Below are 125,477 nucleotides of genomic sequence, written 5' to 3'. Positions count from 1 at the left end.
ACCTTTCACACCCGATGATTTGGTTCAGAGCTGAAAAGTCTGAAGGTCCAGACCAAACAAGGAAGTCTCTGTTCAGTGTTTTATCATAATGATGCACTGTCTGCAGTATCTTAAAATGTCAAGTGCTTTTTGTCACTGCTTGATTCTACTTGCAGAATCGTTGCATCAATAAAACAAACAAACACGTCTGGCAGCCGCTGCTTGGTGTTTTACTTCCTGTGCCACCTGCTTGAATGTAGCAAGAAATCTGCTCGATGTTCAACAAGATAAAACAGAAGGAGGATGTTGTTCTTCCAGCTTGAATGAAGCATTCAGATTTTTTCACAATGGCAGACGGAGCAAGAGAGATGCCAATACAATAATAGTGTTTATCTCCTGAACTGAAGCCAAAGAGAATCATTTATTAGAACAGAATCTATGAGAAAATGAAGCTGCTTTCAGCCATGCACTGAAATGGAGGGGCTGTTTGTGAGCACGCCAATGTCCGAGTCAGTTGCTTGGAACTTTTCCTGCGAGCCCCCTAGTAAAATTCCCAGTGAACGAGTAGATGTGTTGATGAAGCTTCTAACATGCGAGGGACGCAACACTGGAAGAAAACAAATATCTCAGGATGAAACAGAGAAGCCATACACGGAAAAGACGCTGATAAAGATGTCAAATTGGAAAAACAAGAAGGGTCCACATGTGCTGTAAAAAAACAACAACATGTGACCTGGACAACCTCCTGCTGAGTTTTTTATATGTGAAAGGTAAACTCCAGAAAATGTGCGTGCCCAGTTTTTTAGGAAATTTCATGTCATTTCTGAGAACAGCTTAATGGCTTAGGTTTAGATGCTTTTAAATAAATATAATATACAATGCATATATTATAAATAATACTTCAAGGAACGTATATGAAAAGTAGTGTCATCCTCCAAGCAATGCAAAACTCGTTCTTGAAAGGGGTCAAAGTTCACAGCTTGAGAAGAAAATAACAAACCTAAAATTAGTATGAAACAGTCAGCGGCGCAGCTGACAGAACGGCTTCTTAAAATAGCTGAATACAGAACTTTGAAACTGAGAGCTGCTTATTTCTTCATCACTGCCGAGACAAAGTGTCAGGTAAGTATGTGAAACAGGATGAGCAGATAATCCTCTGCAGAAAAAGAGTCTGTATTCTTAAAATACCACACAATCTTAAACTTGTGGCTTTTATGGTTGGAAACCGAACTTGGAAACAGACCTCTGGCTTTTGGGCAAAAATCCCAGGTCTTAGTAGCATCTGTCTACGTTCTGCTTTTCCATGTGGGTTCTGGTGAGTGTTTCTCCATGTATGTTGCAGGGCATGGCCTCCCATTACCTCCCATCACTGCCACATTCTTGATGCACCTAAGAGGCATCTGCTGATAAACTATCCGTCCGCTACAGTGTAAACATCCTGTTCCTTCCCTCCCAGCTTTGCCAGGTCAACGTGGTAACGCTATGGCTGAACTTATAAATCAGTTATGTTTAATGCAGTAAGTTTGTTTGCCTCATTATAATCCTCATGCACTTTAGTCCTCCTGCCTGTGGCTGTCTCCTGCATGTCCAGCCTCTGTTTTCCTGTCTGTTTACCCAAATCCAATTAAAAACCTGTAAATCAATATGACATCTGGATACAAATCTTTGCATTTAAAGTCTTCACAACTAACAGCAAAGCAGTGAACAATTCATGCACAAAACCATAGTACTATGATGGGTATCTTCCTTCTCTCATTACAGTAAAAGGAGGTTTTGAGGCGTCGTCATGCTTGACAGCAGTCATTTCACATTTAGCTACAGAGCAGTGACCTTGAACCAAGGTGGAGCTGTGTATTCTGAGCTGTGGACAGTTTGTCTCTCCAATTTCTCTGCAATTCCTGCAGTCCATCACTGTCATAAGCTCATTATTGATCAGACTGATGCGTCTCATGTTCACAGTTACTTGTCTCCTGCCGTTTCCTCATCACTCTTATATGAGCTTTGCACGGTTACATGTGTGACATCAGATCTGTAAAGTAGAACAGGTCATTTAGTCATGAAGGGTAGAAGTAACGAGTTAGATTTACTCAAAACATCAATACATTTTGAATTCTTTTTAAATCAGTGATTACTAAAATGTTTTACATCTCCACATTTAAAGTCAATACGGCTACAGTGTAAAAAAAATGTGTTCTGGTGTCCATAGACTATGGATCAATGGGAGGAAGTGAGACATCTTCATATCGGCAATGATTTCAACTGACTCACTTCGATACATCTAGGTAATCAGGTAATTTCACTCGTAAAAGTACTTTTACATAAACATATATTTTTTAGTAGTCTTTCCAGCCCTGTTTAAGTGGAGCCACACTTTCCCAGTCGAGAGGACATAAGTAGTTAGAATGATATATGAAGACCTGAATGAGCTGACCAGGTACAGGCCCTTTCTTTAAATCTGTACCCCTCCACTCAAGAATATGTGGACCTGTCAGTGACTGAACGTTTAATATTCGAAGTGAAAGTTGATGCAGTAATGTTACCCATCAACCCCCTCAATAGAATGGATATACAATGAGCTTGTCCAACAAAACCTTCCCAACACAGCCTGAAGCTCTTCACTGTACAAACTGAAGCCAGAGAAGCGAGCGTGTGAACAAAATGCCCCGTACGACCGTCTCAAGTCATCCTGCAAATGTATGAGGACTTCTGTGTTGCATGAAGGGAACATTCATCTCATTTAAATAAGTCAACAACTCCGCCGTATTTAGATTTCGGGCTCAGTGCACACAGTGGGTGACTCCGCAGGACGCGCCCCCAGGCATGTTGGTTTTCCGCTGATTGACTCAGCGGGCTCTCGTTATCACGGGGAGAATGAGCTGTAAATGTTCTCAGTCTTTCTCCTGTTTATTCTCAGGTTACGTTGTGGTTGGGGAATGTCACTGCAATACAAGTTTGGCTTTTTCTCTTAAACCGAGAGAAGAAGTTACCGTATTGTTTTTAGTACGACATTCTTTATTTAGTTTTCCCACAAGAATGATCCTAAAACCTCATTGTTGGTACAGTGAGACGAAAAAACTTGTGAGCTCTTCAAAGCTGCGGCTCTATAGTATACACTTCCCTCTCCATTCCTTTATATACATGACACCTCACAGGATGTAGGAGTACACAGTGGCTTTATTGTGTTTGTCCTCGGGCTGCGATCTTAAAGGATGATACCATAACTCTCGATGATGTCAGAAGCAGTGAAGGAGCTGAATAGGTTTGAAGCTAAATGGTTTCACGCATCAAAGAGCTCGGAGAAATGTTTTCTCATCTTGGTTCAAACAGGAATCGATAGAAAAAGCCCTCCTCTCAGCTCCAGAGTGGAGCGAAGATGGTATTTCAAGAATACAGCGTCGTCCTCTGCTGAGGATTAACTGCTCATCCAGTTTAACATATTTACGTGACACCAGGTGATGAAGAAATAAGCAGTTCTCAGTTTCAAAATCAGAAGGTAATCAGCTGTTGAATTGACATATTGAACAAAGGCTAAAGATGTAATTTGTTCACTTAATACATTAAGTGGTACAAATTGTATGACTGTAATACTTGAGGCGATAAGAAGCAGGTTTATTTAGCATGGTGCCATGCTGGAAACTGCTATGAAACAGTGAGCGGCCCTGAAATGACACGAAAAAACACACTGATGGACTGAAGAGTAAAACAAATTCTTGTACAATGAGGAGACAGCGCCTTGCAGGGGTCAGAAGTCCGAGCGATATACCTCTCAGACGGAGACCGGTTTCAGTATTACTCATATAAGACCCAATAGAGAACTGCTAAACCCTGGAAAGAGTCTTTAGTCACCTCTGACATTTCCCTTTATGGAAACCTGAAATGACCACAGCAACGAAACACCATGTCTGAGGCCTCTTCTTTCAGGAATGTGCTGAGTGTATCTTTACAGCAAGTGTGTGGTATTTTTAGAGTATATGACAGTTACAGGGGCAAACAGATCAGCAGAGACACATCAACCTAATACTCCATCTGAGTAACAACCTGGCAAAGACTGACGGGAAGGACCAGGACGTTTACACTGCAGCAGGAGGGTAGTTAGCTTAGCAGATGCGTCTCAGGTGCATCAGTGGCAAGTAAACAGATGGCATGCCCTGCAACCATAGACTGTCTATAAAGAGCCTGCAACACACACAAATCTAATCGAACTATGAATGAACAGCCCCTTGTGCAGCAGCGGTGGTGCAGCAGCAAGGTTCTATGGACTAAAGCCCAATTCATGCTTCTGCGTCGAAGCTAAGCTGTAGGTACGCCGGGGGCGAGCATTCATAGTTGTCAGTTGTCAACTAGTTGTCAGTCCTCAATTGCCGTGGCTAAATTACTGCAGGTCACTTTTACAGTTTCAGAAAAAAAGCTGCAAACAGCATCACTACAGACCAAGCAAACAGCCCATTCCAAACAGGCAGGTTTAAAACAGGCACTGCAGCAGTTTAGTAAATTAAAATCACTCATGCTCGATGCTATTTTACTTGTACATAGTGCATTAAGGGTATGGTAAGGTATATGTAAACAGTGCATTAAATATCTCCTTCTCTGATGTCATAATTCTACACTGTGATGATGTATTGCCCAGATCTATGTTCTGATCTTTTCATTTCAGATCATTTTGAAGCTGCGTTTCTTTTCACAGACTCTCTAAGAAACGTATGTGCTCTGAAGTTCATAGAGTTCAGATTCACGTCATCCTTAAAGAGCTGTGAGAAGGTGCTAACATGTATTTTCAAAGGATTTATTCTTTGCCAAAAAGGGAAAAAAATACTAAATCTACACCACTTGCACAACACTAATTAACGTGCCACACAGCCAAAGCTGGCTTCTTGAATGACAATGTTTTCCTCATTTGCTTCAGAGGCTCTTATCAAAAGTGATCGACCTGGAGAGATCAAAGTGCAGCGTCGTGGTTTCCCCTCTGGCACTTTCAGACTGGGAAAACGAGCTTTTAAAGGACTTGTGACAAGCACATTGCCTTTGAAGCAGATTAGTATTGTTGCCGTCTCAAGTTGCACAATGATGTTCGCGGCATACTAGCCCGAGAACTCAGCGGTTGAAACTATCTGCCTGAGTGAGTGTGACCCACGCAAAAAATTTCCCAGTTGTGAAATATTTGTTCTCACCATTTCAAAGCAGCCCCTTGAGCCCTATAGTGGTGCACTGTGATCATAATGAACAGGACAGTGAGGCCCCAAAAAAAGCTGCTGCCGATAAAACTTATTAAGCGTCTTCTTCACGTCCCAGAGGAAAGATGGATTGCACTGAGAGCCTTTTAATACAAATATATTATCTCCCAAAAGTGATATGAAACCTCACTGAAAACTGCGGCTCTAACACTTTATCAGTAGAAATGTGATCAGAGGAAATCCAAGCCTGCAGCACATTTTTATTCTGCAGCTTCACTTCACTGCTCAGTAAGTGGCTCAGTGTGTGTTTTAGTCTTGATAGAAGAAAATAAATGTAAACCTGTCTTTCACGTGGAATATTTTCATCACAATATTACTGTTCACTGGATTAAAACAAAGGAAGTAGTGAAAGATGGTTCATCCTTCACTGCAAGACTTCTAATGATCGGACACTACGTTCTCTCTTTCTGCAGCTAATCAAAAAACACTCAACCAGAGAGTGAACAAGATTTATGACTTAAAAAAAAACAAGATTCTCAAAATCTTAATCATATCACACTTTCTTCTTCTGCAGAGTTTTAGCCTGGTTGTATCAATGCATTGCAGATGTTCAAGTTTAAGGTCTTTAAAGAAATAGAAGGATAAACACTTATTCCCTTTGATACAGAGAATTAGATTTTGAATATGAATATTGATGCTGCGCAAATCTCTGTCTCAGCATAAATACTGTAAACCGGGAGAAACTGCTAGCCTATCTGCTAGCCTATCTGCTAGCCTACCAGCACCTATACAACTCACTATTAACACACTATATTATGTCTAATCTAAAAAAAGAGCCAAAGTGTATTAAAGATTTTTTTGATATGTTTTTGTTTTAAACCAGATTATTTCTTGGAGTAGGGCCATGCCATTAACCACATAACACAATATTTTTGCAACAATTTTTACAGTATTTTTACTATATTTTGCAAAGTCAAGAAAGTACTTTCCATCTCAACATGTTGGGAATCGCATATTGACGGGTGACCATATTTTGCATTGCAGAGACAAGTTGTAAATATTCACCTTTAAGATATGAAAATAATACAATAATATAAAAAAACAATTATATTCAGGGAGGTTTAAAGTCACATTGCAATTTATTCGGTTTCCACCTGCCCAGTAACTTAAATTCTCAGTGTAATTGATTAAAAACTCTCAAATAGAAAATGTTTAAGAGCTGCTACCACGCCAGTGACTCTAAGCCGTTATACAAATGTGATCTCAATAGAGTTGAAATTGATGAATAAACACTTGCTACATTTCTCGCCTCCTTTTAAAAGTTGTGTGTGAAGTAGGGTCTAGAATTAACAAGGACAGGTTGAATTACAGCTTGAGTTTGGGGGCAATTCAATAGGAAGCAAATCAATCTGAGGATTAATTGTTGCACCACATCCTGAGCAGCAGACACTCGATAAAGCCAGAGGGACACTGCTGTAATGGAAGTGAAATACAGACAGCACACAGCTACAGCAGCAGCTTAACCCTTCACAGCTCCTGCAACATGTTTCATATTTGAATATATATATTTATATATGTGCATTGCATTTGTTGTATGACCATGAGCTGAACAAATGACAGTGATTATCTTCAAATAGTAGACTAATCTGTCCTTCAGGGTTGTCCCTTCTGGCTATATGCCTGTCAGGTCATGGTCGGGGTGGACGGAACACATCTAGCTGTTTTGTGTCATCACTGACAAACTTGTAGCTGCCAAGAAAAGAAAAGCAGATGCTGAATGTTGTGCTTTCTAATAGATATTGACAAATGATAAAGACAACCCAGTGTGCCACATTCTGACAGAGACAATGTTATGTAGATACGTTTGTTTGGTGAAACTTCATTGAGAAGAAGGATGTGTGGGACCCTGTAGCCGCTGTAGAGTTGCTACGACCAGACAATTATTTCTAAATCTGTGATGAAACAACAGACATAATAAATACTACAAAACTAGCCAGTTCTGTGTGTGGGATTACTGCCTACTTTTATTTGAGCGAGGAATTACTGTTGCAAGCTGTATTACGCACTTACAAATGACTATTTGTTTGAGCAAGTTGTCTTGGCTAATACCAGATGTGAGTAGGATCATCATCATCATCATCATCATCATCATCTGACATCAGACACCGTGGTTCAAGCAACCGCATTAGAGATGCAATAGTGACATGAAGTAATAGATACTAGCACCTTTAACATTTAGTCCTTTACATCAATAAGAAAGACACTAATGAAAACAATAAGCATTGGTTAAGATCATCAACATTAAACAAATGAAAATAAATATAATGTATTGTATGGGTAAGTTTAATAATATAGTATGGCCAACAAACAAAGTTATAACTACTTAAATGGACCTTGATAGGAAAAAGGTCCCCCACCCCTGAGCTAAACAAATTACGAAGCTGTTTTGTTACTTTAATAAAAATCAAATAGTGATGTTCCCCTTGATATATTTTACTGAATGACATAATCAGACCCACATCTGTTGTTGCACATATTACATTCTCTCTCCATATAAGGTTGACTTCTTGTCAGAAGATAAGTGTCCACATATGCTCATAAACATCTGGCAGATTTTTTGCCTTAGCGGAAATTGATTCCTCCTGGACATTATTCATCCAAAGAGATGCTGCTCCGATCCGCAGCAGGTAGACACTGTCATTTGTCCAGTGTCTCTGCAAGCGCTCTCATGCTTTGACTTATCGCATCTGGATTGGCTGGAGAGAAGATAGGCTCTTAAACAAATGGCCGCTGTCAGGCAGGAGGAGGCAGCCTTTAATGAGCCTGTCTCCACGATTTGGCACGGCCCGTGTCAAAGCGATTGTAAGAAAAACATCAGCTCCCAAACCTGTTCTGCATCTGTCAAAGCTTTAGTGCAATAAATGAAATATTGTCTCATTACTTTTGCACTGAATGTGTTAATGCTTTTATCCCTAAAGAAAAGCTGCAGGTAGAAGTGGGTCGCTCGCAGAGCAGCCTCCCTGGTGATAGAAGGGTTTGGGTAAAATGTTCAGAGGCAATTCAGCAGAGCAGGTGCTGGTTGAACCAGTTGATCAGCACTTTCTGATCATACCAGCTGTCTGACTACACATACAGAATGTTCTCTGAGTTGTCACGTCGGAACAGGTTCAACTTTGTGTGAACTGACTGCTGATGAATAAATTAAGAACTGAGTTCATGTCAGTAACACAGCTCAGAGCTAATTCATTGCTAATCATTTCAAGAACACATGGTCAGGTAAAATATTGAAAGAGTTAGCATCTGCAGCTAGAGGAAAATAAAAGTTTCAAACCTTGTAAAAAGAAAAAAAATACTTTACTTAAAGCACATTATAAGCAAAGTCCCACACAAAATATGTAAAAAGTTTCAGAGCTTGTGTTTAAAAGATTAACATGATGAGGATACACGTAGCACGTAGCCTCATGATCATATTTAGCCACAGCAGTTTTTCCTCTGTGTGCTTTTTTATGATCTTTTCATCTTCACTGTTTGTTGGTTTGTGATTTAGTTAATTTGTTTTTACTCAATAATCTGAACTGATTTCCATTAGACTTGGTGTGATGGGGCAGGGGCATGGGAAGGACCCTAAAATGTTGGTGCGGCCGTGGATTACGGGGCCAGTCCAATATAAAAAAACAAAAAACTTTCTTGAACTATGTTTTATAACAAACACATAATTTAGGTTATTAGAACACTTCCCCTTTTCTAACATTCCTACAATAAAAACTAGCTCGTCATGTGTAGGACTGTTTGGTCTCGATTAGAAGCACGCGCTCTACGTGTCATTCTAGTTAAATGTAGTGAACAGTATATAGTGTATAGTATCCTGACCAGTCAATGGTCAGCTACTGAACAAAACATTCGAAGATCTATGACTTCCCCCATTACACTGACTTACAGAGACTTCTAAAATCTATTTCTCTTCGTGCTTTAACCTCGTACAATGAGAGTGTGGGAGGATCCATTTATTGTCCTCCAATAACAAAGGATCTTCGGCACTGCTAAGTAATACAGTCATCTTATCTCGAAGCCTCCCAGATTAAGATAAATGGGTCAATTTAAAAAGTAATTAGCTAACCTAACGCCAAAGCATGTTTTGGGAATATCTGCCCTTTATCACCATGTGTGAAAAACACCTGCGGTAGGTTCTTCTCTTCTTTGTTCTCCAGATAGGGAGAACTCAAATGTTTGATTTGGGATACAGCTTCCTCTATGTTCCTGACAATACTAAAATACCCTGAACATGACATGACAATGAGGGTGGTTGCAAAAGCTAAAGGATCTTCTGCCGTAAGAATCTCAATTACATTATCACACAAAGGTTAGAGAAATAATTACCAACACTAAGTCAGTGAATCAGAGAAAAGCCTTTGTGGAGGTTTTGTGGTTTTAAATGGACAGAATATGTTCAGCCGAGAGTGTATTGTCTCTTTGAAGACTGAGGACTGATTCATTGCAAAGGAGCATCAAAGCAGACATCCTCTCAGGGATAAATACCCACATCTAATCTTTTTTTCCTGAGAGATAAGGACCCAATCTGGTGCCGCTGCCTGGCGTTTCAGACGCGGTGATGTTTTCCACATCAGAATAGACTTTGAATATTTCCAGTGGTTATCCAGACCAGAGGCTCACTCGCTCTCTTTCTCGCTGTCTACTTTTAATCATGCAATAGGCAGGTTAATTGATATTCAAGCCATGGTGGACACAGTTCAGACTGAGAATCAGCTTTATTCACACCACATTCACTTCATGTACAAGCAGCCTGTCTCAATACCACTGGTGCTACGATACATGTCGAAGTAGAATGGAGCTGAACAAGACAGGGCATCCTGTACAAAATGGAAAAGTGGGTTATATTTACTGGGCTTTAGTACAAATAAGACTCTACAGGTAAAATAGAGACTATATGCCTGTATTTATAGGAACAGAAATGTTAGAAGAAAATAATAATGTTAAAAGACAAGTGCAAAACCAAATTTAGTTTTTCCTTCTCACAAGTATTTTCTGTAGCCAAAGGATAATATAGCTTACTTTTCTGTGGTATAAAGCTCCATTGCAAAACATATTTTAGCCAATGTTTAAATAGGTGTCATTTCTCCTTCATTACAATGAATAAATGCTTTGTATTTTATCAGGACCATGCTGTATAAATGGCCCTGCTATTGTAAATAACATGCAAGAGCACCAAATCTGTAGCAGGAAATATTTCCCATCAAAGGCTCTATTTACCCGTGTTTGAGTAAAGCTATATAAACTAGATTTCCCAGCTGTTTTAGGAAAAGATTTTGTCTTTTTAAACAACCGAAGATGGACGACATGACAGCTCCCCAGAGGTGAAGCCAACGCGTCTTCATAATACATTTCGGCAGAGACTTTGGTTTTAATAAGTTTTTTCATGCTATAAAAACAAGGTGACACATCATGATTGACAGCTTAGATACAGAGGCTCCACACAACAATCACTACGACACAGACTCTGGCTCCAAATTACGTCTCTGGCACAAGATGGCAGCTTTCGTATGGGGATATTTTGGCTTCATTTCTGGCTAATGGGAGGAAGTGGAGACTCGTCGTCCATCTTTATATACATTGTATGCTTGTGACTAGCTTTTAAGTATTCACATTTTGGGTGGGAACCAATTGGCTTTGGGGGAAGCAGGTCAGATGGTTTTGAGGGAATCTAACATATTTTTGGTTGCATTGACATGAGATGTTGGAAACCAACATGCCAACGTTTACCATGTTCCCCATATGAGTTTAAACTATTAGCAGGCTCTCATTTACAACCAAGGCTGATTGGAAAGTAATTTATTATTTCAGAGTTTTTTGGTATACAGACATTGAATACAGACAGTGACATTTTATTTTAACCTGATGCTATGGTAAGAATATTATGGTTTATCCTGTAGGGAACATGAATATGTGTATCAGGCAATCAATCCAATATTTGTTAACATATAGTATATAGTTACAGTATATGTATATATTTTAGAAAATAGGACTCAATGGTGAATATCCTTTGTTCATGTGTGTGTGCATCTGGTAGCTTTGGAGCTAAATAGTATAAACACAGTATTTGTATACATGTAGAGATGTAGTGGGTGTTGAAGACTTCACAGAGTTCTGTTCAGTACCCTCAGAAACATGACAGTGACAAAACCCGCAGGATTAATTTCTCCTCACGACAAAGCTTTGTTATTTAAGGAAATGCCTTTGTACAATAACTCAGGGAATTCAGCTTTTGTTCTGCACCATGTCACAACAAACACTTTGTCAAGCTGTCTCATCAACCCCCGAACTGACTCAAGGGCATAATGACTATGAATGAATAAGTTAACTCCATTAAAAAGCACTTTGTAACGGCTTTAAACATCATGTTCTCAGGCAAAACAAATGTTCATTCTGCTGTTTTGCTTCATGGTGTACAACACACAGCAGAATAACATGATACCAACTGATATTCTGTCTTTCTTACGCAGTCCGACGACGTCAGCTCTGTCCAGATTTGTATTTTGCACGTTGTCGTGACTCAGGTCTGCATAAAAAGGTGGAAAGCAATTTCCAGACATCAGTCAGCGTGGTAATGTGTTCCGCTGCTGTATGGAAATAAGGCAGTTTTGTTTCACGCCATTAAACTCCCCCAGTGGGTCGAAGTGTGTTAAAGAGTCATTTACATTTAAAAAAGCCTTATAAGGAGTAAAGCGAGAATTGTCCGTCAGGAGGAGTGTCAGCAGAATAACAAATCTTCTGTTTCATTAAGGGTTCCTGGGAAAAGTCACAAGCCGAGAGGAAGGCTCTGAAAATGTAAGCTACGTACAGTATAACTCATAAGTTATATTTTTCTTTTATCCATTATCGTAACTGGTTTTTGGGGTTTAGTCCAGGCAATCTTTTTTTCCCATGGTATAATAAGTGCAATTTAAATTTTTTGTTATTTTTTCTCTCTATATGAGAGGAAAACTAATGCTCTTTCTCTGCAAGTCTGGGTTTTGTGAATCTGAACACAACACAAAAAAGTTACCGAGAAGAAAGCAATTACCTGAGCAATTTTGTACAACTGATCACAACTGCCCGTGTCAGAAGCCACGGAACAATTGTGACCCTATCTGCTATTATTCCTAATTGCCGGCAATGATGGAGATGACGAGACGGTTTTAAATTATAGTTAATTTGAGATAAGTGCAGGTAATATTTTGAATGAGCAGATATATTATTACGCCCCACACAAACGACTTACAGTACATGCATACTAGCTGTTGGAAGTGATATTATGAGTCACTTGTGAGAACAATTCAGGAGACTCTCCCTCACATGGTTGAAACACACTTTAAAGAATCTCTCTCCGTCCTCCAGCGCGACTCATTCATTATATAATGTCTCTGTGATTCGTCTGTCATTGGAAAGGCTCCAACAATCACCAGTAAACACTTTGGATCGCTTAATCTATTTCTGTCACCGATGTTAGCAGCTTGTCCTCCCACTTTTCCCTGCCTGCCTGTCACAGCGCAAAATAAAACTGCAGCGCTGTAGGGTGGATTAAAAATTATTTAACAAAAGCATACGCCCCGCCGGCAGATGAAAGCTGGAGCCTGTCCGTCCTCTTCCTCTGCTTCAAAGTGGCAGGGAAACAAGTCATTTTCTGTCATTTTGTATTGCACTGGGTCTCCTATGTGCTTCAAATTTCAAACAGCAGCAGCCAGATATATATTCAGACATACATCCGATTGTTTTTCTCCCTGTGAGTGGCTGCATCTCTCTGCCTGCTGGAGCGGAGCGGCACATAATAGTTGGGCCCTGTGATTCCTGACTGCTGAACAGGGCTCTTAAAAGTCAAGCGCGGTTTGGAGGGCACTTCAGATAGATTAAAAGAGCTGCGGTGTTGTTTGTGCCTCCGCAGAAAATCACGCTGATGAAAAACACGGCTGATTTGTTGAAGCTAATCTACATCCACACCCACCGAGGGATCATTTCGTCGCACATCGCATTGGATCCATTTGATGCTTCTCTGGGTGTAATGGGAGAGAAAGGTCTTCTAGGGCAGATGCAACATGCTGCTCATCTACACATCATCACGCTGTTCATGTTTCCCGAGAAACGATAACTGAGGCTATTTTCAAATTTTCATTATCCCCAATGACAATTATTTTCAGTTCACTTCAGTTTTGTTGGTAGCAAATGGAATCATGCAGTCTACCATCCTGTGGTCACTGACTCGCCTTTTTATAGAGCTTTCAACTGTTTTATAGATCTTTGTATGGTAGTCATTATATTTGTAATGCTTTTACTGCATCCTCACTCAGCTCAGCACCATGTCCAACACGTTTCACATCACTCGGAAAAGAACATTTTATTTCCTCTGCCGAAGACGACGTTTCTCCTCTGTCTGTTTTTTCGTTTGTTTGTTGATTTATTTGTCAGAAGATTACGCAAAAATCTACACAACTGGTTTCCAACAAACCTGGTGGAGGCGTCTGGATCAGGGCTGGATCTGGGAATTTTTCTTCACTTCTTTGACATTAAGAGATAAAAATGTTTTCACAACATTTTGCTTGATTTCTCAGAGAATAATTTATGGATCTTGATGAAAAAAACATGTTGAGTGGACTGATATCAATGAGTGTGTGCAATTTGGTGCAGATCCAAATATGAATTTAAATGTGGTTTCATAAGGGGTAATCAGCACATTCAGGTTTACTGCAGGATTTACAGTGAGATTCTCCACCCAGTCTATAAACGTGATTCAATCTATTATTGCCCTGTAAAGAGTAAAATCAACTTGTTCCACCTGCCGTCAGCTGCAGCTCGACTTCCTGTCAGGACTCAGACTCACGTCCTAGCATACGAAACACAGACTGAATTACACGTCATGTGATTATCTACCTTAGACTGCTAGCTTCAGCTTCAGCCGCAGTTTCACATTGTCCTTATCATCAAATTGTCAGAAGTGATGACTGCTGATGCAGATGTTAACTCTTTAAACCGTAATAATTTCATAACTGAAATCAAAATGTGAAGCTCCAGTCGGTTCAGAGGAAGAGGCGGAACGTGATTACCATGATCATCGGGCGTTTCTCTTCAAGGCGCTGCTCCGTGCTATTAATTAGGTCACAGCTGAACTGACAAGCTCCACTGCAACCGAGTTAGTTTATATTCTCACCGCAATAATATGAGGGCTGATGAGTGACGCTTCAGTCTTTGTGTATAATCCTCTGCTCTGCGACTCGGCTTCCGTTTGAATGTGAGCGTAATGAATTCAAATCCCATCTCCTTGTTTGTTTATTTCCACAATTCACTTATTGATGCTCAGCCAGTCCTCGCCACAACTGTCTGCAACCAGGTCTCCATAGGCAGCCACTGGTTGCCGTGGAGATGGCCAGAGATTCGTCAATGCCGCTGCAGGTGGGAGCAGCATGAGTGTGGGTTCGTCTCAACATGTGACAGGTGAAATTTATTGTTATTTTAACACAATAACACGCTCGAAACAACGTGAGTCAAACTCGTTCCTTTTGAACATTTTCAATATCACCTTTCTTTGTCACTGCTGTGACACAGAACGCACGATTTCCAGCAGGACAAACAGGTTGTGGATGTGTGGTAATATGCACCCAGAGCCCATGAAGTATTCATGTAGCCCGTTTCCCTCTGTCAAATGTCTCACCAGAGACACAGTATCAGCCTCATTGCCTTCTCTGGCCATCAATAGAGTGAAATTAATACCACTTTAAGTATCTTCGGGGCAATCTTTCTTTTTCAGAGCCAATGAGATTACATGTATCTCTATTGACTTGGTGTTGCACAGTATGTAAGCGATCTATTTTAATAGGATTAAGGCACGCTGTATGAGCACCATGACTCTTAATGTGTGAGTAACAGTGTGTCCGCCGAGTGTCTTCGGCTCACACGCTCGTGATGCCCACAACGCGATTACCAGAGTTTGAAAAGTGCACAGCAGCACTGCCAGACAGCAATCAAATCATACACCGCTAATTAACTTTCAAGACTATGCAGAGTCATTTCATTACAAATGCTGTTTCCTTTCATCATATCTCTCCGGCCGTGTCTCAGCAATCAGTCTCTGCAAGATTGAAAACTAAATCGAGTTTGTGTGTAATGGACCTCAGCCGTCGGCGGATGCAAATTTCCCACAAAAAAAAACAACCTGCACGAGGCTGTGCAGCAGCACTGACACTAATGTCTTAGGGTGTGTGTGTTTGGTTTCAACCTGTGACATATTCTTTAGGGCAAATAAACCTTCAAAAATGCATTCAGAAATGTATCAGGTCACTATTGATGGTATTCATTTCAGTATCTCAGACTCACATCTGCATTGAGCAAACCCACACCTCAAGATTTATGTTCATGAACGCCAACATTCAGTGTGAATGGGAAGGTTTGGTGTTTGGGTGAGTACATGGACGTGTAGTAAGGTCAGATTTTTACTCTTTAAAAAACGTGGACGTGACATTTACCTTTTCATTTACAATAACCATGATCTACTCTTAACCATGACACGTGTAAGAATGGCTATAATAAACATTTGCCTCATGCCAACATAATGGCTTCAAATCGTTTTATTGATAAACCAACAACGACAACAACACAAGCTGTGAGCACAATATTGACATTTCATCACCTTTTAAGTTGATAAAATTGCTTATTTACACATCCACACAGGTAGGAACATTCACATTTACTTGACGTTCACCGGATAAATGCAAGTAAATGTGAATGCTATATCCACTCTCCTTTTAGCTCTGTGTTGCTCTCCACCAGCTCATGAGAGGAATATCGGTGCAAACACCAAACAATGAGCTGGGAGACAATAGAGCCGTGTGGAGCAGAGGGTGGTTCACTAGGATCCACTTTCAGCCACTTTCACCACTTTGACACACAATTGGTTATATGTCATATATAAATCAAAGCTACTTTACTGTGCTAATGAGTGAATATTGTCAAAAGCTAGAATCTTAAAAACATTGTCATTGGACATAAAAAAAAATGTAGGTGAACACATATGCAAAATCAGTCAGGTTCTGATGTTCTTGTCTAACAATGGGGTTAATAGTAATCTCATGCTTTCATTCAATTGTTAAGTGTAAATTAACAGCAATTTTCACATCTTATACTGTGAATTGACAGAGCCCTGTGATCGTCTCCAGTAAAAGCTGTTTTTTCGTGTCCTGTCGGAGCTGCAGGTCTGTGTGACTGAGCGTCCTGACCGCCGGTCAAGTAGCTCTGTGTGATGACTTAATTAAGGTCACCGGCTGGGAGCACAGTTTGCCCATCCTCTGCCTCATTAACATATCTCTTTGTTCAATATGTTGATTTGGAGCGAAGGTTTACAGTTAATCAGCCTCGCACGTTACACCTCCGAGTCGAGTATCGAGAAAAAGGCTCTCGTGAGATTTGATTTAACTGAATCTGTTTGTGTTTCGATGCCAAACATGTTCCCAACGTGACTCGTTTCCCCCAAAACACCATCAATAACATTTTAGCCAGACACTCCCAAACACCTCGTGCTCTCCATCACTGTGCCGAGCTCATTTACACAGCACTGAGAGAAAGGTGATAGCTGACAGTGTGAAGTAATCGGCTCTATTGATCATGCTGTCAGAGAGTGACTTCAGCAACTGCAAAAGCAAACACGGCGAACGTTAACCCTTCGCTGGGAGGGACAAAGAGAACCGAGGATGAGAGCGGAACATGAAAGGGTGGAACATTTTGAACGTATTTAACTGTTTGCTTTCATATAGCATCGCACCCCCTTCTCTCCTGTGAACCCGGGCTGGTCCTGCAGCGTGCTTTTACCTGTAAGAGGAGAGGAGTGTGCTGCGGGGATCATTTGCTGACACTGGCGTCTACGGTTTTGGAGATCAGAGGGTGAATCCCAGGGGGGTGTTGATGCAGACTTGCGCTTTGGTTTTGAGGATCTGTATTACGTTGCTCGCTCAAGCCGCCACCCCCTTCCTTTCCATCAAGTTCAGGGAAACAGAGCCCGTTGTTACCCACAAGCCCATGTGTCATTGAATATTTATCATGTATCTGATTTGAGCGGCAGAGATTCCTGAGATGAGGCAGCCTCCCATCCCCCCCGAGGCCTGAAACTCAACACCCTGTAATAGAAGCCCTAAAATGTGGCTGTCATTTTCTGCCCTTGGGACATGGTTAATTAATTACACGTTGGCCTCTACACTTTAACTACGCGAGCAAGCCTTGTGTTATTCCACGAGTTTATCCTGACTCTGCACTGGCACTCGGCTGCGATATAGTACTGTACGTATTCATCTGAGAGAATGTGAAATGCAGCCTGAATCCGGAGCAGCCGGAACATTTCCACTGACAAGCACAGTAGCTGTCTCTGCAGCATTATTAATGTAAATAAACCAGTCAAACGGAGGAGAATTCACAGTGCAAACACTGGGATTTGGAGTGAAGTGAGTCTTGTGATTGTGGCAAGTCAATAACAGCAGATTGCACTAATCAACTGCAGTTTCCTCATTTAATGCAATCCTAATCTTATAGAACAGATGAGACAGCAACTCATGTAATGTATTTTGTCCTTAATTAGGCTTTAAAATTCAGGATAAAACAACAAAACAAACGTGGGTAAATCAGATCTGGCATAAGAGAACAGAGGTGGCTACAGCCAAGCTAGCAGTCAGAGGATAACCAGAGTGATTACCACTCATCCTGAGGGGCTTGTAAATGTCGACACAAATTTCATTACAACCTACGCAGTAATTGGGATGTTTGGAAATTCAACGTTAAACTAAAATTATCAACACTGCAGCGTCTCGAGAGCTGGGAGAGCATCAAGTTCATTAGGAGACTAGATCTGGGAACCATGATGCCTGTGGATTATTTCACTGGGTCAGTGAAGCCTTTGACCTGCTGATGAAACAAAGTCAGCCTGATCCATCCTCTGGAAACCATGAACGTCTCAGTTATTCTACTGGGTAATTGAAGCCTTTGCTAATGACACAGATGAAAAGTCAGAGGATGAAGAAAGTCAGTAGGACCCATCCTCTGGAAACCATGAACGTCTGTACAATTGTTCCAGACTTTAGTTGGTTAAAGAATTTTTTTTCAAATGTCTAAGACAAAAAGAAAACCAATCTACTCTTTTCGGTGTAGACGACTATTTACTGTGTGTGTGTGTGTGTGTGTGTGTGTGTGTGTGTGTGTGTGTGTGTGTGTGTGTGTGTGTGTGTGTGTGTGTGTGTGTGTGTGTGTGTGTGTGTGTGTGTGCAGCACCCTATGTGTTTGATGTACATCCCTCGTCGCTCTTTGCGTTTCAGTTTGAGCCACTCGGGTGTGGAGCGGATCGATTTTTCCCAACAGGAACATTAGTGATTCTTGAGCCAAGGGTATTAAACTCAAATCATTGTGTTCTATTGTTTGGCATGTCCTATTGATTATCTCCTGGGTTTCACTGCAGCGAGTGAAATATTGTAGCCTCAACGGTCGTGCACACAAAGAACTGGATCCATTTGAAAAGAAATAACTTTGAAAAGTGATACAAAATATCTGTTTATGTTTAATCCGTTACTTTGTGCTGTGCTGGTGAATAGACAGCGCATGAAAGTGGCAGAACATGAATCAGAGTATAGTACAAGGTTTACAGGTGACTGGCGATGCAGTGCTCCCATGTGTTGCTGTCCCCGGTGACACAAACTGACTGTAGCATCACTGCAACACGCTAGACGATGACAGCACAGAAGAAAAAAATAGTTCAACTATTGATCCTTATGGCTCAAATCCCTCATTATTTTTATAGTACCTGTTAGAGGGGGAGTCCCAGAGGACGCGGCGGCGGTCTTCACAGTAGACTGGCTTTACATCCTCGAAAACGCGCCGTGCATGATAATGATGATGAAACCCTGTTCGGCTAAAATCAATATTCTGATCCATGAGTCACTTTTGCTGCTGTTCCCTCTCTCTTGAAATAGACACAGCAGGTACGGAGAGAAAATGTCCTTTTCCGAGGTCCAATCAGTTTCACTGAGAACAAAGGTTTTTCCAAATGTCGTGCTATTGCATCATGTCAGAGAATGTGATGAACCTGACCTTTCTCATGAATGCAGATCTGAAGACAAAACACGAGAGCTGGAACTCTATCGATTTTGGGGTCCTTGGAGATTTTGGAGAGGTATTAGGAAGTGAAAAAGTGGAGGAAAAAAAGTAAAAAAACGTCATTATACTTGTATATTGGCCTATATATACACAAACGTATCAAAAATGTTATTTAGCAATGATTCCTAGGATGTGGTTATCAAACCCTTATATAAAAAATATATAGTTGAGGCTCGATATTTTACAGTTTAATATAAATTTTCCATTAAATAAAAGGAAAACACAAGTACAACCAAATAGGTCGAACTTGAATTTCGAAAATAATCATATTTTTACTGAAAATATAAACATGAATGTGCATATTCTTCTGCAAAGTCTTCATATCGGTGCATATCTGCAACACAAACGATGATATGTCTTTGAAAGGCTCATATCTGTCAATTTTAATAAACGATATTGGTTGGATCGTATAACTCTCACCTCCCATTTAAAAATATGAAAGGCGACAGTAGGGCTGGGCAATAAAACAATATCAATAATTATTGCAATATAGTTTAGATGAATAGCAATATAACAAAGGTTCAACATATATATCAATATAATGGTTATGGATTGTGTAAGCAAAGTGAGGATACTGGGACAAGTATTGTGATAATTAATAGTTAATAATCAGTATAGGCTTATATGAAAATTTTTATCTTGATATCATTTTGGGCCATATGATGCAGTTGCCTCCCAGTCGTCAGGTTGTATTGAGCCATCTAATTGTGCAGCTTTCATTGCTGAAGACAGCAGTTTCGCTCATTGTTGCTACAGTTGATTGTCTTTAATTAATTGTAAACGTGAACCTCTCAATTCTCTGTGACTCCTCTGGGAGGGACTGATAAACACAAAAGCTCCGTCCCCATTGTATCGCAAAGAAAAGGGAAAAAAATCAATCAATTCACACAAAAGTTAGAACTAAAAAACATCACATACAACGTGCAGGAGGCGGCACGGTGGCTTTTTTTCTTCGCTGTATTCATCTGACGGGCTTTTCACCATCAACGTGACATTTACTGTTACGGGTCCATTAATTATGTCACTCAGAATTATATCATTGTTTGCGTGACTGATGAATTTAGAGTCAAAACAAAGAATTAATTTATTATCCCGGGTGCATACGTTACAGCACAAACAACATGTATATTTGACAGTGTGCGCTGGGTTCTCTCCGGGAGATCTGTGCCAGGGGAATGCGGCGTGAAAAATATGGTTATTTGCCCTCAATTCAACTGCATCGCTAAGCCTTGTTGTGTTTATGCCTGTTGAATTCTGCATTGAAGTCTAAAAACCTGCCATTATCCTCCGTGCCCCGGCTGGGTTATTCATCTGGGTCTCCTGTCGTGTCTCCTAAATAAGAAGCCTGCAGCGCCTCGCCACCCTCCCACTCTTCAAGCACCGCAGGGTCTCTCACAAAGCTAATGGTCACACCGGGGCCCGTAAGCCTTCTCCAAAGCCCATCCTTTGTACACGATCTGCTGCAGTCTTAACCCTGCTGCCTTGCACCTTACTACAAATGTCAGGGAATATTGATTTGGCTCACAGTGACAAAGTCTTCACTGAGATGGCTGCCTTTGTACTGCTGCAATAAAGAAAAGGACCTGACCTTCATCTGCGCTGTGGCCAGACACCATCAATATTTCATCTCGGAGTGAAAACTTCCTGTTGAATTTCGGTTTCAGGGGGACGATTTCTAGAAGTATATATATCCACTGCCAGCTGAAACGCCCCGGTGATACAGTAATTACAAACACACCGCCAGGTTGTGAGCAATAATAAACGCTAAAACCTTCTGATGAGCACGCCGTGCCTTTTAGAAACGAGCTTCTGAAGCAGCACAAACACTGTATGAGCCTTTTAGCTTCTTAGAATGACCGATAGAAACAGCAAGGGAAGCGGAAGACAGCTGCTCCGTTTTCTGACTGATGCCAACTTCAAAAGGAGAAAGAGAGGAACGCCACAGACAAGCAAAGCAGGAGGAGCGACGAAAACAACAAGACAACAAGTGGCATTTTAAGAAACACACGCAGTTCAAGCTCTCTTTGGCGCCAAACTGCTGGATGTAAATTAGCGAGTTCAGAAATGGCGACCTTTGTTTTGAATGACACACTAGAATATGAAGATGGACGACTGCTCCCCAAAAGTGAAGCCAAAATGGGTTGATTGCCTCCTGGTGGCTGCTTGCAGTATAAGTCATAAACCCAGCCACCTCCTTGTTAGTGGATGAGACAGAGACTAAATGTAAAAGTACAAATACACATTAATTCATTTTTTTGCCTCCACTAAGGAGTTGGGGATGGTTTCTTTTGAAGCAAGATTTCCACAAAACTTCTTGGAAAGCTGCAGTTAGGGTCAGGGATAAACCCATTACAGTTTGGTGGAGAATCCGGATCAGTGGGCAGATCAAGAAATTGTTTTATCACTGTTTTTTACATTATGCGAAAAGGATTTTTTTCTTTTTGTTTACACTTTCACTGATTTACAGGAAGGGATTCATGGCTTTTAATGTAAAAAATCTGGTATGTTTATGGGACCGATTTCTGTCTGTGTGTTCAATTTGGTGCAGCTTAATTGAATTTAAGGTCACTATTTGGCCTTGGCGGTGGTCTGCGCTGCCAAATGCCATTCTACTTAGTTATTTGATGATAGAGAAATGGAATAAAACATCATGATTGACAGCTGAGTCTGACGTTTGGACAAGCAAATGCATCAACAGGATCTCGGTGCAGCGGCTACATCCTCAAATCGCTACTCGTCAGAGTCTGGCTCAAAATGATGTAATTGTTGCAAGAAGGCAGCTTTCGTGTGCAGCATATTTTGGCTTCATTTCTGGATAGCGGGAGGAAGTGGAGACGCGTCGTCCATCTTTAAATTCAGTCTAAAGTTTGAACACCTTAACGAGCTTGGTGTCACGGAGACAAAAATTGAATGTGATGTCCGATAAACCGTCCCATTATTTGTCCGACCGACACAACGGAATGAGTCTTATCAGAAATGTAATGACAAATGACGAATTGTTGCACGGACTCATTGTGGCGTGACGCCCGGTTTTCTTCTGTCTTGCTTGGCTGATATCTAATTGTTTCTGCAGAAAAACTCATTAGGAGTCAGTTGAATGGAAACTCTCGCAGGAGAATCGCTGCAGTCATCTGATAACCCCCGCGTTCCCCTTTCAGAGGAGTTTATTTGAAATCCTCTTACAAAGACAACAAGAACAAAAAGCCTCTGATTTCCCTGAGGTGTAATGATATTAGTATAACTGATTATATTGTAAGTCCCACACAAAATACACTTTCTGCTTTATGGCAGTGTTGTGTGTTTTGTGACATTCAGGTGACTTTCCTCAACACACTGAGAAATCTAAAGGGCAAGAGATGACTGATACGTTTTACTTCAGATAAATCACGCAGGTATTTAATTAACTGTAAACAGTGTCAGATAGTTCAGTAGATTTTTGACTCTGATGTCTTTGTAAGTGTCTGATGAATGTGAAGCTGCATCTTGATGCCTCATCAGGTTTTTCCTGTTGTCATCAGTCTGAGTTCAGAGGCAGTTTGCCCTCTGCCTGTACTTGTGCTTCTCCTGGTCCCCCTCCTCTCGCCCTGCTCGCTCATGGGAGCACTTCTCTGTAACACTAGATGCATCCACTGCATCTTCATCCCTCATTATTTTACCCCTCAAAGACCTTTTTGCTGGGAAACAAGAGCTGCTGCAATCTGAAGGAAATGTTTAACTCTTTGTTGTGTCACCCTGTGAGTTGTGGTGTCCGACTATGGGAAGACGCGCTTTGATGAACTCAGCTGACAGAAACTTTTGAAATAGGGCAAATGTTTACTTAATTTAAAATGTTGTATATCAAAGGGGTAATTTTCCTTTATGTGAACATTTAATTTATGATTAGTCGAGCTACAATATAGCTGTTTTCAAACAGGAATTCCAGAGTTTGCCTTTCACATATGAAGAAAGCAGCAGGAGATCATTTTCAGATGCATTTACAAAAATGAAAATATCCAGAGTATTCAAGCGAGGGGTGACACTCGAGTAAAGCAGGAGGCAGGACATGACGTATGAGGTCCGCTGTGAAAATCACACTTTGACACCAGCATCAGCCCTTATCACCTAAAGCTCTCAAATCAGGTCCTATTTCCAAGTTGACATCTTTGATTGGCACCTTCTTCATGTATGGCTCCACTTTATCATCCTGAGATACTTGTAATCTTTCAGTTTCGCATCCATCGCATGTTAGAAACTTCATCAACTCGCCCACTCGCTCGCTGGGAATTTCCTGGACGTTTTACCAGGGGGAAAAGTTCCAGAAAACATCTGAGGGAACTGGCACGGACATTTGTGTTCTCACATACAGCCCCTCCAGAAAATTACAGGGAAATGTCCAAACTTCAGTACGTGACTGAAAAGAGCTTGTGTGACCACAGTAAACTCTTAAAAGCTTAAAAGAAATCGATAGCAGACGCAGTAGAATTTGCTTTTCTTACATCTGCTGAGATAAATCTGTCTTATTGCTCTGCTAACAGCCCAAACTCAATAGCCCTGCTGATGGTTTCTCCTCTGACTTTACAGCCTGATTTGTTCCTCTATTCAAAGACTCGGCCTGCCTGTCCCCAGAGGCTTCCAACCCTGCTATATAATGATTGATTGCCATTTCTATTTCATTCAGGAGTCAGGTTGAAGAACAGGTAAATGAATTGTGGGTGGGTGCCTCTATTCTTTGCGAGGGGTGTATTAAAATGATCGTTTGACTGACATTTAATACCCTGATATTATTTTAACTGACAGACCAGAATTATCGGGGTGTCACTCCCCGGCAGCTCGGCTCAGTTTGATTCTGCCGAATATGACAACTAAACACGCTTGATAAACAAGAAAATAGAAATTGATGGCTACATTCTTGCAAGATAAATATTACCGTGGCATCTTTTTTCAGTGTTTTTATATTTCAGTTATGTATTTGTATTTGTCTCTTCAGTGTCACAGAAGGAAAATATCCTCTGACAACCTGTAAAAAAAAAGCCTGAGAGTTGTTTTGCATATTATATAAGAATATCCGATGATTTACCACTGTAGGCAGTTCATTTCAGGTTATTCCAGGTGGAATGCTAAAGAAATCCATCAAACGATTATGATGTGAGGTAAAATCAATGAAGTGTTAAAATAAATGACGTTGTTAAGCCGAAGGTGCATTAAATAAATGTTGTGAAGTGTGATGTTGAAATTTGTTCTAATCTAATCTGACAAGGTGCCTCTGCGGTTGCTCTAAACTTTTAATTGCACTTGAGGAAAAAAATATAAGACCTATTTTTATCTACAAACCATGACATCAGTCATGAAGGTTCTTTGTGGAATTTAAGACAAGATGAAGTGCTGGAACATGCCGGTGAAACTGATTATCAGCGAACAGAAAAATGTAAACGTAATAAACTTCAGTGTAAAAAATCGGCTGTTTGGTTTCACTCCTGTGTGCGGTTGAAAATGTGGGAGGAAGTTAGTGAGGAAATAAAGACTGCGGCCATTATTACTTGGCAAAGTTCTCCTTGGTAATCAGTCTGTTGTTGGAGCTGCGCTGGTGGGAGGTGGGTAATGGAGTTGGCCATCTCTCACTGATACTGACTGTGAAGCCTGACACACATATTGATGGGATACTGCTGCACAGTTACCTCACTCTAGCTCTAAGGATCATTATAGTGTTTGAAACCCTTTTTAGCACATTTTTACAATTCCCAGTATATTCTATATGTTAAGATTAGCTTTAGTTGTTTAGCTTGTTATCTTTAGTAGCTGCATTTCTGATTTTCTTGCAGTAATTCTTCCTCCTAATATATAGTGTTGGTTGTGCTAATAGTGTACAAATTATTACAATGTGTACCGATACAAATGCAAGGGTACAAAATGTTCAGTTAGGGAATAAGGAGGAAACATTCCCGAAACTTATGAATGATTTGTACTGTAGGTATGGCTGTTAAGGTATGATAAACACTAACAGGCTCATATTAACCAACCACAATAGCCCGTCAAGCTAAAGTAATGCTGTACTGTTACAGTAAAGTTGAAGCTGTCAAAGATAAATCTGCAGATGTTTTTGTGACTAACACAGTTACACTTCTGAGTCCCGAGTGCATTTGTTCCTATGATGAAAACCTTTAATGTTTGAGAGCTCTGTTCAACCCTGGCTTTTATGTGGTAGCAGCATGGGAATTGCACAGGTTATGACTCATAATATAGATTTTGTTGGACCAATAAAACATGATTAAATCACTAAACCATATATGTAACTGCTTTGTTCATGTAATGTATTACCATCAACTCCTGTTTTATAACGGACTGCAAATTATGTCTTGTGTTGGGCAGTTTATTCTGCAACATATACTCCGACTCTCTGTTCTCTGAAAGGTCAGTGCTGTCAGGACGCTTTGCAGTCGGTTAACGTCACAGATTCACTCTGCACACAAGAACTAATTCCCCTGTGCCCAAATCCACTGTATTTCATTACAATTTAGTAGTTTTAATCTGAAATATCACCATGTGGTTGTGACCACGTCCTGAGGAGACAATACTGAGGTAGCAGGAAAAAACAATCAATATTCAGTAGAGCGCATACTTCCACCAGGGCCCAACAGTCCCTGTTAAAGTCAATCAAATTACACACACTCATAGACATGAGCTCCCTAAATATCCCAGATTTTAGAATTAAGGACCATGAATTATGGGGAAATTGATGTATATTCCTGGATCTGCCCCTCTGTCCGAATCCCTGACAAAATGTAATGGCTTCTTTCTTGGCCCATGTCTCTACTTCCACCAAGTTATGTGGAAATCCATTCAGCAGTTTTTGTGTAATCCTACTGACAAACAAACAGACAGGGCAGGGGCAAAAACAGAACCTCCTTTACAACTTTTCCTGATCTTGATGTGGATCATCAAAAAGCATCATCAAAAATCCCAGAGTAAATGCCCTCACATTACACATTAACACTGATAGCTTGATGTCAGGGGAAGGAAGATGTGGCTCAAGACGTTTTAAGCTGTAGCTTCAGGAAACAGGTGGTTCTCGCTCTGTTTGTTACCCAATGGGAACATGTTGGTCGTCTGCCCCGGACTGATCTAAAGTTTGGAGCGCTGTGGTTGGTTGGCTTCTGGGCTTAGTTCCGCCAGGCGCAGTGTCAGCATAGCAGAGTGCCATAATTACATTTGGCTTCCATTCCCACAACAGGATTAGATGATTCGTGGCCAAGAGGCCTTTATAATTGCCCCTGATTACAAGTTGCCAGTTCAGAGTAGAGAAAGGTCAGCTGGTCTGCCGTTCAGACACCCTTCTGGCCCGTAAGCCCTCAACACCCCATGTCTGTGTCGCCCCCTCTCCCCCGCTCCTCACCTCAGAGCACGCACAGGGATCTGGATTATTACCGGTGTCTCTTATTATCTGTATCTTCATTATTACTTCTTTTCCCTTTCGCTGGTCAGTGGATAGACAACAGCAAACAAAGAAATGCTGCAGTTCGTGTTGAAGCGCTGCCTCCGTGTATGTGGTCCGTGTTTCTCTTTTCACAGAGTAAAGCTGAGGGTCGCTCATTATCTTTGGCTGGAAATACGTGACCTTGTTTGGAACCGCAAGAAAATAGAGGTGGCAGCCGTGCATTGTCTGAAAGCAATTGCTCCTTTCCTCTTTCTCGCTCTCGCCTCTTGTTAAGCTTCGTAAGGGCTTAAAAAAATATTCCCTCAAGCCGGCTCAGTGTTTTTTCCCCTAAGAGAGGGATTCCTCACATTTTTTAATTCCAGCTTTTGTCTGCCTCTGAAAAGGAGCCGCTTGTACAGAAATAATTGGCTGTATTATGTGTAGTGATATAGGCATCTCCCCTCTGAGGTGAAAATCCTCCTATTCAACTTACTCGCTGAAAGTCCAACACATCTTTAGACTTGAGCTTGTCAGCACAGATGGTTTTACTCCCCAGAGGGTAAATCCAGTAAAAATACGACGAAAACTGAGAGAATTTATATTCATTGGCTTTGCTTGAGATATTTAGAATATGCAGTGTCTGGATCTGTGTTGACATGCAGCGAGTTTACTAAACTTGAAATATAAACATTTCCTGTCTATCTTTCTGTCAGTCTGTTTTATATTAGCTTGATACGTCTTGTTTATTCACACTCATTAAAAACCTGAACTGTGGCAGAGGATTTCACTCTCAACTCATCTGATGAATCTCAAACCAGGGGCTCTGCTAGACGTGGATGAGCTTAAAAAATACAAATTGTGAGTTGAAGAAAAATAAATACACACATTTGATTATACAATGGTGTGATGCTCTTTAGTACAGTGTAAATTCTCTGTGATGTTACCCCGACTCTCTCTCTATCTTAACACATCACTAGACAGGGAAGCCTCCAATAGTATTCCTGAACCTGTTATTAAATACAAGCTTTAAGTACAATTTCTGTATAATGTTATTATTATTATTATTATTATTATTATTATTATTATTATTATTATTATTATTATTATTATTATTATTAGCTTTCTGTAATTTTTATAAACTAAACAATTACCAATTAATCAAGAAAATAATCTGCCGGTTTAATTTATAATGAAAATGCTGACTGCACAGGGACACACCTCTGTTTTCAATTGCAACATCCTTTTTTTGCATCACAGCTAATTAGTAAAGTTTCCTCTCTTCTCTCAGGGTTGATTTAATATCTGTACTCTCATAACAAATTCTCTTAAGTCATCTTTAATGTTAGTTTCCTTTTTTGAAACCAATGTCGGCTGCCTCGCCTCTGGATGAGAAACTCCAAATAAGGGGAGGGGCTTATAAAAGATTTATGTGAGAAATGCCACTTTAAAAAAATTGTCAGTGAAGAGATTCCAACGTGTGTGTTATCGTTCATTGTTCGGGGCGGCGAGTCCACGTCTTGAGGTCCTCGACCCTTCAGACGATGTGAATGACCCAGTGTGACTGTTTGTTCTCCAATTTGTTCTGCAGTTTCTTTGTATCCTGAAAGGTGCCTTTGGCGTGAAGCAGCTCTGCCTCTGAACGGCTCAACTGGGTGAGAAATGAAGATTTATCTGCACATCTGTGAGGCGGCCCCGGCTCCTCAATCACACAGTCCATCTTGACCTCTAAGTATAAGCGGTGGAGGGCAGGCTACTCCAACACAAGGAAAAATTACATAGCACAATCAACTTGATAAATCCATTAGCTATCAACGGGGCTTCTGCAGGTTTCAACAAGTTAAACCTAAGACTTTATAAGACCACAATGAATGAAATTTAAAACCTATGTCAAGTATGGCAGATGTGAAGAAATGTAAGTCCCAGATTTACTTACACTTTAATAGAGCTCAGCACTGGAGTAAAATCTGTTTCATTTTCTGGATAGAGATTTTGATTATCAGCCATAGAATTGTAACCATCTAAGGTAGATGTATCACAAGCTGTGATATTTTGAAACCATGTTAAATGCTCATGCAGAAGCCACAAGTCCATATGATATCAACTGCGTTTTCAGAAAAACTACAAAAAAATTACTCGCGATGTCAAGAAGAAGAACTACATTAGCCACATTCCTCATGAATAATAGTGACATCTCTGATTGGAGGAGCTCGCTGTTACCATGGAAATGTGAACCACAACTGCAAATATAATGCCGGCTACTATCAGATGCGTTACATTACGTTTACCACAGAGAAACCATGATTTTTTAACTGGTCAGTCTAGTTCCAGGCTTAAAACTCTTTTTATAAGGAAGTGAACAGTCACTGTGACGCTCTAATGAAGATAAAGTGAAGTTGCCTAGTAGAGAATAACCCTCAAATGCTACATTATCTTGCAAACTACAGGCAGAGACAGCAGGAATCCATAGTCCTTCCCACAGCCAAGGCGAGTGCACTGAGATAAATTCTGACCCTGTGTCTAACGATGCAGTTATCAGTTCCATGTTGGTCTTGTTTGTGGTTTGTATCTATTGCTTCTATTTTCATACACACTTGCACTATAAAAATAGTAACTGAACTTTTTCTTTCCTTATTTGGACTATTTTTATTTATTCAGGCTCGAACTCTACTCTATCACCCAAAACTGCCGCTCCACCTTCATTTCCTGCCAGGCCCCAGTGCCGGCTCTCTCTCATCTGACCTCTCACACAGTGAACCCCATGAATGGACAATAGTGCCCTTCAGTGGGGCCCCACGACCATAGTGAAGCCTGCAGCTGGAGCACAAAGCAAGGCTGGCCTGGCCCGAGGGCACGCAAACAGCTGAGAAAGATCACTGAACTGCCAAGGGGATTTTTGGAAACCGTTCGGGGGAATCACAGATGTGGGGGATGAAAAGTGGCCTCGACACCACGCGAGAGGATCAAGCGTCGGAGCAGAATATTAGATGACGAGGAGAAGCAGCCTTTAACAGGTGCTCAGGGGCTGGATGGTGGATGCCGAGCCGGACTGCATGAGGATGAACCCCTGGAAAGCCCCGGGCTGTTTTTCATTAAACAAAGGAAGCAGGGGATTAGGATGGTTCCTATAAAAAATCCACTGGATTTCTTTCGTGGATGTCAGAAATAATAACATGTATTCTGTTTTTGGATGAAGGAATGAAAGGCTAATTCTGTTTTTGCCAGTCACATGATAAAACAAAGAGATTGGAAGTAAAGAACATGTTCTATGTACTTAAATTGAGGATTTAGATTTAATGCTGTATTATTTCAATAGTCGCAGTTTCTGCTGCTAGGACAGAAGCGCAACCCTGGAGTTTTCAAACTAATGCGGACAAGGACTGTTTCCAACAGTACTCCTGAGTAGTGGACACCAGGTGTAAATGTAGAAACAGTGATGGAATTTACACTAAAATGTATTAGTGTGGATCTTGGCTGAATGACTCACTGAGTTACTATGTTTACATGGACACCAATATTCAGAGTATTGACCTAATTCTGTATTATTTCATTATGATGTTTACATGAGTTGCTAATAGACAAATCCATTCATATTCTTGTTTACATGTGACATGTGATAATGACTCCTTTTAACAATATGTCCAACATGACACGTGTCGTTTGTCGATGTTGCAAAATGCTGTGAAAATTCCAAAAGGACGTTATATTGGGACTATAGGTGGGAATGCTCCATGTCTTCATTTTATTATTGCTTACTAATTTTTATCAGAAGAGGCTGTTTAAATGGCAGCATCTTGTTCAGACTAGTGTCTTTATCAGGTTAATTATTGGTGTCCATGTGAACGTGTCTATTGCTTGCAACGTAAGCAATCAACCTTCAACTAAAGAAAAGACACACAGACAAAAACACAGAAATTTGCCTTGTGAAATAATCAGAACACTGCAACTAGAACCTAATTGAGAGAAACATCACTGAACAATGAGCCATTGTGAATTTTTTTGATCCATTAATTTTGATTATCAGGCTAAAGTAAGTATTTTAGTTGGTTTGACCAAATGTTCTGCTCTGCGTGGCTCCCACAGAGCTGATGGTGGATTTGCTGGTGTTATGGAGCTCACTGATGGAGTATTGACCTTTGCATTGCCTGTGTAATGAACGATCAATGTCTCTAAGCGTGTAACGTGTTGTTGTTGCAGCACGTCCGACGTCTTTCTATCGAAACTTTGGCACCTAAAGTGGTGATTAGCAGCTGGTTGCGGTGCCTTGTTGTTTGCCTCGGGGGGGTTCTAATTAGATAACAAAATCAATTATGACGACAACACACCAAACACGTCTTATCTCGACTTTACCAGAGAGATATTTGTTAGTTTGTGCCACGGGGCAAGTGCAGGCAAAAAATATATATGCTAATGAGGAGCGAGAGAAAAAAAAAAAGGAGCCAGTGTGCGAGTAAATCCATCAGTGAAGACTTTAAACATGATTCAAATTCTGCCATCATCATCATCATTATCATCATCATCATCATCATCATCATCACAGGGCTTCCTTCTCCTCCAGGCCTGTACTGATATGCTGTCCAAGAAGCCATTTACTCCAGCCAGCCCGGCTGCACGCTGAAGTCGGCCAAATACTTTGCCGGCGCCCCGACTCTGCCTCTCCAAATGAGTTTTCATTAGCATAATGGTGTGTGCTGCTGCTTGGTGATTTCTTTTAATCAACCCCAGAGTCACTTGTAATTAGTTACGGACGACTAATGGATTCTGATGGACACTCTTGGCATCTTCTGACTTCTCGTCGGCTGATTTTGAACTAGAACGAGTATCGGTGGCAGCTGCGACTGGCAAATGTATTCATACAATGGGATTGTAGCCGCGTTAAAATGGGCTGATATAGATTTGAAAACAGCTGTCTGCTCGTGAATTTAGCAGATTCTCACACTCGCTCCTGCCTCTGCCATTGTCACTCAGCACCGCTTGTCTTCAGCACATTTTTAGCTCAACCTAATCTTCCCCCGCAGGACAAAAAAAAACACATGTCCTCTGAGCTGATTGGAGGAAATTGACATTCCCTCAAGCAGTTTCCATCTTTGACCGTGTCTCGCAGCTTTGTTTCTCCACAGGACATGTGGTGATTGGAGTTCTGAAAGGTAATAGGAAGAATAATATCCAGTCGTGCAGTTAAAATTCATAGGACTAAAAAAAGGAATCAACTGCAGAATACATTACGCAGCATCGCCTGCTCCAAGGACAGGAAAGGTCAGACGGCTCGTCTGGCGCACTGTGGAGCAGCAGTCAATGGGACGGGGGGGACCACATCGCACAAGAAAAAAATTGGGGATTAATGCTGCAGAATGGAAAACTCCAAATCCATCTGTGGTGGCTTCACTGTCCACATAGTGTATACACATATATCTGTCCCCTGACAGCCTGTGTGGGCTTTTATATCTGTGGCACAAGCAGCAGCCACTGACCCATTACTCTTTTCAAAATCACCAGCCATTCAACGCCCCGGTGCTCCTCTGCACTCGGCTGCTCTGACCTTTGATAGAGTCTTAGAGAACATATACCCGGCAGACACAGAGCTTGTCTCCGACATAATCTGAGACTGATGCCGTCCGTGCGGGGCTGAGAGGAGTTCAATGCAGACATGTTCCAGGATATGTTACGGCAAGATTGCAAATTACCGAAGTTGTTTAATCACGGATTGATAAGAACAATAGTTTCCCAGGAGACCAGACTACCGAGCATTTGGTTCCCAGACATGCAACGTCACTCTTTGTCATTCTGTTTGCTTATGGCCCTACAGTCTTCTTAAATATACACACATCAATCACACCTACACACACAGAAACACACACACACACACACCCATAAAGCGCCCGAACTTGAGCGAAAAAGTCAAAAACCTTTCAAGTTCACCCTTTTTTAATTCTTTTATAATTTTTGCACTCTGCCGCCCTCCAACCCTCAGCTCTACATGTACACTCCCTTTTCCTCCCCAGCCTTCCGTGTTTCAAAGTTATGGCAAAGCGAGATTAAGTTCACGCTGAAACCCCACCCAGCCCGCCTCTCCCTCCTTTCCAGGGACTCAGTATTTCAACACAGGCCGGGAGGCTGGGTGTATGTGTGTGTGTGTGAGTGAGAGCCACACCCCGCAGCTGTGCACCTGGAACTGCTCCCATTCCAGCATGGCAGTGAACCCACACACCTGTTCACACCTGAGGCCTCTGCCTCTGGTCCGCCACCTCCTCACCCGCCTTTGTTTCATCCATCAGCTCGTGAAGCCGAGCTGAGCGACGGGGGCCACACAAAAAAAAAAACACACAGGAAAGGGAAAAGGTGTCAGGGCTATCATCAGAAGGATGTCAGGTATGTAGTGTCAGTAGGAGCTGAGCCCAACATCATATGTGGCTGTCAGTGCCTGGTTTGATTAGATATTTGTGCTATTTTTCCATACATCTCTGTGTAATCTCACCCAGCCAGTTCAGCCAACACCTGACACAGCCGGTCGGCAGGAGGGACTCCAGTTGAGTGGTTGACTCGCTCTCCTGCTTGGAGAGGAGTTCAGGACAGAAAACGCCGTATCATTACTGTCAATACGTTTCACGCGGAGAGCAGCAGGTGTTGTGTGACATTGTGCAGCTGTATGTTCTTTATCACACGACTGATCTGAATTTATGTGCTGTTGGTTATTTTATTGAGGGCGGTAAAGATATGAGAGCAGGTTCTCTGAGGAGGAAGAGCTGGAGCCGAAGCCCTGGGTTCTGTGTCGAGTGAGAAAGCTTAAGTTCATTTTTTATTGAATTGTGCCAACTTTCACTGTGGCCACTGGAATAATGTCTCTCTTTCCAATCCCATGTTTTTACTGGCTCCTAATGACACTAAACAATAATTATTAGAAATGTAATAATATTTTAGTGTATATTTGAGCCTACCAACCGGGATTGGACAAAATCTCAATTGTCTTTGACGCCAAGATATTGCCAACACCAAAAATACATGAATTTTTACATAAGCCCTTTAAAAACGAAAGTTTAGTTTCGTCTCAATTTGGGGGAAATATTGTACAGTCAACTTTCATCAACATATCGGTAATAATCTCCAAGTTCGAAACAAACTTACAACATAAACCCGACTTATCAGCTTCATCAAGACTGCGTAAGAGAGGTTTGATTAACTTTGATTGACAGCAGCATCTCCCTGCCAACTTAAACAAATAATATAACTGTCATCAGTCATTGATTTACACTTTTACATTGTTTATGTTAGGTTGCGGAAAACTACCTGGCATCACCGGGGAATTTTCCAACGCAGCCCCACCCTCCTCCAACTAGAGAGAAATAGACGTGCCTCATGATAAACAAGTCAGTGTGTTAATGTGCATCATTGTCTCAGCCTCAGATACAATGTGAGGTCAATGTGCAAAATTGAGGACCTACTTGAAGACTGTGGTATTTTCACTCTGACGTTTGTTCTGTCCCAGGGTCTGTGCTTTCTGCCAACACAATATTTTAATAAGGCCGAAATCCCCAAAAAAGCTCTCTCTGTTTTCTGTTGTCAGACAGCAGCTTGGGAGTGGGTTTGATTTTGGCCAAAATAAGATGCACACTTGTAGAAACACTCTATATATCTTTGCTCATTCATTTCATATGCACACGTGTACACACTCGTATGCACTCAAAGAACCTGAGAATGTCTACTTGAATTGAATTCTTATTTTCTATCATGCAATAAATCTTTAAATAGACTGCTACATGTTTTTTTAATCAATAGATATCTTGATGTGATGGATTCAAGACAATGTTGAAAGAAAATTTTTTAAAAATTCTGCAGCTAGTGTGAACCAACTATCTCTGTGCATTCATTCTGTTGAACTGAAGTGACTCAGCTCAATAGCTTCCCACAAACAGGTGACATCAGAGCTCACATGAGAGCAGGAGACACTTCACCTGTTTGTGTGTCTGTGTTGCTCAAGCAGCTTCTCACAGGTTTCTCAGGATAAAACAATGGCTGAAACGAATCAGTAGAACACACTGTGCTTAATTCACTTTACAAATAACAAACAGCACAAAGCCTCTTTCCTGATGATGTGACCACTCGATACAAATCTGGGAGGTCTCAGTTGCTGAGGATCCTTCCCTCTCCCTCGTGCCTGCTGACAGATATGGAGTCGGACCATCTGTTGTATTCTCCCGCTGATGATTTACCTCAACAAACTGGATTCAACAGGGGAATGGTCTGCATCTGTAAGGGGATGACCACCAGCATGCACAAACACCACAGAGAAAACAGAGGACAGGCGCAGAACACAACTGTGGACACTCCCGATGGTTTCAACCTGTAATGTTCAACATTTCTTTCCATAAAATCTGCCTCATCATGGTGAAATATGACATGGTTTGCCTGAATTTGGATTTTCTATATTTCTTTGAACACTTTCTCAAAGACTCATGCATCTCATGGTTGAAAGTCTTCATTAGTGTGGTTTTACATTTGATCTAAGTTGCTGATGGTGGAAGAATAAATATCACTTTGCTCCATTTTCTAGTTCTGGTTTTTGGCTTTGAACTAAAATGACCGACACGGATGAATTAAGAGTTTCCTAAAGATAGCAGTTTTCTCTCACTTTGCTTTATACAGAATGAGTCCACTATCCCTTATTGATGCAAAACACAAGAAGTAATAAATCCCTGCTTTATAAAATGTGCTCATAATGTACTGTACAAGAAATGCAGCTAGATTACATGCATTGTTTTATAGTTGTACAAAGAGATGAAATTGTGCACAGATCTGATATCATGTAAAAAATATAAACAATTATCAAATAGTATTGTTTAATCTCAACAATACAGTAACTAAACTATAATGGCACTCAGTAGAGCTTATACCTCTGCTAGGGACAAACAGTCCAGCAATAAATACAATCAAGCTCTTGTACACACTTCGGTATCAGTTCCCTAAATATGTCAGATTTTTTTTCATCAAGATCCATAATTCATCACCTGGAAAATTTATGAAAATGTGAAAAAAAAATCTATTTCATAATCTTGATTAGCCCCTATGTCCAGATCAGTGCTACATTTTAATGGGTTCTTTCTTGGCCCACGTCCCTTCCTTCCACCAAGTTCCTTAGAAATCTATTCAGTAGTTTTGGCGTAAATGCTGGCAAACATACGATCAAACAAATGTAGGAGAGAGTGGAGAAACCACCCCCTTCTTGGTGGAGATTATGAGGATATAAACCAATGGTTTATATTTTGTGTTTATTTTAGGAAACATTTTTACATAATTGATGGGATAATAGCAGCACATAATCATTTCTGTTTTGTGGATAATTAGTTCACACATTATTCTGGACCTGTAATCTAAAGTGTCTCTAGTTAAATTCTATTAATGCTCCTAAGAAGCATTGACATGATTTAACATCAACTTTGTTTGTTGCTCATCGTGTGAAAAGAAAAGAAAAGCTCTTTAAATAACTAAATGAATCCAAGAGCTGAAGGCACAAGGCCAATATCTGATTTTATTGTTTATTCTTTCATTTTTTTAAGATCAACATATTGGTTCGATCATCATCTGGATCTAAATTTATTAGAGAACAAAGCAGCGAGCCTGAGAAAACAATGGGGCCAATAGCACAGGAATGTCCCAACAATGAGCGCCGTTGTCAGTTTGAGCGTCAGCCGTGCGTCTCAGCTGGGAACGGATGCATCGCTCCAGTTTGGCACGAATCCCACCGAGGTACCTCCCCAGAGGAGGCCGCTGAGAAGAATAAACTTGATTCCCCCTCTTTTTTTCTTTATTTGTATCTGACCAGTGCTCTGTATTAGCCAAGGCCGTCACTGGTGAGAGCCCAATTAGAGGTCTGAGACCACCCGGAGGGCTGGTTTTCTGCCGTGTTTTGGGAAGCCAGTTGCCAAGCACTGCCATGTGCACTGAAATAATTAGCAATGCTCTGGCACGTCACTCGGGCACCCGAAATACTTTAATTCTCTATGGTTGTCGCTGAATTGACGAGTTGGTCGTCACAATTAACAGAGGCTTTTCTGTGTGCATAAACATCCAGAGTGATATCGAGCTCTGTTTTACTGTTTATGTTGCTGCCACATGAAATCTTAACTTTTCCAGGTTTAATTGGCAGAACCATTCAATTTATTCATCTTTTTCATTTTTATTAGACCTTTTAAAAAGCTGCCTTGGAAGGACTTGATGTTTAATACCTTCTTTTGTTTGAACTGGGAACAGAAACCGCACTAGATGCGATTACAGCTTGAAATGTTGCCGTGCTATGTGGAAATAAATGTTAAATCAATATCAAATCAATACCAGGTTCTACTCTACTGTAATCATTGTCAAACCTGCTGGTAACTGAAAAGTTACAGAGACGTTTTTCAGAATGTATTTTCATTCATTTGGCACAAACACCAGGACCAAATCTAACTCAGATGGTATAATAAATAACTCAAGCACATACTAAAATAAAGTCATAATAACAGCAATGGAAAGAACCAAAAATAAAAGGCCATTGACTGAAGTGAAGGATTGTTACGTCAGCGATGAGCAGAAGACAGCTGGAGAGTTCAAAACAGTCTCAAAACACTTGTGGTCTCCAGCAACAAGTGCTCATCGTGCAAGACCACCCACATACTCAACTCTGACAAAATCACAAAGTTTTTATTGCTCCAAACTAAAAATACTGAAAACTTCCACCTGTGCAGCTTCAGCTGCTACAAGTTACTGTGCATGAAGCTTTGCAACACACTTTTAACATTTTACCCTTTCAGACCAAAGCTGAGTTGCTTATTGATCTGAAGATTTTGTCTCTTGAGGACAGTTTTTATGGGGCCCAGGCAAAGAAAAACTAAAGGTCTGCGATTGTTTAACTGGAGCAGAAAAATAGCATTTATAGCAATGGTGAAGGAAGTATTCAAACATTTTACTCAAGTAAGAGCAAAAGCAACACATTAACCTTTCTACTTGAGTAAAAGTAAGAAAGTACTAGCTTTAACATATACTCAAAGTATTGAAAGTAAAAGTACTTGCAGATTGTAGCCTTTTCCCTAATGCAACATTTTACTACATCATTAGCTGTGTCTACTTTATATTCTATTTATTATACCAGAATAGTTTAATCATATTAATAAAGAAATGCTGCAAATAATGCTGTTGAAAACCCATTGCATTGTCATATTAACTAATGGCTGAGTCTCGGCGATGGCCTCTTCTGAATCCATTTTAGGTGCAACTCAGTGAATTATAGTGAAGTAGAAAGTATAAATATTTTCTGATATATGTAAAGTGAAAAGTACCCAAACTATAAATCAGCTTAAGTAAAGTAAAGACACATGAAAAATGTACTCAAGTCCAATAACTAGGTAAATTTACTTTGTTACATGTCCACCACTGCAAAAAGTACAAGATGTTAACGGAACCAGTGACAATCGTTCCATTATTAAACACAGAATCTGAATGAATCAATATGTGCAGAAGACAGTGTATTTTTGTTATGAACTATTGTTACGTCAGCAACATTTCCCAGCAGCTGCCGAGGGGAATTTCAAACTGAGCATTGGAGCACTCATTCTCAAAGGCTTCTTCTTGATCTATTGTCGCACCATTTGTTGAAGGAGACTCACATCAATTCGATCAATGTGCATAAGGGTCTCCCAAACGAATTCATGTAAAATAATTATTCATTAATTAAATTAAGTTATTAGACGTGTGGTACCGTTGCAGTGAAAATTGTCTTACTCACTCATTGCCCATTTGTTGGATTAATCAGCTCAGAGTCCCAGAAAGATTCAACAGCCACAACCTGAAACATGCAGAGGACATGATGTATTTTGAGAGATTGTGATAAACCAACAACAGTAAAGTAATTATATACCAAATACTCCACCCAATCACCACAGGAATCATGAACTTTCTGACACTCAACTGGAGGAAGATTAATTCCACTTTGGGCTAAAAACCAAAGTCTTTGGTCATTGCTCATAGTTTTGTTACCTCAGCCAAGGACGTTCTGTTTTCATTGTAGTTCGCCTTTTAGCAAAATGCAAAAACTACTGAACTGATTTTATGAAACTTGGTAGGATGAGGAATGTGCCAAGAAGAACTCATTCGATTCTGGCGTGGATCTGGACAAAGGGGTGGATCCAGGAACATGTTTCACTTTCTTTAACATTGCGAGGCAATTTTTGACTTTTTCTTTAATTTCTCAGATAATAATTGATGGATCATGAGAGGAATTAAATACAGGCATATTTAAGAGACTGATATTTATAAGTGATCAGAAAGATCATAAAAAATGCAGTTTCTTGGCAGTTTCTTATTACCTCTGCCAAGGAGGCTATGTTTTCATCTGGCATCTAGCAGAATTAATTGTGCTTTCTTCAGGGGACTGTTGGGCCTTGGCGGAGGTATGCGCTCTATTGGATGTCTTCCTAATTGACTCATGCAACCGGGAAAAAAATTCATGCAGATAGTCACGCATGATGTTGGTGATGAAGACAGTGGTGTTATTATGAAGATCCTGATGATGATGATCTGTATTTGAAATCAAATTTGCTCAGTCTATGCATTAACTGTACAGAGAAACATTGCTTGAAATGTCTGTATTGATTTAACCTCTCTGTCATATTGATTAAAATATAATGATATGCAAATGAATGTAGAATTACCTCGTAGAAATGCATGTAAGTGTGTATTAATAGCATTTCTCACATTGACACTGCGGAGGTCCTCTAAGTGCAAATGTACCATATGGCCCCAGCAAGAAAACCACACGGTCTGAGGGGAGGGGGGTGGAAGAGAGGCCCTGACCTTTGGCTGTCTACAAAGCATTCCCCAGACTGTGGACCCATTGAACTGAGCATCTTCAGAGGCTTTATATAAAGAGCATCTCTAATGTGACCGCCACACACAACTCACCGCAAATACTAATATCACCCAGGAAACCAATTCTCTGTGCAACTGCCAATGAGATGTCATTACTCTCCAGCGAGGCTGCAGGATGAGTCTGCTGCATTCACAGCCATGTTGTTTAGGTGCTTTGTTCATATGTAAAACATGTACTCTGTGTTTTCTCTCTTTGTGTCACACACAAACACACACACACACACACACATACATACGTACGTACACACGCAAATCCCAAATGTCATGTGTCCATCAGTGCAGTTTGTAAATCCAGTCGGTATTCTTGGCTCCGCTCCGCTGGGGCTGAGTCTCACATCTCTCAGTTCAACATCTGTTTAACAGTCCCGTCAGCTGGAACAGTGTATAATCTCTCATTCTTCCAAATGTGGCACGAGTTGTGCATAACGCTGGCTTCAAGTCAGCGAATATAAGAAAATAAATGCAGATCCAAGCAGGTCTGTGGGGATACAGATTAACTGCGACTGGTTCTTAGTTATGCATTTCTATCTGGATTTCACAATATCAGCGCGCCTCCAGTCGTCCAAAATATAGTGACGTTCATATTGAATTTATTGGCTGAGAGGTAATTTTTAAGGTTGGACCGTATTTTGTTTTTTTTAAAGCCACAGAGCTGCCAGTTACTTTAGATGTTGTGGAAATGGCTGTTGGAATCGCTCAACACATCTAAAAACTCTTATCTGCTCATTGTGTTTGCTCAGCCTGTATACTCCATCTGACTTCATGGATTTAGTTGGTGTTTCCATGATGCTTATCAGGTGTGACAGCTCTTTGTCGTGATGATCTTCATGCTTCATAATGTCCTCAATATAATCTACCGCAGGCCCCCCCAAAAAACAGATGAAAGGGAAATATCTGCAAAAAATAAGTGGGAACGCAGAATATGTCATCCCTGCCTCTTGTGCAGGGCTTGATTAGGATCTAGCAACAGCGTGTTTCTGCATTTTCAGCCGGGACTTATGTTGTTATTCCTTCGCTCCACTGGAAAGCCAGAGGAGGGTTCGGTGTAAACACCTACCGGGGGCTTTCACTCCTCTCTCTATGCAGGTGAGAGGCAGCTCCAGCTCCACAATGCACCTCCGAGGCAAGAGAGCCCCCTACGCCTCCCTGCACAGCAGCTATCTTTTCACCGGGTTCGGGGGTCACTATTTTCCCACCAGGGGAACTCGTCCCTCAGTTCATATGCGATGGATGCATTATGGCCTCTGAATGAGCATCGTTGATTTCAATGTGCATTCCACTGGGTTTCTGTTCTTACAGCGGACCAGTGAATAAGAAATCAGCATCTCTATAAAATGCTCTTTTTGGCACTCACTCAACCACCACCCCCTCCCATCTATCCCCCGCCTCACCCCGACTTCCCCTCCTCCCACTGCCATTCTGTGAAGTTAGGGAATCCATAGGAGGTTTGTTTGAGATGCAGGCACAAGTGTGAGAACACTGGGCTTGGGAAAAAAATCCTTTCCCTTGGCCTGAATAGGAGCATTTCAAAAACCGGACGTTTTTTTTTTTTTTCAGGAACTCCTTCAGCAACAGGCCTCGGCCTCTGTCAGCTGAACAAAACCCTGCTGCCACTCAGGGAGGGAAAAAAAGCTTCATTACTGGCTAATTTGACTGAGAGTCATTGTGATAAAAGATTTGCCTCATTTTAAGTCTTTCCTCCCTCTGTTGTTTCTGCTCAGTCATATCAGGATGATAATTGTAGCGGCCATATCTCGCACTGATATGTTAGAGGACTGACAAACGTTTGAGGGCCACAGAACAGGATGCTTTATCCCATCCGGGGCTCTGCTTAGCTACTGGTGCTGAGAAGTGAAAAGAAAAGTCAGTCACACAGTGATGCCCAGCCGCTTTATTCAACTCTGCTCCCATTTACACTTTCCACAAAGCATCAAAGTCGCTGCCTGTCAGAGTCCAATCACAGAAAAAGTCACACAGAGAAGAAATAAATGCTTCTAAACTCAACATAAAATTGGTTTTCATAGGAACCAGCCTCTGTGTCGTGGGCATAAATGATGCATAACATGTGAGGGGTATTGAGTCAATTTGTTATTTTAATTTAAAGACTTAATCATTTATGGGATCTTTTTTGGTCCAGAACACTTTCTGCCATGTAAAAAAATCGACTGATTGCTGGAACTCAGGCTGGCTTTGAATACAAACTTTGTCTTGGCTGTTGCCAGATTCTTTGGCTTTTGTTCAATTTTTCCTCTGCACCCAATTGTCCAGACTTCTAATGGCACCATTCAGCCTTATTCAGTGATTGTAAGGGGGCTTTCCGTAAGCCTGTTGCATAAACACCCACAGACTTTACATATGTGTTGCAGCTAGTTCTGTTCACCGCAAGAAAGTAATTCTCCTTCATTTAAAAACATATTTTGAGAATTTAACTTCATAATCCTTTATTTTGCTGCTTGCCCAGATTTCTTTTTAAGTTGCTTTCAGACATGCACTGAAGTCCAGACATTTTCCAGAAATCTTCCAGAGGGGCTGTATGTGAGAACATAAATGTCCAAGTCAGATTCCCTGTATATTTTACAAGTGAGCCCCTGTGTGAGAACACAGCAGGAAAATGTCTGGGAAATTTACAGTGAGCGAGTGGGTGTGTTCATGATGCTTCTAACATGTGACAGACGTGAAACTGAAAGATAATAAATATCTCAAGATGAAAAAGAGATACATGGAGAAGATGCCAAATAATTTTTTACCTTAGAAAGACTTGAAGATTTGAGAGCTTTTGGTAATACCATTTATTTTATAGATTATTCAGATAAATGTTATATTTTATAGATTATAAAAATCTGAGGTGACATATATCTTCACATTTGAGAAAATAATTGATCATTAATTTATCAAAATAGCTGCTGGTTAATTTTCTTGTTGATTGACTAATTACTTAATGGACTAATAATTAAAGTTGTACGGTTACATATGACAAAGAATAGCGTTAAACTTGCACATTTGAGAGGCTAGAATCAGTGAATGTTTAGCTTTTCAGCTCAATAAATGGTTCAAACAATTGATGTACTATCAAAATAGTTGCTCATTCCTTTTCACTGATGCCGTTGTTTCAGCTCTAAACTCACCAAGTACATGTTATCTTCACAACTTGGTTCATTTCAGTGCACTGCTGTTTACTGGGTGATCTGTAAGAGTCGTTAACTGGAGCACCATCCAGTTCATCTAAACACCAAATATTTGGTTTTCTCCACACTTCACATTCTCGCTGTAGTGTGTGTGGCTAAATAACACCAAGCTGTTGGAATAAAGAGCTTTTTGGGAGGTCTATCCCTTTAATTAACAGTGAGGGTGAGGCTGACAGCTGTGGTGGCAATGGGCGAGCCAATCACAGGTGCTGCGTGGGGCACGGGGAGGAATGTGAGGGAGTGTTTGACAGAAGAGGCCATGTGCAGAAATAAGATGACAGGTGGTTGGACTGATCCAACGCCAGACTGCCAAAATGGGTTTAGCCTCAGGGAGTGTTGGAGAAACATGACAGTGTTAATGAAAATGGCAGCGTTTAAATGTGTCGCCCCCCCCCCCCAACAGCCGATCCCAAGGTTAGGAAAATGGGATTAAATGAACTGAAATAGAAATCAATGAAAGGAAGGTATTTCTCCAGTTGACCTGTGGTCTCATTTTTAACTTGAGTTTTTCTTAACACACTTTTCAGTCAAGTCAGAATGGTTCCTGCACCAGTGCTCACATTTTCTACAAAAACCTGATTCTCCATGGGCCCCTCGTAGCTTCCAGGAAGTAAGAGCAGACAGCCAAAGGTGCATCAATACAAGACTGACACATGCGAGCACAGAAACACAATAAGAATCTTTGTAAAGGCCTCAGGTGTCTGCAAGCGTAGAACCATTGTCTTGAATGGAACTCTTTCACACATTCAAAGAAGCATCCACCTACAAAAACAAAATCCAAACAATGCTCCCTGGCCCTCAGGTATTTAAATCATTTTGTCCGTAAAACTCTGTGAAAAATACTGCATTAAAAGTAAGTCTTTCATTCGAAACAGAAGAATTTACAGAAAAAACACAAATTGAGAAATTAACTAATTGAGTACTGCTTAAAAAAAGTACTGGCGACATCGTGATATGTTGTTCTGTTTTATTAGATTGTTAATATTGATGCTTCAATGTGTAAGCAGAATGTTTACTATCATAGTTGGTTTTAACTACTTAATATACAATTACTTGATATACAGTTGATATTCCCTGTGATTTTCAACCTGGGGTCTGACTGGATGCAGCATAGTCACAAGATAAATCTGAAACGTCCTGACATGGTTCAAGACTGAAAACTATTTTTGTGAAGTAATGCAAAGCTTTGAACTAAAACACAGTTTTATTGAAATAATTTGTTGAAAGAGTGACTAGTCACTGCTTTTTGTAGAAACACTGTGAGCTTGTGGTTTCATCTTTTATTATTTTACGTATTTTGTGTAAAATCTTAACTACAGCTGGCCGGTACTGTTTTTTAGACATGAACTCCAGGAAATGTACGGACCCAATTTTTCGGACATTTGCCTTTCATATAATTGTCCGGATCAGGCGCGTTTATAATGTATTGTATATGTGGAAAGCAGCAGATGGTGGGAGAAGAAACTATTAACCCAGCCATAATGTTTATTTTTGCGTTCACAACAATATCACAAGCTTTCGATGTATCCGCAAAATCAACAAAAGAGATGATATTTGTATTTTTCCAGTTTTCCAGTTTTGTGTTAGAAATATCATCAACATGCTCACTCACTCGAGAGTTTCTAGAAAATGTCTGGACTTTGGTGCATATCTAAAAGCAGCTTGATAGATGTAGTGAAGTAAGAACTACAGTGTAACAATTCTCTATAAGAAATATAGTTAAGCAGCTGTAGCACATGGAAATAAATGAACAAGAAACCCCAAAACTGTATTGTATCTGATGACTTTCCACCTCCACCCTCACATATCCCTGTTGTCCGTGTCTCTGAATTAATGGAATTTCTGTCACCTTTCAGTCACTATTTAATGCATGAATGAAAAACATTTTTCTTTTTTTCTGTTGTCTTCTCCAAACTCGTGTCAGTGCTGATGTCAACGGTCATATTAAGTCACCAGACATCTATGAGACACTAAGAAACATTCCCTGTGGAACAAATGTGTCCTGTGGGCATGCCTTTATGTGTACGTATGGATGTGCTCTCCTCCCTGCCCGTGCAATTCCTCCATATCACTGCAGATGTTCTCAGTGTCAGCTAAGTTTCCACAGTGTTGCTGCTGTGCGAGGAGCCGTGCGTGCCGGGGCCTGTTCCTTGAGCCTGCAATTCTGACACACACAAAGGTGCTGCTCATCCAGGCTTTGTGTCGAGGATTAACGGAGCAGATAGGCTCCGCAGCCACAGAGAGACACATTCAAAATTGCTGCTTCCGTTCTCTCACATACCCTCACATTTGACAAAACGTCTGGTAAATTCCTGGGAGGATGACGCAGGATTGTCCCACGTGGAGCAGTGAAAGTATCGGAAGGGAAAGACGATGATGTCAGGGAGACTAAAGAGTGAAATCTAGCAACAGTGCGGTAGTTGTAATTAGCAAGTCAACATGAGGGCAAACGGTTCGTGTTATATGCAAATAGTAGACTGTTTGAAAATAATTTAAGGGTTTTATCCCTGAGCTCACAGCGCAGCACAAAGGGTGTCCAGTGGTTTCTAACTGGTTCTGCACCAAAGAACAGCATGAGCCATCAGGTCCAATCAGCGGTGCACACTTGTGCAACAACCTAAAGGTTCAGAGTGTCTGACTGAGAGCAGCAGGAGGTGACTGATGGTTGAAGTAGTCAGGAATATTCAGCAGAAATGAGTTACACTGTTCAACTAAACCCTCTTTGTCCGGGATCCAATCCTCCCTTTGAACCATCTGATATTTGAATCTCTCTTTGCTTTCTCTGAGCTTGTACTTGTTTGCTAAATAAACGGTTTGCAATTGTTCTCACAGTTTTTATGAAACATGCATTATTCTCCGTTTGATCGTATATCAATCTCTGATGTGTGTTCGCAAGAGAAGCTTGACAAAAAAGGACTTTCAAAGAAGAGCCACACCATGGCACCAGTGATTAAGCAAGATTAAAGACCGATGTTGTCACTACATGCACGGCTGTCAGTGTAATGGATGATATTTAATGTCTTCCCCAAATAAACCTTTCTCTCCACAGATTGGCTTTGCTTTCTGTTGCGTTGATAAAAGCAACAATCCAGCTGCATGGATGTCAGCAGCTGTAGATTGCTGGGAGGCCCGTCTGTGCTCATCTATGGAAGTTCCAGCTCCCTTTTCATACGTCCTCCATGCTTTCTGTATCTGTCTAAGTCTTCCCTGTCTGGTTTTTATTTAAACCGTTTGCCGGTGTGGTTCCAAATGGATGGCTTAGAAGATTTATTTTTTCTACCCTGCCATTGTGCAAAAACCATATTGGCTGACAGTTGCCTCTGTGAGACCAGGGCTTCAGCTCTTTGTCAGACTGCTGCACTGTGACAGAAGAGTTCGCAGGTGCAAAATGAAGGAAAGAAATTTAAAATGAATCAGACAAATATTGTTGGGAAAAGATATGTGTCTGACTGAACATACAAAAGAAAGAAAGCAGCAGGACCCAAAACCCTGAGACGCTCGTGATGTTTTAAAATAATACAAATGAGCCCAGTGGGTGTTTTATTCGATGTGTGTGGGTCATAGGCGAAGATTTAAAGAATGCATTAGGGTATTTTGCTGAACAGGTTCTCTTTGCTTTGGAAAATTCAATATTGTCAATCAATACTGTTAAAATGCATCAGACGACAAGCAGGGGCAGATTCTCCAGGTTTTGCACAGGTGAGTTCTTGGCTTAGGGATCCACCAGAAATTGAGTTTCTTATCTAAAATGGCAGTGATTTCAGATTTCCTCTCCCTGAGCTGCACCGACTGACTGAGAGTTCACGCTTCAATTCCAGTTACCTACAAATATGGTCGTGCCAGTTTGGCAGAAACACACCGAGTACACGGTTCTCAAAATCTAAAAAATAGGTCAAATCAAAGGAACCCCTCAATCTATCTTTGCATTTTGGGTCATGGTGTTTATTTTTGACACATCCACTTTCTTTGTACTCAGCACTCGGTTTTATTCTCTCGTGTCGGGTGTGGTAGTGTTTTCCAAAAGGGGTAAAGATGGGTCTCAGGCGAGAGACGCTGAGCATTGGACTGCTGATACCCTGGAATTTGCTGCAAAGATACAGCTGGGATCACAAGCGCAGATCACCTTACTGTGAAAAAAGAGACTGATAGCAGCTGGAAAGCAAGTGAACATGTGTCAGCCATCTGGAAAAGTCGGCTAAAACACTATGCATCCTCTGTGCTGAGACAAAGGAGTCATTTTACTTTATGAAAATACTTGTTCCCCCTTCTTTTCCACCGCAGATGCAGCAGAAAACTGTAGTTCCTTTTAGTCAGTTATAAAAAAAACTGTAATCATTGCAACAAATTTGGGCAGAAGTTATTCCTGCAGTCTTCCTCAAATCTCCCATCAAGGCTCCATGTATTGGCTCTTGTGGCTCCAACTTGTCTACACACTCTTCTACACTTTTGATTAGTCCAAACTTTCTCCAAGTGAGCTGCACCTGCTGCTGTCGAAAGCCGTTAGCTAAAAGCAGAATTTGGCAGCTTCATAAGAACTTTATAAGAACAGCTAGGCCGGTTGCTCAGCTCTGAGCAAAACCATGAAAGACAAATCTTCATGGCCAGAGGAGAAAATTTGGGTTGAATACAGATTTCAAGCTTGGATTGAAACAGCCTAGCTCGTAGCCGTACACACAATAATGGGTGGTGTCATGAAGTGCATTTGCATTCACCCATTGTTTGCAGTCTGTGCATTTTTTTAAAAGCTGTGAAGTGAAAAAAATCTGAATATTTTTTTTAATAAGGTGCAAAAAGCATTTATGGTTTGCTTAGATGGAAAAGATGCAGGTGTAAACAAACTGCAAAATAACATTGTGTGTGCCAAAAATGCTCATATGTGTTTGTCCAAACATAGACTGTATTTAAAGAGATGGATGACAGCAGCTAACAGTCCCCAGTGGGGGAAGGCTTTTCAGGGCTTTAGCCGCTTACGTTTAGTCTTTGAATTTGCCTCGAGCAGGTAAGCTTGGTAAAATTTGTTTTAGGTAACATCTGGGTAGTTTTAGTTTTCTGGTAAGGCTGACCTTTTCTAACTGTTGGTCACTTGGCATCAGTTTCAGTATATTACGCGGCTATTGGGTTAGCCTTGCCTAGTGCCTAGCACCTGGCTAAATGACTTTGTAGTGGGTCCGACTATAGCTTAGTTTGAGCAGTGTCGTTAGTGAACCCAATTTGCCATTGCTGAACATTATGACATCTCTGTCTTCTCTTCCCTGGTTAAGAAAGAGCTGAAAGCCGTATTTTTGACTGTCTGGTCAAGGAAGGAGTTGTCAGCCGCTTGTGTCTGAGTGGAGATGTGTCATCCATCTTTATATCGAGTACAGTTTATGGTCCAAGCCATAGTGTGTTAATCCCAGACCTCAGACAGGGTGTGTGGACTGTTGATGTTTCTGTTAGTCAGGAGACAATTGACGTGAAGGTGCTGCACTGGAGTTGATGAGTCGCTGCCTGTTTGTAAGAAGTCACGCACCATTGGGTTTATCGAATGCTGCGACATTGTGCATCAGTTCACACTCTTTTGAGGCCAAATTGTGGAACTCATAAAAGTTAATCAGAGCCGTAATCACTTGCATCGCCACCTAAAAGCTACAAGGAACACACTACCAGATTTTCTACCTCGTATTTTATCTTGCAGAGGTTTGATTGCAGTTCCTTGTGTTGCACAGTGACAACACAATGCTCCACAAAATAAACCCAAGAGCCAGAACCACTTTAGCTGTGCCATCTTGTGTTTGTAGCCTGGGGCCTCTTCGACGTGAACCCCAGTTAAGCCAACGCAGTAGTCTCATTAAAACGAATGAGGAAGACGTTTTTTTTAACTGCAGAGTGAAAAGCGCCCTGAGGCTGTGGAAACCAGTTATACTTGGACTGACTGGCCCTTCGGCTCATCCAGGTGTGCTTTGATATTCAAAGGATGGCAGTGAATTTTCCTCCTTCGCAGCATTGTGGCATAATCTGTCTCTAGATAAGAGCCTTTAGGTCTCCTCATCTCTCTGCTGGTATCGATCAGCGATTGCAAATTGGAAACCATGTCGTCTCCCCTGCCCGGCCTTGGTACTGACGAGTGCACAGAAAACAACTTGCTTGAATACATGCTAATGTAATTTTAGAACGAAAACAATCTCCATCCACACGAGTGTTTTAACTCCATATGTGAGAATTCCCATCCATACTCACACACCTGAAAACACATATTCACGTACACTGGTGGAGACACGTCGCCCATCTTTATATGGCCAGGAACCAATCACTGAGCGTATGCGGGTGACTGTGACATCAATTACAATTGTCTCCATTGTTGCCCACCCATACTACAATGCAGCCCTGGAGTTTTCAAAGGCAAACGGGGACAGTAGCATTTCAAAAGTTCTTGGTTTTATGTGCTCGAAAACTCCATAGTAGTCTGAAGATCAGGCGTAGACGCAGCAACAGTGATGCGTTTCAAAACTAAAACATAGTAATGTGGATGTGGCCTGAATGTGCACCTCAGAAGTACAAGCAGCTTCTTTTGAGACTCTCTCCGGCTCCTTGCACCCTCAGTAAAGTGGAAGTGGCAGCTTCAGGTCTTGTCAGGTTACTGGACATAATAGCCCTGTGCTAAATGGGCTGCAGTGCTGCTTACCATCAACTAACAAGCGGCAGCAGACAGCCTTGAGCTCTCCCACTGGCAAAGGCTTTAGGGGATATTACATTTTTTCTTGATTGTGCAGGACTTTGAAATCTGTGTACTTGATATTTAAAAAAGATCTATTCAACCAGTAATGTATTAATGTATTTTCCTGCTTGATAAAAAGTCTGTTTAATGTGCTTGTGCTGCTTTATTTCTTTAATCTAACGATGCACGCTCTGTGATATCAGATTTTCCTGTCATTGATATTCTCTGTTGCTGTGCCTGTACATGCCTTTTTGGACTCTTTTTCTACCCCAGAGCTAATTTGGCAACTCAATGTGTCACTGGTTGCACAGGTCAAGCATAGTGCATGCTGTTCAATAGCAGAACAGGATATTAGTATCTATACTGGTGTTGGTGTTGCAGTATATGTCACCATTGTGAGCAGTTGAATTAAGCGGATATTAAGTGCTCTTTTGTTGAGATACACCTACTTCTTTTTACTTTCTTTCTGAGCCAAAGGTGGAGATGATTTACGTGCCTTGACAGTTACAGTAAGTGTATGTCAGGACATGTGATAGCGCTTCATAAAAGGAAACCCATTCTCCCTAATATGCCATTTGTCATATCTTTGAATTCATGCTTCTTCCTCAGTTTGCTTTGATTGGCACAAATGAGGGGAAATGTAGACAATACATGGGCAAGTAGAGGCACAGACCATGAACCAGAGTTTTCCTTCATTACAACATGAAAGACTTTACCATTCACTTTCCCTCTTTCCCCCACAAAACACAAGCTAAAGGCCATTCGACAAGAAGAGGTTGAAAATCATTTGCCTATACAAGTTGAGTTGTATCGCATAATGGCGACACCTTGACTGAATTTAGCAGTCACAAATGTAAATCTTGACACGCACTCTTGACACACGACAAAGGAAGTCAAAGACAGAAGGTTTATTTTCAAATTAAAACTTCACAGTGGTACATTATTACAATGAGGTTAAATATGTGGTGACTCCTACTCTCACTTTAATTAAAGTGAGAGGACCGGCCTGCGTGTTGAGACACAGGAGATAAAGTCAACGTGGCCTGGAGGCAAATATGACTCACTGATGTTATTCTGGCTCTGGCATTGGGATTTTTTTTTTTCCTGACTGGGGGTGGGCTCGAGTCTCCTCCTGTTTCACGACTTTTCACGAGCGCCATGCTGTGTGAGGTGTTTGCCACAAAGAGCCTGTCAGTAAAACATCAACAGCCTCCGTCATCGTTCCACTGTTCAGCAAACACCTGACCAAACACCAAAGACCGACTCCTCCGTCATGGCTGTGAGGGGGGGCGGGGGCCAGCATGTGTGGCGCCCCCCACCCCCACTCAACTTTACTTGTAATTAACCTCATTGCATATTAAGCACAATCCTCGAGCTACGACATCTACATTACAAATCAAACATTTAGAGCTTGTTCAGCACCAATGTTTTCTCCTCTTTTCCTTTTTAGGGTCTGATCCAATTAACCTGCTTCTGTTGCAACAGCCGAGACGGAGAAATTACAGTATCATTTTACGTATTAACGATCAATACCGGCATCATTTAGCCTGTGGGGGGAAATGTCCGTCTCAGAGGGTTGGGGATATCTGCAAGTCTTTTTCCTGTAATTAGACATCCGTGGGCTCCTCAATTAATCTGAACCCAAAGCGCTGACATTTCCACAGCTCATTAACGAACCAATTTACAAAGATGGAGCGGAGTACACGGCTGTGCAAGGCATATGAACATGGATGACACTCAGCGCTGTGGCCCTGCTGTCTTCAGTAACAATACAAGAAACATTTCCAAATATTTGGAAGCATCTTATGGGAAACGGCTCCTTCTCTGGCCTGACAAAGAGATAGCATACATCTTAATGAGTCTCAGAGTAATGAGCTCTTTCAGCAACCACTAAATTCCACTCTTCAACAGTTTTAAAGAGACCATAAATATTTCAGCAGGGAAATGATCCCTTTTTCTAGGCCCTGGAATTGCAAATCCGTTCTCCTCCGCTGGGTGAGGATGAAATTATGCTCTTGGATGGACTGTCCTAAAATTTTATCCAGCAACTAATTAATGGTAATGGTTTATAACCTAGATTTGACTGCCAGCTCACACTGCAAATAGAATCTATCTTCACTGCACAGATATTGGAAGACTTGTTTGAAAGAATGAAAATGAAGAAAAGGAATTTGTGTATGAAAACGTTAAATGGGGCGAGTGGTGGAATTTGAAGGAACAGCTAGCTTGGCTGAGGAACTTCAAATGTAACATGTGTGGTCGAAGAGAAAGAGCTACAAGCAACTGGGGCTAAAGGTGACCAGTGAAAAACTTGTGAGCCAATATTCCCATTTGAAGAGCTAGTGGTAACGCTCCTGATTAGAGACCAATTGTTGGGTTTTAGCCTTAAATGTGAGTTTACTCATGTCCTCCTGCGAACCAAGGAGAAAAGGGTTGTCCATATTCAACTTTTGTGATTTCCTATTTATATGGGGTTAAAAAGCATCTTAACATCTTACAACCATATTTATTTTTAATTCTACTGCATGTCCACTGTAGTGGACCGCAGGACCATTTTAGTGTAAAAAGACTGCGGAGATAAAAAAAATGACCAGATTATGGATTGATATTAAACCAACAATACATTTAACTCAACACAATTATTTATCACTCTTTTTTTCACTATAGAATAGTAATAGGTAGAATGGTAGAATATTTTCTGGATATATATATGTAATTATGTCCATTCCATTAAATGGGTCTCCTTGAGTCCTTTGATAGGATTTATTCTAAAACTGACAAGTGGACTTAAAGTATAAAAGTTACATTAATTTTCATTATGTTAAGGTTGTCAGGTTATCTTAACATTAAGGAAGTCCAGGTAGTATAGGTGTGAATCTATTATAACCAAAAAAGTTGTAAATAAAAAGGCAATAACAGAAGTTACTAGAATGGCACTCAGTAGGGCATATAGCTCCACCCTTGGCGGAGGTAATAAAGCTGAAAATATTTGCTTGTTGGAGGCCACAGCCAAAACCGCATGCATCAGATTCCCTGTGCAGCTTGAGGATAAATTACTTATTCCTGTTTCCCACTGCTGCATGAATGCTGCAGGGAGATTTTCGGCTGCCAATAAATCGTCCACACCTGCAAAAACTGCAGCAGCTATTGTGACAAGACGGGACAAAGGGAGCTGGGCAGGATGTAGCCCCATGCAGCTGTGCATACAGGACAACACTGCAGGACACTAGTAAAGTTCAACAACCAAGGCAGAGAGAAGCCGGAGCATAAAAGGGCCTGTGAGAAATCCAGGCTGTCTTGCTTATTTTGCAGCAGCCAGACACTGGGAGCATTCACCTTTGAATGTGCATAATGCAAATAATCGGGACAAAGACTGTGAATCACCTTGTTCTGATAAAGTCAGCATTCTTGCTGTGCCTGTGTTATCATCACTCTGCATTTACACAGGCCAAGGATGGATAGCCAGAGTTTGGATGGAGGGGAAAACACTGGTGGAGATAGGAGGCTGTTCCAAGACACAGAGTTGTGTTGTGTTGTATCTCTGCAGCACAGAGATTCGGTTTTTCAGCCAAAAGCAAACGAAACAGTAAAGCTCTGACAGTGAACAATGTAATGGGTCTCCTAATATATGAGTCTTTAATCCACATTGTCCTATAGAAGAAATGGGATTATATCATTTTAATTCCAGTTTAATTGGAGTACCTATTATTATTGTTTGTATAGGCTGCAAAACAAAAAAATGCAAAAGCTGACAGTGATGACAAATATAGGCATAAAGCCAATGTTTTCATTATTTCAGGCACTGATTAGTTGTGACTTACTATAAATGAGTAGCCAAAAAATACATTTCACACATTGCAGAGTTGAACACTGTCTAATTTTATATTCATAAACCGAGCATTTAGATCGTCCTCGACTTTTTCGCAGAGAATTTCCGAGGCAGGAAATTAAAAAAGGCAGCTGTTTTATTGAGATAAGCCTCAGTTTGTTTTTTTTATGCATTTATATAGCATTTCGAATGCTAATGGAGTCATGGCTGCTCACCAACATGTTTTCTTAAACCCTGTCAGGTGCAAATTGTGAAGATCATTCATGGTCTGAAACACTTATTCATCCGCTAATGTTCCTCCCTGAAATTTGGCTTGATGCGTCGTGTCCTTCATTGAGATCGCTTCTGTTTAGCAGCCGAGCTAATTATTTGTCTCGCAGTCTGTACACACTCTGTCTAGTTTGGTCCATGTCTGGAATTAAACAGTGCGCATAATTCTCACTGGACTGCAGTCTGGCGTTTGAAAAAAAAAAAAAAAGAAAGAAAAAGAGAGGGGGAGAGCAGAAACTCACCTTCTCTGTTTAAATCGTGAAAGGAGAATCTGTAATGAGGCTTTACACATTCAAGCCCAGTCCTCTGTGAGCACATACAGGCCAATTTGCAAGCTTCCTGCATTCATATTGTTACTGACTGTGGCAGTAATTCCACGCAGTGTCTCAGCCCCACATATCACCTCTTAATAGAATTTTTTGAATTCATGCTCACACCTCACAAAGACGCTGCTGCTGCTGCTGGATGGCACCTCCCCCTTCTTTTTAAATGCCCGTCATGTACATGAAACACACAAATCTGAGTCTATTTGTACTTCACTGAACATCAAGGGACTCTCACTGGTTAACTGGGCCACATTTGTCTCATTTAACAGCCTTGTGTGGGAGAGAAACCTGCGGTGGTAACAGACGGTCAGTTTTAATACTATGATCTTCAGTCATGTTTGATGCAGCTGAAGTGTGATGGATGTCTTTAAGGTCAAATAACTCATCAGCGATACAATAGTCCACACAGAGGGATATGCTTATGTAGAGTATGAATACTTGAATTGATATAACTCCTTATTCAACCTTCCACGAAACATGGTGGAAAGATGCATTATGGGTCAGGAAAGAACCCATTATATTTTGGTTCTGATCCAGATCAGGGGGTTGATCCAGGATTTTTTTTGCTTTCTTTAACATCGTAAGATAGGACATGTCAAGTTTAGGGGACTGACATCTATGAGTGTCTGTAATCTGCCATCCTGTTTCAAGTTAACAAAGAAGAATTCATTTTCCAACAGTAATGAAAGTGGATACAAAACTGAGAATATACTGCCATTATCCTCATTAATCTATGTTAAATCTTTCAATTTATAAAATCAAACCAGACACAACAAGCAAATATGAAATATTGCTTGATGACTCATTTGGTTGTTTTGTCTTGTGTTGCTGTGAAAAACCAATTAACAACATTGCTCCTTTTATTATGTGTTATTATTGTAGATTAGAACAGAATTAACAACTGTTTTATCGATTAATCCATTCAGTGTTTGATCAATAACTGTAAGGAAATACTGCAAAAAAGCCCACGGTGATGTCATGAGGTTTCTGGTTTTGTCCGACCAAAAGTCCAAACCTTTAAGATGCTCTGGTTATTATCATATCAAAAACTGAAAAGTCCAACAGGGAGTATTAGGTATTTTTGCGTGAAAAATTATTCCATAGGAGTCAACTCAACAAGACAAAGGGACACAACAACTTGCTAATAGGAGTAAATTGCAATGAAAAATTTTAGACAAATTTAGACATCAGAATTAACATTTCAATTTCAGGTGACACGAGATCACTGGATCACGAGAGTAACTGCGCTGTCAGATCTATCTGAGGCGTCCAAACACAATGCAGTGTGACACCAAGAGGCACGACCCCGTGACAAGCTAATTGTGATGCTTCCAAAGTTCAACGGTCAACTCAAAGGTCAACGAGAGCTTAGGATGTTTACGGCTCCGTTTCTGACTCAGAAATATTGCATCACTGACTAGTTCCCCACATCTCTTTAATAATATCATCCACTCCCTAAATGTGCACATGTTTCATTTATTGATTAAGGAAAAAATGCCAAGTCATAATTTCCTATTGACACTCTATTGAGTCTGAACAGCTACAATCATGATTGCCCTGATGAACTGTTGATCCTACAGAGGTGAAGTACAGCTTGTGATGTAGGTGGCTTATGATTCACCATGATGCAAAAATCTTGCAATTTACTGTAACTCTGTGAAGAGAAAAGTTTGAGAAACAATTTTTTTCTGTATGGTTTTTTTTTCTGTCTCGATATGTGTTTCATTTGCTGAGTTTAACAGATTTGTATAATGGAGTAAATCACAGGCCACTAGAGGAAATCACAGAGCGCCTGAGGGGCTAGCATTGCTGAATGCTTCTTTCTTTTGTTGCTGTAATAGTTAAATGGCCGACTGTCACTGATTTGTTCAGTAAAATGAAGCAGATATACAACTGCAACACTGTGGCACACAAAAAAATTGAAAGCGTTGTATTAATCCAGTGTTATGTAAAGTGGATCTGTTGTGTTAACTCGCCATAATACCTCAGCAAGGCAGCGTCCACACCAGCTGTGTTTGAGATGGGGCCTGCATCCGGCACCTCGGAAAAACCATTCTTTTCACACTGGGGTGTCACTCTTTCATGTTCCTCCGTTACATGGATGTAAAATATGCTTCCTCTCAGTGGCCATCTGGAGAGGGCAGGTCCGAGCTGTGATAGTAAACGAGTGGATTACAGGGGTCAGCCTCTTGCTGGATGCACGGGTAACGTGACATCTCTGACCAGTAGCTGCCAGAAGATAAATATCTACACAGCAGCACTGGCGTAAATAGAAGGCGAAATGACTGACTGACAACTCTGCATTTCTGTTGCAGTCCTGCCAAACAGTGTCCGAACACCAAAACCGTGCTGCTTCTCTCTCACACTGTAACTCTCCCTCCCCTGGCATGATGGATTTTCCTGATCAGCGAGAAACTGGAGCAGAGAGAACCAGTTACACGTTGCAAAGGAGTGGAAGCTTGAAAAAGCTGGAGAGGAAGAGGAAGAGGGGGTGGGGGCGGTGGTGTTTTCCTGCATATATACAGTCTGATCCTAAAACACAGGTGCAGCCTTGCATGCAGCTTTTCAACATTACCCCACCCCCATCCCTCCACCTCCTCTCTGCTCCAAAGTGTTTGTCCATCTGATCCTCCATTAAATCCTGATTATTTTGGATTTGTCTTTTTTTTCCTCCCCAAACCTGTGATTTGCAAAGATGAGGGACTGCTGGGGATCATGTCAACCTGACCATGGAGGTATTAGTTGCCGATCATGGTCAGAAATGAATAAAGCAACGTGCACATGACATTATTATCTCATTTCTGTGGTTAAATATGAAGATGGAAATCGTACTATCCTTAAATAATGCAGAAAAAAAGATAGATAATAATAAAAACAAGAATAGATTTCATTTCATGGCGCCTTGGGAATGGTAGGCGCTACAGAGTGTTAAAGGCCAGCTATTAAATCCACAATACTTTACCTCTTTTACTGTGCAGTACTTAATCACCATGCACCATTTTACCAGCTTTTACTATGTATATATGTAATCTTATTACTTGTATGCGTAGTTTATTACTTTGTCGTTATCACTTTTAAACGTTTTGGAGATGCTCAGCAGATTTCCTCGTACAATGTGCAATTACAATAAAGGCATTCTATTCTATGTCACTTCTATTCTTACCAGACACCCAAAGACACCTACGTATGAATAACTGAAGTAAAACCAAGCATTTAAAATCGGATTAGGAGACGCAAACACCTGGAAATGACCTTGTTGCAGCAGCAGATAGTCTGAATGAGGTGGACCAGAGAATAAAATAAGAGATAATACAATTTTTTAAAATCCAATCAAATAAAAATGCATAGAATCTGTCCTACATAATAGGATGAAACTGCAGATGAAATATAATTTGTATAGAAATCTACTTGAGTAAATTGCAGTGGCACTAGGCTGTTAAGAAAGTAATATGTGATTCAAGTACAAGTATTGATTAGCATGCATACTTTATAGTTCCCCTTGCTTTTAGATGAAAAAAATAAGAGTGTTAAAGTCAATTTAGTCTGGCTGCAGCTGCAGAATCTGCAGGATTCCGTTTTCTCGAGGCGTGAGAGAAAGCCCAGTGGAGTTGAAGGGGGTCTCAGCTGAGATGTGGGGGGCTCCCAGTGGCGTCACGCAGAGCCGATCATTGTCTGTCTCACACTTTCTAACAAGCCATTTCACAACATCCAGACAGCGGATCGCAGCAGCAGCAGCGGCGGCGGCGGCAGCAGCTTCACCCTCGGGGCTCTTCTTTTTCCTCCTCCTCCTCCTCCTCCTCCTCTCTCTCTCCCCGACGTCGACCATAACTAACAATTTGGATTCGCCGCGCGGATGAGAGCAATTAGCGGACTTAATCTATCATAATGTCTCCTTTCTACCCGATCGACTGATCAGTCACGTGAGTTGAGCTACGGCTGGGGAGACCTCGGAGTCCGCCGGGTGCACGCAGCCGGAGAAGAAGTGGCTGTTCTGATGAACTAAAAAGAAGAAGGAGAGAGAAGGGACACTTTCATTTCACAGACTTGGGAGAGAAGCTGCTCGCCCCTGACACCATGTACACATCGACGGATTTGACGCCCAGAAAGACGCTGGGTGCGTTTGATTTCGGATTACTGAGACACACAGGACGCGTTTTTTAAAAGAGGGGGATCGTTTTCCTTTTTTTTTTTGCTTGCCCCTGGTTCCTGCAGGACTCCAGAGTCGCGCAGAGCCCATGCAGTCAAAAAGGTGGGTTCATTTCACACTTATTTGATTCCACCAACTCTGTGTGAGTTCATGTCAGCTCCTTAAATATGCCAACGTGATCCTCCATCTGCTTTGTTAACAACTTGATCTATTTGCAGAGACAGCTAAAAAAAAAAAAAAAATCACTTGACATAAATATTAAAATAAAAAGAGTTAGACCCAAGCAGCGTTATTGTATTGACCACATTGCCAGTGCGTCTATTCCCCACTGTCAAACCCTGCTGATCTTATCTATCATGGACTAAAAAAAAAGGATCATCTTCTCCACAGCAGATCCGGAGCAGCACGCCTCCTAATGCCCGCTCCGTTCCACAGTTTAATGAGCCCACTAATTGCTCTGGCGGCTGTAAGCGGGCCTTGTAGGTGTCCATATAAAGTTCCCATCTAATGACAGGTTTGGTTGTCCTCGTATAGTGCCATGTGCGCCTGTGACAGTGATTGGAGGTTTTCATATCGGAGCTCACATCAAGCGCCATCTGTTGGAGGCGAGGAAACGAGTGTGCGGTGACTGTCAGAGGCAGATGCACAGGGAGAGGTGGTGCTCTCAGTTTAACACTGCGCAGGAGACACGGAGCAGGCATATGATGTTGTACTGTAGATTGTAGTACACGTCAAAATGTTTTAACAAGAGGTTTTGGCAAGTGATGGTATAGAGATTTAAAGAAACACTCCATAAAACGTGATTGGACTGTTCCACGTTTTATTGTCAGATTATGTCACCTTCCCCAGTTAAAACACGTGAGACACATGCTCTGACAGACGTCTATATATAAATATAAGTAGTTCATGTTGTCAGGTACAAATGGTTTGTCTTTTAAAATCTCATTGGTTAAACTCAATCAGTTCAAAGCAATCAGACGATGTATTGACACATCTGATTCTAATACTGTTATACAAAGCCAAGACATATAGGCCACAGCGAAGGCCTGATGAGAAAAGGGCCTAACAACCTCCTTTGGATTGGAAATTTAATCAAACTGGTGATATTAATATTAACGGCGATATACAGATCTTCTGATTAGACCAACATGGCTGCAGCTTATAATATCCAAAGTCTATAAAATGTCTGAAAGTAGTAATAATGCAATTTATCATCGCTCCGAGGTGACGTGTTAAATTTGCTCCTTTTTTTCCCAACAAACAGCCTGAATCCAAACTCATTTATTTTTGCAGTGAGAGAAAAAAAAATAATCCTTGAAGTCAAGAAGCTGGAACCAGACCAGTATTTGGCATTTGTTTTGCTTGATATAAATGACTGAGCTGATTAAATTCATTATCAAAATAGCTGCTGAATAATTTAATCTTGATAGTAAACACTGATTAGAATAATTTGATATCTGTGGGGCGAGTAAGGAATGAATAGGGCTGTCAGTCTATAGACTAAATAAATGGATGGTGGACTTGAAAATATTATATTAGCCACGAAATATATGTCAAATAATTAGTTTCACCAGTCTTACTCTTATTTTGTAGATGAATCAAGTCATATATCTCTAAATATCTTGTGCTTACCAAAGCTTTGGAAAAACTATCATAGTAGAAATGACAAATATGTATTAGCTTATTCCTCATAAACATAAAAATGACTTAAAGACTAAAAACCTTCCTTAGCCGACCGAATGCTTAGCAACCAATTAGTCGACTAATTGTCTTAATGAGTACAAATTACACCATTGTGTGTGAAGTCCCTGCAACAGGTGAACACAGTTGGTCTAAAGCTATCCACGCCATCTATTCTTCACCACGACGAACAGATACTTCCACTCTGAGGTTTTCCTGCCAACGCTTGGATCAGCCACACTCAACGAAAAACCTTTACGACATTTTAATTCCTCACTTTGCTTCTATGTCCACACTGCCTGCTGCTAAAAGCCAAAACACGTCCCGCAGTCCATCAGGACACATCACAGCAGCTTCACACCTTTCAGCTGCAGTCATTCGTTTCATTATGCGAGTGGCTGGTACATATTGGAGCTGGAAACCAGTCTGCGCAGGGGCCACCCCAGTTGAAAACATGCGTAGACTCAGACCTCATTGTGCACGACCATATCCATCATCCAGGAGAGGGACAGCGTTCACAAAGACGTTCACCGCTCCGTGGAAAACTACTGTACAGAACCAGCCACAACCTGACCTGGACGCATCTGTCTGCTAGTGTTTGGCTTCAAATGGCAGGAAAAGACACCAGTAATGTGCCATTTGAACAAGTGAAAGGTGATCAAAAAGAGGGGCTGCCAGTGCTTTTGTAGGAGGGGATGACCGCCCGCGTTTGCTGAGAGAGAGGAGGGAATGAATTCAAATCATTTAAAGCAATATGCAAAAAAACTGCAAGAAAAACCGTATCTTCAGGAAAACGTAGTCATGACTCAAACGCCTGAGCACTCCCTCCCTGCGGCTCCTTTCTCATTGTAAACATGTCCAGTGCCTTGCTTCTGATGTACTTACATTTACAGTTGGGTGGTTTAAAGTAGAGCAGGTCACCGTGGTTTATGATTTGTCAGGGGATGTTACTTATTCAACAACCTGAGGATAACTTCACATTAAAGGCACAATATACATAAATGCTTATTCAGATTGTCTCTACACTCTAAATAGACAACTTTTAGAGAAAATATAACTGAACACTTAAATGAATATACACTGTTTAATGCAGTTTTCTTTTCTCTGGGGGAATATAACTGTCAGTATTTTTAATAAATGTATTGCCACAGCCCTGTGTCTGCCTAATACACAGTAGGCAAAAGTACTTGACTCCAAAAATGGGAACGTTAGATTGGATTAGCCTACTTTTAAAATCATAATCACAAAGTCTGTATATAATTAAACGGTCGTTCCCAGAAGCGAAGCTCAGTTTGATGTGACAGGTCCTGTTTAAGAGGTTAAATTCCATATAATACTGTGAAATCAAGTTTCTATCTGACAGTGTCATATATTGAACAGATATTTGGGTGAATACTCAATTTCAGTCACTTGAAACAGCGTTAATGGAAACTGCTTGTGTTAAATGTGAGGATTTGATGCTTCTCTTTGCCATGTTTGGTACTAAACTTCATATTTTGGGGTTTGTAACAGTTACCCAGATGCTACAACTAATTCGAAGACACTGACGCAGGCACGGTTTCCCGACATGTCACAGACAAAACGGTTAAATCAGACAATCCAGGCAAATTGATGGATAGTGACAGTAATAGTCGGTTGTGGCCCTTTTTATTCGATTGTGCCACTGAAGCATTCAAACCCAAGCCTGTCACGTTTGATCTGACATCCAGTCTGACATGTTTGGTATCGTTGGAAACTTTAGGTCCTAGATTTTATTATTAAATGAAACTCTGTGGATTTGAACAATGTTTGGCCTCTTAACTCTGGGGCCAAGGCTGGCTCTGTGTGGTTGGAGGTTAACTTGGCTTGTATCCACCATTTTAGGTCCTTGTAAATGTATTAAATCTGGTTTAAACTTGCAAAGTGAGCCGCTAATATAAAGAAGTAAAGTTTGCATTTGACAAGTCTCTGAGAGCAAAGGGGTATTTTATTCTTTATCCCTTTGGTTTCCCCCCTTGTTTCCCTCACACATGTGGAGGGAGGACACTTGCTTCTCCTCCCCGGGCTGGGGCCCTCCACACTGCGGTTGTTGTTGTGATCTTTAGCGGCTGAGGAAACCTTTCTTTCGCGGCGCTGTGGTCCGCCACTTGTGGGTCGCGGAGACTCGGCCGGTCGTCGAACAAGTCTCCACATTGAGGTGTAATTTGAAACTGGTGGAGGGGGGTTTGAGGGCAGGAGGAGCCGCCGTGATTGGCTCAGTGTGTCCGCTGGCCCCACGGAGGCTGCACCTTCTCGTCACTCCGTAAAAGGAAGCTCGGTTCCCCGGGTGCCTCCACACCGAGCCTCGGCTAGCTTACTCGGGCTGTAGCCGCTAACTTTAGAAACGCTCACCCACCGAAATAAAACAACTTCTTACCCGGGTAGTGATGAGAGCACGGGGCGGACATCTTTTATGGACTTGTTCCCTGTGTGAGTTTCCTCGACCAGGACCTTGGCGGCTCTAACTCTTCTCCTCTGTCCGTCCTTCATGCGGTTTGACCAGGGAGAGGAGTGAAGTGCGACCCCGAGCTGGATGGATGGTTATGGGGAAAAGAGGAAGACCCTCGGCGCTTGAAGTGTGCAGAGTCCTCGCCGTGTTCCTCTCGCTCTTCCCCTCCGGTAAGAAACAACCTTTTTGAAAGATAAAATCCTTAAATACATATATATTTTAAACATTGGTACTGTTTGTGTGTTACAGTTTAAACTTTGTAAATCTTTAAGGAAGGCAACATACGTTTAAATCAACAACTTGTAAACTACACAGATTTTTTCCACTTTTTGCATTTTCCCATCACCTTTTATAAGCCGAATTATTCTAGTGGTGTTCACATTTAACTGGAGTTACTTGCTTACACTTCAAATTGCAAAGTTTTTGCAAAAGTCCTGAAAGTTGTATAAATTCAGCAAAATCTGTGTATTTCCCCGCAGTGATCTGTTGGAATCCCACCAGACTCAATGCAAAAATGAGTGAAATGTATTAGATTACTGAGATTTAGTGCTTGTAGGTGCAGGGCATGTGGAAAAGGTTGGAGGTTTTGGGGAAAATATGACAAATGGGTTTAAAAGTGAACGTGTTGCTCATTGTAGAGCAAAAGTGTGACAGATTTAAAGTAGTTTGAATCATTTACTGATGTTGTTTTATTTTTTTTTATTTTGGAGGAAGACTGGAGGGACTGAGGGGCCTTTCTTAAAGCTGCTGCAGCTCTCCTGCTCTTGTTTTGTTTGGGGGGGAGGGGACATGCCTCAGTATTTCACATCAGCTCCTTGAAAGTAACTTTTGTTCCATGCTGCAGTTTGGTGAAGCGTGGAATTGCATGTTTAGGTGTCTGAGTTGTGGCCAGGGAAAACCTAAAGAAACGTGTGTTTGTGGAGAGTGGTGTTTTTTAAAATGCCTCAACTGCAGCTTTTTTTTGAAGATCTTTTAAATCTCGCATGGAAAGACGCAAAGTGTTCCCATTAAAATGTATCACTGCTGTGCCATTGGGATATCACATCAGAAACCCACAGTGTTGTGTTTGAATTGGCTCAATTTCCTCCCTATTTGTCCCCACACTGAGTCACTTTCTGCAGCGGAGACACCTCATTCACTCACCTTGCACGTTTGGCAAAGCCTTATCAGTTTCCCTCTTAAGTCACTTACCGTCAAACAACAACGAGATAATGCACTGATAGGCGGGATGGAGATTGGTTTATTGCCTTCTATCAGATGGGGGTTAAAAGAAAAGGCGGTGTGAGGTTTTGGAGAGAGAGAGCTGCGGTGAAGCTTTGAGGAGGGATATTGTTTAAAGTGTGACTTCAAAGTGTTGATTTGGCTTCCCCCCCCCCTTCCCTCCAGACTCAGTGGGAGAAACTTCTTACTGCCCCGTTCAAATAAAAGCCTTATTAGTCGAAGGTAATGCTAGTCAAACACGGTGGCGCAACAAGGCATCCTGGGAAATATTTGAAGAGCGTCTGTGTGCAAAGAATTGGTCGGATGTGGCGTTTAAAAGTGGAAACAACAGTCAAGCCGCGTTTTATTATCACAAAAGGTGTAGATTAGGATCCCAGGTGGTGTTATTACTGGTGCATAAACCAAGAGTGACTGGGGGTGAAAGGGAAGTAACATTCCCTACAATAAGTTACCTTGTATGCAGGTCGACCCGAGGGAGGTTCAGACCTGTTTACTTATGACTAAAAGACAAAGTGACTTTATATATACAATATATGGATTTGCCTGAAAAATAGACTTTATTTGAAAATATTCGTAGTGCGCAATACATGACTCACGATAACGATAATATCATCATACAGCTATTCTGCAGTAATCGATATATTGCTAGACAATCGCATAACAATACATAATATTATCTGAAGAAGAATACAAAATGCCCCTAAAGAGGTAAAGTTATTATTTACCCTAATGTCTATAGTTTGATTCATGGCATGCAAGGAAGATGACATTTGGCACTGCAGCCTGTATGAGAAACAACAATGGCAACATTCGTACTTGGTTGGAGAAGTTGGTGGTTAATCTATTCGAGTCACTATCCTATAAATGTGTTGTTTCAAACCTTCGTCATTAACTGTGAGTGTCTTGTTCCCCCCCCCCGACAGTGAGCCTGCAGTGCAAGATCCTCAAGTGTAACTCAGAATTTTGGGCCTCCACCTCGAGCTCTGGGCCGGAGGAGGAGTTCTGCACGGCGCTGCGTGCGTACAACAGCTGCGTACGCCGCACCGCACGCACCTGCAGAGGTGACTTGGCGTACCACTCCGCCCAGCATGGCATAGAGGATCTAATGAGCCAGCATAACTGCTCCAAGGAGGGGCCCACATCCCAACCACGTGCCCGGACCCCGCTTCCTCCCCTGGCGCCTCCACTCCTGCCCGACAGCCAGGAACGCTCCGACGGCCCGGAAGTGTGCCACTATGAGCGCAGTCTTCCTCGCAACACGTCGCCGCCCAACTACACCCACTGCGGCTTCTTCGGAGACCCGCACCTCCGGACCTTTGGGGACGACTTCCAGACGTGTAAGGTGGAAGGAGCCTGGCCGCTCATTCACAACAAATACCTGTCTGTCCAGGTGACCAACACTCCTGTGGTGCCCGGGTCTTTGGCCACAGCCACGAGCAAGGTGAGGATCTTTTTCTGTTCATCCTCTATGCACTGTGTGTTGCTTTCTGGTCAGAAACTATAGATCTATTAAATGTCCTTTCAACCGTTTAATAGTATTTTCAATCAACAAGAGCTATCTGCTGATCAGTTGTTTTTCCATAAACAGTGAAGAACATCAGATGCATTTTTTTTTTACTGAGCAAAAATATTTAGTTAATCATCATGTGAATAATTGAAAAGCAGCAGATTTTGACATTTGAGAAGCAACACAGCATTTCTGCCATGTATCGATCAGCTACTTGATTAATCTTTTCATTTCTGCAATCAGAGGAAAAGGATTCTGCGACCATCACGATGATTGATTAACCACTGTGGTTGTTTATTAAAGAAAAAAAGGCCTGTTTGTTGGTTCCAGCTTGTGAAATGTGAAGTTTATCCCTGGTTTCCATCACTGTCTGTTGAATATGTTGAATATTCACGGTTGACGAGACACAGAAAAGCTTTTGGAAGACTTGTGGTCGGTGAAATTGAGAAAATGTTTCAGAATTTCTGACATTTTCTAGGCTAAACTTGATCTGTCATGAAAATCATCTCCAAGCTGCTCAGATTTCTTAGATTATCTGTCAGTGATTTAGATGACCTCACAGTTCTCTGTTAATGTTAGGTTCTGTCGGTGCTGCAGCAGAAATATAAGTGTGTGTGTCATGTGTGTTCTTTTCATGTGGTCGGACTGTGAGAGCTGCTGTGGGGCTGGTTTTCTGTCAGACCCTAGACTCTGGTTAGTGTTTGGATGAGTTCCATCGTGACAGATGAAGAAGCCCAGCCCCGGCACAATTGCGAAGATCTTGAAGGCTTTATAAACGAAACGCTGGTGTAATAACCGCGGTGCTGCGTCAAACTGCTGCGGCTCCTTTTTTCTCACTGTGGACAGCTCAGGCTGATGTTTGGCCTACTTAACAGTGTATCCACATCGAACACTGGGAAATGTCTGTAGACTTCTTTTTTTCATAGGGTTTTCAGCAGTGCATGCCTCATACTTTTAGTTTTGTTTAATGGTACGCTGGCTCGTTTGGATGGCTGTTCCTTTAAAAAAAATGCTTTAATTAGAACCATAGGTCAAAAACAAAGAAATGGGAGTATTTGTTTTAGGAAAATTAACTTAGACTTGGTCCAATTTTGGCAACGTTGACAGCAGTGATTGTGGCTCTCAGTCACTTTGCAGAGTATCTTAACTGAAGTATTTAGTCTGAGATATAAGAGGACTTTGTCCCTAATCGCATTCGTAGAACGTATAATTATCTGTAATCAAGGTTTCTTAATGACACTCTATTAAGCATTCATGTTTTTTTTTTTTGCCTTTAAAGCGATGAGATTTTTATGCTGCTGTTCTTGGAAGCAAATGAGACTCTTTTTTTATTTTTTTTTTAAGATCTTGATTCTGGACAAAGGGAAAACAAAGCAGCAGCCAGTGCCACCTGTGCAAACACGGCCCTTCTGGTAAAAGATCTGCCTTCGCAGAGCAGCTCTGTGTTGGTAAATTGCTCTCGCTGCAGCAAATAAAACTGTCTGGTTATTTCTATCTACGGAGGGATAATGGTGGAATTCCTCTTTTGTTTGTTTTCATTAAAAGCTTTAAAAAAAATGAACCTGGAACAAAAACAGAAGTTGATGTAGGCGGGGAATGTTAGTCGAGGGTAAAGGGAACCCAGTCGGAGCGGGTGCAGCGGAGGAGTAGTCGAGCCAGTCAAGTGTTCTGCAGACTGACCCCGTCCTCTGTCCCCGAGCGAGCAGACATCAGAGTCTCCACGCCATCCTGGTGTTGCTGCTCTGACAATGGCCCATTGGTGTCCTGATGAAACCAAGCTTGCTGAGTCCTGACCAGTCCGACTTAATTAGCTGCAGAGTATATCGCTCTGTCCTGGCCCGACGCCACTCCCTGGAGCATAGTTCTGGGGTTCACAGGCAGGTTTTTCAGCGCTATGAATAGATCGTCTTTGTGTCTGCAAACTGAGGCCTGATTTTACATGGCCGAGACTCGTGTTTTTTGAGGGCGTTTACCTTGGCTTCCCCCCGTGTTGAGCCAACGCTGAAATGTGACACTTAAGTGGGGTAGATGGCACATACTGCACAGGCTTGTTAATACAAAAACTTTAAGAACACTTTTTAATCTGTTTGCTAGGATTCTTTGTGTGAGAAAACGCAGCAGCTAATGGCTGCGTAGGCTCCTCTGGTGTTTGTAACATTTTAATGACATTTCTCTGGTATCTTTCTTCCTGCAGCTGACAATCATCTTTAAGAATTTCCAGGAATGTGTGGACCAGAAGATGTACCACGCGGAGACCGATGAGCTGCCGGCTGCGTTCGCAGACGGCTCCAAGAACGGCGGTGATCGGCACGGAGCGAACACCCTGCGCGTGGTGGAGAAGGTTCCTGGGCAGCACGTGGAGATTCAGGCCAGGTACATTGGAACGACGATAGTGGTGCGTCAAGTAGGCCGCTACCTGACCTTTGCTGTGCGGATGCCGGAGGAAGTTGTGAACTCAGTGGAGGAAGGCGATAACCAGGACTTGTACCTGTGTCTTCACGGCTGTCCCGCCAACCAGCGCATTGACTTCAGGAACTTCAGGGGAGCGGAGGCCCACAGCGCGGGCAGGACCAGGGGCGGCGCCGGGGCCAGTGGCTTCACCTACCAATCTGCAAAGGCCAAGTGCAAAGAGCGTCTCCCAGTGGAGGATCTGTATTTTCAGTCGTGCGTGTTTGACCTCCTCTCCTCCGGGGACATTAACTTCACCATGGCAGCCTACTACGCCTTCGAGGATGTAAAAATGCTCCATTCAAACAGCAACAGATACCACATCTTTGAAAACGATGCTTTTATGAATAATGCAGCTGAGAGGGGCAAAGATTTACTTCCTCTCCTCCTCATCAACCTCCTCGCTGTCTGCTTGTGGATTGAGTGTTGCACAGTTCAGCTATAGTTCCGTTACAACAATATCCTCAAGGTGTATTTGTCAGTGAGTGTTTGTACCATCGCTGTGTTGTACATCGGCTGCTCTCTCCTGCTCTGGTTTCCGTGACGTGACCTGGGACTCGCCGGTCGGATCGTCGCTCCCCTCAGTCTCGTTGTAGTTGTATCGTCATGTCTCGGCTTCAGTCTTATGACAAGAGGGAGTCCACCTATCATCACGTGTATTTAACTGCTTCGTGGGACTGGGTCTTTGAAGAGAGCAGCGGTGAGAGAGAGCCCAGCTACCCCCAGAGCTCAGGATATCCACCTGGGATTAAATCCCCACATTCTCACCGGGGCTGCATGCCTATGGGAAGCCAGACAAGATGATCTTTTGCAGAAAGAGGAGTTTGCTGATCCTCCCTCCCCAGATCCCCCTCATTGGTGCCAAGCCAGTGGAGCTCTCTGTGGCTCATGTGGCGAAGCAAGAGGACCTGACAGGGGCTTTTGTTAACCTAAGGCCAGAAGCAGCTCTATGTTTGATTAGTTTCCAGCTTTGGAAAAGCCTGAGCCTTGTGGAGGAAGCACTCAAGCCAAAAGGATGTCAGAGCAGCGTCTCCAGTTGTCTGCTGCGGAGATTAATGGGTCATATTGTTAGATTTGTGCGTGCGTGTTTGTGTGTTTGTGCAGAATTCAGCGTCTGTGGTTAATTTAGTGTGTTTGCGGGTGCAGGATTTCCAAGAAATGAGATAACAAACCTCCAGTAGGAGAAATGAGTCCCACGTCTGTTTGTGTTGCACCCACAGGAGCCACAGTCTGCTCAGATGGACTCTGACAGCCGAGAAGCAAATCCCAAAGGGGAACTGTTAAAAATAATCTCTCTTCATGTGTACATCACTCCCAGTGTCATACAGCTTCTCCCTCCTGATGTGTTGATCAGACAGTGTTTGTGTTTTGAGTCTGTAATGTGAATGTAGCAACAAAAAAAAATAAGCAAAAGAACAAACTTAGTTAATGGCACTAAGAGCGTTTACACAGCGCAGATCAACAAATCGAACCATGACACCTTTTCGTGAGCGTTCTGTGAAGTCAACTCTCCATTTCAAGTACCAGTGATGTAGATACTGATCGTACTAGCTGTAAAGACGTCACCTCCAGTCAGTTTAGCATTTTACTGACTTCCAGCGAACTGACCTGACTGCGGTTTACGGAGTAAATGATAAGCATATGTCTGTAGACTTGATTTCGTGGCTTAAACCATTGCCAAAGAACAAGCCCTTGTGCCAACACCTCCTCAGAAACGGTCTTTTCAGTCTCAAGCAGTTCACATTAAGGGAAGATATTCTCCGTGCTAAACAACTTGTGTTTGTGGGTGAATTTGTGGTGCACACAAAAATGACTAATGCGCTGTAAAAGCAGAACCTCTGTTTTTTCAGTCTCACCTTTTTTGCTTTTCTTGCGATTTGCGATAACGCTCGTCGCCGCGAGAGGTTTTCATTCGAACTTTGGCTCCCGATGCCGGCGTCTGCTAATGTGTAAAGTCGTCCCTGTAGATGCTGTGACTGCTCGGGCACAGTTAGACGGTCATTTAACATTTTACACTGAAGTATTTGGCAGTCCTTACTACTGCTATTTGGAATATGTACTGGTGCAGTTTGACAGAAACTAAAAAAAAAACATACATACAAATGATTGTAAAGTTGAATCTTGTGTTGATAGGTGTAATTTGTATTGTGAGTTCTACAGTATATGGTTCTACATGTGTAATGTGAGATTGTACATATGTTTTGTGAGTTTTAAATTTGTATATTACCAGTTGTGTTTTGAATTTATCACAGTTTTTGTACATCAGATGCTTTGTTGAATGTGAACCTTTTTTTTTATTTGAAAAGGGATTTTTATTTTTGCAAAAACATGAACTCCACAGATCAGGATATTCAAAAAGAGCAACACACACCACACACACACACACACACACACACACGCTCGGCTGCCATCACTTTTTGCTCACTTGGTTATCAATGAAGTAAAACACCTTGAATGCAGGCCAGCTCATCTAGAAAAAGGAAGATCGGACATGCTCTGGGGTGTTCATGTTTTTGAGTTTGAAGCACTTTATGTTTTCTCTTTCATTTAGCTCTTATTTTGTTCGTCAGATTTGTAATAGTTAAAAAAAAAATATGGGGAAAAGAACATAGCTAAATGGGAAATGCCAGAAAGATCAAACTGTGTTTGTATGTAAAGCGATTTGGTGCCACACGCCAGCTGTTTATAATGTAAATTATTTATTGAATAAAAGAAAATGTCTTGTTAATGTGCTACATGGTCTCATTTACTGTCAGTGGGAGCATTTTTTGAAAAATCACCATGTGCTGTTTTGCGATAATGAGCAGTGTGTGACTGCCCCCTGCTGTAGAGATGCTGAGACGCAGATAGGAAGATGTTTTACAAAGGGGCTTGATATAGGAGGCAAAACATTTTAAATAGGATTTAAGAGCTTAGTCGGAATAATTTGAAAGTAACTTGTAAGTTTAAAATTAAACGACTTTGACTGTGGAAGGAAGCCGGAGTAACAGTAGAAACTCCACACAGAAAGGACCTGGTCGATCCGGGGAACCTTCCTGCTGTGAGGAAACGGAGCTGGAACACTTGTAACTTCTCATAATCAAGAATGAGCAGGTTGAGACCAAGTCCAAACTACATCACTTATAATTTTACAAATCAAAGACTAAAATTGTGTCTCAGTAGAACACATTTGCTGATAGATTTTAATCAAATCAGCAGCTCAGTACAGTGCAAACCTCCACCAAGGCCCAACGGCCCCCTTGTGAAACCACATTTAAATCTGCTCGATGCAGATTATTTGATCCCCACCACAGTGCACAGAGTCCCCTAAAACATTTTTGATCCATGAATTATTCTGTTAAATCAGTGAAAATGTGAAGACCTTGTGAAATCTCACAATGTTTAAGAAGGTTCCTGGACCCACCCCTTTGTCTGGAGCCACGCCAAAATACAATGGGTTCTTCTTGGCTTGTGTCCTGTCGTTCCACCAAGTTTCATGGAAATCAGTTCAGTAGTTTTTCTATAATCCTGCTGACAAACAAACAGACAAACGTGAAAACATAACCTCCTCAGCAGAGGTAACAAGGAAAAGAGAGTAGACCTTGATTGTGTAAGAAGGTTTATTACATATGTCCAAACATATGTCTCAGAACATTTCTCATGAGTGGTTTTTGTCACAAATATAAATTATTTAGACTTTCTCAAAGAACATATGATACAGGAACCGTAGCTTACTTTAACATGAAGAGAAGATGTGCTGGCTGATCGCCGTAACAGGTCGGCTAGGGGCCCCAAGATGAAACACATGGTTATTTTTATTAATAGTTTTAGATTTTCCCTTCATATCGCCAGTTCTTTAAGAAATCACAGACCGACCAGAAGACGTGGTCCCTTCACCACCGAATCGTGATTTAAACCTTTCAGAACAATTTCCTTAAAAGCGGAGTGTTTTAATACTACATCCTGCCTGTTCTGGAGCCCAGTGCTGTCCATGAACCAAAACACATAAATAAGGCACAAATGGAAAAGCAACAAAAAGAATATGAGGGCCAGAGCAGGTGCAGGTTTGGCACAAGAAAACATAGTGAAATGTCATCAGCGACTTCCTGATAACCCTTAAACAACCTTCCAGCAACAGCACAACTGTCTGTTAATCAAAGATATTATTTTAGCTTAGATCAGGAAAGAAACGTTTTCATCATGTTGCATTTTCAGACACTATAGAGTACTTACACGGGTGGAAAGATCGGTGATAGAATGAAACTATGCTGAAACACTAATCTTAACCATCATAATACTGAGAGAACAATTTTGCTTTGCCTGATTCATAGTGTTATGAACCTTTCCACACGCTGTTGGAATAAATACTGCAGACAGATCTTCCATTTGATCAGAGGAAAGTCATTAAAGTGAACGAAGCAAGGGAGACTGCAGTGATTGATATCGGCACACGCTTAAAGAAATAATGATCATTTGTACACATAGGACATGTGAATGAGCTTAAAACCATGTTTTGTTTTCAGACCACCCGCTGAGTGTTTCGAGGAAACATACTGGCTCCATTGATCATTCAAAAAGAACTCGGGCCGACCCATCGCGACACACATTTTAACCCACATGGTGAGAATGCCATGATTCGGTTCAGCTACATGTTCGAGATAAACATTTCAAAAGGTGCAGATGATTTTAACATGTTACACATTCGTTTTTTTTGTACAGAAATCTTCTAATGAGATCATTTGCAAGACATAAAGCTAAACACAAAATAATGATAATAATAATAATAATGTCCACGTCATGGTTCTTTTGGGAGTAATCCCATACATCAACCATTCAAAAAGGCCAAAACCTTCAGGCACTTTTAGGATTAAGGTCAGTTTGTTTATCCTAAATTCTCCTTAGATAATAGTCCATGGGACTAAGCATCCTTACGTGTTCCACTCAGTCTGACCATGACTGACTGATCGAGTCATTTCATTTAAATAAAGATGCTTGTTTTAGTTTTTTCCCATCGTTAAGACGACAGGAGGAAACAAACTTCTTCCTCCAGGGCACAAATCCTTCACAGCCACAGTCATGAGAAGTGTGAAGGTGGAGAGCTGAATAGTTTGGTTTTGCTGGTAAAGAGGGTTCATGTTGATTCCCTTTCCAACAGTGAGCTTATGATTGGCGAGTCCAGACTTGTCCATCAGCAGCAGTATTGTGTCTTTGACCCTGGACAACAAGAACACCCACATCAGTTTCTCAGCCAGCACCGGCAGACTTTATGTTTTGTTCCTGTTGTTCCAGTTGGGGTCTGCCGCTGCGTTCAGCTCCACAGGTCGCTCCAGTGGCGAGCGGGAATCCTGGGGAGACTTCTGAGCCTGCGGGGAGCGAGGGTCCAAGAGCGGAGGAGGTTTGTCAGGGTGGAAGGGTCGGCTGTAGTGATCCTGCCCCGGAGGACCCGCTGGCCTGTGCTCCGGCATCCTCCTGAGGTCCTGAGGGGGAACCTCTCGTCCCTGGTGGTAGTTGGGACGGAATTCTTCAGTGCGTCTTCTTTTGGGGTCCGGATTTCTGAAATATTAATCACAGAATTACATTTTTTATAAAACTAGAATTACCGCCCTGTGGTTGTATGCCTTCGCCAACCAGTGCAGTTTTTTTCCCAGACTCATGAGGTCACTGTGACCTTTCAACACTGAAATATAATCAGTTCATCTTTGAGGCCAAGTGACAACTGGTCAAAATTCCAAAAAGAACTTCCCTAGAGGCAGACTTGAGATTTATTCTTCAAGTCGCCAAAACATGTTTTGGGAGACCACCGTGACTTTTGACCAACCCCCAAATCTAATCAGTTCATTTGTGAGTATATATGGACAGTTATGCCAAATTTGAAAGGATTCTCTCGGGGCGTTCTTAAGATTGACCTTTGACCACCAAAATCTAATCGGTTCATCCTCGATTCCAACTACATGTTTGTACCAAATTTGAAGAAACTCCCTTAAGGTTTTCTTGAGATATCATGTTCACAAGTATGGGGCGGGAGGACAAATGCACGACCCGAATACATAAAGCCTCCAGACGTATAAAAACTTAACACACACACACACACACACACACACACACACACACACACACACACACACACACACACACACACACACACACACACACACACACACACACACACACACACACACACACACACACACACCAGGTTTAAATGACCCTCACCTGTCGTAATAGGGCCTGCTACCCCTGTGGTCCCGGTCGTTGCTGTACTGCTCATACGGCCGCTTTCGAGGGGAGCTGTTGCTGCGGTAACCGCTTGAGCTGCGATACATGTCTCCATGTGGACGCCGGTCACCGTAGTGATCTTTGTAGCGGTTGTGGTCATATTGATGATGTCGCTCCCCCTGCCATGACTGGTTGCTGTTACCGGGGTAATTGTATTTGCGGTCCCGGTCCCGCTGCCAGTCTCCTCGATCTATGATAAAATGTAAAAAAAAAAATCATATTAAATGTCAAATGTTATTTTTTTTTATTTATGAAAAGGTTTCAGAGCGCTGCTTATACCATTCTATGTATAATACTGTTCATGATCTAGACTTTAAATGTTCAGTAAATGACACCTACATCTTAAGCAACACAAACATATTTACACATACCATCATTTCCAAAGTGCCGCTTATTGCCCGCATTGTACGGTTCTCTGTGGTGCCCGTGGGAACCCGGCTGAGATGCAGATTTGGTTCCCATGGACTCTCGACTAGAACCAGAAGGTTCTGGTCTGAAAGATTTCAGCCTCCCTGAAGAATCGTCCTTCTTCTTTTGCTCCTTCTGGAAAAGTCACAGGATAATTTCAGCATCAATTACATACAACAGATAATTTTTCAATTCAGGAATCTTTATCAGCAACTGTGTTAACTTGCCTCTTCCTCGTGTGATCGCTTCTTCTGGGCCATTTTGTAAAGCTTGTGAAGCTTCCTTGCTCCAAACTCTGTAAACTTAGACACAAAAATCCAGAGATTTCTGCCCCAAAAAACAGGCAAAAAAAAAAGATCATTAGTTTGAACAGATTAGGCATCGTGACTCATTTCACAAATGATCGTATCCGATCATCTTACCGTCGCCATATTTTGACATGTTCTGGGTCGTTGTAGAATTTAAGGCACTCTGTGATGCGGTCTCCAATCTTCAGCAGGCATGTGCGTGTGTGCTGGAGCTGCTCCTGGTCAGAGAGACCCTCGTCTGGTTTATCCAGCTGCTTCAGGGCCTTTTTCACCGGCCTCATGCGCTCCTTACACTAGAAGACGCGCACAAATTGACTGGATTATTGAAATGCAATGTTTGTTTGGGTTTTCTTTACACATTACTGATTGATCCCAACTTGTTTTAGATTTGAATTTGAGAAGAAGAGAATAGAGAAACTCACAATACTGAAAGTTTCCTGGTCGAGTTCATCATCCTCCTTTCCTTCGATGGGAACAGGATCAGAACCAGCTGTGATGTGAACTGGACCTTGGGTCTTCTTCCCTTTGGCTCCTTTAGCCTGAAAGACAAATATAGCATCATTGTAGGTCCGTCTATTATGCACATATTTATTTCGTCCCTGTCGTTGATTTGTTTCTCTGTCAGCAGCGTTACGCAAAAACTACTGAACAGATTTCCACAAAACATGGTGGACAGATGGAACATGGGCCAAGAGAACCTATTCCATTTTGGGTCGGATCTGGACAAAAGGGCGGATGCAGGAATATCAATTTCCACTTTAGTTACCATTACCATTTTTTGACATTTTTCTTGACTTCTGAATAATTCATGGTTCTTGATGAAACAATCAGACACATTTAGGGGAGGGATCTGTACGAGTGTGTGCACTTTGGTGCGGCTCCAAATAAAAACCTGCACTAGCGGATTTAAATGTGGTTTGATGAGGGGCTTGTTGGTCCTTGGTGGCGGTACGAGCTCTCTGAGTGCTATTCTACTTCACATACCTAATACATGATTCACATGGTGAAGATACAAAAGGCAGAAGACCTTGACTTTCGAGCTTTTAGCTGCATGTTGAATTTTAATGCTATAATAATGTGTAGCATACCAATCTATTAAAATATACATGAATAACCTCAGTGTGAATCTGAAACTCTTTGAGGTTAAGGTCGTGAAAACTTTTCTCAAATACCTTTTCTTTCTTGGGCTTGGTGCCCTTCTTTTCTTTGTCTCCGTCCTTCTCCTTCTTAGAAGTTCCCTGTTTTTCTTTGTTCTCTTTGTTATCCTTTTTCTTCTGTCTCTTCTTGTTCGGGGACTTCTCTGTTCCATCATCCTGCTCAAACACGAGAGAAGACAATGCATATTAAATAATATAATAAATGTATTACTCTGCTAATATAGAAATAAAGCTGAATTATACTTTGCTGTTAAGGTGTTGCAGTGGTTACTTTCCTATGTGGCGGGGTTTGATTCATAGTTTTGTGTCTAATTCATTCACTGATTCACTTTTGTAGCATCACTGTGACACTACATGGAAAAGGGGATGCCCTTTAAAGCAATGTAGTGGATTTAATATACCTGAAGAAATACGCTTTTTTATTTCCCAAACCTAAAGTAAGCATGGGAAATAAAAAGCAGTTTCCACACAGCCCCTGTACACAGAGGTATAACACAGTAATTAGGAAGTGACACTGCAGTAGTCGTCACATGTCTGACCTTGACTTCACCCTCCTCTGACGGGTTGTCAGACAGGCGGGGGGAGGAGATGTCGTTGCCCTGCTCATCCTTGAGAATCTTGTTCTCCTTTTTCACCCGGGGCTTCCTCTTCTTCACTTTGACCTTCAGAGGAAGAAGAGATAGTGTGAGCGACGAGGGAGGTGGGTGACTGCGTGTGTAGATCAAAGATAAACACCATGTGGTGAAAACAGCACGGATGAGTGACTCTGTCATTAACAGCCACGTACCTCCTCCCCTGTTTTAGACACGTCTGCATTGTCTTGTTCTTTTTTCAGCAGCTTGAGCAGATACTCGGCTCTCGCCTGCAACTGTTTGCCCTGAGGCTTCTTGCTCGGGTCGTCAGGGAGAATCTGTGCAGAGGGAAGTGAATGTTAGACTCATTCATTCGTCTTTGATGCACCAGATTGAAAGAGCTGTTCATAATTAGAGCGAGACAGATATGGATTTTGAGGGGCTGATACTGAGTAAAAAACTAAATATATATGTATGTATATATTTTTTAAATTTGCAATAATTTCTAAGATGTTGACATCATACCGTCGTGACAAAGAAATGTCATTGAGGCTTTAACTTTATTATAAACAACTATAAATAAAAACTAAAAACATGATTCGTTTATATAAAACATAAACATTAAGGCACATCTCTTCTACATTGTTTGTTCAATAGTAGTTTTCAAATCAGAACCCTAACCCTAAGCGATATGTCTGTGAAAAGCTTGTATTGATAATTTTATTTAATCGGAAACTGATAAATCGGTCAAACTCTGATTAATAAAATGGTAATAAAGACAAATAAATAAATAAAAATACCTGCATTCACAGATTTGGTCAGTTCAATTTTTATGATACCTCAACTAGCTAGGTCTTGTTCAAATAATTAAAATAAATACATTTTAATCAATCTCCAATTGAAACTATGCCCGTGTTTAAGGCAGACTTTTGATATTTACTTTATCAGCCAGTTTCAGGTCGGGATCTGTCTTTATCAGATCCCAGTTGCCGAAGCCGTGCTCATAGGTGCCAAGCAGGAGCTGAGTGTCGTCCTGCAGATCCCAGTCCACATCAAAGTGAGCCACCTTCACCCGGCATGTCAGCTGGAACCTGTGGGAGACAGCATCGTGAGATCTTATCTGCAGCACACGTTTCCTCGGAACATGTTATCTATACAAAGCCTACGCTCTCCTTCATATCTGAAGCGTTATCTTACTTATTTCTCTCCGCAGGGTTGGAGGGCACCACTTTGTGCAGCGGCTCAAACTCTTCCTCGTGCTGGATGATGGTCTTGGCGTTGACCTGCACTCCTGAGATCTTGATATTAATCCCTCGCCGTTTCCCCGGACCTTTGGCTGGAGTAATGACATGCATCAGTTTGGGCATGGAGAATAATATGATCTGAAATAAACTATAAACCGAGTAGTTAAGTCAACACACCTTCTACAGGGTTCTCTTTGAGGTGCTCCTCGTGCTCCTGCACTGCAGTCACACAGCTGCTATGGATCAGTTCACCGAGTCTCTTCAGGTCTGCGATGGATTTGTCCACCAGCTCAGAGTCTCGGGCGATCGCCTCTAACCTGAAAACAGCAAAAGACTTGACTCTAACATTCTTCTGACAACTATATTGGTCGTATCTATTAAATGATCCAGAGATCCATCGATAACCAAATATCATTTAACAATATGCTTACCTTTCAAGGGGAGACCCAAATTTCTTGTATGCCTTGATGAACCTGTAAATTATATCATTATTAATACATTATTAATTGTGATCATGAAAAGACACTGACAAATGCATCAAGCTTCAATGAAACACAAAAAGATTAGTTACAGATATTAACCTGCGAATTTCTGCATCAGTAAAACCCTCCACGTTGTTTTTGCGGGCTCGAGGTCTTCCTCTCTTCTTTGGCTTCTTGTCATCGTCACTGTCGTCCGTCTCGCTCTCAGAGCCCGAAGAGTGGTTCTTCAGCTTGGAGCCCACATCACTGTCGCTGTCATTGGCTCGAGCCTGGAAGAGTCGAGAAACAAAGTCAAATCCCGGTGACCTGATTCAAAAGCTGAGAGACTAGTGGTAAATCACTTCAATCGTGTTAATTTATCAGTGCTGGAAAGTAATCGAACAACATTTTGCCTTTTCCAAATCAAACTGTGAATTCTCCTCTCACCCTCTTGTTCGAGCTCCTGCTTCTGGGCAGCATGAAGATGTCGTCCATCTCCCGCTGCTTCTCCTCCTCCTCGATTTTGCGCCGCTGCTCCGCGGGGATGATGTTGTCCCACTCGCTTATCGTTTTGTCGTCAAGCTCGGGAGTGGTCTCCTCCATGCTGGAGAAATTAGCCACCTGCAACAACAAACAGAGAGGAGACACTGGATTTTAGATCAGGCTCTGAAATCAGGTCTGTAGATACCGAGATGTAATTTAACAGAGCAAACTTGTTCATACCTTGAACTGGGAGAGAAGTTCGTCTGTAGCACTTGAGCCCAGGTCACTTTCTCTTGTTTCAGCCAACCTCAGGATCTCTTCGATATCCATCTCCTACAGAAACATTAAGACATTAAGATGGTTTACTTTTCAAAATATGTAAAAAGGTATTTTTTATACTAGACTATTGGCTGATTGTAATACCTGTGGTTCAGACTCCTCTCCCTCGGCCTCTTTGAAAAGTTCCTCTGCACCAAACTTGAGAATAGCGGTCAGTTCTTCTTTGTTGAATGGGTTTGAACTGTGGATTAGAAAAGAGTTTGAGTATCTCAACATTTAACGACATCAGCGAGTAAAATACCGTTAAGTCATTTCTGACATCTTACTTAGTGTTTCCTGAGTTGCTGTCCAGTACAGTCCGACCAGTGGTGTCCATTCTCTGAATGACGAGATGGTCCAAAACCATCTTCTTTTTCGCCCTCTCAATGATGTCCTCCTCCACTGTTCCTTTGGTGACCAGCCGGTAAATGTTCACCTATACAGAGAGCACAGAGATTGATTATGAGAATCTTAATAATTACGCAGCAAATCTGCGATGGCAGTGATGGATTTGAGTTTTGGATTTACCTGTTTCTTCTGTCCGATCCTGTGAGCCCGGGCTTGTGCCTGCAGGTCGTTTTGAGGGTTCCAGTCAGAGTCGAAGATGACAACAGTGTCTGCGGAGGCCAAGTTAATCCCTAAACCTCCGGCTCTGGTGGACAACAGGAAGCAGAAGTCCTGCAAAACAGATGAAACTGTTACCACAGATCAAGTTATTTGACACTTAATACATCATTAAATACACAGAGAACCTGCTATTGATTTCATTGAAAAGTTTGTTTAAAAAAGTATTATCGCCTCCTTTACAATTAGTATCATCTCTTTACTTTAGATGCTTTTTGTAACAGTGCAAGAACCAAATAATTGTAGGAAATTCTATAATGTGTTTTATGAAAATATTTTGTTTTGTTTAGAACAAATGTTTGCGACTGACTCAAATTTCCAGCCGTGCATTTTCATTAACATTAAGTCATCAGATTACTCACCTCTGATCCTTCTGCATTAAAGTGGTCAAGTGCTTGCTTTCGAATTTCTCCCTTGATGGAACCGTCCAGTCGCTGCAGAGAAGAAAGAACAAAGAGATTTAAGCCTCTAAGATTTCCTGAGCTGCTTTATCCTGTAACCTTGACATCACTCTGCTTTAAATGTCATTGTACGCCTTCTATACGCTCAGACCACGATACTGCAGGGACTAGGACGTGCAGGAGTCAAGCTGGTCTTCAGTAGAAAATAAATAGTGGATATAAATAACAACATGAACTCTCAGCCTGGCCGAATATGTGTGCGACAACACCGACATCCGATCCTCACCAGAGTCCAACCCTCCCAACACGACCACCCTTAAAGCCCCTTCTCTGTAAACACCAGTAAAGGTGCAGCTGATTAGAGAATGTTAGTGGAAGCTGATGGAAGCGTGATTATCCTTATTAACGTGACAGAAACATTCTGTATGTATATGGGAAGGCTGTTGTGTCGGAGTCCAAATACATTGCACTGTTTTTTGCTCCATCACATGCTTCCTGAAAACCTCTGAACTTTGGCTCTGTGATAACTTAATAAGCAGGAAATGGTGGGAATCTCATGGAGGTACATCGCTGCTCTGCTTTACCCTGGAGCAAACACAAGCTCTCATCAGGTGGTACTGAACTCTGCTCAGACCTGGTGTTATCATCCATCCTGAGTGATCCCATCACAAGTGGTCAGCGCTAAGTTCAGCTCTGAATACACCAAAATGAGATCCGATCAGTAAGACGACATTCGGAGGTGGTCTGGGACGCATGTGTCCATATTCTTTTAGCTGTGTGAACTCACGGGCCACATACGAAGGACCGCCTACTCTGATATCATCTGACCCGCTGCTGTTTCACAATGAAGGCTTCTCGGTGTCCACCACCAAGATATCAACACCGATCACCACATAATGATTTATACTTTTCTTAAACTGGTCAAACTTTTCTTCATATCAGAGCTGCACACGTCATTATTCAATCAGCCCCTGCCGACTCCCCCCTCTACCGCACGGCAACACAGACCCACAAACACATGGACAACGGACACAACTGTAAACTGACTGGTTACAACAACATTGTTTGGAATAGCCAAACACAAATAACGTACATGTTGATTTGTATATAGAGCGGGGAAGTGAGTTCTGATCACAAGTGTTCACAGGAGACACATTCAGGACTGATTTTAAAGCCTTTAATAAAGATGTGAACACATGTACTTAACCGCTGTCCACTTGTGATTAGATCTCTCAGGACGGATATTAATACCAGGTTTGTCTCTCGGGTGTTGACGCACATCACAGCATTCGTTATATAATAATTGCTACGTGAAATCTAATCTTCAACCCACCACCTGTACAAATCCTACCTGGAATGGGTATCGGTTCTTGGCGAGGTATTCAGCCAGAATGTCCAACATCCTGACCATCTGCGAGAAGATCAAGACCCGGTTTCCTCGCTGTCGGAGTCTGGTCAGGAGCTTGTCCAGCAGCACCAGCTTCCCGCTGCCTTTCACTAAACTCTGTGACACACAAAGTTACAGTGTTAAGACAGTAAATCTGCCGGGATGACTGTATTTCCTTCAGAGTTGAGTCACAGCTTGTTTCCTGTACAGAAGCAGAGTTATCCTGAGGTACAGCTCAGAGCTACAGGATTAGTACCTGAGCAGCAGGAAGGAAACTTACCTGCAGGTGTTCCTGTTGTGTCTCAGTGTCTCCGTCCTCGGGCTGTCTAATGAGGAAACTATGGTTGCAGCATTTTTTCAACTCCATGACGATGTTCAGGAAGCCAGAGGAGCTGCCTCGGGGGCCTTTGGTAAGAGCTCTGTAATTCCTTGTTAAAATCCACCTGGAAATGTATTAAAATGTAGTTAATGGAGAGAAGAAATTCAGCTTCGATACGAGAGATGCAATTAAAAACAGGAATGAAATCCTACTTGTAAAATTGTTTCTGCTGTGCTGACATGTCGACACGAAGGATCTGCTCCACCTTGGCAGGCAGAGATTTCTCCACGTCTTTCTTGACGCGTCGGAGGAGGAAGGGCTCGAGGACTTTGTGAAGACTATGATAACCATTGTCTCTTCCTTTCCCATGTTCGTCCTCAAAATTCTCCCAGGAGTGGAACCTGCAGTGCACAACAGAGGTGTCACTCAACTCTGGCAGGAAATCAAACCGATGCTTTTGTTCAGTATCATGTACAGACTCTAAACTGGGGCGTACTTGTCAGGCATGAGGAAGTGCAGCAGGGACCAGAGCTCTTTGAGGGAGTTCTGCAGCGGAGTGCCGGTAATGAGGAGCCTGTGGTTGGACCGGAACTCCATTAATGATTTGTACAGCAGGGAGTCGTCGTTCTTCAGCCTGTGAGCTTCATCCACACCCATGAAAGCCCAGTTTATGTTCCCGAGCACACCCTGGAGACAAATGTTGAGGCAGTGCAAGTTATTTATTCTGTTCATCCTGTAAATAACAATCATAAAGAAACAATTATCATTACTCTCACCTTGTCTTTAAGTACAATCTCATAGGTGGTTAATAGTGCATTGAACCGGATTCTTTTCGTTTGATGGTTCACCCACTCATAGTCACGGATCTGCACGAAACAGACACAAGTTGCTGTAACAGACTCTGGAGATAACGCGGTGATAAAATTAAAATAAAAACTGACTAATCCAACAGACCGTTTTCCTGCTCATGACGTCACCGAGGTAGACCACCACGTTCATATCCGGGGCCCAGGTCTCAAACTCCCTCTGCCAGGAGCTGAGTGTGGACAGAGGCACCACCAATATGAAGGGTCCGTAGAGCTGGTGGTGGTGGAACATGTAGGACAGGAAGGAGATGGTCTGGATGGTCTTTCCCAGTCCCATCTCATCAGCAAGGATAACACTATTGCACCTAAGGTGGAAGAAGAAGATAAAATGATTGTTTTCCTTCTCATTGTTTTTTTCAAACATGTTGACAAACCATTTATTTGCACAGTACCTGCACCAGGAGTGAGCGAGCCAGTTCAAGCCATCCAGCTGATAATCTCTCAGCTCGAGGGTCTCACTTCCAATGTACGAGGGTTGTTTCTTCAGAGCAACAAACCGCGGCCTTTGTTTTAACACCTGGAATAAAAGTTAGAAAGACTTTTCTTAACTTTTGAGCGTGACGGTCTCACCATGTCAGGTTCAGCTTTTAATTACTCCGATTTGAAAGTGAAGAGAGGTTTTGCCTCCTACCTTGCATTCTTTGGACGGGACGGTTTTGGTCGAGTTGCGGTTGATGAAGCTGTCTATGCAGCTCCCAAACTTCAAACTTCTGACCAATGCTCCGTCTTCCCAGCTGCAATCTGAATAAGGTAACCCCATCCACTTACAGAGATACTCCGGCTCATTGGAGGATGGCATCTTGTGGCTATGAGCTGTTTAAAGAGCAGACCAATTATTAGACACGTGATTATGACAAAGAGTGAACGCACAGGAGACTATTTTAATAAATGGAAAATAATAAATGAAACTTACAGGGAAATTCTATGGTTCCAGGTGTCTTTCCTGTTTTCGTTGCTATTAAAAACAAAAATAAATTTAGTTCGCAGTTGTACATTTAAGAAATACTGTACGTGTCTCTACAGCAAATACATTTCTGTATAACTTCTTACCGATGACACGCTCCACAATCTGAAATTGCTTCTTCAAGTCACAAGTGAGCTCCTGTTGGCAGTTATGAAATTCGACGTCCTCGGGTGAAGCCCTCCTCAACCTGCCCACAAAGTCAGGATAAACCGTGAAACTTCCAGAAAAGATGTCAAATGTGATAATAAAAAGGTTTAAGCCAAACAAAGATTTTCACCATGAATTGAGCTCCTCGCTTTTCTTTATGTAGTTGTCCAGTTTCTTGAGTCCCTTGACTTTTTGCTGGATCAGTGAGTCCATGCTCTCCCATGTGTTGTGGATGTAGGACCAGCCCTTCCACTTGATCAGATGCTGAGTCTCCCCCTCATCGTTCTCTGGGTCAAAGCCCTCACTCGGGTCCCCATTTTCCGAGACGGCGTACAAGGTCGTGGAAGCTCCGGAGGCTATAGGAGCAGGAAGAATATTCAGACTGTGCCAGAATGCTTTTTGATAAGACACAACATGATTTCGAAATAAAGAGAGGCAAGTGAAAATGTGTCACCTCCTTTTTTGCTGATCCTGGTGTCCATAACCTTCTCAATTGTTTCACTGTCATCGTCCTGCAGCTCCTCGCCTGCGTCCCCCGTCATTTCTATCAGGTCATCAGAGTCTGTTTCAATGTCGTGTTGGTCCTCTTTGTAACTGTAACCAAACAGAAACACAGGGGGAACTGTTGATGTACAGGTGATGGAGATGTATCAATAACTTTTGGACTTTGCGCTACCGGTTGAGAAAAATCATTTGTCTGGAGTCCTGAAAAACTAAACTAATTGTCCCTGTCTAATAAAAAACTAGAATTGCCGCCCTGTGGTTGTATGCCTCCGCCAAATAGTGCAGTTTTAGTCTACAATTATTTTTTCAAAACTCATATGAGGTCACAGTGAGTGTGATGCAATCTAAACCAGTTAATCTACGAGTCCAAGTGACAACTGATCAAATATTGAAGAAATATCCTAAAGACAGACTTGAGATTTCCAGTGCAAAAGGCCAAACACATGTGAGGTCACTGTGACCTTGACCTTTGACCACCAAATTCTAATCAGTGAGTCCAAGAGAACGTCAAAGAAATTCCCTCAAGTCGTTTTCAACATATCTTGTTCACAGGATGAGAAAACAAACTGCATCCGGCCACTCGCTGCCGTCAGGACGGAGGCGTAACTATCTATAGGGGGAAATATTATTTTGAGTTTAGAAATCCACCTTTTGACTTTCGTTGCGCCCCTTCCTCGGGTCTGCCTCTTTGGAGTGTCTTCCTCATCGTCATCATCATCATCGTCGTCTTCATCGTCGTCGTTGTCATCGTCTTCACCCGATGATTCCGCTTTTCTGGACTTTTTTCCCTTCTGAGAGATCTGCTTTTTGACGGATGATGATTTGGTCTGAGGTCTGTAAAACAAACAAACATTCAATTCACCTAAAGATGAGGAACCAATTCCCCAGATCACTGGCAAAATTGATTCTGCTCTCTGGCTCTCCACTGGCCAATTGAAAAACTGCACTCACATATTTTACAATTTGAAAAATATTTCCAACGCGTTTTATGATCAGATAAATTTTCATATTTTAGATATTATAATTCAAATGTTTACAACATCAGGCTGAAAGATTCAGGTGTCTCAGTAGAGTCATTTTAAAAAATGTAAACAACTGCTCAAACAATATGAAATGATTTGGAGATGACCAGTGGGTAGCTGTCTGATGGCCAGGCTTAGCTATACTCTTACCTTCTAGCAGGAAGTCGTCTGGATCTAATTTTTTTCTCTTCCTGCTCACTGTCTGTACTGTCGGAAGCCTCCTCCTCCTCCTCCTCCTCTTCATCATCATCATTTGAGTCATCATCTTTCCAGATATTTCTTACAACAAAGAAATACCACAAGTTCACCCCCAAGGCCCATCACTTTTTACAACCAATTATAATTTCATCAAATCCTGGCCGTAGGGTGCTCAGCACAACCCGATTTAATCAGGGATAAGCCGCCGATCGGACCAATCAAATTTGATGCTGTTGTGTATATATATATATCACCTGGGAGGATGAAGCTAACTGAGCCCACTCTGAGCCAAACAGATACCCATTTAAAAATAATAAGCTTTAAAGGATGAGAGTCACAACATGGAAAACAACAGAATGACACAGAAGTGAACTGTCAATAGCTACTGCATGGATCGAGTGTCAAATAACAAAAATCGCATCAACAAAAGAGTTGCTTAAAGGGTCACAACACGGAAGAATTCAAAAAGATTTGAAAGAAGGCCAAATCAATTTGAAATAAATTAAATGATAATCATGATAATCAATATAGTGATAATACAAATAACAGAAACATGCTTCCACGCTTCATACTTACTCTTTCTTCTTAGCCCGTGACGTCTTTCTCTTGGGACTCTCGCTCTCAGAGTCACTGCTCCCCTGTTAATACAGCAAACACAGCAGGTATGTTTTATTAGTACTTCCTAACTTCCACATGACGTCCACTAGATGGCACAAGTGGCTGTGTTAAACCAGCTGGTGCTCAAAGAGAGAACTGTGCGAATCGTTTGTCTTTGTTTCATCATTCGTCTTCAAGCGTTCGCTCTCATCTGCTTACCCCAGCTCCGACGTTTAAACGAGCCGGCTCCTGTCTACTGCGGTTTGACCTCCTGACCCCGTACACATCAGGATGCTCCTCCCACATCTGGAATCAAAGAGAAGCCGTTATCAGAGACACAGACTTATTTTACACGTGTATCTCAATACTACCCTAATTTGTACATATGGTATAGGGCTACAGATATTGGCTATTACTTAAAATATTTCTGTTTTATATACTAGCAGTATATGGTTTTGCAGTTGGTGCATTTACATATTTTCAGACTGTATGAAAACTTATAACATTCGTGCAATGGACTTGCTGGATGTTTCTGTGACAACAACCTCAAAAAATTAACTCAAATTGTTTGCAGCAAGAGCCCGATTAAAAGTCAACAGACTTTTATTATGCTGCCTCACTATTAATAGCTAACTCTCACAACACATTCCTAAAGTGAACACAATCGTACATTCATAGAATTTTGATGTGGTTTGGAAGTGGGACACAGCTACAGTCCAACACAGATTAAAAGATATGGCAGCTGTAAAACTTGCATAATTGAGGATGAAACTGCAACCGTCCCACACGTCAACCGGTCATAATCCTATCAAGAGCCTGATTACACAAACAAAGTTAACCGCTATTAGAGGACAAGAACCATAATCCGCTTTGGGAACAGTTTAGTCACCACAGAGGACCGGGGTGCGTCTCTAAAGTTCAGTGACCTTTACCTTCTTCACATCAGCCAGACGCTCCTTCTTCCTGACTGGCTTGTCTTTGACTTCCGCTGTGTTTTGCTGGGATTTGGACTCAGCTGATTCGCTCCCTGACTCCGAGCGACTCTCGGACTCCGAGGAGCTGTTGGACTCTGAGTTGTGGGATCTCCTCCTCACGCTGCCATGCTCACTCTCTGAGCGACTTCCGGACTCTGACGCAGAGTGGTTGGACTCCTCTGAAGCTGAATTGCTAAAGGGGCAAGAAAATGTTCATTCTTTTGATTCATATAATACAGTGAACACGTCTACAACATGGCAAGAATGTGAGCGGATAGTTTCAGCGGCAAAAGTTGTCTTAAAATTCAAAGAGCACACACTTTCACTGGGGAATGCAGCAACTAGGGAGTTTGAAGTATGAGAAACCTAATTAAATCATTCCTCCTCCCTCAGCCAACAGTCTTATAATGACCTCCTTCTTTCTAAGGCACACAAATCTACTTAAACTCAGTGTTTACAGACCTGCTTACAATACTAAAATAACAAGTTAAAACTGAGACAGCTATAATTTGAAAAGGCATCAGTTCTCTGAGTGGCTACACCCACTGAACATCTCTGCTGACCAACAACTCATGATACAAAAATTAAATTAATCTGCAAAAATGATCAGAGATGAACAAGGAATGATAATTAAACACTACAGAAATATATTTTTATATTATTTGACTTAGAAGCCAATTCCATATTCTTACGAAGATTTGATAACTATTTTTTGGAAGGGGAAAAATCATTAAGTTAAATTATAATGATAACTCAAGATTTATATTGTGCCTTTCAAGGCTGCTGCACAGAACTGGGCAAACTAAAATAAGAATAAAAAGCAAAGGACAGAAGTTTTAAAGTTTTCTATGTGTCCAGAGGGCGGGAGCTGCCACACTGAATGACCTTTAAGTCAACATATACAAACATGGATCAATGAGTCCAGTACTTCAGACACTGTTTCCTAAGTTTTTAAGCGAAATGAAAACAATGTCTATTGTGACCCCTCATCGCAGTTTATGATCATAGTTGAACATGAGCTGTGCGTAGTTTCACAAAGTTGATCGTCTCTCCTCAGATTTTCATCTGAAAGGTTGTTAAAGACCTGAAAAGGTGAACATATTCAACATATAAAAGAAAAGAGAAATGTCAGAAAAGTAACTGTGATTATATTTATTAAATAAATAAAAAACGACCCTTTTGTGACCCCCTGATATTTATCCCTAGGACCAGATCCCCTGGTTTTTAACCACTAGCACCACTCATTCATTTGAAAATGATGGTACGTAAACATGTGCATTAAGAGCATCACCTTTTCAGGACAACTTTAAAAACAAGATCTCAGAGTCTGTCTCCTGATAGGATGAAATCTAAATATGATTTATCAATTTAGCATAAAACAAACACTATAAACCTTAACAAGCAATTTAAAACGGTAAATCAATGCGTGTTTTCTTTTTTGAAGTGGGTTAAAGGTTAATAAAATATCTTGAATACTGACCCTCTCCTGTCTGAGTTGTCATGTCTGACACATGGGGGCGCTACACTCACTAGGAATAAACCTCCAGATCTCACTTTTCAACCTGGATTCTATTACAGACACATACAGGCTTGTGTCTTTACAAAAATAATTATTGATGAAGTTTTATTCATTATTTCATCTATTGAGGTTTTTTTATTAACAATAAGTATCTTACATTTAAAATTTGAAAGGATTATTATTTTCCTCCCTAATGTAAAAACAATAATATCTTCATGCTGCCATTTATACAAGTATATGAATAAAAAAAGGGGAAGTTTTACTTATAGTAACAATGTCACTGGTGCTAAATGTTACAGCTTCAATGACCAAACTCGGAAGTGCATGGTTCATTCCGCTTTAAAAGAGGTCAAACGTGGGCGGGACCGAGACACGACCTCAAATTACTATTGGTTGACATGTTGCTAGGTGGAAATGCAGCCAATAGGGGCGCAGTGTGCAGGCTTCCCATGGTCTGAACTCTTCCTGTTCCTCCTCCATGTAGTTCTGAGCTTGAGTTTTAATACAGATAAGTGAGCAAGCTGGGCACACAAAGCAAGGGCCATTTTGTGACTCAGAAGAGCAACTGTGAAGTCCTGTGTTAGGGACATGATGTTCCATAGAGTCACCAGATTTTCTGTTGCTTGTGCTGATCTGCACGTCCACACTGTTCAGCCAACCGGATGAAAAAAAGTTAGGCTGTCATGAGTGGCAGAGGACATGTTGAACCCAAAGCTAAAAATACTAAAATGGCTGCCATAGGATCTGACACACACAAAAACTACAAGTGTGATGTAACCTGCTGCAGTGAACAGTCAGTAAAATGCAGAATGAGGGTGATTATGTGCATGTTCTGTCCGAAATGGCTGCGTCTTTATTGCAAATCACAACAGCCTTTTGAGATTGAGCTGCATTATTTGTTGTGAAAACATGACAGCAATTCTACAAATTTAAAGAGGGGTGCAGCATTGGTTAAATAAACACAAGCAATTTCTTTAAATGGCTACTCACTTGTTTCTGCATTGTCCTGACATAATGCACATGATCTGATAATAGCTTTTAAATCATCTTTATTGATGAAAATGTAATTCTTTATACATCAAAGTCAGTTTCCACTGACTTTATACATCAAAGTCAGTGGAAACTAACTTTGATGTATAAAGAATGGGAGGATGACTAAAAACAAAAATGTTCACATTTTATAATGAAGGAAAACAGACAATATTGTAAAAGATGTCACCACATTAAGTGTGCAGACTGTTGGCCACAGGGGCTTTGGAATCCACTGAAACTGACACAAATATTATAGCCAGGATAAAATAAAAATAAAAATAACAGTTTGATTGTAAAATTCACTTCTTCAGACATGATCAAAAACAATTAATTCAATTAACAAACATGATAATAAAGCTGATAACATAAGACTGATTTAAAGTGTTTTTTTAAACATCTGATACCTAAAAATGACAATAACATTATTACACAGGTGTCAATTGTAGATCAAATGTTTTAAAAGCAACAACCATTCTATTTCCAGGAAATATGTAAATTGAAACAGTCCATTGAGAAAAGCCCCTGAAACCAAAAGTAAAAATAACCTTCCACTAAAAATAGAAGTTATATTACATAAGTGTGTGAGCACTGACATAGCTTCATAATACACAAAAGTTTTTGAATGGTATTTATTAACCTTATTAAACCAAACAAATTCATTCACAAGCATCTCAATTAATATGTTTCAATAAGCAGAAATAACCAGGGATAAGAAAACTTGCATTTCCTATAAAAAGTTTGTACAGTTTGAAATATAAAAAGTGTAGATCGGTATAAAAATAAATACAATTGTAGCCACATGCAAACTGGTTTGAGGGGTTAAGTGCGTTATATCAAAATATTTGATATTGCCCTATAGCTGAGCAGGAGGAAAACATGGGTAAAGCAAATAATTGTTTCAGATAAATGAGAAAAACGAAAGAACAATGTTGATAAAATGGTGCAATGCAGTAGCAACTGGTAAGACAAGGTCATTTTACACTGTAGCGACAGGATTGCAAACATTGACGACAAATCCTTTGCAGCATAATACAGAAAACATGGGTTTTGCTGGGGGTCCAACACAAACATCTGATGTAGTAACAGGGGCCTGACACCTCAGCATCGAGTTGAGAAATTGTCGGAAAGGAAAAAAATCAGGGTGTGGCTATTAAACAATAGCAAGGTCATTCATGACACCGGTGCACAGCCATCAAAACCCAAATCACTAATGTACACACAGGTGATCGAGCATGCTCCACAGGGTAAACAAATCCAAAGACATGTGAGGGGGAGAGGTTAAAAAAAAAAAGTTTAAGGATCGTACCTTGACGCATTGCTCCGAGTGGATCCTTCATCCTCGTGCTTCTCACTCTTATTCTTCATCATGGTATTATCCTGAAAGTGGCTGACAGCAGGGTTGATCTCGGTAGTCCTGGTGTTTTACTGTCAGGAAAAGTTGCAGGAAGCATGAGCTGTGTACCGCACAGCTCCGGCAGGACCGTGCTCGGCCGGCTGTTAGAACCCCGGCGGTGCGACACGAGTCGAGAGGAAGGAGGCATTAAAATGAAAATGTCCGATTATCGCTGATAGCATCGCTAATTCCAATTTCGAATGAAAGAATAAATAATAATAAAGACAGGTGCTGTTAGAATAAGTTAAATATCCGAGGCTCGTCTCTCGTGAGAGTCCACTGATCATTTAATTCTAACTGCGTCATCAAATGGAGGAAGAAGAAAAAATGCGATTTGAAATTGAGAAAATGATCAAAAATGATCAAAAATGATCAACGACAAAATGTAAACAAGCCGGATTGAAGAAAGGTGGCAGCCTATAAATGAAACATTACTTTCGCTGTCAAAAGGTTTTAAATAATTAACTCGACTGAGAGTGACTAAATTTGAAAAATAACAATAACAACTTTAAGGATAAATGATAATAAAAAGGTGGTTTGTTTGAAAAACCTCTCAGGCCTGTACAGTCTTCATCTGCTGTCAGAGGCACAGAGGCGAAGCAGCACTAAAAATGGAGGCGCGCCATGGCTGCCAGTGCCCTGTATGGAAAACAACGACAAGCACCAGCCCAGCACAGACGGCTGCGATCTCCTCGACAAAACAGCCCGAAAAAACACAGCAAACGCACCAAAATCACGCTAAAACAACGACTGAGCGACCGTATCCGACGATTAAGCGTCAAAATCAAGCGCAGATCGACCGAAAAACACGCAAGACAGACGATCCGACACGAGCCCGTAGCAACCTTCCCGAGGCTCAGCCGCCATCTAGAGCTCCTTCCCAGCTCTGAAAGCTTTGCCTTTGATGGACGTTATTTCCATTTACCCTACACTCAGGTGATGATAAGTCCCACCCCTTTTTTATTAGGTTTAGATTATGATTTTATACAAACGTACACACTATTAAGCACCAGGACACAAGTCTGACACTGAAAACCTAATTCCCCCACTTCATAAGAGTGTTAAAACACAGGAGAGTTAAGGGACTATATTTTTTGTAGCAACTGCATCACTTCCTGCTTGGACAGGAAGAAGGACAACCAGAAGCCATTTTAGAAACCCTTTGGAAACCATTTCTGTCAAGCCCAAAAGCTTTTATATATCGCAGGTAGGGGTGCATTCGGCATCCGATTTTGAATGATTAAATTAGGATTTTCCCATAGGGACTGATTAAAACGAACAAAGGTGCATTTTCAAAAACTAATTTCCCTTAAAATCCCGACAATCGAGGTGATAATTCCCTTTTAGAGCAATTCCAGAAAAATTAAGATCACTTCGGGAAATTCACCAAACCAATGCAAAGCGTAAGCACTTATGCTAGCACCTAATTACATGGGCAAACATGGATGATTAGTGACACAGTCATAAACCTTTGTTGTATTAATTGCGTGAAATATTACAAACAACTGCCGAGCTAAAGAACACACGCTCAAACATTACGCCAAATACTCTCTCCGGATAAATAGCTAATGAAACAAAGCCAGGGGAAAAAAATATGAGGATATACACTTTATTTAAAAACAACATTTGAATATCAAATGTACAAAGGCTGTTTTTTTTGTTTCCCAAAAACAACAGTGTCATTTTTCAACAAGTCCACTATACAGCCAGCGACGGTGTTCCAGTGTCCATGTTGTTGTAAAAAATAAAAATCCAAACTTCAAAGTCCAGTCACAAAAAATTGGTTTAATCTTGTCAATTTGGCTAACTGCCAAATCGCTTGCCATCTTCACGTTAAACAACGCTGTCTCCACTTGAGCAAAATCCAGTTGAATGGGGTCTTGATAGGATAAAAAGAAGGAAAAGTTGTAAGGCCACAGTGAAACTGAAATGAGTAATGATTGACTTTCCAGCAGTTTAAGAAGGCATGCGTAACTAGACTAATATTAAGACAGTTAAGTAGCATACTTGGCTAGCTTTAGATGCGTTAGCTAGCATTGTGTAAGAGCACGTGATATTCTGAGATATGAACATTTGTAAGAGTAGAGCTCTTCAAATAAGTACAATTTAAAAAAAGTTGCTATTCATGAATCATTCATTAGTCATAATGTATAAAATGCAGACTTCAGATTGTAATCCATCTTCATAAGTTATTCACTTCTTTATCATAACTGTTTAAATATTGTCTTATAGCCAAAGTTTGATTTACTAAATTCCAATAAGACAAACACAATGCAACCTCTTATGCATAACAGGGACGTAAATAACTCAATTCCAATGAATATCCCAAAATTAGGAATTCCTTGGACAAAAAATACTAAGTGAGAAGCGCAACAGGCTATACTGATGATGTAATTTCCAATTTTTTGAAGGACTCTGAATTGGTACATTGTTGAATTTTTATTTGAAGCTTGAGTTGAACAACGTTCCAACAAATTGCAAAATATTTCCTAGCTGACCACTAGGGGTGTGACGAGTCTAGAGTTAGCCAAATTCACGTCATGCGCTATGCATGAAAAGTCATTTACGCAACAGTTGTAAAGCTGTGACACTCAAAATTTGAGATCACAGTAACAAAACACTAGCATGTGGGCAAACAATGCTATACACAAAAAATGTACATTGCCTGTATTGACAGTGATTACCAGTCACCAAAGCAAAGACACGACCCACGGATGGACAACATAATAGCATCTCCTATTAAAAGCAACCATTCAAAACAATCGTTATTTACTTGCATCCAAAAATGTCCCCCATAGCTCTCAAAGTATTGAAATATAATTGTTGCATAGTATTGCTCATGTTTGATAGGATGTTTTACAGTCACAAAAACTATAAATGAAAAATATATAAAATCTTGGAGATGTGGCTTCTTCTTGAAAGCAGGTGGCATCAAAGCAAACGTCCTCATAAACCCATAGAATTGTTATATTTTATGTAATAATGAAAGTAGCCACATTATGAAAATTGTTGTGTATGCACAACCTTAATGTTACTTTTACAAACTTACCTTAAATCTATGCACTTTGCCTATATCTACATAGTTTACTGCTTTCTACAATTAACAGTGAATAGCAGCAATGTATATGTGAGCATGTGTCATCAAAAGTCATCTTAAAATAGGAGGGAGGAACCCCACAGCTCTATAGAAATCCAAATGGGATACAGAGAACATATAATCTCTTGGGATATAAATTTTTCATGAGATCAGAAAGGAGGGGAAGAAATACTGATCAAAGATAAACAACTTACATTGCTGTCTTCTTTTTCTCCAAAGATCGGAGAGTCTTTACACAGGTACAAGCCCCAACTGTAGAAAGATAAGGAACACAACATGTATTACATACATCAAACCAACACGAAAAAAAGCAAACAAGTGGACCATACATTTTTGCTAGTTTTAACTGGTTTAAAGCATTTTGATTTTCTGATTTTGAATGCTGAATCCAGCTGAAGGTGAAGGTGATGACTATTCCTGCGACCAATCCTTTTATGGTGAAGAATAATTATCTCAAAAAGACAAAGCTCTATGATGCATATAACTGCTGTTGGCAGACTCATGCATCTTAAGAGTTGACAAGTGTCTTTTTTTTTTTACATTATTGTACAAATCTACCAAATGTATATTGTCAAATCAATGAATTAATACCGCTATGCAGTTTAATGCTATTTAACAGACTTCTACCTTCCACTGTAGAGAAACAAAGTTAAGGGGTAAAAGTTCATTTGAAGAGGGCAAACGGAACCCCCATACACAAACATAAAAAACTTTTGTGTTCTTGCGCCATCTAAAAATATTTTAGCCAGGTGTCATGAACCAAGAGCCAACGCAGTAGCACGAAGAGGACAGTACCCAACGTTAAACTTGGGTTACATAAATTGATATTAATAAAATTGATTTGAAATGACTCTCCTAGATGCCCTCTAATGGACATGATTGGAATTTAATTTCAGGAATGCTACTGCGTGGCTAAATTAGCGAATAGTTTGTGTATATCTACCTTTATAAAAAAGGAAGAAAACACTAATATGCAACATTTAAGTAAAAATGTTATGTTTTGAAATGTGTAGTTGAGTCAGTTTGTGAAACTACTGACAAATTGGAAAAAACAAGCAAAACAGCATTCAATGTGACTTGCGGATTATATATTTAAAATTATCCACATCATCTGCATTTGCTAAAAACAGAAATGAATGAAGCCGTACATAAGTTTAACGGGTATTTTCTAATCACCCCCCAGAAATGTAGGCATAATTTGTTTGTTTTGAGACGTCATTGTATTAAGTATGATTGCTATGACTGAAATTGTGTGATTGTCAGGTGACAATTATCTTTATACACGGTTTTAGTGCTCCACAGGTTAGCTAGCTAGTTAGAAGTGCACTTACTACAAATTTGAATGTTAGTTTAAAAATGAGTTTTGAAATAATTGTATTACAAAAAAGAAATCTGTTTTTTAATGTTTAAGTTGGTTAACTACAACCTTATCAGTAATGCAGATGAAAAATACCGATCAAAGAGAGGTCAACATAAACATATGGGCACATACTATAATTTTTGTCATTTTTCAGCAGTATGCTAACTTGTCAAGATAGTTTTAAATGGCATACGAGTTACACTAATCTATTAATCTATTTCGGTCAAGGTGATATTTGTTTGAAATTGAGCGCAAAGCATCTCTGCCGTAGTCGGCTATTCAAGTTATTTTTCTAATTTTAGTATATAATTGCCACCTCATACTCTAGGGGGCAGACTACCTTACCTTCAGAAATCACACAATGGCCTATAGTCATAACAAACTGCTAAAACTAATGGAAACTACATAACACATTTTGTTTCGCATTACTTACGGCTAACAACATCAACATGAGTAAAAAGAAGTTGACTTAGCTACTTGTTCGGTTACGTTTGTGTGGTCAGTAAAAACAGTACATTTGACCCGAGACATTAGAAGAATTCAATGCAATGATTACATGCAAAGCATCTTTTAAATAACTATATCTCAAGAATGATACTTACAAATCGTCATTGCAGTGCGAGTCCCCCGAATCCTTAAATTCATGACTCCACGATGACTATATGGTCGGCCCTTTAATAAAGAAAAAATAAAGGTTCAGAAATGTGACAACAGCACACCCTACTGGCTATGTGTATGTGGCAGTACAGACAAAGAAGCTCATGAGACTGCAGAAAAGTATGAAACCCTGGAATGGTTAATAAAAACGTACCATTTAGCTTGGGTAAGATGATCTCCCGTCTTCTTGGAAGCAACTTGCGAAACATCAAAGGTAATTCCTGCAAGATACAAAACATCATTATGTAATTATTTTGTAGTCATACTTAACAAAATCGCAACTTTCTCTAAAATACGGAAACTGCTATGTATAAGATTTGAAAGTCATTTTGAGATTATTCTTCGAGTATATTCAGAACTCATTAACGTATTGCGAAAATCTGAAATAAGTCGACGCGCTTTAGTCGGTAAAAGGTTTTATGTTTGAATGTTTTGGAGGTTCAAAATGCAACATAGCTTGTTTTCAATGGTAACATCCTATCGAGGATAGCTTAAAGAGGACAATTTGTTACGTGCAGGGTGGTACTAATCCTTGAGATTTAACAATGTGGTTTAAGATACAAATATCTATGATAAAAGGTTGTACATCATCTATTTCATTGTGTGTAGCATTTGTCTTCAAATCTAGATAAATTAACAACCTTGTCAGCAAGGCTGAGGTATTAAGATGTCTTTATTTCATTTAGAATTAGTATTTAGAGTTTCCTCAAATAAATACTTGCAATGAAGGTCTCTTACATTAAATCTTTCTTAATATGTCTTCCAGATGTAAAGTAACATGGAAAGACAACATAAATGTTCATATTTAAATGTCTTCCCTATTCAGTACCTTAAAGGGTTAAGAGCCAACACCCTAATGTGTTTTTCGAGGTATAGACAAGCTTTTAAAACATATATAACATTTAATTGACAAACTAACCAAGTTTCGTTTAAGTGTAGTGTTTACTATATAAGAATAATTCATAATGGTAATATTTGGTGAATTTTGACAACTTGTGACATTTCATTAAGGTGTTTTTTTTAAATAGTAAGTTTTAAGCATCCATCACCAACCGAAATCTTGTCATAAACTACATTTGGTCACCCCGTGGTAAGATAAAGTGAAAAATTGTGGTTATTTTAATATAATTTTAACTTGACATTTCGATGAAAAAGCACAAAAAACGAATATACTGAAAATAAACCAAAATATGCTCAGACAGGATGTATGGACGTCAAACTGTCTCTATACGACATTTAGAAGACGAAACATTGGCTTATTTTTGTTGTTTTGTCGAGTAAAGCCACACAAGGACATTTGCCCTTTCAAGGACAAAGCACATTTTAAATGCGTAGGTAGAAATAACTCCAAACAGGTCGAGAACAAATGTGCTAATCCAAATATGAAGTAAGTTAACTTGAAGAACTGCTGTCAAACATGACAATCCCATCAAATTAAAACACAAATGCATGCTTTTCAAAGGCTGGAGAGGGTTTTCAGATTTTCGCTGACTACACACCATGGCCATTTTTTACAACACTGCGTCTATCTGTCGTTCCTTCCACCATATTGCCTTCCACCCCAGACTCGCATTTAGCCGCTATTAAAGTCTGATTACTCAGAGTTCTTACCCATTATCGAGGCCGTGTCTATCCCCCGTCGTCTGCCGTGGCCGGTGTCGCATTTTGGGGCGTTTTTCGTCGTTTCGCTGGGTCTTTCGGCGACATCGTGGCGCAGCTCTTCCTCTGTCCGCTCTCCGCGCCTTGCTCCTCTGTTGTGTGAGTCCCGCTCTCCGCCTCTGAGCTGATATCCTCCAGCGGCTCTGCCCACTTTCCTCTCAACGTAACACAGACTTCCTCTTACACCAGCTAATGTTAGCAGCCATCTTTATATGACTATCATGCGACCTGTCTTTTTCTAATGTTAGCATCAATCTGTACATCAGGATAACACAAACTGTCTTTTTCTAATGTTAGCAACCATATTTATATAACTATTATACAAACTGTCTTTTTGTAATGTTAGCATCCATCTGTACATCACAATAACACAAACTGTCTTTTTCTAATGTTAGCATCAACCTGTACATCAGAATAACACAAACTGTCTTTTTCTAATGTTAGCAACCATATTTATATAACTATCATACAAACTGTCTTTTTCTAATGTTAGCAACCATATTTATATAACTATCATACAAACTGTCTTTTTGTAATGTTAGCAGACATCTGTACATCACAATCATACAAACTCACGGCAGCACGTTTAAAATATTCAACATAATAAGTTGTGTTAACAAAACATGTTTAGTGTTGTCTATTCTAACTATTATCAAGTTATTCTAAGCCAATGTCAGGTCACAACAAAGTAAGCTAAAATCATACTTTAGTGAAGTTTTGCACTATTATAAACATGTAACACATGTAACCTTTAAACTTGATGAAATGTTTACTATATTTTATGGAGACTAAGTAGAATTCTGTAAAAAAAGAACAGTTTTTATGGTTGGGTCGTATTGCAAAAATGATATCAAGATATCAGTCAACATCGATAATTATCACAATACATTTCAAATTGTCATTTCTTTTAAGTCAAAGTTTCTTATGTTTCACTCCTGAGTGAAGATTGTGATGGTAAATGTTTTATTATGGGCAATGAATAACAAACACAAAACATTTGAGGTAGATCAATTACATTTGATCAATTATACCTCCTGACTGTTCTTGCACAATGCATAAGCATTATATCGATTTATATATTGGACTTTAGTTTTATTGCTATTGCTAAAAATTATATTACCCGTATTATTGATATTGTTCATTGTGCAGCCCTAAGTGATACTGTATGTGTACAGCTACATGTTTGCTTGCAGCCTTCCCTCTCAGGAACACTTTGTGTAAAGCACAATTAATGTTGGACTGAAAAAGAGCAATACAACATGAAGATGTGTATGTGTATGTGGCAAAAATGATCAAATCAATAAAATGTATAATTTAATCTTTGTATATATATTTTTTGAACAAAGAAATGGATTAAAAAAAGTCTGATCAAAGTTGCCAAAATGTGGGCTATTCAACACCCCAGCTGTTGTCAGTCAGTCTATGGAGTCTCTGTGGAATGTGCTCCACCCCCCATCACTGACCAATGAGGTGTTGGCCTCAGCAGCGCATGCTCTCTGAAGGGGAAGGTTTCTTTAAAAAGATCCTGAGCCTAGCAACAGGAATGTCCTTCAACTGCATTATGAATTCAGGCTTTACAAGGGAAGTGAGCATAGCCTTATGTTGACTAACTGTGACATCCCAAAAAGTCTAAGTTTAGCTTCACTCTCCATTTGTCTACAAGTCACCTAAATATTGCAACATGAAATTGTGAGATGTACAATGAGAAATGTACTTGTCACACATGAAACAGCAAAAATCCTAGTAAAGATCGGTTTAAGAGCATTTATATTGGTTCAGCTAAGGCAGATTGTTAATGGTGTTGAGCAAATTATTGCTAATGAAAGAAAAAAACAGGAAAAGTTAAAGGGTATTTCAGAGGGTTTATTTCACTGTGCTCAACACACTGTTGATATTCAAGAACTTGCAGTCAATGTAAACAAATGTGACATTCAAATGAATTTAATATATAATTACAGATTTTGTTTAGTAGGCAGTGGGGCCAGGACAACTTTTACCGTGTGTGTGTTTCATGTTTACAATTTTATGTTATCACTTACTATGACTGATAAGTTTACTATGAACTCACACTAACCTGCAACAAGGATCCATTACTTATAATAGCCCTGTCTTTGTCAGAATAGGAAGGCAGAAATGCAGCAGTCTGCTCTGTAAAGAGAAAAGCACATAGAGCATAGTTGCATAAGGGTGTGCCTGAACATACAGCAAACTCAGCAACAACGACAGGAAGGATTACATTCCTGGGTGTTGAATTCTAAATAAAATCATACACCAAAAGTCATGTTTGACAGCAAACAACCCATGACTGTTGACATAAGAACAGGTAGGCTATGTTCTTATGTTTACCTAAACTTAGCAAGACAAATTAATCTGTATGCTGATGTGGTTATCTTCAGCAAACACATTTTGAGTGTGGAGTTTAAGGGTGTGGAGTCTATGGGTGAAACGTATCTCCAGTGCCGGTGTAAAACAATGTAACCTGATCACTGCAGTCACCGTCAGCACTGCTTCTCTGTGCAAAGTTCATGCCGTCCTCTCAGGAAGTGACGGCCCCTTTCAGCTAAAGATTTGTTGTGGCAAGAAAATCATGCTCCACAGATGCAAATCTCCTTCAATGAGCAACCAAATCAAGATACAGCTAATGCTCAGGTACTTCACGGTGGACTCTGTGGGTTTGAGTGCATGTTAGCCCACAGTACGCTCCTCACTTAGAAGACGATCCGAAATCCTAACAAATCATTTCAGCTTTTGTTTTATTAAGTGAGAAATGTCACAGAGTCCGACTCAAACCAGTCTGAGCTGAATTTCTTTCTTTGCCTGGAGGAAGACCCAGGCTCCGTTGTTATTTGGTGCTGCCATCTAGTGGGCTTTGATCAAATTGAATAGCTCCTCATGAGCATGGTAGAAGGCCAACACTCCCAGTGGTGGGTGTGCGCAAATGAAACGAGACATCAAAAAACAGACAAAATTTAACAGGTTTTCAGATAAATGTCAGCCCCCACAGGTCTGCACAGTGCAATAAACGATGGCTGATGTTGTTTTATTGCAGGTTTCCCTACCCACAAGCCATTAGATGGTTATTTGTAGGTGTGAATTGAGATGCTGGTCGACTTATTCATCATCTCCCCTGCAGATTGTAAACCCAGAGACTACAGAAAATAGAAGAGGGGATGGATCATAAATTGTGTTCCTGACGGAGGTTGATTTTGTGTTTTCTGTATTCCTGTGGATTTGCTGGATGTTCATCACCATCACTGATCAGTTGACTTATCACTATCTTGTCTCGTCAAGATTTTTCCATCGTGACCCGTGAGTCTGCTGCCCTTCAAAAAGTCTTGTGTACTGAGGCCCATGGGTAAAATGAGAGAAATGCTGCCTTCATATGCCGTTGGAAATTTCTTAACTATCAGTTGTCCCACAAATGTGCAGTAAAGAGATGACAGACATTAACAAATGTGACACCAAGATGTTACCCCTTCCTGTTCAGCATACACAGCGCCACTAACCTACAGCAGATTTTAGTAGTAGACTACAGAGTTAGTGCTATTATCATTATTGTTATCATTAGATGTCTTTGTTTTTAATGTAGAACATAAACGTACCTGTAGCATGTTTTCTCCTTTAGATTTTCCTGTGTTTGTAAAACAGAATAGACCAGAGGGTCTAATAGCTAAGAATACGACACATGTCGTAGGGAACATTGATTGAAATCCAATAACGAGTGTCCCTCTAAACAGGCCCTCTATCACAATGCTCTACTCAGCTGCTCTAAGGTGTCCCTTGGTCGACACCCAGGGGTAAAGGTGATCGAGCGTTCCCTTTTCATAGACGTATTTAAGGGTTAACTGACATGTTTTCTCAGGTTTTTAAGTCCCTAAATTGTTTTTGTTGCCTATTATTTGATTTTGCTTTATTGTATTTCTGTATTTCTCTTATGGTTTTTAATTGCACAGCACTTTGATCATCTCTTAAATAAACTTGACTTGGCTTACCAATGAGGACACCAGGGTTTTGTCCTTTTTCTATTTTGTGAGAAACATGATGTGTTTTCCCAGCTAAATGGGATACATTTGACTTTTTTCCCAGCAACTTTTATATAATTTATCATTAAAACACTTTTACCATTTGTCTGCAATTACCAAACTTCCATTTCAATGCTGCACCATGTGGGTCAGGATCACAAATATTTTATTGAACCACAGGGGGAAATTGAATTTTGTTACAGTCGCTCCAACCAATAATAGAAACACATTCAGACCATATAGACAATATAAACAGCAATACAAAATATAGGTACGAGTATAAGATAAAAAAAAGGGGGGTTACAATACAATCCCACAGAGCAAATTGCTTCGGCCCAGAATTGTCCCACACGTCCACACTGTCATCTGGCCCACATACCGTGTGGAATGATGGCACTTGGGCTGTCCGCTCCTGTTTGCCAGGTCTGGGCCACAAGTGTAAGCCATAGCAATACCGCAAGTCAACCAAGCATTACCAGACTCACATCCATTTGGTCTGGGCCACAAGAAGACCAGAAGTGCCGCAACATTGCCTGAAGTGACCAAATCCATATGTCATCTGGGAAGTAAAAACAAAGTCGGATAAGGATATGTAAAAATTCAGTATATAGATTATTACAATATATATACAACAGAAGAAGACTTTGTCTGGCACATTAGGTTAAAATGCCATTTTGCCAAATGTTTTTCATCTTTAGTGTTTTATCTTTTTAAGTGCTTTTAGGACAGGTGCAATATTCAACTCACTTTTATTCTGTATTATTATCCTGGGTCTTACACGACTTGTCCTTGTGTACTGTTTTTTGTTCTTTGCGGCACAATGTTCTGTTCTGCAGCTGCACTGGCAATAGAGTATATTTGATTTGAAGATAACCATAGAATCAGATCTGTATCTAAATGAATAGTTTTTCCTTCTACTGTTGAGCTGATAAATGCATTTTCATCATTCTCTATCTCTTACAAACACAGAGCTCGAGCTGCCAACATCCTTCTCTCTGATGACAGTCAGTGGGAGCTGGGAAATACGACTGTGGCCTGAATGCAACACCAGCCCACACAATGCCACTGGTCTCCAGCAGCAGGAGCAGAGGGCCAGGCTGCAGACAGAGCTCCTCCTCTAGAGGATAATCCTCATCTCCTCACCAAGTCCTAATGCAATCAGGAAGGAATCACACTCACCTCAAAGAAAACTGCGTCTGGACGCGACTCAACGTAGAAAACCGGGAACAGGACAAACCCATCGGACCAGAAGAGACATGGATATTTGCTTTGCAGGTTTTTCTCTGCTGTGTATAATCTGACTGTGAGAAGCGGATCCTCTATAATGTGACAGCTGTTGTTGAATTTCATCTATTGAGGAGAAACTCATCCAACGTCCAGCTTGTGTGTTATCATTGTTATTCATTATCATCATCATCATCAACGTCATCATCATCATCATCCAGCATCACGATGAAATACAACCTGGTTCTAACTCTGCTCATCGCGGCTCTGTTGCGGGTCAGTGGCGAACCTCAAACTCTCTCCTCTCCCGCGATGCTGTTAAACTCGACATCCTCCTCCTCCTCATCTTCATCATCCGTCGTCAGCGAACATGAAGTGACTAACGTGACGGACGATGCGGTGGGATCCCGCATCTCCTCTCTGATGACGCATCTGCCAACTCTGAAAAACATTGTTATATTCATCTGCGTGTTAACAGCTGCTCTCATCACGTGTCTGGTCATCAAAGTGGTCAGGTAGGAAGGACTTGATCTAATGCAGCCATGTGATGCTGAATGATAAATGTTGTATATGTGATCGATCAATCGATTAGGAACATGTGGTCGTGTCAGGCTCCATGTGACAGTGGAAGGTCTATAGGGCCTATTAATAATAATGTCCCTGAACCTGGCAGTGCTTCGTGTGCCCTATAACATGTGACCTATGTGAGTCTTATCAGTGTCTATGTTAAGGAACGTATATTTTTACATTGATGATCATAACCATAATAAACCTGGAATAGTGAGGAAATAAAGTAAGAAACTATCTAAAATGTAAAGAAAAGATACGAACACATATACCAGTATAGTACACATCCATACAAAGAGAACAAAAAAAATCTCTTTCAAAGGTTATTTTAATGAGCCTATTGTTTTAGGGTTTAAAGAGGCCATATTTGTATATCGGGGCTGCAACTAATGACTTTATTCATTGGTGATTAATTAATTTATACTATAAAATATAATTTCAGAGTGAAAAGGTCCATTTCAAAATTCCCAATGTCCAAATGTGCTCATCAGAAAGCTGTAGAAGAAGAGTAAAACACAAATCTTTACATTTAAGAAGCTAGAACCAGAGAACATGTGGCTATTGTTGCAGCCAGTTATCCAAATACACTGGATAATTCCTAAATGAATTATTTCTTACCAATTATCGCTGGATACTGCTGAGAAATAAATGCTTCCCACGTCATACTTGCCAGATAATAAACTGGCTCGTACCAAAGTAGCTACAATAAAATTGGGATGAAAAAAAGTAAATTTTTGTTAAAGCTGTAAATGAAATTGATTGGAGAATGTTTTTCACTCAGTGTTACAGTATGTGTTCCATCCCCGTCTCATCTTTGGCTCTGTTTTAATTGGCCACAGATCAGGAAGACGGATCAGAAAAACGAGAAAATATGATATCATAACGACGCCTGCAGAACGTGTTGAGATGGCCCCGCTTAATGAGGAGAACGATGACGAGGACGACTCAACGCTCTTTGATATCAAATACAGGTTTGTGGTTTTATTTGAACTCTCTTCATTTCTATTGATCCTACAGCCCAAATAAGACCGATCAATAAACCGGTCGAGAACGTTCTAAAATATTTAAGAAGTTAGGCCTTTGACAGAGGAGACGGACGTCATCTGAAATTCACACTGTACGGTAGATTTATTTCCACAGGAATGCTATCTATTTTACCCTTTGAAGAAATACAATAAAGTAGGGTTTTGACTCAATCCACTAAAACATCAGTGCAGATTATATAAAACTTAACCTTTTGCAACACTTTGAAATTGCCTCGCATTACTTGTGTCACAGTTTTGCCCTTTTTCTCAATGCCTCTGCTTATCTCACTTCTTACAATTGTAGTCATAACACCCCTTTAATCATGATTTGCCTAAAAGCAAATCAACTTGGAACTCTGCTTTGATTATGAAACCTTCCAGGTTGGCACCAAATACAAATACCACACAGACCGAAATGAAACAATTGCATTTGAACATGTATTTTTAAGTTATGCATTTGAACGTGATGAAATCCAGTGTTGACTTTAGGTTTAACCCTTCCGTCTTTTCAATTGTTCTTTGACACACAAGCGCTTCCTCAAGGGAAGGTATGACGCCCTGTTTTGCCGGACTTTCCTGACTTGCAAGTCATTAGTCCGCATGTTTCCTGATCGCTATGTAGACCGGAGCAGCAGAATAATCTATGTTGAGTAACTCTGAGTTTTCACTTTCTTTTCAGGTGAATCCCAGCGTGGACGTGCATATCTGATAACTCCCGTTTTGCGCAGTACAACTCAAGTGGTTCCCTTTTATTACATTTTTTTCTGTGGTCAAGTCTAACCAAAATCATTCTTAATATGCTACTTGTGCATGGCTTTAATCTGTGTTTAAAAGGCTGGAGCCCCGTGGATATCATTGTTTGCTGCTTGACTGAGGCCTCAGTCACGTTGCCCAGTTCTTTCCAATATTAGAGATGAGGATGTTTCCTCTAGTTACTTCAATCAGGCTGTTGGGAGCCTGGAGGTCAGTCGTCTCCATAACAAATCGGCACATGCTAATTAAGCATTTTATTTTTACATTGCCCCAAAGTTAATGTCATCTACATCATTTTTGTTGTGCTTAAACTAAAGTATGAAGTCTGTTAGGCTGCAGTTTGTGTAGGAATCAATGCCTGCTTTGATCCATCTTTATCAGAATGCAGGGTTAATCGAGGCTGTTTGTGATCTAGTTTGTAATCTTTAAATAAATACCAGGTGGCCTCTAAAGTCCGTTGATGCACAAAAATCTTTAACATGCAACAAATCTCGTGCAGAAAATACTTAATTCTAATGTAAAATTTGCACATAAAGACAAATCTAGTTCTATACACAGTAATTGATTTTTTAAACTAAACTTTAATACCAAATATATCTACTAACCACTTTATTGTGCATATATACTGTCGAAGACGCTCTGTCTTCATGGAGTAAGCGTATATTTTTTTTACGGTGTGTTGTTTGAAGACATTCCTAGTTTGCTGCTATCTCAGCTGAAGTTTTACGTTTTCAAAATTTTATGAAAATCTTCAATACTGTCGGTATATATTTGTATTTATGGAAGACATCCATATGCTGTGAATGTGAATGCTGCAATCTGTTGTGATCAGGTGTGTTCGATCCACAGTCTGTATAGAAAGATGGACGACGCCTCTCCACTTCATCCCACTGTACAAAAGTGAAGCCAAAATATCTGAAATCCAACATACGAGAGGAATGAACACCTAGACAAACATCGGTGTGATAAGAACTAATTAAAAAGACACAAACCGTCTTTGATTACATTTTTTATAAATGTTTATTTGGACTTTTTAGTTTGGTCCATGTCCCATCCACTAATATGAAGTAGGCGGGGTTTACTACCTTTACTACAGCCAGCCACCAGGGGGCAAATCGAAACCATTTGGCTTCACTTTTTGAGTGCGTCCATGTCGTCCATCTTTATATACAGTCTATAGTTCAATCATGTGATTTAAAAAACCACTAAACAATATCATCAACAGGTTTAAAGACTGTAGTGAAGTATGTAACATGCACAATGTGCACACAGTGTCTTACGTAAAGTCAGAAAATATCATGTCAAGTTGCTCCATTAGAAACTATCCTCTAATCTGGCTTGTCGTGAGACCAGAGTTTGTGTGTGAGCAGCCAGTGCTGTGTTGCGTATAATCCCCCACAATCATTTCCATTAATGGCTCACTGACCTTTGTAATGTTTAACTTGAAAAGGGCCTTTTTTTCCTGAAGAGTTGCTTCTCTGTGCCACATGGAGTTTGGTGAAGATTTTGAGTATTTCTAAATTTGGGTGAAGTATTTTGAAAGTTTTTCATAAACCAGTCACAGCATGGGAGACGATTTTTCATGGGTTTGTGTTGTATCCGTTTAGATTCAGAGGAAGCTGGGTGAGACAAATCATCAAAACACATGGTTCAGTACAATAAGTAAAAGCAACATTTATGGGATTTTTCGCAGCTTACAGATACTGGCTTTAATGGTAATAGTTTGATGTTTGGTTTTAAAAATGGAGGTTTTACCAAATCTAGACCAATAAGTCAAACATTCTCCCCATTAAAGGTTCAGTGTGTAGAATTTAGTGGTGAAGTTCCATGTTGCAGCTGAGTGTCCCTCACCTCACCCTCCCCTTCCAAGGTGTGGCAGCTTTTAGTTGTGATTAAAAACTCAAATGTTTTTTAGTTTTGTCCAGTTTGGACGACTGTAAAAACCATGGCCTCCTCCATAGAGAGGACCTGCTCCCGATGTATATATAAAGTATTTAAATACAAAGGGCCCATTAGTTGATTACACACTGAAAACATCACTAGGGTTATTTTATATTCAATTTCTGCCAATAAATCCCTTTCACCTAAATCTTACACACTGAACCTTTAAATATGTACGAAGCCACTCTTGCAAATGATGAAATAACAGAAGCTGGTTTGTCATATGTCCTACATTTCTTATTCGGATACCAAATGCAATAGAGTGATTCAAAATAAATGAAAGTCCCCAAACCTTCCTCGCCTCTGTGCACCCTGACTGTAATCTCAGTGGCCTAACACTGCAGAGGGCACCTAGATTAGGTTTGCGCAGCACATGGTGTGGGTGTTCTAGGTGACCTTCTGTTTAAATCCAAACTGTTATTCGATAGTGCACAGTGGTCTACAGGTGCAGCTGTTTTCAAATGACCTCCATCCCTGGTTGAATAAGAAAAAAGGAACTGCATCGCCCTTGTGCAGCCTTTTCCGTCTCTTTCTTGACTTGAGAAAGAACATTGTGTATTTCTCCTGTGTTGACATTCACAGATAATCAGATACATGTATTATCATTGTTTAAAATATAAGTGCTAATGATGTTAAACAAACCTTCAACCATATTTTTGATATAAATGTTCTTCGCTGTACCTTTTACTGTTGGTTGTTATATGCTTTTTCAATCGGAATATGTTTATTTCAGTTTAACTTAAGATCCATTTTTGTTCCTCTGCTAAATTATTCCTTGTATGTCATCCTACACTGTTTCCCTCGTCCATCTCAGTAAAATCTTTTAAATGTTATTTCAAGTCGTGTGTGAAATCGTGGAAAAACCCGTCTTCTGTTTAAATGCTAAATCTGGACTTTTACTGTAACCGAATCATTCGCTGACGAAAATTCCTCTCGTAAAATGAATCAGCGTCAGTGTGGTAGCTATTTGAAGACTGTAGCTAATTTCTTCAATCCCGCATCGAGGCCAAAAACATTAAAAGGCGACGAAAAGACTGTCTTGGAAGTTTATTGAAAACAAAGGCCCTGACTGGTCGCGTACGCCACAGTCATTTCCTCAGTTTCCATCTCTTTGAAACACTGCTGAAATAAAACCCACTTCTTTTCAAGTGTTTTAAAAGAAGAGGCTTGAAGTTTTGTGTTTTTTCCAGTCTCTTGTTTTGTGTATTTTCTGCCACAGAAAAGTACATTCACGTTGTCATAAATATACACTTCACATGTCCTCGAGACATTCAGAATATTTAAAAGAACCCCCAAAATTGAAATATACTTAAGTTGTATGCATTAAGACAGGACAAACATGCAAAAGGTAATATTGGTTTTGTCGGACAGTAAACAGATGAGACACAACGTACAATATACATGAGAAAAAGCAGCCTATAGTGAACAATACAACACAATCCCCACAGTCTCACAGCAGAATGTCAGCTGAAGGTTTTCCAAAACCAGACTCTGGGTTAATTAACTTAATAGTGCTGGTCACAGAGCGCGTCTGTTTTTTGCCTAGCGCAGACGAGCCTTCACAAATAAACCCTTCATTGTTTCACGCTGCTGACGTCTCTAGTGCCACTTTGATGTCTATTCTTAACTAAACTGGCAAAGAAATAAGGCCAACATCAATGTCAACAGGCACATCCTGTCAAAACAACACTTTTATGGACTAATCACATGAGGCGGGAGCGCATGAGAGGCTACTTGTTTATCTGCAGGAGCTTTCGGAATATTTCAAATACTTCGGTTAATTATTTGTATTAACTGTTCCAGAAAAATACCCCGAAAAGAGTTTACGGCAAAAGGCCCAGTGTCATGACGACTTCTGAAAAACTCCCTAAAAACCCGACAGACTTTTACTGAGGTGGAGCTTAGAAGTACAAAAATACAAACCAAGAATTAAATAGTTTGGAAAAATCAGTCTGGTGTTGAAATGGAGTTTCATCCCTGGCAAGAACTACAAGTCGGCAGACCTGCATTAAAATACACTTTTTTTGCACATTCTGTTAGTTTTTTAAAGTTTCAATGAATATATCTTGGCTTTAGAAGCGAGTAACACGTTCAAAACAACTACGAAACTCTGTCTTTCCTGTAGTGCATGTGATTGGTCCAATTTGAAATGGGCAAGTTTAATTATATCATAGGCACAAATACTGGCAGTGTCATCAAATCCACACATATCTTCATCAACCTATATTGGTTGAATACTAAACGAAAAACACATTATAGAACATTTCAATGGAATTAAGACGAACAGCTCCTCAGCTCTTCCTCTTCTCAGTGTTGTTGCACTGAGAGCATCGCCACCTCTGTTCAGGAATTCATTTAAAGCACATTACAGGGCTCATTTCTTACAGTGTAAGAATATCACCACTACATTCATGTACTGTTACTACCACCACACAGCTACAGTCTGACAAGTCAGTGTGGAAACGGCTGGTGTTCTTAAAGAGAAGTTTACAAAGGGGGTTTACTAAGCCTGTGTAAATATACTTATGTGAACAGCCGGTACAATCTCACAGGAGCCGAGCACAATCCAACATGCCTCTATCTGTTCACTGGCTCCCAAGGTAACCCAACATATTCACTATTTCAATTTAGGCTTATGAATTAACTGTTTTAATATGAACATTCTAAAAGGTACTTCAAGCTACAAAAGCATACATGTCAAATGTCCTCGATCAGAGGGGAATATAAATATTGAATACTTGATCAACTGTTTTATCAAAGAGCCTAATAAAAAGGGGTTTGTCATATTTAAAAACAAGTGTTTGAAGAGTTGACCCACTTTCCTTTCATCTTCATCATTCGCTCTCAACTCTCAAGTGCTTCCATCTTGTGGCCCAACTGGAGACTCACAACATTCATTTTGTCACCTCCACAAGCTGTTCACATTCTGAGTAAAAACATACACAACATCTTCTTAATGAAGCCCTATCATATTCTAAACTTGGACTTTTCATTTATGGCATCTTATAACTAATTTAAATGCACAAATGGGTTTTGAATTATTAAATCCTAGAAAAGAATCACACTGGGAACCTAGTTTAAAGTGAGCTAGACAAAAATGGTTTCATTATTCAAATTTTGTCATAGAAATCTCATTAAAAGATCAAATGCACCAGAGAAATTAGTCACTAAAAGAGCTTGTAATAGAAAAACAAGTTTGTTTGAATTACTGAAAATAAGTTATTCAAGTTTCATAAAAGTACAGTAAGAAGAAAACTGTTTGTACAAAGTCTACTCAGTCAAGATGATGGTTTCCATGACAATCTTCCATCAAGCTACTGGCTCTGAAGCTCCTTCTGTGGTTTCGTCTCAGCGTCGCAGGTCCCAGTGTGGAGCCGGAGCGCCCCCTGTCTGTGCAATGCGTTCAGGGTCCTGAACTCCAGAGGCATGGTGTGTGGACTGGACCTGGATGTGTACTCGTACTTCAGAGTGTCGTAGTAGTGGTATTTGACCGGTTTGCCCTGCGGGTCGAGCGCGAACGGCCAGAAGCCGTAGAGATGGATCTCCTCACAGAAGCGAGTGGCCATCGTGTACATGAGGAGGCCGGTGGTCGGACGCTTGATGTGGACGTTGTTGGTTAGCCAATACCTGTTGACAAAGACAGACAGAACATTAACTAGAAAAATCTGAAAAGCTGCTTCTACACATGCACTGAACTGCAGACCTGAAATCTTCCAGAGGGGCTGCATGTGAGAACGCAAATACCAGAGTCACTTGCTCCAGACATTTTGCACAACTTTTCCTGCATGTTCCCTGGTGAAATGTCCACGTGAGCTCATGTCAGAATGCAGCGGGAAAAATTCACAGCGAGTGGGTGGGTGTGATGAAGAAGATTCTAGCACGCGACGGATGTGAGACACAAATATCTCAGGATTAAAGAGAAGAGCCATATACCTAGAAGACGCTGGCAAAGATGTCAACTTAGAAAGACAACGACATTCGAGAGAGAAAATGTGATTTCTGCAGAATTTACAAGTCGTGTCCTATCTCCTGCTTGTGCTCCCCAGACGCCAATCCAATATTTTTGAACACGTCTGATCCAGACAACCACCTGCTGCGTTCTACATATGAGAAAAGATAAGCTGCGGAAAATCTCCGCACCCAATTTTCCAGACATTATCTGGACTACAAGTCTGAGGTACAATCTGTTCGAGGTGTCCACAGCTCTTTTTTTAGTAAGCAAAAGGAAGTCAGTATTCATGAGGAAGCAATACTCTTCTTCTTCAGTTTCTCCCTCTGGGTTTGGAAATAAATTATAATACAGTCTGCTGGAGCTGAATTCTAACAAGCCACACATGTAGAAATTGAGAGCTGGCTGTGTATGTTTTTCTGTTGTCGACCGAGTAACTGCCCCTTCAAGAACTTTTCACACGTCCACTCACAGATAATCAATAAGTGACCTTTCATTTTCATCCTCTTTTCTGAGCGGATTCATTCCCAAAAAATATCAACAAGTCTAATCTTCCAAAAACCATTAAACCTTATCTTCTCACTCAAGCAGCTGGGAGATTAATTGATTTTTAAATTAATTTCTGATAAAAAAACCCAAATAGACAACAACATCACACACTCAAACAGCTTCTCGAATATGAAGATTTGCTGTTTAGCATTTTTGACTATTTTCCTTTTTATTTTCATTACTTGCAGCCTCATTCTCAACACGGCAAAACATGGTCATTCCACACATTTCAAAATTCAAAACCTACTGGCTCAGGAGTATTTAATCCATTGCCACTTCCTGGATACCAGCGCAGTCATCTGCACAGGAAACAAAAAAATTCTGTAGCTCTAGTTTCAAGCCAAACACAGCACAACAGAAATAAAGGGAGCGGTGCAGTGAAAGACTGATTCTTCTCACCACATCGGCAGAGCTTTAAACTGTAAGCAAAAAAACTCCTGAAGGCTGAATTTGAGATTAGTTTTCTGAGTGTTTGCTGAGCACATTGGTTCTTTTTACTGCAGCAGACTTTTAACAATAACACTATTTCACAATTAAAATAAAGCCACCGAGCAGGAAACCTTGGTGTGGACTTTGACTCAGATTTAAACTGAAGGCTCACGAGGGTCTTGTCTCAATATGGGGCCTTTAAAAACATTAGTGTGAGTGACAGAGAGAAACTGGTGTATGCTTTTATCATGACCAGCCACAGCTACTGTCTGGTCTCACCAAACTGTCATAAATCAGCTGCAGGTGATTCAGAACTCTGCAGTCGGAGTGCTAAACACGACCAGAAAAAGAGGCCACATTACTTTTGTACTAAAGTCCATAGAACGGTTGTCAGTAAGATTCTGTACAGATTATTTTACTGTTCACTTTATGGAGGTGCACCAGAATAAATGTCACATATGCTCACAGAGTATAAACCAGTACGGCTCCACAGGTCCTCTGGTAAGAATCATTTAGCTAAGGACAGGAAGTTTTGAAATCTTGTAACCCAAGCTTTAAAAAATCTCTTTAGCCTGGCTTTTGATTAAGTACGGTTTATTATTTCATTTTTACTATTAATTTAATGTTATTTAATAAAACAAATTCTGTTAAGATTATAGGTATATATTCTTATCCAGTTTGATTAACTAGTTTTTATTGATAATTTAGCTTTTAAAATCATTATTTTAATCTGTATAAAAGGTGCTATATAAATACAGTTTGATTGATTGCTAGAGAATGAAGTAATGAGAGCTCAACAGGATGAACCTGCAGCAGGTTCACGGTTCTGTCATCCTGTATCCCAATACGAGAATGTGGACGTTTGCATTGCTATTTCAGACTTGTATTCTGAATCATGTCACCCCTCCTGACCTCTGAACTCTTGTTACAGTGCGATCACATCCTGCCCTCAGCAGCAGCCTCAGGATCAGGGGGTCAAATGTCGACCGCCTCAACGCAATTTTCCTTTCCACTCACAAGCTCATTTTTCCAGCCTCTATGCTCTTACAGCCTCTCCCAGCTCTCCTCACACTCTCCGTGGTTAGTGTGGAAGGTCGTGTGGAGATGCAGAGGTTGTGCTATTTAAAGCGGTTCACGCAGCGTGAAGGGCGAACAGTGGGCAGGTTTACAATGCAGCCAAACACTACAGCAGGTGATGAGCATCCCAAACAACCAGAGAGAGAGAGACGATCATGTGGTGTGGCAAATGAGCAGAGCCTTTTGTCTCCTAGTGAACACGATGAGGTTCAGCCTTATTGAGAAAAGGACAAGGTCAGAGGAAGCGTTTATCAGAGACCATGAACAAAAAGGACAGAGGAATGAATTTCACCTGAAACAAGAAATCAGGGAAATTATTCTCTCTGGTAAAACAATGATCTCTCAGACGTTTGACTCGTGGCCCAATTCTTCCCCTTTTGCAATACCGAGTGTTAGTTGGGGCATACAGAATGACATAATGTGGTCACTGACCAGCAGTGGTTTTTAACGAGGCAGGAAAGCAGAGTGTGAGAGAGAGAGAGAGAGAGAGAGAGAGAGAGAGAGAGAGAGAGAGAGAGAGAGAGAGAGAGAGAGAGAGAGCAAAGGAAAGCAAAAAAAAAAAGCAGAGAAGCATTTTATAAAGGCCTGAAGGCAGAAAAAAACACATGCACACAAACGCTCAAAAAAGATCCTTGACCAGCTCTAAAACAAATCATCACAAATAATAAGGATCAACAGAAAGTACAAACTAAACGAGTCCTGATTAGTTCATGTTCATGTGTGCTTCTCCTGAGCTTCATGCAGAGGCCTGGGAGCAACAGAGTCTAAATTTGGAGTCAACAAATGAGCATTTACATTAACACAAACTGATCTCTTCACAAATTCATGTTGTCATTAGAATTTTTTTTCATAAATGCAGACTGTGAATCAGTGTCAACATCAGTGTGAAAGGTCGACGATGAACATCTGGTCAAACTGTGGGAAAATAAGCCTCAATTAAATGAATAGTTTGGGGGAAATGCTCATTTGCTTTCTCAATTAGAGTTACATTAGGAATCAATAGGTTGCCTGGCAACCTCACAGTGAATTAACTGTGCCCGCCTGAGAAATAAAGCAGTGAACGCCCGGAGAGAGCACAAATGGCTCTGGTAAAGGAAATGTTAGCCTACATGTCAGTCTCCACTGAGATAACCACTGGATGAATAGAATTGTATTATTGACTGGAAATATAGATGAATGAAGCATCTACACTTCATCAGACTATCCAAGATACGAATGCTGCCATCTTTTTTCAATGACATCATTTGACTTGTACTTTGGCATGTTTGTTTGCTCTGTGTCCCACCAAATAACATGGAGGAGGTGGAATTTAGGAATGATACTGCAGCTAGCCACAAGGGGGCTATCGAGACACGTTGGCTTCACTTTTGTGGAGCAGTCATGTCGTCCATCTTTATATTCTGTTATTTATAAATACATGGTCCCTAAATGATTATTTCAACAAACAATATCATGAACTCTCCTCCTGCTAAACAACAGAATGTTAGCTTTGTCACTAGTAACAGGATTTACACAGAGCTGCTGGATTAAACAACATGAGTTGTTGGTACGTGTAATTACATCCACCAAGGAGGTTATGTTTCAATTGTTTGTTAGTTGGCAGATTTACTCAAAAACTACAGAACCGATTTTCACGACATTTTGTAGCGGATTCGAATAAACGGTGGCATCAGGACATATAGCATAGCATATAGCTAAGGAGCTTTTAAACTTTGAACAGAGCCGAGCAAACTCCCCCCTGTTTCCAGTCTTCATAAGAGAGGTACTTCCTGTTCTTCTTATTCCCTGTGAGTGTATATTTTAAAATGTCAGACTGTTCCTTTGGGAGAGACAAATGATCCTTGTCCGCAAATAAAACTTTGCCTTTCGTTTCAGGATCAAACACATTTCACACTTAATTAAGACAGATGTGGTGAGACAATTCGAGTGAGAAGACGAGAGGCTTCCTCACTCTGGCTGCCTCAGGTGATTAGCTTTAATTCCCCTTTATAAAAATAGCCACCTGGGCTGTAGATTAGAGTTTGCCAACCCCTTCATTACTGCTCTCTCAGGTGGGCCTGAGCTGTGATCTTACCCTCTGACAGCGTGGAGGAGGCGCAGTGAGGGGAAGGCGGTGCGTACGTCCACAGTGTGCAGCAGGATGAGACGGAGCGCCCACTCCACGCGCTCCTCTCCCCCCTTGGCCATGAACGCCGGGATCCACAGCACGCTGCCGCTGAGGCTTTGAAGCCGCTGCAAGAAGCGATCCCTCCACTCGTCACTGACCAGGTCCTGGAAGGCCCGCTGCACGACCGACGGGTTCATGGTCACCAGGTTGGTCCGCGTCCCCACGTCCCAAGAGTATTCCTCCACTGGGGCCAGGTTACACCTTGGGACAAGTAAGCATTGGTCACTCAAGATCAGTGACATCAAATGTGTTGATTCTTATCATACAGGAACCATAGGCTGTATATAAAGATGGATGCCCTCCTTAAGTGAAGCCCAAAGTGTCTTGATCGCCCCCTGGTGGCTAGATGCAGTATAGTTCCTAAACTGCGCCTCATTTACAGTATGTTAGTGGATGGGACATGGACCAAACTAAAAAGGCAGAACAGTTAGAAGTTATTCAAGAGCAAATTTAAGTTTGGTTTTAATTACTTATTTGATGCTGTGAAAACAGGTTAAAATGAAATGATTGACAGCTGAGACTGACTCGGGATTGGTCGGTCATGTGTATCGGCCAATCTCTACAGCGCAGACTCTGTCTCCAAATGACGTCATATATATATATATATATATACACACATTTAGACTATAAAAACAGCTTCAAACGAGCTTGCTATAGGTATTTCATTGGAGGAGACAGGTTCATCCTATTGATGACAATTCTTATCACTGCATTTAGTAACTGATAAAAGCTATGATGCATTTATAATGAGCACTCACACATTTTTCTTTTTATTAACTCACACACTTGTGAAGACAAAGCCTGAGACGTCTCAGTGTGTCGCTGACTCTAATTAATGAGTTCATTTAAAACAATTAAGAGGAAAATGAGTGTGTGATTTCAGTGGACTATTGCTCCTGACTGCTCCTGTAGCACCCTAATGAATTTTAAGAGATTTTGTACAAAGACGGGTAGGGGAGCCTGTTCCTTCCTTTGTTTTGTTTAAACTAGGACAAGTAAAGAGGTTTTTAAACAGGCCAAGAATCACCAATATTGATAAAGAAACATTTTATCATTTAAAGTTAATTTAATAACTGTAATGTGGGTCTCATGCATCATTTATATGCTACTTCATTTATTTTAATCAACTCCAAATAATTAGCAAACATGAGGTGTTTCATTTAACAATCAACTCTTAAATCTTTAATCACATGCCTGTTTAAACACAAAAAGTGTTTCTAACAGTAAATACATTTGTCCTGTGTGAATTCTCTGAATTAAACAGACGATCCCTGTGCGTATGTGTCTCCACTTCCTCCCACTATCCACAAATAGAGCAAAGATATCCTGGATACCAACACCTGGAGCCAGAGTCTGAGCAGCCGTGATCAGGGGATGGAGCCGCGGTAGCGAGGTACCATCGATACACGCGCTCGGCCAATCATGAGTCCCGTCTCCGCTGTCAATCATGACATTTCACCCAATTGTTATAGCTTCAAATAACTAAATGAAACCAAACTCACCACAAAAACGAGCACTTGAACATTCATCAGTGTTATAAGAACTACTTAACAAAACATAGACCATCTTTGCGAAAATGTATAAAGTAAATGTTTTTCATTTTTGCATCTGTTGCAGGTTAGAAGCGTCATCAACACCCCCCCCCCACACTCGCTCACGGTGAAAGCAGTGGGGGATCCCCTGCTGTGTTCTCACATCGACTTCTGGATTTCTATGGACTTCATACGAGGAGGCCAGGCAGCAGCAGAGAAGCAGATAACTTGAGATGGATCCATTGTTTTGGAATCAATAATATTGACATTAGTATCAATGCTCAAGAAAAGACTTTGACGATCAATCCGCCTCCGCTCACTGGAGAGAGACAAGAGACACTGTGTTCTTTCAATGGGAGCTGTCAGTTTTCCATGGCTGCTCATGTTCCTGCTTGAAATCTGACGAATGTGCACCACCAGCCGACATAAATTGTTAAAAATTCTAATAATTTGCTGAGTAGCGAGTCATTCCTTGATGTTATTGTCACACTGAGCTACAATCATCTATATCTCGCACCCCAAAACACTGTCAACCTACTTAGTGGAAACCAAGCGCGGGGCAGAGGACTATATTTAGCCGAGACATTATCTCTCCATCTCGTACGCGAATGCCAGAGCAAATTCCTCAGCTCCTCAAAATGCCACATCTGCTGTCGTCTGCCTTCAGCCAACCATTAGTGCCGTGCCCCGGCATTATCATCATACTGCCTCAGTCCATAAATCATGACCTCCCCTCATCAGCATGAGCACTTAGAAAAGACAAGACACAAAGACAACACGCTCGGTTTCCGAATATAAAAAAGGGACATTTAGACACTTTGAGGCTCAATCGATCAATCAGCTCGATGAGGTGCCACCACTGACGGCTACTTCCTGCTCCCTTTACACAGCGCTGATTAATGAGAGGAGGCTTTTACACTAGAGATACACTACCTCTGCAAATAGTGCATGTTTTGTTAGGCTGTGCACACAATACTTTCCCATTATAATAGACAAAATTTACTTTTGGAGTATGAATAGTGACAAATAACCCGCTCAGTGACTCTTTTGCGTGCAACTCAAACACGGGCTGCTGGCTCCACAAACACAGTTCTCCAGTAGAATGAGAGCAGGACCCCTGAGAGTACCGGTGTGTGAAAAAACGCTCAGCGCGTTGCTGCTGGATCCCAAAGCTTTTCAAAATGTCAATTTCATGTATAATCATGCATTTAATTGCTGTCGTTCTGCCAGTTTTGTTTCCGACTTTAAATCGTTCAAAAGCTGCGACAGTGTGTTCTAACTAGGAAAGTGCAATTAATATAATGCCAGCTGTGCGACCACCGACTTCAAACCTGAATTAAACTAAGAACTCCAGAGAGTGATTATCACTTCAATGTGAATTATAGTCTTGGTAAAAGTGAGATAAAGCCAAAACTGAAACTAATTTGCTAATCCATTTCAATTACATTTCACTTTAACCTGCGGGTTTTATTAAGTCAAGAGGAACATTTCCAACCCTGAAATCACAAATTCCGTTTCGGTGAGGAGGACAAAAAAAGGCCAACCTGATAACGAAGTCGTGAGAGTCGATCTCCTGTCCGCAGCTGCTGTTCAGCAGGACCCCAGAATTCCCCACGATGGCGCAGCGCCTGTGATGCTGGTTCTTCATGGGGGAAACAGTCGGCAGAAGTCGGTAGAGGTTCTCTGAGATGTTGGTCGTGCTGTGGCGGTCGAAGACATAGTGGATGATGTCTCCAGGTTTCAGAGTGCCCTTCAGAATGGAGATGTCTCTCTCTGGATCGAGGAATCTCAGGATGTTCTTCCTGTGAGAAAAGAAGATGAAAACGAGTTAGGAAAGACTCGTGTTTGGTCGAGCGTAAAACAGGTAATTAAAAGAGATAATTGTGGAGGAATCTGCCTGATGAGGTTGGAGAGCGTCTTGTTGAAGGTCCAGTTGTTTGACGAGAGCTTGGCGGTCGTATTGGAGCTCGGCTGATGACGATGATTTGTTTCTGTGCTCAATCTTGTCAGAGCGGTTGGATCTACGTGTACTGGAGTCTTTCTAAGAGACGACAAAAAGTCGTGTTATAGATACACAGTGATGATCTTTACAATTCTCATCATTATTTGTGTACATTTTCATTCTTTTCCCCTAATTAAAGGCTTTTATGTGGCATGGTATCATATTTTAGAGCATTCTGAGATAAATCTACTATTTTGGGAATGTAACATTTAGTACTGCTAATACATTAGTCAGTTTCTGCAGGTTTCAACAAGTTCAGATTAAGAACATAATCAATGAAATGTAAGACCAATGTCAAGTACCACAGACATAAAGGAATCTGGGAGCCCCAGAATTGTATCATTGAGAAAGAACTACAAAACACAGAGACCTTACAAACGGTGCATGCTGCCGAAACACTTCTCTTAAAAGGAAAGAAGAATCTCATTCGAAAGTGCAAAAGAAGTAGCAATAAATTTAACATAAAACGACCATCCTAAATGTATTGAAGACCTAGAACATAATATTTTTATGTATTGAAGACTTTCAGACCTAAATTCAGATGATTGAATTTAGACCTTTAAAGCGCCTGCTGAAACCATTGTAAGTACAACTTAATTTAGCATTAACATTTTATATATATATTTACTTTGATAAGTATCAGATGGAAATATCGTACTTTTCATTGCACTAAACCTATTTCGCTTCTTTAGATACCAGGTACAGATCAACATAATACCCCCTCAAATAATATATATTGCATTGTAATGAACACAACTACCAGTATTATAAAGTAGTTTAAATTAGATCCAGCAATAGCAATAATAATGGTTCAATCATAAACTACCCCTAAACACAAAGGTGCAATTTTCTGCATGAGTACTTTTGAGATACTTTTGCCTACATTTCTTATGTACTGTTAATTAAAGGTCCCGAAATTGAATATAAAATAATCCTAGAGATGTTTTCACTAGTGTGTTTCATCTAAATTGGATGAATTGTTGTTTCCTTTACCCTCGAATGAGCCCTTTATATTTAAATACTTTATATTTTTACATCGGGAGCAGGTGCTCTCTACGGAGGCCACCACGTTTTTTTGACAGTAGCCCAAACTGGACAAACTAAACATCTTTTGAGTTTTTTGACAACTGAAGACTACCACAGGTTCTCTTCAATGTTTGGAAGGGGAGGGTAAGGTGAGCGGTATTCCGCTGCAACTTCACCACTAGATGTCACTATATTCTACACACTGAACCTTTAAGTACAATATTAGATGCAGGAATTTTCCTCGTATTGGAGCATTTTTGCACAGAGGTGCTGATCTGAATCCTTTCTCCACTGTGCATAAACAAAACTTCCCTGCACATGGAAGTTAAGAACAAGCAATAAAGGTTTATTATTTGAAACACAGCATTTTTTACTTCCGTGGATCCCACCACCACATTGATGGGTATTTATAGCAGCTGCCCTCTATACCCTGACTGTGAATGACTCACTGTGTTAACAAGGCTGCATAGGAACCAAAGTAGTGCAGATAATCATATGGAGTTAGCCCCCCACCAGTGGTCTGTACTTACTGTATGTATTTGTGTGTTTGTGTGTGTGTGTGTGTGTGTGTGTGTGCGTGTGTGGAGATAATTGGATTTCCTACCTTGTGTGTGGTTTAGGCACAAGCCTCTGCAAGTTCGTCTTCTTTGAACGTCCAGTGTTCCTAGTGGAGAAAGAAGGCTTTAGATTGAATTATGAATCACACACTGCAGCCAGAATTCTCGCTTGATAATGGACCGATCCTTCCTGTAATCACATTGTGTTACAGTAAATGAAACCCACTGTAGGCTGCTCACTAACAGGCGCACTCCACATCCTTCTCTTAAGATACAGTGAAGGTGAGAGGCACGTATCAAGGTATTTTTAGAGCAACCCACCGTGGGCCCATCCGCTGATGTAATGAGGATAAATGTGGCCTTAATGGAGCCACATTATACTGTCAGGAGGTTTTTCTTTTCACAGGGAGGTGAGCAATCTTTTCAGGATGCTGCTTGAATGCGCCGGCCAAGACGCGGTTACAGTAAGCACTGCGTATTCTCCCAGCATTCAGATTAGTCAAGTTTTGCACATCATGACCTTGGCCACATGTGGTGAAACATGACAGCAGTGCGGCGCTGAAACAGAGAGACACGCCGCTCGGACAGATCTATTTATTAGTGATGTATTAAGCTGCGTTTATGCAGACACACACTTGGTTCTGCTTCTTCTTCCCACGGCGAAATCACAAAACCAATATGACCTCATTATAAAGTGAAACCACAGTCGGGGTGATTGCAGTCCAAACTAAATGTTGTTGCTGAAAGAGAAATGTGATAAAGACAGACACACACACATGCACACACACACACACACACACACACACACCCACAAAGACAAATGAATGAAAACAAGGGGAGGATGTTGCAGTGTTGATGTCAGGACATGTGGCATTAAAAGCAAAAATTAAGAATGCACAGTATTTTTCTTGCAGGTCAAATGCAGGCGGGACATGAGTGTGTGACTGGGAAGGTTTTTGCTGCACTGCTCCAGATTTCAAAGTGTGAAAAAAGAGAAATAAAAGAAGAGGAGAGCCTCTTTTGTTCTCTTTTGTTGTCTCACACACACACACACACACTCTCTCTCTCTCTCTCTCTCTCTCTCTCTCTCTCTCTCTCTCTCTCTCAGTGTAAATGTATCCTATCCCGCATGCCGGCTGCTGCAAGACAAATAGCCTAATCCTTGGAGACCCAGGCAGGCTGCTGTCTGAACAGCTGCTACTGCTGCACCCAAGTGTTACAAATGAAGAAACAAACCACACACACATTCTTATATATATATATATATAAATACACTCCACATTCAATGCAAAACTTCAACATAAAAATGCACTCATTTATTACACTCATTTATTACACACACCCCCATCCCCCATCCCTTCTACTTCATAGATTAAATCTGGGGAAAACCTGCAGGAAACAAAATAACCTGCAGGACAAGAACACAATAGACTTGACTCTACTCTCTCTCTCTCTCTCACACACACACACACACACACACACACACACACACACACACACACACTCTCCCTCTCTCTCTTTCTCTGTTGCGCTGTCTGTTGCGCTGTGCATGCATGCGTAAAATGAAGGTGGGAGACTTACGCAGTTTCTTCTTCCACTTCTGCAATATCGTCAATGATCAGGACCACCACCAGCAGCGTGAGCAAGCCGAACATCAGCGTGCGGAGCAGAAGCGGCATGGCTGAGGGAGGAGGAAGAGGAGGCTGCAGCCGGGGGACCCTTCCTCCAGCAACACACACTCACACACACACACACACACCGTGTTACATTCACCTTTGTTGTGTTTCATAAACCGAGGATCCGCTCGGTCATCTCTTTGTTCTTATCGCCCGATGAGGAGTGGGACCCTCCCGTACAGACGAGCTGCGGTCCTTCCCTCCTCCTCCTCCTCCTCCTCAGATGATGAAGAAGATGATGATCGCCGTGTGTTTTCGCTGCAGCCGCCTCTCTCCGCTGTTCCCTCGTATTCCCCAGTCAAACTTTGGAAGCGTGCTCCCACACGGAGCTGCCAGGGGGGACAGTGGGATGTGGAGCTGACCACATGGAGTCTTAAAGGCGCAGGGGCCGACGCTGCTCTCGAACCTTGTACAGACAGAACTCCCTCTCCGGGTGATGCTGGAGTCAGGTGTGGGAGTGAGGGAGCACCACACGGCAGCTTCAGCACCTGGGGAGGTTAGGCGTGGTGTGATGATCGCCTACCTTTTACAATACAAGTCAAAACTTGAATGGATCAGACACTGATGATGACTTTTTATACTTTCCATCCACTGTGGTGGGAAGTCACATGTATGTACTTTACAAGGGGGCGGTGCAGTGGAGGTGCGTGGAGGGTTCCTGGTTTGAATCCTGGCTCTTTGAGTGGGATTTGCATGTTTTCCATCTGTCTGCGTTGGTTTTCTTTGGGCTCTCCTTCCTCCTCTCACAGTCCAAAGACATACACATTGGGGTAACGATAACTGAGGCGGATGTGGCTCAGGAGGTAGAGCGGAGCGGTTGAGCCAGGAGGTCGGCGATTCGATCCCCGTCTCCCCCATTCCGCATCCCTTAGTGTCCTAGGACAAGATACTTCACCCAAAATTGTATGTATGAAGTGTATGAATGATGTGTGAAAGTGCTGCACATTAAGGCAAGTGTTAAATAAGTATAGACCATTTACCGTAAGTGGAGACAGGTATATGTTTGTCTCAGTAGGTTGACCTGTCCAGGGTGAACTCAGCCTCTTCAACTGGGATAGGCATAGGCTCTCCCCAGTGCCCTCAAAAGGATAAGTGTTATAGGAGTAGGATGGATGGATATATTTCAGAGGGCAACAGTGCAATGTATGTATTGGTATGTTTCTTTGGAGGTTTAGATTTTACACAACAAAACATATGACAACATTGTTTAGGATGCAGCTCAACACATATATTTATATATATTTATATTCAGTCGTAGGTATTTTACATTGATAGTTATTTAAACACTTGAATAAGGGATCTGAATACTAATGAAGATACAAACCGGTTGAACTGCAGCAGCAGGTCTGAGGAGACGTTTGATTTCTTGCTCACATTTTATACAGCTGTTAAATTATGGTCTGTTAAACCTCATTTATTGGGAGGAAGTCAGAGATGAAAGTAATTTTACTTCACCCCCCATTTTGTGCTGAGACATTCCCACATAGTGACAAATGTTGGATGTAGCTATTGTTTCAAAAAGTGGTTTTGAAGCGTACATTTCTCAGTTCTGTTCCACTGCTCAGGGAATTTAATCTTTTTTCAAGTATAAAATGGCAGGGCTGCTGATCTTGAGAAAAAGAAAGGCACCAGGCCATTTATTTCTGTGTTACTTCAACTACCGCCGGCTCTGCTGTGTCTGGACCTTTTCTAATATCTTTTAAATCTTTTATTTATCCTGGAAAAAAGCTGGTGATGTTTGCATTTTGTTGAATTCTGCCTCTGAGGTGTTTGCTACACAATTTACATTACAGTGCACTAACAGCTGTTTAATTACCTACTGGTGACACGTGTTCAAGCTTTAATTATGTATAAATGTTTGTCCAGTGGCCATTTTCACTATATCAGATGAACTGGAAGCTACAGGTTTCAGTAATCACAGTATGTGGGGGCAGCCACATTTGAATGGTTCTTTCATCTTTCATAAATAACTAAAACATAAATTCATATGTTAGCTAAAGAAACTACAGTTTACATTATTATATTATATATCATATATTACATTGTTGGCACCATCATCTTTCAGGTCTTTCCCTCAGTCCTTCTTGTAGTCGTATCATTATCTATCTGCTGCCTGTAGCCGAAGCATACGGGATGTTAACTGCACACATAACACACGTTTAGTTGTCGTTTAATTGCAAATGAGGTATAAATGGGTCCATTACAAATGGGTCTTTTAATCTCATGCATACATTAGCTGCACAACAGTGTCGCACAGACATGGAGAAAGAGCTAATTTACATGAAGTGAACAGTGCAGCTGGAGCCTTGAGAGTGCACGTAATGATGACAAATAATGTAACTGTAATAATATCTAACATCTAATGATTATTCATTATCTGAACTGTGTGTTGTGCATTTGACTTTAGATACAGATATTTTATGCGCTGTCAGTTCATTCTCTTCCGTCTGTGTTTAACATTTGGCCTATACCTCATCCCTGTTTACAGCTTATTGTTGGTGCAGCCAAAGGAAAAAATGTTATGTCAAGGCCGACATACACTGATGCTGCAGGTATCGTTCCAGTCAACTGTGTGAGGCACAGTCTGATGTACAGCTTCATGTGCTGCTTGGATGAGTCAGAGAACAGCATCACAGACGCTTTAACCAGCCGGATGAAGTGCTGCACCCGTTAGTCATCCAGCCTGTGGAAACACTGGAGAGATATACGACACACGAGCTGCTTTTACTTTACTGCTGTCTTGCTTTTCTTTTAATTGAATGATGAATTGAAGTGGTGTGTCCTCTTTCTTAACTGCTATGGAGCCTCTTGAGAGTCTGAAATATTTGAAACTGAAAAATGAATTATGCAAGAATGTGATTTAACCCTTGATGTAGTTTCTTAAATCTCGAAATTGTGAGGATACAAACGCTGCCATCTTGTGCTGGTGACATCATTTGGAGACTCTCAGCCGTAGTGATCGGGGGATGGAGTCCCGGTAATGAAGTCCCACCGATACACTGTCAACCATGACCTGTTTTTATACGTATGAGTGTATTTTGACTTTTCCCTTTATGTCCAGGAGGTGGGGTTTATGACCTATACTGCAGCCAGCCACTAGGGAGCGATCAAGACATTTTGGTTTCATTTTTAGCGAGCCCTTACGTCGTCCATCTTAATTTATAGTCTGTGGCTCAAACAATATAATATTCGGCCAGCTTCCAGTACTGCATGCTCCACTGTGGATCTTTGAAACAAATCCTCAGTCTTAGATTCCTGCTCCTGATCAATTCACATTGAAACCTTTAAAACCTACATGTGTCTCTGTATGTCTCTGAACATAAGTACTCCACTGAGGATTTAATACTTTAAAATTTCTACAACAATTGGTGTTCAACAGTTCATTTTACCGAGGCAGCCATTAGGCTAAATGACGACTCTTGATTAAAAGAAAAGATTCTCGCCTGCAGCAGCTTCTATTTTTAGGTTGTTGGCTTTTTCACTGTGTGTGTGTGTGTGTTTCTGTCTGAGGCGACACGGATGAACTTCTTTACTTGAATTTATAATGCCACAGATCTGTCAACAGATCTTGATTCAAACCAAAAACCTTGAAGTACAATGGAAGCGTTTCAGTATTCTTTATCCTCTATCATGTCAGGGATGTTTATTATCTTCTCGAGAGTGGAGACTCTCCTG

General features: G+C 40.9%; 4 protein-coding genes and 1 long non-coding RNA gene across 5 annotated transcripts; 2 read left to right on the top strand and 3 right to left on the bottom strand.

Moving 5' to 3' along the window:
• The first annotated feature begins 57,582 nt into the window (after positions 1–57,582).
• rgma (repulsive guidance molecule BMP co-receptor a) lies at positions 57,583–70,108 on the top strand. The gene is made up of 4 exons (XM_035156140.2): positions 57,583–58,159; positions 62,259–62,374; positions 64,349–64,866; positions 67,127–70,108. The coding sequence occupies exons 1-4, from the start codon at positions 58,146–58,148 to the stop codon at positions 67,823–67,825; spliced, it is 1,347 nt and encodes a 448-aa protein (XP_035012031.2). The 5' UTR covers positions 57,583–58,145; the 3' UTR covers positions 67,826–70,108.
• An 857-nt stretch (positions 70,109–70,965) lies between these two features.
• On the bottom strand, positions 70,966–98,687 carry chd2 (chromodomain helicase DNA binding protein 2). The gene is made up of 42 exons (XM_035156139.2): positions 97,259–98,687; positions 95,802–95,868; positions 95,593–95,662; positions 93,825–93,882; positions 90,447–92,412; positions 86,548–86,782; positions 85,835–85,921; positions 85,595–85,656; positions 84,971–85,099; positions 84,447–84,632; positions 83,749–83,888; positions 83,425–83,650; positions 83,234–83,334; positions 83,097–83,138; positions 82,815–82,996; positions 82,576–82,700; positions 82,272–82,488; positions 82,094–82,183; positions 81,814–82,004; positions 81,530–81,718; positions 81,279–81,441; positions 80,963–81,115; positions 79,573–79,644; positions 79,115–79,264; positions 78,874–79,022; positions 78,692–78,788; positions 78,509–78,601; positions 78,233–78,406; positions 77,906–78,075; positions 77,756–77,797; positions 77,502–77,641; positions 77,278–77,416; positions 77,021–77,171; positions 76,296–76,418; positions 76,048–76,170; positions 75,524–75,664; positions 74,774–74,890; positions 74,466–74,644; positions 74,271–74,370; positions 74,007–74,178; positions 73,573–73,825; positions 70,966–72,912 (listed from the first exon to the last, which is right to left on the bottom strand). The coding sequence occupies exons 5-42, from the start codon at positions 90,506–90,508 to the stop codon at positions 72,624–72,626; spliced, it is 5,454 nt and encodes a 1,817-aa protein (XP_035012030.1). The 5' UTR covers positions 90,509–92,412; positions 93,825–93,882; positions 95,593–95,662; positions 95,802–95,868; positions 97,259–98,687; the 3' UTR covers positions 70,966–72,623.
• A 467-nt stretch (positions 98,688–99,154) lies between these two features.
• LOC118109854 lies at positions 99,155–102,643 on the bottom strand. The gene is made up of 2 exons (XR_004696860.2): positions 102,508–102,643; positions 99,155–101,887 (listed from the first exon to the last, which is right to left on the bottom strand). It is a non-coding gene; the product is annotated as an uncharacterized LOC118109854 (long non-coding RNA).
• A 137-nt stretch (positions 102,644–102,780) lies between these two features.
• fam174b (family with sequence similarity 174 member B) lies at positions 102,781–108,000 on the top strand. The gene is made up of 3 exons (XM_035157284.2): positions 102,781–103,067; positions 103,959–104,090; positions 104,824–108,000. Exons 1-3 carry the CDS (start codon positions 102,781–102,783, stop codon positions 104,825–104,827), a joined length of 423 nt encoding a protein of 140 aa, XP_035013175.1. The 3' UTR covers positions 104,828–108,000.
• On the bottom strand, positions 107,871–121,893 carry st8sia2 (ST8 alpha-N-acetyl-neuraminide alpha-2,8-sialyltransferase 2). The gene is made up of 6 exons (XM_035157283.2): positions 121,708–121,893; positions 120,174–120,233; positions 118,439–118,582; positions 118,086–118,343; positions 114,917–115,210; positions 107,871–110,465 (listed from the first exon to the last, which is right to left on the bottom strand). The coding sequence occupies exons 1-6, from the start codon at positions 121,803–121,805 to the stop codon at positions 110,153–110,155; spliced, it is 1,167 nt and encodes a 388-aa protein (XP_035013174.1). The 5' UTR covers positions 121,806–121,893; the 3' UTR covers positions 107,871–110,152.
• Positions 121,894–125,477: the final 3,584 nt, after the last annotated feature.

This window comes from Hippoglossus stenolepis, chromosome 5, assembly GCF_022539355.2.
Source record: "Hippoglossus stenolepis isolate QCI-W04-F060 chromosome 5, HSTE1.2, whole genome shotgun sequence".
NCBI classification, from domain to species: domain Eukaryota; kingdom Metazoa; phylum Chordata; class Actinopteri; order Pleuronectiformes; family Pleuronectidae; genus Hippoglossus; species Hippoglossus stenolepis.
The sequence above is the reverse complement of the archived record's forward strand: the minus strand, read 5'-3'. Positions and strand labels throughout refer to the sequence as shown.

Coding starts and splice junctions, on each gene's coding strand:
- rgma (XM_035156140.2), top strand. Junction 62,375..64,348: donor CCTCTCGCTCTTCCCCTCCG/GTAAGAAACAAC, acceptor CCCCCCCGACAG/TGAGCCTGCAGTGCAAGATC. Junction 64,867..67,126: donor TGGCCACAGCCACGAGCAAG/GTGAGGATCTTT, acceptor TTCTTCCTGCAG/CTGACAATCATCTTTAAGAA.
- chd2 (XM_035156139.2), bottom strand. CDS start 90,508: ATGATGAAGAATAAGAGTGAGAAGCACGAGGATGAAGGATCCACTCGG. Junction 82,184..82,271: donor ACGTCATGAGCAGGAAAACG/GTCTGTTGGATT, acceptor TGTTTCGTGCAG/ATCCGTGACTATGAGTGGGT. Junction 78,076..78,232: donor GCAGGAGCTCGAACAAGAGG/GTGAGAGGAGAA, acceptor CGACTCTTCCAG/GCTCGAGCCAATGACAGCGA.
- fam174b (XM_035157284.2), top strand. CDS start 102,781: ATGAAATACAACCTGGTTCTAACTCTGCTCATCGCGGCTCTGTTGCGG. Junction 103,068..103,958: donor CTGGTCATCAAAGTGGTCAG/GTAGGAAGGACT, acceptor AATTGGCCACAG/ATCAGGAAGACGGATCAGAA.
- st8sia2 (XM_035157283.2), bottom strand. CDS start 121,805: ATGCCGCTTCTGCTCCGCACGCTGATGTTCGGCTTGCTCACGCTGCTG. Junction 118,344..118,438: donor ACGCTCTCCAACCTCATCAG/GCAGATTCCTCC, acceptor CTTTTCTCACAG/GAAGAACATCCTGAGATTCC. Junction 110,466..114,916: donor CTCCTCCACGCTGTCAGAGG/GTAAGATCACAG, acceptor CTTTGTCAACAG/GTATTGGCTAACCAACAACG.